Source organism: Manacus vitellinus, unplaced genomic scaffold (genome assembly GCF_001715985.3).
Source record: "Manacus vitellinus isolate BGI_N305 unplaced genomic scaffold, ASM171598v3 scaffold_23_pilon, whole genome shotgun sequence".
NCBI lineage: Eukaryota > Metazoa > Chordata > Aves > Passeriformes > Pipridae > Manacus > Manacus vitellinus.
The window spans coordinates 6084774-6211234 of NW_021939718.1; the positions used below are offsets into that span (position 1 = coordinate 6084774).

At 39.0% G+C, this 126461-nt stretch overlaps 3 protein-coding genes across 6 annotated transcripts; 2 read left to right on the forward strand and 1 right to left on the reverse strand.

Moving 5' to 3' along the window:
- Nucleotides 1-6591: 6591 nt before the first annotated feature.
- APC (APC regulator of WNT signaling pathway) lies at nt 6592-81366 on the forward strand. 3 transcript variants are annotated; one of them, XM_018072831.2, is made up of 16 exons: nt 6592-6663; nt 19136-19288; nt 35259-35343; nt 36284-36485; nt 42284-42392; nt 43946-44059; nt 48691-48774; nt 55573-55677; nt 59382-59504; nt 62038-62416; nt 63591-63686; nt 64527-64666; nt 66025-66102; nt 67320-67436; nt 68101-68315; nt 68742-81366. In XM_018072831.2, the coding sequence occupies exons 2-16, from the start codon at nt 19154-19156 to the stop codon at nt 75283-75285; spliced, it is 8526 nt and encodes a 2841-aa protein (XP_017928320.1). In that variant the 5' UTR covers nt 6592-6663; nt 19136-19153; the 3' UTR covers nt 75286-81366. The 3 variants fall into 3 exon arrangements, with proteins under 3 accessions (XP_017928320.1, XP_017928321.1, XP_008919682.2); XM_018072832.1 differs by lacking the exon at nt 6592-6663 and adding an exon at nt 18635-18704; XM_008921434.3 differs by lacking the exon at nt 6592-6663 and adding an exon at nt 18635-18704 and having other exon boundaries at nt 59382-59480.
- Nucleotides 81367-88468: 7102 nt separating this feature from the next.
- SRP19 (signal recognition particle 19) lies at nt 88469-93271 on the forward strand. 2 transcript variants are annotated; one of them, XM_008921457.3, is made up of 5 exons: nt 88469-88588; nt 89843-89918; nt 90898-90969; nt 91775-91886; nt 92932-93264. In XM_008921457.3, exons 1-5 carry the CDS (start codon nt 88545-88547, stop codon nt 93063-93065), a joined length of 438 nt encoding a protein of 145 aa, XP_008919705.3. In that variant the 5' UTR covers nt 88469-88544; the 3' UTR covers nt 93066-93264. The 2 variants fall into 2 exon arrangements, with proteins under 2 accessions (XP_008919705.3, XP_029815826.1); XM_029959966.1 differs by having other exon boundaries at nt 88519-88603; nt 92932-93271.
- A 3900-nt stretch (nt 93272-97171) lies between these two features.
- Nucleotides 97172-117408, reverse strand: REEP5 (receptor accessory protein 5). The gene is made up of 5 exons (XM_008921435.3): nt 117048-117408; nt 116883-116976; nt 106258-106396; nt 101158-101326; nt 97172-99714 (listed from the first exon to the last, which is right to left on the reverse strand). The coding sequence occupies exons 1-5, from the start codon at nt 117406-117408 to the stop codon at nt 99665-99667; spliced, it is 813 nt and encodes a 270-aa protein (XP_008919683.3). The 3' UTR covers nt 97172-99664.
- Nucleotides 117409-126461: the final 9053 nt, after the last annotated feature.

Sequence of the window (126461 nt, forward strand, 5' to 3'; positions counted from 1 at the left end):
TCTTGTAAAAGACAGTTTTTCTAGATTGATTTGCTACAGATGTCCTGATGTAGCTAAGAGCCTCTGAGGCTTGGGCCTTAATTTAAGTGTTCAACAGATTATAATTATAGTGAGAGAACTCACAGCCATGACTTAGCAAGACCTTTGTGTTTCTAGACCTTGTCACGGCCTTTCTTAATGCAGTGGACCTTGAGAAACTTGCCTCTAGCTGGAATTTCTTTAATCTTACAAGATTTGGAGAATGGTGTTAGTATACCTTTTTTGTAAAAGGCCTTTGCTTTCAGGATTCCATGAAAATTACCCTTCCTTCCTTTTCAATATCATTGGCAAAAATATGTTGATGACCTTTAGCTAAATAGATTTTTAACTGATTTATTACTACTAAAATGTCAGAATGCTTACAAGGAATCAGTCCTTGCATTAAGAACATCTGGTTCAAAACAAAGGGAGAACTGAAAAGATGATTATGAAGAAAAAGGTAAATATTCCACTGATATAGCTTCCATTTGTCAGAGTGGTGTGGAATTCTGGGATGCTCCTGGGTTTACTATAAAGCTTATATATGCTCAGTTTCTTCTACTGCATCTGACCCTGAGTCTCTGAGCTGCTGATGGACTTGCAGCCTTGGGTGAAAAGGGTACATCAGAGCCAAGACTAAAGGAGATATTCTAAGATGTGCTTTGTTTACAAAAGATAGCTCCAGTGGAGACCAGGCAGATCCAGAGCCTGGCATCCCTCAAGAAACTTTGGAAGACATAACATTTTTTTAATCTTTCTCTAAAAGTGTAATATTTTTCTGTTCTGTGGCCCAAATGGGGAAAAGAGCAGTATGTATTTAATGAACAAAGTTCTCTAGGAAGAGCTTTTCCTCTGAAAAAAAAAATCACGAGAGAATCCCTGAGCTATGCTAACCAAGGGCTTTTACGTGGAAGATGTTCAGCCTTCAATACCATTAATAGATTACTGAAACAGAATTGCAGGTGGGTTAAAAGGTGCAATTGCAGGTTTTCAAAATTGCAGAATAAACCTTTATTTTGCTGGAGGTTTGGTATGAGGGAGTAGGCACATGCCAACACAACCCCATCAGTGGGTTAAAATAAACTTACACCTGCAAGTCAAATCTTTATCTGGTCACTGAACTTACTTTCTGCACGTTACAGACAAATGATAAGTTTTTTCTAGGTCACATCTTTAAAATCTGCTTTCCAGATTCCTGTAAAAGTCCACCAGCCCTTTAGCAGATTGAATAAGCACCATCCATTTCTATTTTCTGCCTTTTTAGCTTGTTTATTTTCTTTTTATGTTTTTGCAACACAGCTTTTTGGATGGGATTGTTTTTCCATTTAAAACCCAGAAAACAGTGTGAAAATTAATGCACAATGTTAATATTGTGTAAGATTAAGATATCTGTAGTTATTGGGGGGAAACAAGAGTTCATTAGGGTATGTATTGAACTTTTCTGTTGCCTTTCACCTGAGGTACTGCACAACATTGCTTTGACTTGCTACCTGCTCATGTCCTACAGGTGGCCTAGATTAAGTAACAACTTGGTTGATGTTTGAACAGAAATATTTCTGATGAAGACCTGTAATCTAAATTAAAGTTCATTAGAAATGAGGTCTAACAAATGTCATCCCACAGTTTTAAGAGGATGTGGAAAGGAAAGTTAAATGAAAGGAAGATTGAAAATATAATACACAGCTGGTTACAAGAGAAAGAAAACACTGAAGTAAGAAGTGGAAATTACAGTACACAGACACAGTAAACTACCTAAGAAGCCTGAGAGAGCTACAGCAGAGGAAATGAACTGATACAGCGCCAGGATACTGTGATGTTCTTAATTAGAGGATGAGGAAACCATGGGTAATGTGAAACAAAGTTGTGTCAGGTGGGGCTTATTATATGGCTGAGATAGAAGAATGGATGGTGAAGTTTACTGGATTAATGGTTTTCTATACAAACTCTCTTCATTATTTCTTTACTGTTTTTAGAAAATATAGTACAGGTTGGGCTGTGGCTCCATACTAGAGCAAGCAGATGTGAGGAGAGAAGCAGTATTTCTCCTTCATTTCTTTAGTTTGAAGCAAGAAAGCTGCATGCAGATGGAAAAACTTAGTGAGAAGGAAGAAATTATGAGTGGGAGATGCCCCAGAGAGCAGAATACTTCTGGACAAAACTGAGGAATTGGCAAACAGTAGAGAGCATTAAATAGTAAAGGATTTAAAGAGCAAGTGATGTATTTCTGTACCACTAACTTAGTTATGAAATAACTAAACAGCATGTGTTTTTCTGCTTTTCTCATTTAGCTTGTGTTACATGACTGTGGGGTAGTTAATTGGCTCCTATGAAAGGCAGATCTTGTCATTGCTTGTGGAAAAATCTTCTCAGGCTCAGGAATTAGTAGCACAACCTTCTGGGGGAAAAAAGTGGAATTTTAGTGCATTAGTATAATAGAAAATCTTAAAAGAACAAGGTTCTCAGTTCTCACTACAGAAAATTCCTATTTATTTTTGTAGGACTAGTGTATATGTTCTGGATTATACACCAGGAACAATGACAGTGCTTTTCTTCATTCTTTCTTCATCTGCATGAGAAAGGTGATCCTTTAGGTTCTTGATCATCAGGAATCCTTTTTCTGATAGTCTTTCTAATGCTCCCAGTTGGAAGTTCCCATAATTGGGAAAATAATATGCAGCATTTCTGAGAGAATTCTGATGGAGGCAGTAGGGCTGTAGTTCTTCATGATCAAAACACTGATGTTAATGCTGATGGGAACAAGTTGCGAGCATTCCCAAGTGTGTATATACAACTTTTATCTGGTCCTGGTCACATGGGAAGGGCAAGGCTCAGAGGGAACATGGTCCTTGTGTGGTAGGGAGAGAAGTGAAAGTACCGTCGCAATACTGAAGGAAATAGGAAGCAAAGAGCATGTTCAGCTTCATTGATTTTTTTTTTTTCCCAAATAAAGGTGGAAGGCACAAGACAATCTTTGGGTATAGCAGCTGCAAAAATACGTCATCAAGTCCTGTGTTGAGATGAAACTTTTGTCTATGTAAAACAGATGTGAGATGTTTTCAGTTCATTTTGTTGATGAAATCTGTTTGTACCATCTTTCAAAAAATGTATCCTGATATAAGTCAATGCATAAAACTTGTATTAGTAAGTTCTGAAGGCAAGATCTTGGCGACACTTTTTCAAATTTGCGAATAATACAAACCATAGTGCCTGGCACCAGGGAGACATTTTATCCCATTACCCAACCATTCCCTGCCCAGAATCTCTGAGGTGGGTAACACTGTGCACATTCAATGACTTATAAGGAAATATCAATCACTTTAAATACATTAAATAGTAGAAAGCTCCTAGGGAGGAGGGTATTGCTGCAGAGGGTGAGGTTGTAAAGGCTGAGAGAACTGTCCCATTTATGAGCCAGTTACCTAAAACCAGAAAATCTCTTGCATTTTCTGTTGTAGTAGTCTTGATTTCTATGAAGCAAATAGATATTTTGGGGAATGTACTTTATGTTTTTAAATATGTGGATCTTAACCTGCTCAGAGGTTCTATTTAGCACTACTTAATAGTGGGGGGAAACAGTTATGTGACAATTTTATTTGGTCTCAAACTGGATTTTAATAAATACAGTAGGAAGTTGGGAAGCAGTGTATAGATTGCATCAAACATTTTATACAGATATTGCCAATTCCATTTCTGGACTCAAATATCCATTTTATTGCTTGAAAATGCTGTGCTAGGTAGACTGCAGAGATCTTGTCCAAAATAATAGAAGTAGTTATATTTTTGAATATTGAAACTGAACTGATATTTTTCAATACTAAAATTTTCTGTCCCTGGAATTTGATAGCTTACATAGGATTCATGCAGAGATTTGATTCTTCTAATAGACTTTAAAGGGTGGTCTTATGCAATATGTTGCAGGTATTTCTAAGTCTGTCTTGGTAATCTTTCAAAGAATGAGAAAGCCATCTTGGTCCTTCTGCCAGAGAGAAAATAACTAGTGAAAAATAAACTTAGTCTAAAGAAGACTTTTCCCTGTACAATTTCATTCTGTACTTTCTTTTTTCCTGAAAGCCTACCTTTTTTTTTTTTTAAATACTGTTTCATTGTAATCAGTTCTATTGAGAGAATCCAGTTGTGCACATGGAAAGCAGTTTCAAAAGAAGATAAGAGTATGTGCCACAATACCACTCACCTGTTTGGCTGTATATCAATGTTATAACACCACTGGAAGATACAATATGAGAAGGGTCATCTCATTGGTAATAATATGCTGTTTATTAAACTGGATTTCACTTAATAGTGGATTTTGCTTCAGAGACAAGTGCACATGACACAGACACAGACCATAAGCTGCCGTTTTTATGAAATCATAACAGAATGGGGCATTACTGTGAGTGAGGAAGGGAAAGCTTTTTCCCTCCCACTCAGCTATTCATCTTGGCAGAAAGTATTAGGGAATTTGTACTTCTGCTTGTTCTGCAAATAAACATGGGAGCTAAGGCTATAGAGCAGTTAAAGGGCTCATCAGCACTGAACTTGCTCAGACTTGTGCAGGTTGTGACTACCAGACTCAGAAAGGATTAACCATTATCAGGACTAGCAAGGGTATTTTCACATAGTGAGAACTACAGTTAGTTTTTGAGAATTGCAGAAAATGCATTTGATGTGAGTAAATGAATGGAGTACATTATGTAGCCTTCTATTTTTAATACTCCTGTTTTGGGTTCTAGAAAATTAACTGTTTTTCTTAAAGCTTAGGTTTTTTCTTTCAGGTGTGGAATTTAGCTCTAGTGAATAGGATTTCAGTTTCTGGTCTTGTCTCTGTGCACTCAAGGTTGTCACTCCAGACTCTGTTGCACTTGCCACTTCTGAAAATGACTTAAAACTATTACTGAAGTGACCTGATTGCTACATAAGCCACAATTCGTATTGGAATAACTTGCCAACTGATAACGTAGGTGTTGGGCTATGTCTGTAGTTATTTGATTTTACACTTATGCTGATGTAAATAATTTGAGGATGGAGAGAGCTTCACAATAACAACCAGGAGCATTTTGGTTTGCTTTTCCAAGGGGTGGAACAGTCAAGTGTATCAGTAAGATACCAAGGGAGATGGCTTTAAGTCTAAGGCCTAGCTAGGTTCTAAACTTTAAACCTGGTAAGAGGAGTGTGGCAATTTGTTACACCTGAGGGAGGATAAACTTGGTCTCTGTGAAATGGAATCAAGTGGATCATAAAGCACCATAAACCATAGGATGGCAACGATTGCTGTAATTGATAGAAACTTTGTGGCAAAAAGTCATATAGCCTGAAACTGTCCCACTTTATTTTGGTTTGGGATGTTTTACCACAGCAGCTAAAGCGACAGCAGCTCTGTAGGTTGCCATCCTGGTGAAGTCAAAGAGCATTTTGTGTGATACTGTGCTGAAGGTAGCAGATGACATGTCACACATCTCCTAAATAGTGAAGATGTTTGATGAAAAGTTGTCTGGCAAAGAGCATCTTTCCTGAGGGTGGATTGTGGCCTTCTGTGACTGAAAAAGGACTTATGAGGAAACAACTGAAATGAAAATGGCAGCATTTAAGTAATCTGTGGTGCAATTGCTCCCATGCAGGCATAGGCCTCTAGTGCCTCTAAATTCATTTGGTCCCAACCATGAGGTATCACGAATCTGCTTGTTTCATGCAAATCAAAGACATGATCATAGGAAGAATGAAATTTCCTCAGGCATATAAGGATATATGTTTTTAATAAACCATCTATCCTTAGTCTACTTGTATCAGGACAAACTCCATAATTTTTGCCATGCTGCAGGGAAGGGCATTCCTTTGTTCTGGATGAGGAACCATTGCACCTTTTCAGATATTCTGTCATGGACTGTTCTGTTGACATGGGCTGTGCTGCTCATAGATTTATTCTTGAATTATTCTCTGGGATTAGAAATATTTAATATTGTGCTGTTTCTACAAAGCTGACTTTTACACTGGAGCTGGATTTTTTTAAAAACTTCCCCACAGTATCTGTTATATAGATAACTTTTTTTTTTGTAATGATAATACAGACTTCAAACTGTAACAGCTGAAATATGGGTTAATTTCTGCTGTCTCCTGTATTTCAGTAATGTGCTTCTTTGGGGTTTTAAGTCATCTTCATGAATACTTTGTTACACCCTTCCCCTTGGAGAGTGATCAGTTCTGGGAGGAGATTATAAAACAGTGTCATGAATTGATTTTGTTCATTTGTCTTTCGGATTTTTTTCCATCTGGTAGTTATTGTTCTAATGTGGTATAGCTTAAATGTACACGTTTGATCTGTTATTAAATTACCAGTAGCATGATCAGTTTTATACCTGAAAAGCACAGGAAAACAGGGGTTTTTTACTGAACTACAGATAAGTTTGAGTTGCCTTTGAAAGGCAATTGAGACACTGCTAATTAAAAACGCAACAGTAAGCGTATCCTTACTGTTGACTTTTTAACAAGCAGTGAAAAATTAGGTGAACTGCAGTGGCTTGAAGTCGAGCACACACAGAATTTTCGTTTTTACACAGAAGCGTTTTCCCTTTTTGTGAGCGCAGGAGGTGTCAGCGAGACACGGCGTTTAGTCCTTGAGCCTTTGCGGAGGGCGGATCAATGACAGGCCGGGTGAGTGACAGGCGGTGCGGGCGCCCCAGCCGGTTTCCCGCAGGGCGGGTTTGGTGTCTCGGCGCTCGGATGCGGAACCGGGGGGCCGGGCCGGGTTGGGTCAGGCTGGGCCGGGCCGAGTTGGGTCCAAGGCTGGGCCGGGCCGGGCTGGGTCAGGCTGGGCCGGGCCGGGTTGGGTCAGGCGGGCCGGGCCGGGCTGGGTCAGGCTGCGCCGGCGGGCTGGGTCAAAGGCTGGGCCGGGCTGGGTCAAGGCGGCCGGCCGGCTGGGTCAGAGCTGCGCCGGGCCGGGCTGGGTCAGGCTGGGCCGGGTTGGGTCAGGCGGGCCGGGCCGGTTGGGTCAGGCTGGCCGGGCCGGGCTGGGTCGGGCTGGGCCGGTTGGCGGGGCGGGGCGGGCGCTTGCCGCCAATTGGCTTGGGTGCGGTCTGCGGCCGCACGTGACCGGCGGGCCGCGCCGTGCGCATGCGGCGCTGGCGCAGACGGGGCGCGGCGGGGCGGGCCGGCGCGGCGGTGCGCGGAATGGAGGGGCCGCGCCGTGGCCCATGGGGTGAGTAGCGGCGCGTCGGGCGCGGGGGTAACGCGGCTTCTGCGTGTTGAAAAAAAACAAAACAACAAAAAAACGGGTGCGAAGAAAGGCTGCGGCGCGGTCGGAGCGCCGCAGCCGGGAGCCGGGCGGGCGGACCCGAGGCGGCGCAAGCGGCCGCAGGCACAAAGCCCCGCATGGGCCGGCGGGGAGCGGGAGAGGAAGAAGGAGGAGAAGCAGGGCTCGGCGACGGAGTCAGGAGGCGGAGATGCCCCCGGGAGCGCTGCCCGGCGGTGGCACCAGGCCCGGCTTTGTTCGATGCCGCAGCGCGGGGGCCGCGCGGGTGGCGTGCGGCGCGCCAAGCGGCAGCGCCCGGGGATCCGCTGACTTCTCGCGGGTTTGTTTAACATGACAAAGGGGCGTCGGGGTCCGCGGCTCGACCTGAATGCTGTGGGAAATCTTGATAAATTATGTATGAAGCTATGGGTCCTTTCTTCCCCTTTGTCAGATACGCAGCTTTTATTCTAGTAATTAGGTCATTGCCGGCAGAACGCTCCTTGCGTTTAGAAAAAAAAAAAATGTGTGGCGATTTTTGGAGGAACGCATATGCTGCCAGATTATCTCATCCTGTTCATTGTTTAGGTCAAAGATATGAAATTCTTCCTGTTGACTCACATGGAGGACCTTGTTCGTTGGCTGTAAGGGGCATTTTTCTTTTGATAGGATTTTCTTCAGGGGACCAGTGGGGCCCGGTTTTGACTTGATTTGGAGAATCATACCCTGAAAAATGCCTTTTAAAGGCGTAGCAAGAAACATACAGCTTCTTGGTTTTCAGAGAAGGTTTTTCAGTAAATTTCGGTGAATAGCATCATATAGATCTATTTCTGTTTTTAAATACTTCTTCCACCCTTTGCTGTTTGTTCTATTGAAATTGCTTCTTAATGTTTTTTCTACTTTCTTCTTACTGTTTAGCTGTTTTTTTTTCTGTTATCTGATACAGATAATGGATTTATGAATATTTTGTCAAAATTACAGTTCTTGGAAAATACGTGTAAGCATATGTACTGAGAGCCATTTCCTGGAAGCACACTCTTCTATGTTTTAAGGAGTCTCGAAGTAACTGGTAAAACACTCTTTTCGCCCTCTCTGTTCTGTTAAATACAGTGATGCACAAAAAAAAAAGGCTTGATGAAGACAAGATTGAGTTTAAAGTCCTGATTTAAACATCCCCTCAAAACATTTTCTATATATACCATTATTTTTAGAATCATAGATCTCCTGTTTATCAGTAAGAGAGGCTTTGGATGATACTAAATTTTAAAAACATCATTCAAGAACTTATCATTTGGAATAACTGGTTTCAAAAGGTAAATTGGTGATACTAGATATTTCTCCTTGAACGTTTTGAATGTTTGTACAGTTGCTTAAATGTCGAACAACCACTAGATGCAGAGGTGCTTTCACCATTTTTTTTTCTAAAGGGAAAGAGGGTGACAAAAGCACAGTAGTGATTATGATGATTGTTATGGTGATGCTTCTTCCTGTATCTTTTGAAGTCTGAAAAAGGAGTCTTAACATTGTTCTGTGTAACCAGTGGAGCAGTTTCTGCAGGAAACAGTAGTCACACTCTTAAAATGGTAACTTAAATAAAAGATCGCTTCAAAATATAAAGCTTTAAATTATTTATGAGTGCAGTCTTTCTTAAACATCATCTCTTATACAAAATACTTGGTTATGGTGAATGTTCTGGTAGATATTATCATAGTATACTGCTTTTCTGTCAGCATGGAATAATACGGCATAAGTTGGAAATGCATATGGCTAAAATTGGTTCCTTTGGTCTCTAAATTCTTATGTTAGATTTCAGTATGCATCTCAATTTAATTGGAAAAATGTTTCTGTTGATGATCTATGATTAATTCTTTTGTCATCAGTGTAGTGAAATCCTGTTTAAAACAGGTTATACTGCTGATGATACGCTGTAAGTTATTATCAGTGAAGACCAGGTCTACACTAATGGTTTTCCGAAATTCATGTAGGTCCCACGTCATCAGATGCTGGTACATTTCATGCAGGACAAATGGTCTTCTGACCCCTAAAAGTGCTGAAGGAAACCCTGAAGATGACCCTGATAGGTCACCCAAGATAGAGAAATTCTTCATTATTATAAAATAGTATTTTTTACTTTTTTAATTAAAGCTGACTTATTTCATGTAAATGGTTTTGAGTTTAATTTGTGTTTTCAGTTAAAGTAGGAATATAAAGACCTGTGTCAGACTTTTTAATAGCTTAAACTTTCTAGAATTGAGTCCTTAAAAGATTATGAGAAATATGAAAGTAAACAGGAGCAAGTCATGTGCAGTGAGGGCATACACAATTAGCCATGAATAACAGAGATGGTCATCTTGAAGGATGAGTGTTCAGGCTTGTGAATCATCCCCGATCCAATATAAGTTCTGATTTAAATGATGTCTGGAGTGGTTTGTGTTCAATATAGTATTTAAATGCAAATCATGTTTCAAATTTTCACAGTTGTATTCTGAATACAGCATGACTAACCAGCTAAGGAACATCCCAGCCCAGAATTATAAAGGAAAAAGTAGGAATTTTCCTGACAGTGTAATAAAAGCTGAACTTGACAGTTCATAGCCTGAAATATATGACTTCCTGATTTTTACTCTTTTTGTATTAATGGGTATGTTTTTTCTTATTGTTAACATTCTTTAGTAAACTTCTAAATGTGGGATTATTTCTATTTCTCACACAAATGCACACTTGACCTCTATCATACTTGACCTGTAATGAGGCATACAAGAGCTCAAACCATGATCTTCTCATTCCTTCTCCTCCGGGTCTTTTAAGGAATGTGGGGAACATGGATCACTTAGGATAAATAGATGATACTTCTGTTCATGGTTGATGAGTACAGGCCAAGTACTGAACTTATGGAAGTATCCCAGAATATAATGATGGCTTGAAAGCTCTTGCCAAGTTATAAATTAGTTTATGAAAAAACAGAACAAAACAAAAAAAAACCCCTCTCTTCCCAATTCCCATTTGAAAGAATTTAGGAAGATCAGGTATAGTAACACTTCAGTGTTTTAGTCTGCTGTCCACAAAGATGACCTTCATGTGGAAGTGAATAGAAAAACTAAGAAGAAAATCCTCTTGATGCAGCTGAGGTTTACAGAAAATTGTGTGGTTTCCTGTTAAAGGGGCTATCCCTTTCACACATTACATTAGGATAGGAGATAATAGTAATGGCTCTTCATCTGGCCCTTGCTTTTTTTTTTTTTTTACATTGTTGAAAACCCCAGGAATTCACAGTGCTGCACCTAATCTAGAGATTGTAATTTGGTATAATTTGTTGCCAATTTTTTCCCATGTCAGCTTTTTCAAATGTATTAAAATGAGTAGTGTTATATAATTAGCAATTAATTTTCTCATATCAGAGCCCTCGTGTCTTAAAATAAGCTGATGAAGAACAGTTTTCTGTAATGGTTGTCTTATACTCCTTCCTCCATCTCTCTGATGACCTGAGTGTGATAGTGCAGAATGAATGGGAATGGGAACTGATCTGCTGTTACACTCATGGGCAATTCTTATTCTGTATTTTCTTAGTTCTCTGTAATCACACTCAAAACAATTCAGCACTTTTCAGGCTGCTTGGTATATTTGTGTGCCTACATAGCCCAGATGGAGAAAAACCAAACAAAATGGCCTCCCTTTTAGCTGCTTCTGGCTAGGAGTTTTGCGGATTGTTCTTAAATTCGGGTGGGGAGAGGAGAGTTAAATGTGCTAGCAACAAAGGCCATTTTAATAAAGGATAGAATTATCACTTTATGGTGACTTATGGTGGAAATAACACCGTTGTTCAGTGTGATACTGGAGCAAGCAGAAACAGTTTTTCTACTCTGTCTGGAATTTTTGATTCTTTTACTATTTGAGTCCAGTGGAGAATTTTTCAGTGCGTAGGAAAGCAGAGAATTAAACAATGCCTGTGAAGAGTAAACATTTTTAGATTGGCAAACCTTGAAAGCACGCCCAAACTGATATGGATAAGGCAATCCCTGACCCAGTGATACTCATTTTTATAAGTTCTTAAACACAGCACTTGGTGTGCTGATATTTTGCTAGAATTGAAAAAGGACAAGCAGAAGGATATTTACATAGAAAAGCATTTAACCTGAAGGCAAGCTTCAAATGAAATAATGGGAAATCCAGTACAGGATTCAGTCAACAGAGAAAATGAATTAATGCAAATTGGCATGGTTTGATATGTTCAAAATAACAGCAAGAAACCCCCCCACTTCATTCTCACGAGTGTAAAGGTAACTGTATGAAAATGGTCGACTCAAGCCTTAAGTTATTCAGTGGAGCTGGCTCACCTTGGAACAGCTGTGTTAGATTTTTTGCCCCTATCTCTCAGCCTTCCCCCTCTTTTGGAAATAGCTGTGTAACAGTTGCTGATCCATTGTGGTTAATGGTCCGGCACAGTGAGTTTAAATTGACACCTATTTCAGATTACCTTGGCAGTCAGGCACTAATCTGCAGTGGTTTAGCAGCTGTCACTCGAGTAGCTGAGCCCTCCCCCTCTTCCCTGGGTGGCAACCTTGCGGAGATGGGTGGGGCAGACAGCTGCGGGCAGGCAGCAGTGCAGCCCTCCCAGGCATCCCACTGTTAGCCATAACCACTTCCAAGTCACAGACCCTTGATCAAGTGCTTAAAAAAAATCTGGGTTTATATGTATTTAAACTAATGGGAAAAAAAATCTTCTGACAGCGTATTTTCTCCTTGAATTCAATGTGATATGTCCTTGAAGAAGTAATTCCCCATTAGTCAGATGGGAATGAATGGCAAAAATTGACAGAATGGTAAAGAATTAACAAGGACAAGATTCTGGGCTCACCACTGAAGAGCTGTGTAGAATTTGTGGGTGTAGAAAAAATCAGAGTTGAAGATCCTTTCCAACCTTGCTAAATTATAGCCTAGATATTCATTAACTTTAGATAAAATCAATCTTTAGATTTAGATACAATGATCACAAAATGTAAATAGAAAGATTAAAAAGAAATTCAAAATATGCACACAATTATTTCAATTTGTTATATTAAGAAGACAACATGAAAAATCTCAAGTTAGAGCAGGAGCATATGTACTTACTGGTGACAGTAAAATGCAATGATAACGATCACAGATTTTATGGATGAAAAAATAGTAATGGAAGTATGAAATTTTTGTAAGGAGGTTTAATATATCATGAATTGTCAAGGTTCTTAAGTAGAACCTCTATAGGGCATATTGAGTATGTATGTTTACTGATTTCAAAGCAAAAGCCTCTGATCAATAAAAAATTGTAAATTTTCAGAAAATCTTGGAGTTTTTTCCTATCTTGGGATTTAAGGCCAAAAGGATTGCATGTAAATTCCTGTCTGGGCAGTGCTTACTGCTGCAGTTTTCTTAATGTAGAAAAAAACCATATCTAAATCTTAACAGTATGTTTGCATAAATTTATGCTTTTCATTAATTTTTATTTTAGTGCATAAAAGAGTTATATCTAGCTTGAAATTCTTTTTTGATATAGATATTCATGCAAAGTGCTGATTCAATAAAGCGTGAAATTTCTTGTCATAATTTCACCTTACTTTGATAGGAGGTGGAGAAGAAGCTTCTTAATGATAAGAAATATGGCTCAGGGAAGTAGGACAGCAAGATTTTAGGTCTGTTACAATGAGGGAAGTGAATTTTGAAGTTTCTGTATTCTAAGAGGCTTATTTTTTGGAGTAAATCTAGAGAAATGGTTTATCTCCATTCCTCCCTTTGAATGATGACCACTTTGTGAAGAAGCGATACAGTTAGAGTGCAAAAGGGATCTTGAATGAAGCATAAGGAGGGGCAAGGAAAACCTCCATTCGTTACTGGGTATGGGTGGGAATATAGTTATCAAAGATGAGGAAAAGGCTGAGGTATTTAACACCTTCTTTGTCTCAGTTTTCAACAGTAAGACAGGTTGTCCTGAGGACAGCTGGCTTCTGGAGCTTGTAGAAAGAGAGAAAAATCTGAACAGCCCCCCTGTAATCCAGAAGGAAACTGTTAATGACCTACTGAGCTGCTTGGATCCCCACAAGTCTATGGGACCAGATGGGATCCATCCTAGGGTGATGAGGGAGCTGAAGGAAGAGCTTGCCAAGCCTCTCTCCATCATCTATCAACAGTCCTGGCTCACTGGGGAGGTCCCAGATGATTAGAAGTTGGCAAATGTCGCGCCAATCCACAAAAAGGGCCGGAAGGAGGACCCAGGAAACTACAGGCCTGTCAGCCTGACCTCAGTGCCTGGCAAGGTTATGGAGCAGATCATCCTAAGTGCAATCACACAGCACCTACAGGATGGACAAGGGATCAGACCCAGCCAGCACGAGTTTAGGAAGGGCAGGTCCTCTCTGACCAACCTGATCTCCTTTTATGATCAGGTGACCCGCCTGCTGGATGAGGGGAAGGCTGTGGATGTGTCTACCTGGACTTCAGCAAAGCCTTTGACACCGTCTCCCACAGCATTCTCCTGAAAAAGCTGCAGCCCATGGCTTGGACAGGGGCACTCTGTGCTGGGTTAGGAACTGGCTGAAGGGCTGAGCCCAGAGAGTGGTGGTGAATGGTGCTGCATCCAGTTGGCAGCTGGTCACTAGTGGTGTCCCCCAGGGATCAGTGTTGGGCCCAGTCCTGTTTGAATATCTTTATTGATGATCTGGATGAGGGGATTGAGTCCACCATCAGCAGATTTGCAGATGACACCAAGTCGGGGGGCAGTGTCAATCAGCTGGAAGGCAGGAGGGCTCTGCAGAGGGACCTGGACAAGCTGGAGAGTTGGGCTGATTCCAACAGGATGAGGTTCAACAAGGTCAAGTGCCGAGTCCTGCACTTTGGCCACAACAACCCCATGCAGTGCTACAGGCTGGGGCACAGAGTGGCTGGAGAGCAGCCAGACAGAGAGGGAGCTGGGAGTTTGGATTGACAGGAAGCTGAACATGAGCCAGCAGTGTGCCCAGGTGGCCAAGAACGCCAATGGCATCCTGGCCTGGATCAGGAACAGTGTGGCCAACAGGTCCAAGGAAGTGATTCTTCTCCTGTACTCAGCACTGGAGAGGCCACACCTGGAGTGCTGTGTCCAGTTCTGGGCCCCTCAGTTCAGGAAGGATATTGAAGTGCTGGAGCAAGTCCAGAAAAGAGCAACGACGCTGAAGGAACTCGAGCACAAGTCCTATGAGGAGAGGCTGAGGGAGCTGGGGCTGTTCAGCCTGGAGAAGAGGAGGCTCAGGAGAGACCTCATCACTCTCTACAACTCTCTGAAAAGAGGTTGTAGCCAGGTGGGGGTTGGTCTCTTCTCCCAGGCAGCTATCAGTAAGACAAGAGGGCATGGTCTCAAGTTGTGCCAGGGGAGGTTTAGGTTAGATATTAGAAAGAATTTCTTTACAGAGAGGGTGATCAGACATTGGAATGGGCTGCCCAGGGAAGTGGTGGATTCTCCGTCCCTGGAGATTTTTAAGATGAGACTGGATGTGGCACTTAGTGCCATGGTCTAGTAACCGCAGTGGTAGTGGATCAAGGGTTGGACTTGATGATCTCAGAGGTCCCTTCCAACCCAGCTGGTTCTATGACTCCAGGATTCTATAACAGTGAATTTCACAAGGGTGGGTTTTGTGGCCTGGGTGCGATGCATTTTCCCTTGGGCCACGTAAAATGTAAAATGGATCCTGCAGGCCAGAGCTCTTCCCTTCTCTTCCATTCTCCCCAGCCATCATGGTTTTGTTCAGTGGGAAGAAGAGTCATTTATTCTTTATTCAGCTGACTCTGACCCCAGTGATGTTGAATGTGTTGAATGTGGTACAGCTTCAGACTAATGGGCCACGGCTAAACTGTTCCTTGCTTTCCCTTGGGCTGGTTACTGGCTCTGAACAAGGTGATACCTGACTGGGAACCTTATCTGGCCAAGAGGGTCCAGAGTTTAACTCTTTCTCCAAGTCAAGTGATTTGACCACTGAAAAAGTACAAGTGGGGGGTGCAGTGATACATTTGATTTCTATTGATGCTGACCATTCTGTGTTTAAAAAATTTGTGCAAGTAGGTTTTTTTTTTGGTACTAAGATAATTTGGAGCATAAATCCAAGGATTGTTTTGGGACCTGAACTGTGATTTGATGTGTTTAGGTTGAGGCAATTGGTAAAAATCTATTTTCAGAAGAGAAGCAGATTTTAATTTTGTGGGCTTTATCTCAATATATATGGAACAGCTTATATGTAATGGAGCCTTTGATTTCACTCTGCAAATCACATGCCTGAGAGGTGTTGCAGTGTTCAGCATTAGAAAGCCTAAGCTGGTCGGTTTCCCCCATTTTAAAATTAAATAATGGTGTCTTTTGTGAAATACTTTGGCATTTCATTATTTCAGGAAAAAAAACCCCAAATATCTTGGAGGTAGGAAAATAAGTACAGCGTTCATCTGTATTGGGGTTTAGGAATACACGATTGGATTTCTTGAACCATTCAAGTCTGTCAAGTTCCTTCCTGTGTCATGTGCTTGGCAAGAATGTTGCTGAACTACAACTTCTAATAGATGCTACCAGCCTAGGTTGATAAATGACCAATTTATACCCATTTGGTCTGTGCTGGTATTGTGTTTTAACATAAATATTTTTCTCTCTCCTCAGTGTTTTCCCCTCCCTAATGACAAAGTTTAGCTGTGTCATTCCAGCCTTTGTTGTGCCGAGGCAGCCAAGGTTTGCCTGTCAAATCTGTCATCCCTGATCACTTGGCGTGATGAGAGACTCTCATCCCTGATCACTTTTAGTCTTTCTCTGCACCCACTTAAATTCACTTTTCTTACCCATGTCCTTGTAAAATGATTTGATAACTGGGGATCATGTTTGCTTTCCTTGTGCCAGTACTGACAGTGCCCAGGTAGCCTTTAGGCTGAGAGGCTTGACTGCTTCAGGTGACAAGATTCCTATGTGAGTGACCCGGTGTTGCTGCACTGTTTAATTCCGCCTTGTTTCTACTGCTTCATCTCTCAGTTCATCAAATCCATGTAGTCCTCTTACCTTGTGCAACCTTTTGTGAATTCATGGGAGCAAGTTTTGATGGTACTTCTTGTGCCAAAGTCAATAACAAAACATTTAAAAATGCCTGTCACAGTGTAGTTTTTGGGGGAGCTTCACTGACAGCAGTTTGACTTTCAGCACTGCCCTGTGTCATCTTGATGTCTTTGATCTACTCCTTACCCGTGTACAGTTTTTCTGCTCATCTCCATTGTAACTGTGACAGTGTCACTTATTTCTCATTTGGGCATTAGTTTAGCAAAAAATACCCAGCTTGTGGTAATCAGCTAACTCATTTCTTTTTTTATCTAAAAACCCACAAAGTTTGACATTTGAATAAATCAGGAAGTGACTCCTAGTCTGAGGCAGGATGCTGTCTGTTAGTGATGATGCCCTACTTTCATGTTATGAGAATAAAGGAAGCTTAGACACTTAGGTCAGGAGACAGAAAAGCCAAACCAAATCTCCCCTTCAGGATCCTTACTCATTTAGCTTAAATACACATAAGCTTACTTTGCATATAAAATACCAGAGCTATGCAATTGCTGTCTTTCTACTGTAGCTCCTCCCTTAATCTACCTTCTCCATTTTCTTCGTGTGTATACATCCTGTTAATGTGGCAAATTGTTTTAAATCTCAAATCAGGTAGTGAGAATTCCTGAATGTGGATGGCAAATGGAAAAAATGGATATTTTTTTTACATTACCTGTCCTTTCATACTAATATGAATTACAATAATGGGAGAAGAAGATACTCCATCTAGAAACAGAATGGGTTTGATTCTGTAAATGAAATGTAAATGAATAAATGTGTGATTTCCTTCAGTAAAAAACCAACACATTCTATCAATATTACAATACAGTACTACTTTGTGACAACTAACGCAGAAAAGTTTCCATGCATTCAGAAATGACATCTGTCTACGTTTCCTTGGGCTTGTACAGAATTGTCCAGGCAGTGTGTTCTGAAATGAGAACTACAGCTATTAGTTTTCTTAATAATAATGGAAACTCTTGCTTATTAAGTAAAAAATACATGAAATGTAAGAGAAGCAGTCTGCCCTTATGGATTTTTTGGTGTTTGGTTTGGTTTTTTTACAACTCTTCCTGACAGGCTTCCACTTTTAGGTGAAACAACCTTATGGTAAAATCCCAGAATTCAACTAAAAGAGTAATTGTTTCAGATTGCCTTTATCTCTCTAAAAATGAGGTCTCCACTAAAGCATGACTGAATTTTGAAAAATAAATTTGTTACGGATTTATTTTTTTTTTCATTCTTGGAAATCACAAGTCCATGAGTGGCAGGCATCTTCCTTCTCCTTTCTTTGATGGTGCCAGGTGCTTAGGGCATGAAGACTTGCTTCTTGGACAGGAAATAAACTAGTCATATCAAATGCAGTATAGCTTTTGTTATTGTTCCTGCATTCAGTGGTATACATTCTTCTTTCCATTTCAGTGAGTTTAAATTTAGAAAGACTAAACACAATTTTCAAACTTTGTATTGAGGATCTAGAGCCTTTTTGACTATTTTTACCTGCTTTTTAGCAGGCTGGATAAGTCGATTGAGTTTCATCTGGAAGAGCAAAGTTGATTGGGTAGGGACTTACACAGGCAACAGGGTCAAAGGCTTAGTGAGAGGCTACAGAGAAAATGCTAAATAAGAGCTTTTAATTGTTTCATCTTTTCCAAAATACTGCAGTAATGATGAAAGGGAGTGTTGCCTCTTAAGTTTTTTATTTTTTTTTTCTCCTGAGTTACAGGCCATTTACTTAGGAAATCACTGCAATGACATTGGAAGGGTAACTTGTGTCCTAGGCTTCCTTTTATTCTCTTGAATGGTTGATGAATAAGAAATTGATATTATTAGCTGTTAAGAGCTACAAACATTATTAGCCATGTTTTAGTTAAGTTACATTGTTAGATGAACAACTGTGATGGCTTGTGGTTTGGGAAGTGGGAAACAATTTGAAGTTTATAATTTAAATAAGAGTATTTGTTTCTTTCTCCTTTGTATTGCTTGAGTAATTGTGATGGTGCTTTGCAACTGTATTACAGTATTACCCAAAATAGTATGGGGATATATTTCTATCTCCCATACTATTTTGGGTAATATATGTTTTATTTTATATATATATATATATATATATATATATATTTACATATATAAATATTTGATATCAAGAATAACCTTTTATCTTTAAATTCTACTGTGCCATATGACCACTTCTTGTGTAGAAATTTTGTTCTAATCTTGTGCCTTTGAGGATATTTTTACAAAATATCTATATATTTACTCTACTTGAGGTAGTGGGTTTTTTTCTGTTAAAATTGCCTAATATTTATCACTTGCCTTTTATACAGCATCCTCTTCAGTTTTGCGTGCTATTCCTAGGAATCTTGAACATCTGCGACTATCATTCGCTTCATAAAATGAGTAGGCAGTCAGCATCTTTTAGTTATGTTTGATGGTGCTTGTTGTCTATCCAAAAATTACTATATATGATCTATTATCTGCAGTTTCTCCATGTTGATGCTGAAGTGCAAGTACTAAGGATGCTTTTGCATGATGCAATAATTTTCTTTCCTGTATTCTGGCTTCCCCTAATAACCAGTGCAATTGATAATTAACTTCTTTAATTTGCTTAATCATGTGTATCAGATGGAAGCACACTGGAAAAAAGTCTTGAACTGGCATTAGTTCTAGGCCTTAGTACTTTGATGTAATCAATTTAAATTAAATATTTAGAAAGTTGTGTGGTAAAGCACAGAGAGAGGTAATTTTATGGTTAGATACATTTGAGCAATGTTGTGGGGTTTTTTTCCCTAAAATGTTTAAATTTTATATTTTCTCTTTACCTTTTTAAGGGCTGAGGGCAGCCCAGGATGGCCGCAGCTTCCTATGATCAATTGTTAAAGCAAGTTGAGGCATTAAAGATGGAGAACTCCAACCTTCGGCAGGAGCTAGAGGATAACTCAAATCACCTGACAAAACTGGAAACCGAGGCATCCAATATGAAGGTATTGCCAGCTCTGTGGCTGTGGTGCATTGGGATTTCTGTTACTGCCTTTTGTGTCACATACTGGGAGTTGCCCAACAACTTTTGTGTGCATTTCGATTCCCATAGAAGTTCCTTTTCTACACTATATAAGGGAAAACTATCAAATCTACATTATTATTATTGTTGTTGTTGTTGTTGTTATTTTCAAAACCACTTTCTAGAAGACAGCTTCCAGATTTCATAGCTTCTTTTCTTGTGCGTTGTGATAAGCCTGACCACTTTAGCACAGCTGAACTTCCCAGCAGGAAGTCCAGAGCACTGACATAGATTGACAAAGCAAGTATTGTTCATCCCTTGAAACCATGGGTAAGACTGGAGGTTTTCTGTGCTTTCAGGTAAGTCTGGAGGTTTTGGGGTGTACTACGATTACAATATTTAACATCTCAAAAGGAAAAGTTCCTTATTTTGATAAAACCACAAGTCCTTCAGCCTCTCCCGAAGCCTAAATTAATACTTCATAATTTCACCTACTTCCATCCCTCTGGTGTTTATTGCCAAGGTGTGGGCCTTCAGAGCCACCTATCCAAGAGCAAACACTAGGCTCAACTGGAATTTAGGTGGATTTTAACCCACAGGAAGATACATACAAAGCTGCATCTGTGGGATCCATGGCACTAAACAAGGCAGAATTTCACAAGTGTTATAGCTGCATTGGTGTAGTGCTCTTCCTAAGCTCACAAATCCTGCTGCTTTTTGCTAACAGCCAGCAAAAACAGTCTGCTTTTGGTACCTCAGTTAAAAAGGCCTGGAAATTGTTGTTATTTCTGTACATACTCCTGTACAGGGTAGGCATATTCTAAATATTAAACAGTATTTTTTTTCTCAGTCTCCTTGCTTTCTGGTCTTCATATTACAGACTTACTGTTCCTTTACAACTAATCTGTATTTTTTTAAAATATGATAACTTGATTAATATAGCAATTAAAAATAGTTAAACTGACCTTTCTTCTCCTCCAGATTGTGGCTCATATATTCACTGTAAGAGGAAAAATTCTCCTGTGTTATGAAACACTGTCACTAGTTACAACACTTGAAAAAAAGCACAAATTTTTCAGATATATTTAATCCTTGCATTGCGGTGTGAAATGAAAATAACTTTGCTACTCAAATTGAAAGGAAATTATAGTCCTTTACACCACCTACTTAAAACAGTTGTTGGGATTAGCAGATGTGAAAAAAATGTTTGTTTGCTGAGTTACATATCTGAAAACTAGTCCTGTCATTTATACTGTTTTTCTTAAAATGATATTACAACCAATTTGTCAGTAACTCCCCTACCCTGCCTGTCATTGCAGTCTAAAATAAGGAAGAACAGGGCAGGGGATATTCCTGATAGTTTTGAAAAAGAGGAGTGAAAATGTCTCTTTTCCCTTCTTTGTCCACATACAGCTGCTTTGGTTGTTTGTTGTTTGTTTGGGTTTTTTTAAGTTTTTCTGCAGATAATTAAATTTCCACTGATGTAGAGACAGTCCAGCTGTACAAGCTGGTCTCCAGGGCATTCATTTGGGGTGTGGAATGGCTTTATGTTCTTACTTTAAATCTGTCAGATCACCAAACAGAAACTGGCTCTATCACACTCCACAGAAAAGTGCTTTTGAGCATATTCAAAGTAGAGGTCACATTTTGTTCTGTCCTGAAGTTCCTTTCTAGATCTAAGGAATTTACCCCAAAAAACTTCTGACCCAAATATCAAACACAGTATGTTTCTTTTCACTTTGGGGGATGGGTGGAGAGAAGACTGTGCAGATTAATTTGTTTTGTTTTGTTTTGTTTTGTTTTTTTAAATCTGTGTTCGTTTGAGAAATCCATGTTATATTAAGAAATCTTAATCAACTACGTTCCTCAGGAATATCAGGAATATTTGCTCCTCCACCTGAACCGAGAAGTTGTTTCTTTCTCTTGTTTGTTTCAGATGAGTTTGGAAGGGTCACGACATAGCTTTGACTTGAACCTGAAGGATACTGTGGGAATGATCTTGGGGTCTGATTGGAGTCTGTGGGTGAAGTTTGATGGGGTTCGTTGCAGGATTTTCTTAAGTCAGGAGATAATTTTAGTTTTGCAAGCTTTTGGAGAAAGTATGTGGTGGCTTTGTATTACTGAAAGAAACTGCATTGTTTATGTGGCTCCAGTGCTATAATTAGGGATAATTACAAGCAAAGTCATTAGAAGAGCCAGAGCACTCAAGATTGAAAGCCCTTTGGGTACCATATATGCAGTTAAAAATCTTTTGAAAAAAATGATCCTTTGGGAGCATGTAAGTGTCACAGAGCCCTTGCAACCCCTCCCACCAAGTAAAAGCCCATATATTAGTGGGAGAAGGGGAGCAAGAATGGGGAAGACAAAGTGTGGTTCTGTGGCAAACATCACTGGTTTTGCAGCATGACTTTTCATCCATGGCCCAGTACAGGGGCATCTCACAGTGACTCCTTGGGCTGCTACTTTGTCTCCTCATTTCCTTGTATTATTTAATCAGCTGTGAAAGGCAGTAGTTAGGAAGGGCATTTTAAAGACAATATTGTATATTTAAAGAATTTGATTTTGGAAGTAGTAGTGTTAAAATGTTGTGTAAATGTGCCCCATCTTTACAATCCCTTCATTTCAGAATTGTGAGGCAATCATACACGTATTAAAAGCTTAACATGAACTCATCTTGCACATGTATTTGTTATAAACTGCTACTGACCTATATAAGGACAATGTCTGAATGCTTCATGTTTAAAGCTAAATCTCTTGTTTAAAAGTGAAAATTCCATTTGCTAACGAGAAAACAACATGATGGGTAAACAAAGAGAAATATGATAATGCGGGGTGCCAAAATGATTAGTAAAACAATCTCCACTTTGTTTTTTAATTTCTGTTGTCCTAGGGATTAACTGTTCAAACAAAAGAAATCCCTCAGAGTATTATGACTAACTTAGGAAATTCAGTTGTTATTATGGGCTTATTGTCGGATGAAATATAGCAGTTTGGTATGATAAAATGTTCTCTCTAAATCAACAAATATGCTGTTTCATGGTTGATGAAATAACAGTGTTGGCTAGTAAGCGGAGAAAAATGGTGTCAGTGTCTAGATGTAGGAGTAACTGCATAAACACAGACTATGGACAAATTTAGAAAAATATGTAAAATTAATGAAGAGACAAAAAGCAGTCCATTGTCAGCTCTGCTACTCTGTGCATGTGTTTACATGTCTCCCACATTTGTAGGAGATTTTTGTGAGACTTTCCTGCCTGATTCTTGTCAAAGACAAGTACTTTTCTCTTAAGGATGACATATACATATTTTTCTAATGTCATAGCTACTGGATATCATCATTTTTCCCTGTATAAAATCTGGAGGGAAATAGGTATATTTAACTTCTAGAACTCAAGTAGTAGTAAAGGAGCTTGATTTTCATACTTACTGAGTGCTTGGATTTTACAGTAAATGAGCAATGCATGATATTTTGTGTAAGAAAGCCATTTGTCGTATATGTGATGTTCTGTGAGCAAAATGTCTCTTTTACTTTTATGTAGTACACTTAAAATTTTATTCTACATATGATTTTTCAGTTTGTTTAATTCTTCATTTCATTCTTCTGAATGTCTGCTGAGGAATTCTGTCTTTAGGAATGAGTAACTGCTTTTATCAGATGTCTCCTCTATTAGCTAAGCAGGTGACCACATTTTCTTTTAAATTGCCAAACCTCATTTTATGGTCATTCTATTATGCTTAGCTTCCATTTCTTGGTATTTAACCTCGAAAACCCACTTTGTTCTGATCAGCTGCCTCTGATCATCAGTGTTTATTGACCCTCACTGTAAAGCACAGAAGGTGCTGGGAGATATTTTTGTAACTGGCACAAGAGTTTTTATTTCAGTCTATTGTGGTAAGCCGTGTGTTTGCAGATTGGAATTTGAAGCCCAACATATTCACAGAGACCTCTGATATATACAGCCTAACATTTTGTCAGGTGCTATGTACATAATGTAGTGTGCATCTCTCTGTATGTGAGGTTCCTCATGTAGGTGGTAGATAAATACATTTAACAGATACCCATATTTTTAATCCCATCTTCAGAAATATTAACAACATAAATTATACATTTTGCTGGGGATACTTACTCTGTCAGATAATGTCATTTTTCCATCTCAGTGGAATGGGAGAGTGTTTTCGCTTCATTTTGCCTTTTCCTTTTGTCTTATTGTCCTCAGATAAAAGATAATTGGTTGGCATCACACAGTGAAATGTTTCACCAAGGCATACATAGAAAAAAACAATAGAAAAATTATGTTAAGCTGCATTCAGTAGAGCATTCAGTACACAGAAGAGAAGTGCTTATGTTGAGATTTGATCTGGAATTGCAGTTAGTGAATAGGCTGCACATAACTACAGTAGAATAACCAAACTACAGTGCAACTTGACATGTTTTTATTTGAATCTTGAATTTAGTGTGATACACATTTCTTTCTGCATCCTGCTACACATTAGAGTTATTAGCATTACTTCCAGAACTGTCCCTGGAGATCTGATTTCTGAGTTATCTGGTATTTTGTTATTTCTGCTGAGAGGTCGTCAGATAGAACATAGTGGATTATAGTTCCTTCATGAACCAAAACCAGTTTTGTGATATCTCCACAGTTATTGGTCATACAGAACTGTACAATGCTGAGAACGTCTCAGTGGCTCTGTCTTATGTTTTAAGTGTCAATAATAAAACTTAGAGAACAAAGGGATGAAACAGATGGAAGTGAAATGTCAGAAATAAATTATATTCACCCAAGCTGAGTATGAAATTGCTGAACTGTCAATTGTAAGGTGTGACCTGTTCTACCTTCTCTTCAACAATTGGGAAGATTAAGGTATTACCCCTTTGGCTTTAAAGAAAACTGATTACAACCTAAGAAAGAGAAGAAATCATTTACTTGAATGACAGTGAGATCTTGATACTTAAAATTGTAATCTTGCAAATTATTTCCCTTCTGTCAAAAGTCATCGGGTTTTCAACCAGTTGTCAGACAATCAAAATTTTTTGCTTAAAATGACCTCGTCATGCAAGTTATGGAAGATGGCAAATGTGATACTGCTTTTTAAGAAAAAAAAAATTTAGAAAAAACTGCTGGTCTATAGACTTGCAAACTTGAGTTTGTAATGGGCATATCAGAAACCACAGTAAAAAACAGACCACTAGTGGGTAAAGATCTAACTTTTCTTTCTTATGGAGAAGTGCAGCTCTCAAATATGAGTTCTTTGGAGGAATCATTGAGTAGGAGGTAAGCAGTATTGGCACTGATGACTCTGCTTGTTTTTCTAAAATGAGTTTAGTAGTGTCCCTCATCAAAGACTCTTGGAGAACTTAAGTTGATTTAGGAAGGTTCTTTGATGATTATCCTAATTAAAAGTAGAAAATGAAGTGCAGAATAAATAGTCATGATTTGGTTTTTTTAGTTTTTGTTGGGGTTTCTTTGTTTGTTGTTTGTTTTACCTTATTAAACTAGTAATATCATAGTGACATTTCTGCTACTACCTGTATTTCTTTCCAACATATTCATAAGTTGTGTGGGGAAAAAGTGAGATAGAGAAGTCTGACTGATGATTTTCATGGTGGTAAAAATAAACACAAGAGTGTGAAGCGCTGGGGAAGAATCTTGTGGTATCGAGTGACTGAATACATGGCAAATAAAATTCTGTGTTCCAAAGCATAGTGGAGTCATGACTTTTAGAAAACAGCCTTAACTTTATGTATGCCATGAGGGGATGTGAATTAACATGGCTACAAGATAGAAAGAGGTCTTAGGGATACTCTAAACATCTGAAAAATATAGAGTTTTTTTTAATGTGTTGCCAGGTTAGTGCTTAGTTTGGATCCAAAAGGTTGCTCAGATACTGGGAATTTCTGAGCATAAATAAGGAAACAAAAAAGCTATGACTGTGTCACAGTGGACACATGCTGCATCCAGAAGATGAGTATCAAGTCCTGTTCTGATGAACCTCTCCTCAGGAAAGATCTAGTGTAATTCATATAGATTCAAAAAAAAATTAAGTGATCTGAAAATCTTCCTTAAGTGGCATGCGTGAGTAAAAATGGGACTTTTCAGGTGTAGAGAGATTAAAAACAGAGAGGAACAGGATGGGAAAAAGGTTGTTGAGCTCTAAAAGATAATAAATATGTTGAGGAAAATTAACAGGGAATTACTGGTTTTCCTGAATACCAGATCTAAGAGACATCAAACAAAGTGAGATAGCCAGTGGAAAACAAACAAAACAAGGCTTGTTCCATATCATGTTTTTGCTGTGGGAGGTAGGACCGCTGGAGACATGGTTTCAGGAAGTCTGCAAGTCAAGGCCAGAGGGAAGCTGGTAAGAGGACATACAAAAGAAATGAAGAGTTAGGTTTTGTTTGTGTATCCTCTCTAGGTTTCTACTGTTGGAAGGGGAGATGTTGGTTTGGAAAGATGTTTGGTCTGTCTCAGTGTCAAGGATAGCATTTGCTCTTGATTCTGTTCTTGTTTCTATTCTTGGTTCTTGCCTAGTGTGCAAGTCTGATGAGAAGCAGCTGAGGGAGCTTGGAGTGTTTAGCCTGGAGAAAAGGAAGCTCAGGGGAGATCTTATCTCTGTACAGCTACCTGGAAGGAGGTTGTGATGATTTTGGGGTAGGTCCCTTCTCCCAAATAATAAGCCACAGGATAAGAGGAAATAGGCTCATGTTGCACCAGCAGAGGTTTATTTTGGATGTTAGGGAAAATTTCTTCACCAAAGGAGTTGTCATGCGCAGTAACACGCTGCTCAGGGCAGTGATGGAGTCACCATCCCTGGAGGTATTTGAAGATATACAGATGTGGCACTTGTGTTAGTGGTGGACCTGGCAGTGCTGGGTTAACGGCTGACCTTAAAGATTTTCCCCAACCTAAATGATTCAGAGATTCTATGGTCATGCTGTGGTGTCATTACTGTGCTGCTATGAGGTTATGTGGATACATTACCACTTTTACTGCATCCTTCTGGCGTTTATTTCATCATTCTGTGCATGCCTGGCTTACAGCTTTTTGGAGAGGACTCCTGTTTACCTGGATACAAGCTATAGTGAAAAAAAAATTCTCTTTTTGCTTCCTACTGGCAGCAGTTGAACATAAATTTTCCCTCCTTAATTAGACAGTGTGTCACCAAGTGATGAGAAACTTCCAGCGTGCTCTTCCTTTGCTCATTGCCATGCAAGTAGTGCAGCTGAGAAAGTGGTGAAGTGTGTTGAATCTGCCCTTCTCCTGGCATTGTTTCCAGGCAGCTTCCAGCCAACTTCATTTTGTCTGACTGATTTTTTTTTAGCATTCTGGCTGATGCATCCAAAGTTAAGAGGTTGAGGGTTTTTTTAACACTTTTGTACTCCTAGCTCTTAGGAGTTGTTTTTGTGGTACATTGGGCTCTGCTGACTTAACAGAGCTTGGTTTTTTGTCTAAACTTCCAGTATTTTTAAAGCATATACTGATACATAAACTGTCTGATACACAGTAGATGCTTTGTCTTGATTTCTCTGATACTTCACTGAATTTTGTTGGTCCCAGCTTTTGGGTAACATTAAACAGGAACACAAATTACTGACAACAATAAAGGGAAATGTAGAAATATCTAGAAGAGCAGCTCAAGATGCTCAAATGAGGAGTTTGTGTAATACGTTTCCTGCTTTTGAGAAGGAAACTATGTGAGGAAACCAATTAATCAAAAGCATAAATTAAAAAAAATTCTTTGCAGTTTCTTGTTTGTATATGTTGCAATTAATTTGACCACCAGATCTGTTCTTTGCTTGTAGCCCTAACAAACTTTGTGTTTGAGATAAACTACCAAAAAAACATAATTTACACAATCGAATTTATCTTGACTCTTTTTCGGTTTTAGATTAAAAAAAAAAGCACACCAAAGAGAGACTTAAAATACATTTTATTTGAGTTTGCACATTAAAACCTCAAGGAAATGCCAGGTTTAAGGTAGATAATGCTGTCCTGATTTTACCTGCTGGTCTGTACATCCTATAATGCATTTTTACCTAATCTAAAAAAAAAAATCCTTCCAAAGTCAGCATGATCAATGCTCTTAGTATGGATGAAAATATATGCTTGTGTAACAGTGTTATTTTTTAGTTTACTTCTGCAAAGGAAGTTTTTTAACAGATGTTTTCAGGTATATAGGGATGTGTATTATGTCAAGTATTACTCTTGAAAGTTACTTCTTGGCAGAAATTGAGTCTGCAGAAAAAATGGAAATTTTTTCCCCAGAAAATACTTTTTTTTTTTTCCTCCCACAGTCTTAAAACTAAACTAGAACTCTGTCCTCCTCTGTCAGTTGGATTTCTTAGCCAAACTATGCCTCTTTGAATGACTCTGGTCTCATTATGAGTGGGTCACATCCATTCTGCAAATTGCATGACTGCAGTCCCGAGTCAGAAACACTGTCTGGAGATGGCCAAGCTGGCAGGAAAGAATTCAGTGAGAACTGTAAGATACACACCTCACATGGCACTAGCCAGAAGCTGCTCAAAATCCAGTTATATTCAGTACAACCTACCAAAATATTTTGATTCAGTAATAATTTATATTTTGCTTTCAGTGTAACTGAATTATGTTTCGTATTCTGAAATATTATTCTGAATTTTTATTCTCAAATGTAATAATACAGATGTTAAAAAATTGCTATGTCAGCTGTGTTTGTTGTGCATAGTAATGAATTAGCTAGCTGTAGAAATTTAACATTTTAGCTGTTTAAGAAGGGATTACATAAAAAACATAAGAGTAGCACAGTATCTGACTCTTTGAAAGTCAGGTCCCCTTCCAAAGGTGTTGACCATATAGGCATTTGCACAGTAGATGTGTACATACACCCCTGCTCTCAGGTGGAGCCTCTTTTAGCTTTGTATTTATCCCGTTCTTCACAACAACTGTGATAAAAATGGACAGAATGTGGTAATACCTTGTTTTGCTCTTTGAGTAGCCATGCTGGCTTTCTAATTTTTTCATGTTTGCGTTATTTAACCCCCTTATGAACAGACTTGCTGTACATGATAATTGCGAGTGAAATGAGCTGCATGTAGTCTCACACACAAGGGATGTTCATCTGGAAAATTAACTCTTGAGGCAGAGCTGCTGTCTTCTTGCTGCTAATATTAACAATGACTATTTTGAGGCTAAACTAATGAAAATGTAATTTTTCATTTTTTTTTTTCAGCAAACACATTGTTTGGCGAACAACTAGGGAGAAAAGGCATTGATTCAGCAGTAGCAATCCTTGCCTGTATAAATATTTGTGGAATACGTGCTAAATTCTCAGCTTCTGTACCTTATGCTGTGCGAATTCATCCAGTGCTTTCCTTCTAGTACGTGCTTGGTTTCCATTTATTTCAACACATCCTTTCCCAACATGTATGCACTTGAACTTTTGAAGTCTTGCAAGGGAAAATAGTAATCATGGTTAGCATAGGAAACATTATATAGGTTTTTTATTTATTTTTTATCTCCCTAATGCAAGCCTGCATCTTTCTTCTCTGATTATTTCATTTGCTTGCAGTTGGATTTTGCACATGCTGAATGTTTTTTCTGCTACCCCATGTAGTCCAGTCTTTCAGGAGGCAAGAGGTAATGTCATTAAAGGCACATAAAGGAATCTATCATATCAGGATAGTGACTCAGAGAGGAAGCATATTGATAATATGGGAAATTCTGGGAATCTAGGAAATAATTCTCTTCAGTACGCAGTCAGACATCTTCATAAGTTCACGTGAACCAAAAATATGGTTATGAAAGTCATTTTGCATCCTATAAAACAGACATCTAAAATATCCATGAATTTATTTAAGCTACAAAGAAGCAGCAGTGGCATTATGTTGTGGGATTTTTGTGTCTTTTATGATTTTACAATAAATAATATTTTTAGCCTGATCTTTGCAACTCTAAAGATTCTACCAGAATCCAAATTGGTTGGAAAATTCAAGATTTTTAATTTTTTTTTTTAAATTTATTTTAGAATTTAGGTGAAATTGAACTGGTGGTATATATAGTTAATGCCATTACTTCAGATGGCCCTTTTTGTGCAATAAAATCAGATAACTTAAGCTGACCTGACAGTGTGCTTGCACGAAAGACTTAGTACTGTCTTCTGTGTGTACAGCAAGTGACAGCTCCTGAGCATGGTGGCACCGAGTGAATATTTTTCTTTCAGAAAATGACATTGTTTTAAATTAAAATGAACAACATCATTTCACATAACAAATGCTCTCCTCTTTCTACAAGGCTGAAAGTTGAGTTTGGTGCAGTGTTTCACCTCAGTCAGCAGTGCTGTCATCATTGCTTTTATTGTTTGGGTCTGGTTACAAGGTTGAGCAACCAGAGCCCCAATTAGAGAGGTTCCCACCAAGCTTGATTAATTATAGCTGTGTAATTCACGAAAATGTAGAGGAGTAAAGGGCTTCTTCCAAACACTCCCTTGTTTCCTATGAATGTTGTACCACTGATAGAATTAAGGCACTGTTAAGTTCATATAGTGATGAAGGGTCATGTGAGACCTTGAACTTAAGTTCAAGGCATAGAAAAATACTATTCTAGAGTCTCTCCCCTGCACTGTTCTCACATCTAATGATTTTGTGGAATTTGAGTGATGGATATGCTTTTAGTATGTGCTAGCTTTTTTCTGCCCTTTTAAACAAATAATAATGGAAACAATCTGGCGTTCAATCCCATTGAGGGTCAAAAAACACTTTCAGGTTAGGAATTCTATATTAAGTTTCCAGTATATCAGGTTAAAAATATTAGTACCAATGCTGTCAGAAATATTCTCGTTTTAAATTGTGGCTGATTTGGTTAAAAATAATAGTTCCTAGTCTGTATGCATATATCTGTCCTGCTGAGTGCTAAGATAGTTGTTAAGTTACTGTCTGAAATTGTAAACCAAACATAACTGATTTGTCTGAATTGTCATCAGAATGTCTTTTTTCAGATACCATAATTTGAAATGTTCCTAAATATTAATATTTTTACTTAAAGTTCTCAAAAATTGAAGAGACCTTAAAGCTTAACTCCTTAGGATTTTAAATCTGCCCTTGTTACTGTTGTTCCTCTGTGATTCCTTTCTTTATAAACAGCCCTTAAGTCATTTTATTTACAGCTCTTACCACTTCGCAGGGTGCGTATACTGTTGGTCAAAGTGCTTTTCTTCTCAGTAGTTGTACAGTTGCATGCTGGTGGATCTGATCTTTTTTATTTAATTATCCGTAAAGTAATTTTAAGGTCAGGACTATATCCACAAAGTCCAAAAAAAAAAAACAAAACCACCGACTAGAGAAACAAAAAATTGTCGTTTTTTCAGTACTTCACAGTCCAGAGACTGTGAAGACAGAAACCCTTTTAAATGATGATGAGTCATAGGGCCTGCTCCATTTCCAAAAGCATTCTTTTGTAGTTCTGCCACAGGACAAGATAAACTAGGTTATATTATAGTGACCATTAAAATAATTTGACTTGCGGTCTTTAAAAGGAGGAAAACTTGCAGCCTTTCCTTATAGATACATTTGTGTATTCTTTCAGTAGGTCGCTGCTAAGTTAGTAAAGGATTTGCTTAGAATAATGCTGTAAACCACTACAGATATATTTATTGAAAGTTGCATAACTAAACAGAATATTAATTTACCTTCAGTAAAATTGATTCAGCTTTGTTTGTGGAGACTGTTTTACTCTTTAGCAGAAATTATATCAAATATAATACAGAATTGTTGTGGGAAAGTACTGTTTCAAATCACTGTATGCATGTAAACTGTTAGTGCTGAATCCTGGATTATAAATAGTGAATAAATATTTTCATTAGTACAGTAATAGATAACTTGCCATGTTTCCTACAGCTAGGTTATTGCAGAAAAATTCTCCATTCTTTATTCAAGTGAAAATGTGAATTTACCAACGTGTCATTTTAGCACGCTGCCTCATTTTTCACCAGTAGCTGGCCCAGTGGCTGCCACTCTCTCTCTAACCTTTGTCTGCTTTATTTAACTGCCTATTTATATAATTGTCAGATTAGATTTCAAAGTATGTCATGATGGAGTGTGAAGGTGATGTCATAGCCTCATAATGGCACTATAGCAGAGAAATGTAGAAAAATACAAGAAAGAGCACATTGTCTACTAACATGAAAAAAAATACATGTGCTGTTTGGCAAAAAAAATGAGATAATTTAACAAAAAAAAAAAAAGAAAAAGTTAAAGCCTAAATTAGTGAATTGAAACAGAAAAAACTGAGAAAAGTGATCCAGTATGCTAATGTTGAACTGTTACCAGCATTTAGAGAGAGCAATCCCTTGCTGCCTGGACACCTCAGTTATGTAATTTGGTAGTGCAGGAAAAGTTGATAGCAATTTCACTTAGCTTTTCATATTGGCTCTTGAAGCAGGAAGACTTATTATGTGTGAAAGTATCCTGAACATACTGAAATAGCAGATATGCCACAGAGGGGTGAGAAAGAGGCTTCTAAGAAGGGAACGGAAGGAGAGCTGGGTTGTTTGAGCTGGGTTTTTACCCTGTACAAGGGTGTTGTTTTCAGAGAAAAGCGATTCATTAGTTATTTATAAATTTATCTGAGTTGACAGATCTTTCACAAGGCTGCAAAACTCTCAAGACCTACTCCATGTATCCACATTGCCCTTTGAGACTTTTAAACTAAGACTGCTGTCTGCAGATTTCATCTGCCCTTACGTCAGATAATGTAGTAGTCCTTTGAAAAACACATTAGTTGTACGTCTGACTTTGCTGACAAGGCAGATGTTATGTATAGAGATGGCTGGGCCATATGGCTAATGAGGATGCCCTTGAGCACAAGCACAGGGAAGATGTGTTTCCAAGAGCAGAGATTTTATCACCCCAGGCTTGATCCTAAAGGCGAAGCTGGCATTAACAGGTAGTGCAGTAAGAGCAGATCTGTAGGTAATTGTATTAAGGATCCAGCATGCATATACTGTATGTATTTTAGAGGATTTTGGTTTTGAACTGTCTTCAGCCTAGTCCCATGGAGTGAGTGCCCATTTGCATTCTTGAGTGGAACTGCTGGCTTGGTTTGATCTGAAAGGAATTCAGTTCATGCTCAGAGATACCCTACAGTGCGAACCAAACTACAGCTGGTGGGGCAAATGGGAGTCTGGGGGACACACTGTACCAAACTAAAACATGAATGTGGACACACACCTTGCCTTCATCAGTTGGGCAACACATAAATTGGGAAATTTGACCTCAATTCCACTGCAGGATTATTTCCACAAAACAGTGTAAGCGTAATTTGCATGTCTATACTCTGGAATTCTTCATAAAGTTCCTGCATCTAATTCCATGATGGGAGCTGCAGTGACTGAGCTGCTGCCATTTTCTCTGAGTCTAGTGCTTGGAGACTGTTTCCCCAGAACCTTGGCAGTTCTATACTCAAAATTCTTCTAGGTTTTTTTTATTTTTTTTATTTTATTTACTTTTTTTGTTACAAGGAACAACACTTGGAATATAGAAAGCTCAGTCCTGTGCTGCTTAAAGAATATCTTGACTTTTTGTAGATGTCATGTTGTTTCCCTTTAGTTCAGGACATTGGTCGTTAGAGACTGACCGGAGATGACAGTCTCTTTCGGCAGCATCCTGAACGACCAGTCAGCCTTTTTCAAGGAGAGCACTGCTTGCTCCACTCAGAGAGGGGCCTAGAAAAGGTGGCCTAAACAAAGCTCATCTCCACCTTCACCCGGTTGGTTAACCGCAGGCCAACGGGCATCTTCTTCTAATGCAGTCGCACAAAGATAAGAGACAAAGGCATACACCTGCCGCAGAAGCAGCTCTGCAGCTTTTAACATCCTGCTTCACAGACACTGCTGAGCTTTTTGGGCTGGAAGTCAGCTTAAAGAAGACAGAAGTTCTCTATCAACCTGCACCTCAGGAAGTCTTCCATCATCCCCATATCACCATTGGCCAATCAGAGCTCAAATCAGTCCAGCAGTTTAATTACCTAGGTAGCCTCATCTCCTCGGATGGTAAGATTGACGGAGAGATTGACTACAGGTTAGCAAAGGCATGTAGTGCCTTCAGAAAACTCCATAAAAGAGTTTGGCGAAATAAACGCTTGAAGAAAAGTACAAAGATCAGTGTTTACAGAGCCATTGTGCTGTCTACTCTTTTATATGGTTCTGAATCATGGGTCATCTACAGCCACCACCTGCGTCTCCTAGAACACTTCCATCAACACTGCCTTCATACAATCCTAAACATCCACTGGTCAGATTATGTGACCAATACATCTGTTCTAGAACAAGCAGCAGTCACAAGCATTGAGGCCATGTTGCTGAGAACACAGCTGTGTTGGGCAGGGCACGTCTCCAGGATGAAGGACCACCGCCTCCCTAAGATCTTGCTTTATGGTGAACTTGCCACCGGCTGCCGCAAGAGAGGAGCCCCGAGGAGAAGATACAAGGTTGAGATGAAACAACATCTCAGCCTTGGCCATATTGATCAACATAACTGCTCTACTCTGGCCTCCAATCAGGAGGCCTGGAGACACACCATCTGTAACGCTGCTGCTTCTTTTGAGAAAGCACGCAGGATCACCCTTGAGGAGAAAAGACAACACAGAAAGAATCATGTCTTGCAGAGTATGCCACCTAAGGAGTCTTTCTGCTGTGCCTTTTGCAACTGGACTTGTCTATCTTGTTTTGGCCTTTTTAGCCACCAGCATGCCAGTAACAAGTGTGGGTAGAGCCCTCCCCAAATCTTTGTTCGCGAAGTCTAGCCATGATGGTGATGTTGTTTCCCTTGAAAAGAGCTAAACGTATTTAAAAGGTACTTTCTGTACAAGTCGCAAGAACCACTAATACTGGCAGTATGGTATGCTTAAAAGAGCAAAACAGTGATGTGGGCATCTTTTTAAATTGTCTAGAATTCATTATAACGGTTTTCAGATGTATAATCCTGTGAGCACAGTCTATGTATGAAAACTACATAATACCTTTCATTACCCAGAATTGTCTTCATCTACTGACTATTGCTGCTTCTAGAGATATTTTCTGTGTCACAGTAGGAGAAATGATACTTTAAATTCCAGTAAGGGCTTTTTGCCTTGTAGCCAGTGTTTTTAATTTGTTTTTTTGCTATTGATGCATATGCCATTATGATATTGAAAAGGCTTTCACTAACTTTAATCATCTACCTGAATTTAGGCCACTGAGCATTGGGTACCTGGGGCTCACAGGCTCTTCTTAGTGTAGTAGTCATTGTTTACTATGAATCTTTTTGTGCACTAGAACTATGTTCCTTCAGCTGTATAATTCTGTCACATGTAGTTTCAATAGCATGGGACAGTATTCTTGAGTTTGAAGTTTCAGCTTCATGAAGGAGTCCTAAATCTCTTCCTTGTAGGCTTGGTGATGGTGGTAATAGTAGTAGTAACAATATGAAGGAAACCTAAATCTTTTGTTCACAGGCATGACAGTGGTAGCATTTGTAGCAAAAACAAGATGAATCTTTTTGTTGACTTAAAGTGGTGCTAAGGCCTCAAGGAAAGTAAATCCTGGGAATTCTGTTCATGACACTTTTCTGTTAGTTACATACCCAAACTTTATTTTTACAAGACTGACTAATTTCTCTGCTTAATGTTTCTCCATCTGTAAATTTGAGATAACGGGTATTCATTTTGAGGGGAGCATGTTTTAAGTAAGCCAATAGGTTGAACTACCAGATAGGCTGAGTTATGCAGGATATAGTTTACATTATGAGAGTGCTTGGGGAAATTCTGTATAATGTATTTGATGACAATGAAAGTTGTGACACTTGATCACTGCTCACAGTTTACATCAATGTCTCAGAAGCTGTTGCATGAATGTGCACCTGAGAGCAGGATAAGACATATTTACCTTGTGGTTTATTATTTTAAGGTTTTCTCAATCAAGCTTATTTCTTACAGGAGGTACTGAAACAGCTACAAGGAAGTATTGAAGATGAGGCAATGGCGTCTTCTGGACAAGTAGACTTACTGGAACGACTTAAAGGTAAATCCAAAATTATGTTTTAACTAGGTTCATTTGTTTCTCCACTGTTTTTTCTTTGGGATAAAGTTTTCTAACTGAGCTGCATCTTCTTCCTGGCGCTGGCTTTGATGGTTAGGCATAGTCTCAGTGTCTGCTATTTTTGCTAAACATTTTCAGACACATTCTCAAAAAAAAAAAAATCTATTCCTATGCTTCTTTTGTGCTTTTATGCTTTTGCTACTGTTACTCTTATGAATTGCTTTTGCTAAAACTTGCATTTCATTCAGTTCTTCAGAAAAAATATGTATAAGTTAATGATGGAGCAATTCCACCAATTTTCTAAACCTGTTAGCATGTCCTGTCCTGCCCTCTCCATGTCATGTTACTGGAATTGTTTCTGTCGTGCTTCAAATTGATGCCCCCTTTTCTACAGCATGTGCATCATTCCATTGTATGGGATGTGCAAAACAAGCCCAGACCACTATCTCCCTGTATACATCCATTATCCCTGCCACTGACCCAGGAATTCCATAGGGGATATCTACATTTAAGAGCCATGTGATGAACAGAGTAGTCATCTGTTACATGGCTGAAGCATCTGCAGGATCTCTGAAAAAGAAATTATTAGGAAGTAGGCCACCAGATATCTCACATGATGTTTATGCAAAACGCTCCCCATTTCTGAAGTCCTCTGAGAAAGAGGCAGGCAGGCTTCTGTGGGGATACTGTTCTGATTGCTAGGATTGCAGTTTGGTTATCTGCTCAGATTACTGTTTGCTAAGTCTAACATTAACATTGGTTGTGTTCACAATATCACCTTCAGTGGATTTCCATGCAAAATATTTTCATTAAAAAAACCCCACAGATTTATTCAGGAAGTAAGAAATTTAAGATACAAATGATCTTTTAAATTTCTGCTGCTGAACTTCTGCTCTGGAAATGTTTGCTCTTTGTTATCCAGAACTGAACTTGGAAGGTACCAGCTTCCCTGGAGTGAAGCTAAGGCCAAAGGTGTCCGTGCGTTCCTATGGGAGCCGGGAAGGGTCTGTGTCGAGCCGTTCAGGAGAGTGCAGTCCAGTTCCCATGGGGTCATTTCCAAGAAGAGGCTTTATGAATGGAAGCAGAGAAAGCACTGGTTATTTAGAAGAGCTAGAAAAAGAGAGGTAAATTTGTTTGCTTATTCATCCAGTATGGATTGACTTCTCATTTTAACATGACAGTTTACTGACACAGCTGGTATATAGCTGTCCTGAGTGTGGTTTTGGTTACTGGTGTATTTACCTTAAAAGGTAGGAAACTAGGAATCTACTTTATGTTTAGATGCGCACACACAAAAATATTTTTAAAAGTCTGGAAACACTGTTCAGTTTCTACTGCTGCTTCATATATGCATTTCATTGTTACTCTTTGTTGACTAAAGGTTACTTTATTTTGACAGCAGGTTGTCAGTATCTGGAATATTTTTAGGTAGAGAGGGGTGGAACATTCCAAACACTTCCGTATCTCCTCACCACTGTTGATAAATGCTGAAACTATAACAATGTGATGATGCAGTCTCTTTCTCTCTTTTGCAAATGGTTATTAAGTACCAAAACTAGTTTATCAGTTATTTACTGTTAGAAGACATTTACCTAGTGATTCTGCTCTCTCAGCAAATCTGTCAGCTAAGCAAAAAACTTAGTCTTATCTTCAAGATGTTGTTCCCATCAGATATTGTGCATTGAGAAAATTCTGGTATTCCTTTTCTTGGAAGGAAGGTGTATCCAATTAATAGTTGTATCCATTTCAGGTCATAGTACAGAATTGTAGCACTTTATTAGTCACTTACAAAGGAAATGCAAAGTAAGAGACATGCAGCTGTTTCCACTGAAGACATCTTTATATCTTAAAATGAACTTGACTCAAATACCAGATGTTTTCAGAAGCCCATCTGCAAGACAGGGTTTCCTAAAGATCTGGTCACTGCCAGCTTCTTAATGGATGTGGTATCAAACTGAGGGCTGCAAAACCAAATATAAACTGTATCACAGTATGTTTTTGCCTGGTTGTTGTTAACAAGCAAAAAAATCACTTTGGAGTCAGAATAGAATTGTTTTGTGGGTAATGAGTGGTTTGTGGACAGCCGTCTAGAAACTCCTCCTCTTAACAGCATTTCCTGGTGTTCAGAAAAATTTTTGCAGCCAAACCTGAAAGGAGTACGCTTTCCTTCCAAGGTACTGTGTCCAGGTCCTTTTGTTTTGGTCCTGTCAGTAGAATGAAGGTAACTTCCCATGGGTTTGTACTGAGCCTGTTCTGGCAGCCACTCTATTTTTTCCCTTCTTCTAGTCAGGATCACTAATGATACTTGTTCCGTTGCATAAAATCTAGATTCCTGAGGAGCTCTGTGAGAATACTTGGGAATTTGGGAATCTTCCCACTTGCTCATCCCAGTCTTCAAGAATCTAATGTGTCTGTCATCTTCCATCTTAACAAACTGTGCATTTGGTTGTGTTTTTCCAGTGCTGTTTTTTTTACTGCATGGGATACTAAAATCTGTAAATGTAATGGGGACTTTCAGTTATGTTTCAAGTGAACTCTTGGTCACTTGGCACAAGGAGTATTTATAGCAGCTGGAGTTCTTTAAGGTGATTAGCACATCTGATTTATGATCTATGATCCTTTCCCAGTCTGGGGATTCTGAGGTGATACTTCTTCGGACAATTTTCTTGACAATAAAGACAGCTTAGGCAGTGAACAGATCCCAGTTCCAAATAACACTGGCAAAAGGAATATGGATATTTTAATTTCAGAGTAGCTTAGGCACTGTTACTGTCATAGCTGATGGGGTAGATATTTGGGCTGTGGAGTTCTGTAGAGGCGTGGTCAGATTATTATTAGTGAAATGGTGGATAATCCAAATTGCTCTATTCTTTATGCTATTCCAGGGATGTGTAGGAGTGTGTAGGGCATTGATGTGAACCCTGGATAGCCAGATGAATCAGAACATGGGGCGGGGGATATAGGATTGTGCATCTGAAATCACTACAATTTCTGAAAGAAAATGAATCACTTTTTTTCCTGTGCTTTGTGTTTAAACTTGTTTGGCATACTTACTGATTTTATGTGTTTCTAAACATATATATAAACATACATTATTTGCTAATAGAATTTTTTCTGGCAATTAAACAGACTTTCAAGGAACTCATGGAACTTGACAAGCCTAAAATAATTTAGAATAAAGTAACACTTTCTGGAAACCTGCAGCAGAGGAACATTTCCACTCAGTATCTTAACACGTTGGCACAATATGTGCTGCTAATGGGCAACAGTGTTTGTGTGAGGACTAAATGAGATATTTTATTATTTAGAGCAGCTTAGTGGGCACATGATGGCCAGTCAGAGTCAACCCACCACACACAACTAAAAGAGAACTTCTGAAGGGAAGAAAATTTGTCAGTTGATTCACTTGTCAGAATAAAGATTAAATTATTGGCCTGTTTCTGATTTGCTTAGCTCTCCTCTAATTTCACAGTAAAATAAGAATAAAAGAGAAAAAAACCCTCCTGGTTTATACCATTCCATTTTTATTTCTTCAGTGTTGATTTTGAGTATTTTTTATCTCATGACTTCTTTCTTTCTTCCCTTATTCTTATCTCCCTTTGGTTGACTGTACAGCTTACCTAAGTCTTTACAGCATCAGCACTGTCTCATTTTCAAGATTGTATTTTATCTCCTACCAGTTGAAGGGAAAGTATTAATTATAGCTGCAATTTACATAATGGAAATAGAGTAGCGTACAGTTTGTTTCCCTTCTCCATTTTGACTGGCAATAATATTGACATAACTATGCAGAAAAGATTTCCAGAAGGAGAAACCTGTTTTTTTGCATTCATATGGCTTCATCTATTGTTGGGAGCTTCAAAAATACCATATCCGAGAAGTCTTTCAAAATACCTATCCTTCAGAAAAACAGTTCAAATTGAAAACTTTTTGTTAACTCAGAAAAGTAATGTAAAGTTCCAAAAGTTTCTCTGATTGCTTTGCTGCACTCTCACTGAACTTGACAGTGTATGACGGAGAACAGAATTTTCTCTTGATACTGTGAAAGCCCTAACGTAAACCATTTTTGGGGTATAAAAAGATGGAATAACTGCACTGGGTTTTTCCATAATTTTTTTTTCTTAATCAGCAACAGCTTTTCCACTTTAAATCCTCTCCTAACCTCAAGAAGTTAGTATAGTATCTGATAATAATGTTACAGGTGAGAAACAGCTTATCAGACGCATCTACACAGACTTGCTGCTTTTTTTAGAGGAAACTAAACTGCTGTGGTTGTAGCAACCCTTCAGGTTTGTGCTAAGAGAATTCAGATATTGTTAAAACCTGAATTCTCATGGAGCAGTGATACCAAATTAGTAATCCCAAATAAAGCATTACTTCAGAGGAAAAAATGACAATATTAAATTAAACAAGTCGCCCTCAGGTCATTCATTATGTTGTTTATGGAGCACTGATGGCTCCTAAGTTATTTTCTTGCTTCGGGCATCCATTGTGCATGTCAAAACAGATTGAATGACACAGTGTCTCACAAACTGAGTAGCCTGCATTTCACAAGAGGAACTTAATCACTAATGTTTACGTAGCTGAAAGTAATCCCTCCAGCTTCTGCTACCAGTTCTTTGACATCCAGAGGCAGAATTAGTCTGTCCTTTCACATTTGCAAATCCTCCTATGGTAAAAATAGGTTTTATAACGATTGCATTGATTATGCTTTTGCAGATTTTATTTCACAAACTGGACACAGCTGCTGCATGGGCACCCAAGGTGGTAAAAAGGGAAGCAATGCAGAATGCCTGTGTGTGCAGGGATTAGGCACCCAGGGTATGTGGTAAAAGAATGGTCAGATGGTCAGAAATTACTTTCTCAACCGGCTTTCCCCAAGCACCATCTATTAGTTTTTCCTTCAGTCTGTCTGAAGGTCTTAAGGAATTTCTGGCAACCCCATCCTTGTGGCTGAAGAATTGCTGTTGTCTTATAATACTGCTGCAGTTGCCTGCCATGGTATAGAAATTGCTGTTTGCTGCATCTTTTCACTCATTTTGACTGTAAACCTGCCTGGTGTTAAAGCTTCACAGTAAATGACTTAATGTGTAGTCTTGACATTCTTAAAACAGTTCTGTTTCAACAGAACTGTTGGATCAAATCTGGAAATTTATGTAATTCTGTTTATGTTTACAGGCATTTATCACTCTTAGATGTGTGCAGTTTTTCAGTCTCTCTCAGTTGAAGGGAGGGATCCTCTCTGTTTCGATTTTCCATTTAAACGCTGACCAGGTCATTTACATTGGATGTGCAATATAAATGTCAAATCATCAAAATTAGCTTGAAATATTTTTAAAGCGGGAACTTATGGTAGTTTGAAGACAGAAAGCTGCATACAAGTTTGCCCAGTATTATTTCCCATCCATTAACTTCTGCATTCCTCTCAGGTTGTTGACAAGAGCATATGAACTTTTACAAAGCATACAAACACATTATGGATAATTACTGTATGTCAGCAAGGAACAGAAACACAGCATACAACAAAAATTCAGACTTCCCCTTACTACTTTGGTAATACATCCCAACCATGATTTGAGAAAATGATCAAATTTCCACACAAAACATAGAAGGAAGAATTTTAAAGTATGTATTTAAAGCATCTGTTTGACTTAGTTCTGTGGTGGTTTGAAAAAAACCTTTTCCCCTGGGGGTTTGTGATAGTCTGCCCAGGGGTGGTGTTTTTGATACTGGACCAATTAAAAACTTTGTGTGCCCTTGCGGAAATTACGTACTCACAAAATCAAAAGAGGTTAATTTTAACTGCGTAGCTAGAAGGAGAAGCAGCCATGCTTTGAACGCGCCATGTGTGGCGGGGGGCCGGGGGGCCCTGCCGCTGGCTCCTGGCTGGGGATCTGGGAGCAGCACGGCTACTGAGAGAAGCCCCCTGAAGCTAGCGGCCAAGGGGGACCCCGGAACATCGGGGAGACTCCTGGGTGGGAGCGGGCCAGGCAGACTAGCCATGACCCTTTGGAGAGGCGGCTGCAGCATACAGTCATGTAAGTGCCGAGGGGAGTCTCCCCTACTGGGTTTGGGGGAGCCCCTGGTGCCCCGCTGTCCTGATCCAGCCAGGACTGCAGGAGTTAAACTCCTCAGGAGTTTTCCAGCCAACCTCACCACCTTTTCCCACCTTGGAGGGGAGGAGTGATGAGAAGCTAGCTGGACCCTGCAGCAGCAGCGAACCGGACCAGTGAATCCGAGAATAAAGCAGATGGAGAGAGAGAGTCAGTTGGACTCAGTTCTAGGAAGAAAGAGTCAGTTGGATTCAGTTCTAGCTGCGACAAATCAAAACTGCTGCCTTAAAATAAGAGACAGTTACCAGTGCCACAGAAGATTAATTTGGAAGAGCTGTGGCCTGAAAGTGAAAAGAGGACTTCTCCTTTCTTTCTTGTCTCTTTTTTGAAGGAAAGGAGAGACGATCTATGTATATGTATTGTTTCATCATAGAAGAGATAGTTAAATTGTTACATGTATATATATATATGTATATACGTTAATAATAAATTGTAATATATTCCCCTCCCCCTATATTAATTGTGCGTGTCTGGTAGCAAAACTTTTAAAATTAGGGTTTTTTGACTAGTAGCTGGTTTTGATTTCGTAAAAGGTCTCTTAGCTCTGGATTTCAGAGCAGTTTTATAGAGAAATGTAGATGTTTTTGTCTTTTATGGATGTGGACCTGATATGCTCAGCACAGAGGAGTGGACAGGTTGTTTAGCTGGGGCTGGGGAACTGCGCTCGCCTTCTCTAATGTCTTCATAGTGCCCTCTTCAAACCTCCTTTCTCATCTAATGTTTTTTATGGGTATTTGTGCCTATTTCTATACCTACATATGGAAATGAGGTATAAATAGTGAGACACTTCCTGCTTCTGCTTTTAATAGATCTCTTTTACTTGCGGAGCTTGAGAAGGAAGAGAAAGAAAAGGACTGGTACTATGCCCAGCTTCAGAACTTGACTAAAAGGATTGATAGTCTTCCCCTTACTGAAAATGTAAGTACTTTCAGAGTGCTTGGTCCTGTATCTGGTGCTGCAATCTCTGTTTAGATGCTGTGTGTATTTTATTAATTTGGTGATGTTCTCAACTAATTTTAATTTAAAATGTTTTTTTTATTCACTATGTAAAGCTGACTTAATCTAAATATTGCATTTTTGTGTAGATTTTTACACATCCAAAATTCATACCTTTTAGTATAAATGTCAGTGATAACAGAGGAACATTGAGAAGTTGTTATGACAAATGAATTACATGTCAGTACACTTCTTCTTCAGCTCTGTCCCCCAGAGGTCTTTTCTCTATCTGTTGTGTTGTTTAGTGGATTTTTCTATTTTTGAGAGCAATATTAGCCTAAGAGACAGTGTACACAAGAGCTCTTATTTCATACCAATCAGTGAAGTGATGCCTGTAGCCTACGCAGGTATTATTGCTCAAAGTTTTTACCTTGGCACCTCCATAGTCAAGTCACCATTATCTGGGATAATGAAGATGTCTGATCTCCGAGACAGTACAGGTTTTCCTGTTAGATCGCAGCAACTTGGTTATGTTTGCAGTGAATTCCTTCACATATACAGTGTTTGGAAGAACTGGTTACCCGTCTTTAGAGAGTCATACTTGATGAATAAACAGGCTCCTGAAGATGGAAACAGACAATGGAAACACTTGTGTCAGTGGGCAGAAGTGACACTGAGTCATGGCTGAGCTTAGCAGAGCACCAGAAGCAAGGGAGAAGATCTGAAAAGGATTTTGAAGAAATGCAACCCATTCTCAAAGGCGCTGTCAGCAGTATCTGTTGTAGGTTTTAAGGTTGCCTCCTCAGTTTCATAGGTAATAAATTCACTTAGCTACTCCTGTGATGAGAATGTCTTACTTATCATCTACACTAAACACCTTTTGTGGTAATCTGTATCCATTACTACTTAGTCCAGCCACAACAGAACGAAGGATCCCATTTGGTATTTGCATATGATTGTCTTGTTTTGACTCTCTGAACTGACCTTGGTGAAGTCTTCTGAGAGGGCTCTTCTGGGAGGGCTCTTAAAGACTCATTTACTTACAATCTGAGTAATTGTCCAAAACCAGTGAAGTGCTTTGCCTTGAAAAATCTTATCAGCTGGAAGGTCTTCTCTGAAGCTGTGTGGTTGCTCCCGGGTTTAACACTTGTGCTTTTCTCACAGGATAGTTAAAAATAGGGTAGATAGCAGTAGTTTGATGCCTCTGAATATTTTTGAAAACACCCATTCAGATGGCACACATAGTAATTTCGTTGGTAACAGCCAGATGTTCTTGGCTTGTAATGAACAATACTTTGTCTATGTTTACCTGTTATATTTAGTCATTTGACAAAACCCACAGGTGGTCTGCTGATGGAACAACATCATGTGTTCTTGTTTTTCATAATGCAGTCATGTTTTAAGAATCTACTACTGTGTTTTGTTTGTTTATGAAGTTTGTTGTGGAAAAATAATTGTTCTGCTTTTGTTCTGAGAAATACATTGTTTACATAAATGTTATTGACTAAAATGCCTTCTCTGTACTTTGGTTTCAGTTCTCCTTGCAAACAGATATGACCAGAAGGCAGTTGGAGTATGAGGCAAGACAAATTAGAGCTGCAATGGAAGAACAACTGGGTACCTGTCAGGACATGGAGAAGCGAGCACAGGTATAGTCACTATTAAAAGGAAGAGAAAATGTTTTCCTGCATTTTTATTGTATTATTGGTAGATGTATCTTTAAATTGTATGTAAATACAGTGATACCTTATGGCATTTAGTTGGCCATTCAAATAAAAAAGAGGAATCAGAACATGGGAAATAACTGTTCAGCAAAAAGTACTCTCATTGCCCTGTTTTGAAAAAGCCTTTTGATTCAGCAGATGGGGACAATTTCTTCAAAAGAAAATATTTTTAATTATTTTCTGCTAATAATTTACTACCATTTTAGCTTCATAAAAGTCCATGTGTTTGCAACTGCTCATTTTGCATCTGTTGTTCTGTGGTTTTTTCATGTTTTTAAGGTCAGAAGAAAATTGAGCTACTGTTCCTAGGTTTCCTTAACCACAAACCTCATATCAGGGTATATTCTTTGAAAATAAGGTATTCATGTAAAATGTAATCCACATACATATCTGGAAGTTGTTTGCTCTCACCTAGAGTTGTTTTGCATTCATGATGAGGACAACGTACATGTCCTAAACATGTGACACACTCATCTGGAAGCATAAATCAGAATGTAATTGTGTGCAACCCATAAATTAAATAATCAGTTGCTTGCTGGTTATAAAAACTATTCCCCCACAGTAGCAGAGCAACAGTTTGAATTATTTATTGCTGTTTATTTCCAGAGGTGTTAAATTACCATCTTGGTAAGGTTTTTTGGGGTTTTTTTTGGTGAATGTACAAAAATAAATATTTTCAATAAAAATACTCTCTTTACTTTTTGCACAAGGTTTATTCAACACAAAATTCTGCTACATGAGAAAAATTTCTATTTTATTTTTACATTTATTTTTGTTGGTATCAGAACAGCTGCTTTAAATTTAAAAGTGAGTCATCTAGTAGAACTTTTTAGAAAGTGCATTTGGTTATAAGTATTTAGCAGAGCAGATACCCTGCAGTCGTCAGTTATGTATGCAAAGGCTGTGCAGGGATTTGTCTGTATAGATGTGCTCAGACAGACCCAAGTTTAATCTGTCTAGGTGGTAGCTGGCCCTATCTGGGAGCTGCAAGGCTGTGTTATCCAGGTTTATCAGCAGTGGTCATGCTCTGCATGAGTTCAGCTGTGTCAGCCTGTCTTAAGTGAAGGTCCTGCAGAAGGTGTTAGGGCATTCACAGTAGAACTTCCAGGAAAGTTCTCTAGCTGCCAACAAGCTTAAGCCAGAGAAAGGTGAATTAAGCTAAATAGGTAGGCTAGGCTGCTGGCAAAATTCTAGATGCACTCAGGCAGAGATAAAAAGAAATTATGCAGAGTCACGACATGACTGTAGTTATATCACTATGAAAGTAATTAAGCTGTCCCTGAATTTATTTCTTCCCTGCTTGTTTGGTAGTCATTTTTTTTGCAGTTTTGTGGGGGCAAAATGCTGCCAAGATGTTGAAATATTTTATAGGTTTCTGAATTAATGCTTTTCAAGGTGTTTGTCACAGCTGTTTCACCTTCTCTCTATATATACGTATGTGTAACACTTCCATACTTAGAGAAATTACAGAACCTAGTGTGATTATGTAAAGATTATAAAATGGGACGTAACAGCTTCTCATATGCTTCTTGTGAACTGAACTGGTAATTCCTCATGGTTCCATTCTCCCAAGGACCAGTGCCAGAAATGTGTAGAAGCTCATGGGTGTACAAATACATAAAAGCAATTCCTGCATTATTTCACTGTCATGTTTAAATGTGCAAAAATGAAAAAAAAATTATTTGGCAAGTATATTCAACTTTGTAGTTTTCCCACTTCCTTTCTGCTCTGTTCAAATGTTGTAGCCTATATGCTTAGTATTAAGTAGAAGCAAACTTTATTTGTGTAAGATACATTAAAAAAATACTTCAATTCTAAAACTGAATTCGTGTTCAAATAGAATTTATTTTTCCTTCATACCAGAACAAGAAGGATCTATTTTTTTTTAGGTTAAGTGTTCCTTAAAATCTCACAAAAAATTATCATTCTTATAAGAATTAATCCCAGGATCCCTTGAAGTTTGCTGAAACAGCAGACCACTGAAGTTAGAAGAAAGTTTGGATTCTGGAGTCTTGCACAGATGAAAATATATACAATGATCTTGTATGTTAATGTAGGCCAAGCTATTAATAATTTTGTCTATTATTTATCTTTATTTTTGAAAAAAAAACCCAAAGAAACAAAAAATCCAAACAACATTTTAAAACAAAATGTTACTGCTTATTTTTACTTTCAATAAAGTGACTATTTTTTCATCACTTTGAATGTGGAGAAGTTTTATTTCTTTTTGTTAGAAGCCTTACTGGAGCAGTGAAAGCCAAGTAACTGTAACTTCAAATATTAAGTTATTTTATCCAACAATTTTATGTTAATAAAGGTTACAAGTAAATATAATAATGAATGAGAATATTCTATGAACAAACAGAAATCAAAAGTGATGTTTCTTAAATAGGTTATGAAATTAAACACATTCCTGGTGCCTTTTCTATTGTGTATCTCAGATTTTTGCCTATTTACCATTAAGCTGTACCCCTTTGTGGAAGAAAATGCATTCTTTTTTTCTGCTTCTGTGGTGTTTGGTACTAAATATGCTCCTGGATAGTGGAATTCTCTAGTTTCCATGTAATACAGATGATGAATTGGCAGAAAGAAGAATTACCTGATGTTTAAATCTCTGGACTAAAATTGGAAAGGATGAGCTGAATTCCTGTCCCTTTGGGCAACTTAGTCAGTGATACTTTGGCAAATCGTGCAATATTTAATTGTTTTCATCTGCACAAAACTTCCCTGTGCTTGGGTGTGTATATATACTCAGATTCTCTTGATGCCCTTTATGGGATAAATTGCTGGTTACACTGAAAGAAATTTAATTTATAGGAAATCTGGGGGAAATGTGTGGCTTTTGAGTATTTAAAGGGGATCTATAAAAAACTTCAGCAGGGAATAGTTGTTACAGGACAAGAGTTAATGGTTTTAAATTAGTAGAGGGTAAATTTAGATTACGTACAAATGTTTTACAGTGAAGGTGGTGAAACACTGGGAGAGGCTGCCAAGAGGCAGTAGGTACCCCATCCCTGAAAATGTTCAAGGTCAGACCAGACAGGACTTTCAGAAATCTTGAAGATGTTCTTGCCCATGGGAGGGAGCTTGGGATAGATGAGCTTCCAAGGTCCCTTCCAATTCAGGCTGTTCTGTGGTTCTGTAAAATTGAGGTAATTCTTAAGGACAGTGAGAGACACATTTTATCAGTCCTGCATAGTTATTCCCAAAAATACATTTTTACTATCTTTCTAATACTTAAATGCAAAGGGTGGGATGAATTATCTGTTTGCCTCTATGCTGAAGCTTCTATGTGTGTTCTGATACTTTGCTTTACAAAGTCAAATCAAATCTATACTCAAATGTTTGTAGCTTTGCATCTTAACTAAACATTGATGCTTATGATGCTCTTCCCATAGCTGCTTCTGATGTATGTTTCAGTAATTTGTTCTACTTTGTGGGTATATTTTCTTCTATAATTCTAAATTTTCCAGATAATATTGTGATTCTATTCCCTGTGTATCTTTTGGCATTAGTTAAAAGTTCATCTTGCTTCCAGTTTTAGATTATAAATGTGTTAAATAAGAGTGGTGATAATGCTGATTCTTGCAGTGTCCACTAGATTGTTTTTTTTAGTGTAGCATTGTAAACGTTAGTCGAGTAAAAGAATCAGAATTTTTCTTTCAACTATGTATCCACTTCATTAATCTATCCACCACACAAAAAATACTGTTTAATCAGTTTTGTGTTCTGTCCACATTCTAAGTCAAATGTCAATAAATTATTAGATTCATGCAGAGATATATAACTTTTCAGTTATCATTTCACAGAATCGCAAGGCATCCTGTCCTTCACTGTACAACTGGTGTGAAGTACATGGATCCTGTAACATTTTGGGGTTTTTAACATTCTCTTTACTAACTACCGAATGGCTGCAGTGGGAAATGAGTAGCAATATGGCTGTAAAAGACTGATTTAGAGATGTCTGTAAAATTCCAGATAAACCAAAGAAGCAGTACATAGTTTTTTTTATACTTAGCCTGTTAAATTTTTTGAGATTTGTAGAAGCAGAAAATTTCAGAGGCTGAGCATAAGCAAAACTCCCAAATGATTATAGTACCTGAATATAATAGAAATCAGTCAGGGTCTCATACTTTCAAGACACTCTGCAAGTACAAATCTCTCTCAAATCTTTGTAAGGCAAGTAGAACTCTAATATTTGAGAGTGGAAAAATTCACTAAAGGTCTGCATAAAATGTCAGTTTCAGAAGGAGGAATATTGTACAAGATAATGGGAGCATTTGTTTATACCTGAATGTGTCATGTGGCGACCTATTACGTCCAAATGGGTATCAATTTTATTAAAATCCCGACTACTTGCTATGTTTTAGATGCTTGCAGTCATGCCTGTCTTCTATTAGGAAGCACACTTGAATTACTGCATGTAGTACCTACTTCATGTACCAGCTGTTTTTGTAGTCAGCGTTATTTGCAAGGAACTCTTCACAGTGTCACTAAGTACAGTAAGGAAAAGGAGGTTTTGAACAAAATCAAACATGAAAATCCATTCGTTTCAGGCAAGGGTGGCGAGAATTCAACAAATAGAAAAGGACATTCTTCGCATACGACAGCTCCTGCAATCACAAGCAGCTGAAGCAGAGGTTAGTGAGCAATTACTTGCCCTTTTTGATTGTGGTATGTGTCTTTTTCTTTTAAAAACCCAAATTATTTGAATGAAGTGCTAGTCAGGATTATTTCCCCCAGCAATTGATGTCACAATTAATCAACTAGTCAGTATTCTTAAGGTGTTACTTACTCTCTTTCCAGTGACCTGAGGGTGGAATACTTGGATTAGTCTTAAAGCTACTGTGGAGCTTTAATCAATAATGATATATCAGTTAGAAGTTTAACTTGAAATTTCAATAAAAATGTTAACATGCAGTGTATTATAAAGGCTGAGTTTTGGTTTTAGCAAATAGTTACAACCGTCAGTTGTACATGCCTTTCTAAATATGAATCTCTGATAAGCACCTTCATGATGTGCTTGTCTTTTGAAGGAGATAAGTTTAAAAAGAGGATTGATACAGCTTCTATCAGACCTCATTACAGAAGCCTGGTATATTTTTAGTGCTTAAGTACTGGGTTATATATATACTGGTTCTTGTAAATTACAGAGTCCATGTTAGTAATTGCCATTAGGAAAAACTGCTCTTGTAGTGGAAATTCACTTAGAATGTCAACTCCATTTGTTGTATTGGTAAATTAAATATAGAGTGTGTTGGACGTGAATATTTTATGGTTTGTCTTCACCCAGAATAACTACAGTGAAAGCTCAAAGCGGCATTTGGATTAGTAACGGAAGTATATTTTTCCATTTTGAAAAATACTGGTTTCATTATTACAGGATCTGGGGGAAAAACTGTTTTTATAGGTGCATCAGATGAATCAGACAGTAGTGTGTGAAATTAAAGTTGCCTGATCTTTTTACATATGAGTCAATCCAGGTGTTTATACACCTTGAGATCTCCCTGAGCTGCCTTTTCTCCAGGCTGAACAGTCCCAGTTCTCTCAGCCTCTCTGCATATGAGAACTGCTCCAATCCCTTAAGCTTTTGATTGAAATCACCTGTTCTCCAGTGGGGGTGGGGTCTGTGGTCCTGGTTTTTGCCCTTTCCCCTCCTCTTAGGATCCTGAACTCTTCCATCTCATTGTCACTGCAGCCAAGGCTATTTCTAACTTTCATGTCCTCAGCAAGTTCTTTCTTTGTTTTTAAGTATCAAAGCCAGCACAGGGCCTCTCCTTCTTGACCCTTGGATCACTTGTGTCCAGAAATTGACATCAGAGAAGTCAGGAGATCTCCTGGAATGTTTCATCCTGCTATTATCCCTCCAGCAGACTTGAAGAGGTCCTGTGAGGCCAGGGCCTCTACACATGAAGCTTCTTATGGTTTCTTGGAAAAGTTCTCTCTGTTTCTTTCTCCAGATAAGGAGGTCTTCAGAAGATGTCCTCCACAGCTCCCATGTTGGTCTGCCTTCTAATCTTCACCCATAAACTCTTGACTGACTCATCCCCAAGGCAGAGCACCATGCACTGTAGCTGCTGTCTTGCATAAAGGAAAACTTCCCTGCCTCACTTAGGACCACAGAGTCATTGAGGTTGGAAAAGATATTTAAGATCACTGAGTTCAACAATTAACCTGACTCTGCCAAGTCCACCACTAAACCATGCCCTCAAGTGCCACATCTGCACATCTTTTTAATATCTCCAGGGGCAGTCACCCCACCTCTTCCTGGGAAGTCTGTTCAACCCTTTTGGTGAAGAAATTTTCCCCAGTATGCAATCTAAACCTGCCCTGCTGCAACTTGAGGCTGTTTCCTCTTGTTCTATCATTTTTTAGAGGGGAGAAGAGACCTGTATTTCTCAGTTGCAGTCTTAGTCATAGGAGTTATTCTACCACATCTCTGTGATCCCAGTGAAGGGTACAGCCCCATGACTGCATTCACGTTAACTCCTCCTGTCTGCTCCCACACAGACATATGCCAGAGACAGACACTCAGCCATGCGAATTCTCCAGCCCAGGTTGAGAGCTTTCCCAAGGCTGTTCTGCTGCACCTTGTTCCTTATGTGCCTGTGCTCAAGGACGTTGCTCTTATTTCAATCATGTGGATTGCCCTTGTGTTCCCATCAGCCAGGGTCCTTGCCTTGCCTGCCCTACCCTTCCAACTTGTCAGTTGTTTGTTGAGGAATCACTCTGGCCCTTGTCATTTCCAGTGTAAAGCTCTCCCTACCTGGCTGGTCAGCCTCTCGACAGATACTTTTGTCCCATGTAGTCAAATAGCTCCTGTCCCCAGAGTGTTTATTTCTTATTCTGATTTAAAAAAACTCAGTATTTTAAACTTACTTAAGGTCAGGAGCTCAACCAGCACTGAGATGTGACTACAAAAAAAAAGGTTTTGTCTTAGTTTTTCACTCCTTTCACCAAATTATTTGGCTGCCACATACACTGAAGTTCTGATATACTGAAATTTTGTTATGGTGTGTCTTACCTGTAAAATGTTGGGATATCTGGTTGAATAGTTAGGTATTTTAGGACAGTTACCAGAGTACTAGTGGTAAAGGAGGCAGTCACTACATGCACGCTAGTACTTTATAATGTGTTTATCATTTCCAAGTGATGAGCATCTCTTACAGCTCTAATCTGGATTTAATTCTGAAATTTTCTGGTGGCAAGGGGGAAGGTAGTAGCACTCAAACTGCAGAGTCCATGTAACTGAAAAATACAACTGTGAGACATTTACTATACTGTTATACTGTGCCCAATACAGTGATACCCAAATTGAATGTGCTTCTTATAAAGATCTGGTAACAGCAATAACAAATATCACAACCTGTCTGTTGATACAGTTGGCCGTGTGGTGATGTCATTCACTGTGGAATCAGGGGGGCAATGTATCCTGAAGAATAAGACCAAATACAACACTGTAACATAAAAATAGCTTTTGGAAATCGATTAGCAGAGAAAATTCTGGCATATATTTTAGTGCATTTTTAAGGTTTGGCAAACTGCCAAGTCTTGTGAATGATTCTAGAAAAGATTGAAGTAATTTACATGCAAGTGATGGTACCTTCAAATTTCATGAAACTTCTATTAAATATTTTGCAAGATTTTCATAATAAGGTTTGAAATTCACTGTAGAGTTAAACCTGTCCAAAGAGAATTTTTGGCTGTTAGATACAAATTGAAATTATTTAAAAGAAAAAAGCAAATTCTTGGCAAGTGTTCAGTGTGGGGGTTTCACTTTCTTGTGGTGGTACAGGCCTTTCTTTCATAATATCTATCTTTTGAAATATGTGAAGTATTTCCCTTGGGCAGTGTTGCTGTAGATAAAATGTAAAGACTATTTTTCACAAAGATTATGCCTAGCAAGCTCTATGCCATCACTCCTGTGATGGACAGGAGTGTTTTCAAGGATTTGACTCAGTTTATTTTTTCTTTGGCTCAACTGTAGCAAAATATTTGAAATATATGCTTTCTTAATTTTGCTTGTTGTATTGTTCTTTTTCTTATATATGTTACTTAACACATGTATGTATATTGTGTTTAATATGAAGTAATGGCAAAATAAGCATTTTCTGGTATCTGGAAAATAATAGGTATCTGTAGTTTTCAACACACAGAAAAATAAAAGGGTAGTTGAATATTGGGGGGAAAAAAAACAGTGGTTTATGCCTAAAATGGTCTTCTGACCTACTGAATGTACAATGTACCGCTTTGGCAACTCATGTTGACAAAGTATTAGGTAAAATTATTTATAATCGGTTTTCTTAGCAAAAATAATCAAGGCCTACTGTGCTTGCAAATGTCATAATTAGCTAGAGTTTATAAATTTTCTACTAGTAAATACATGGAAGTTAATAACTGACAAGTGATAGTTATTGTTGACTTCAGAAATATTTAGAAAATTGTGGCAAACAAGACAGAGGGAGCAGCTCCTTATTCCTATAGTACGCAATATATTCACGTGCAGTCTCCCACCATTTTGCTGCAAGAGCAAACAAATGTAATCTGTTAAACTGACTTGGTGGTGTGATGCCAGCCTTCAGAAGTAGCAGGGGTTATAAACCCAGCTTATGCCTTCTCAAAAGTCGAGCTCTGAAACAGGTGGTGCTGTTTTACCCAGGGGCCCATGTGCCATTCTCCACCTGCTATGCCTCATGTAGAGGTTACAGAGCCTGCTGCTCTGTACATGCTCTAGATCTTTGCTGGTGTGGTTGGTAGGTTCTGTATTTTCATCCACAGGTCCTGTGTTCAATGTTGAAAGGTACTGTGAAAATGCGACAAACTTGACGATGGTTATACTATCTTTCTAACCACTAATTGGCACTCTATCAGATGAATATTTATTTACGGAAATGCTAGATCTGTACAAAAATTTGTTGTCATTATCCATATGTGTGGATACATAATATTTTCATATAAATATATATACTTAAACATATATTAATATATAATAAGTACTCAGTTTTCAATGAACAGCCTGCTCTCTGCTACCTGTGTTGTCATTAACTCCTTTGAGCCAGTCTGCATGAAGAGAACAGCCTACTTTAAGTTACTTCAGTAACTGAAGTGGTAAGAACTCTTTCACTGTGAACTTGCAGATCTCATGTTCAAGTGCATCTCTTAACTCATGTGACCTTAATGTGTGTGCATGTCATGAGCACATACTCCATTTAAAGTTAGAGAACCCTGCTAGTAACTGCTAAAAATCGCCTTCTAAATTAATTTACATGTTTTGTAGACTACTTTTTGTAATGGTGTATTTTTGAGAGTACTTGGGGGGAATGGGAAGCCAGCTCATTCTTAAACGAAATGTATGTGAGTAGGAGGAGAAAGAGAGTGTCAAGAAGAGCAGAAACTTTTCTTGTCAGTGAATGAAATACCTGTGTGTATGGTGCTGCAGATGCAGCAGAACTGTTTAATACATATACCCTCATCAACACCCCAAAAAAATTACCCCAACCCCAGGGTTGTTTTTGGAAGAGTACTGTTATCCCCCTTCAGGTGACCCAGTGGGTCAGAGCCCAGCTAATGAACCATTCAGCTTTTTACCTCTAGGCATGTTTAATACTGCTTTTTACATGGGATTGAAAATGTCACCTCATGACTGGAAAATTCTGTCCTGAGTTATGCTGGAGGCTTAGATCTAGTTTTTGTCAAACTCATAATTACATTTTATTCAAGATTGAAAATGTTGTGAGACAGGGATTCAGCCCATATTGTATTGTATTCAGCACATAGTACAGCAAAGCCTGACCTTGGCTGGGGCCTCCCCTCTAGTACCGGGAATCAAAAGTTCTGTAGTTACTATATGAGCACCAGTAGCAGTATCATTTCTTACACAGTGACAGGGATGGTGACCTTTAAAATTACAGATCACATTTAAAAGAACAGTAGCTTATTGGGGGTTACTTGTTTTCCATAACTGAACATGTAATGTTAAGAAATGTTCTACCCATAATTTTTTCCAATTTTCTCATTACTTCATGTAATATTATTGTGTTCTTTGACCTACCTTATTCCTTGAGTTAAACTGTATAGATTTAATTTTTAAGTTATCGCTTCACATGTATTATAGTTAATTACTGGTTTCTGAAGTTCTCTTCAACATTACATATTTTCTGGGTTTGAGACTCTATAGGAACAAAACAGAGTTATTTATGCCAGTGATACTGTATGAGTTTGATCACTGGGTAACTAAAGATGTTTCAGTTTATGTACCTTGAAGAGCAAGCAGTATGTTTCTGCTAAAAGTCAAAGACAAATATCCTCTAATCAAGGTAAGGAAGACAAAGCTCTATAGGCTCTATAGGCTGTTCGGCTAAAGACCATTGCAGTCACATAGAAACTTCATGTAATATACCAAGTGTAGCTAAACAAGTTATTTGAGATTGTTTTGTCTGTTAAGGTAATAACCTCTTAGTCTATAAAATGAGATTTGGCAACAAGGCTAATACTTGAAAAATAATCCTGCTTTCAATTTCAGTCTTCAACCAGTTCCATGGACATTCATGTCTTTCTGAAAATCTGAAATGTTTTAAACACATTAATAGATAATGTTGGATACTTCACATACTTTATAAGTGCTCAATTATTCATAGAATCATAGAATCAACTGAGTTGGAAAAGACCTCTGAGATCAAGTCCAACCTATGGTTACTAGACCATGGCACTAAGTGCCACATTCTGTTTACTTCATTGGGAAACTGTATTTAAAGGCCTGATTTTCTCTTTTGATCTCATGATCCTTGGCAGTAGCAGGGAAACCCAGGTTAATTTTCATGTAGATGTGTAAAACTCCAATTTCCTGAAGGAACTGAAATCTGTCTGTACCAGCTTACCACATCAGTTAAATTTATTTTGACAGAATATTAGATGGATCAGTATCAGGCTATATAAATTTTATTTCTGTCACAGTGGTAATTCCTGCACTATTTGTCCTTGACATTTAGAAGGATTCTTACAGTACAGATATCCTTCTGTTCAAGCAGAAATTACTTGTCTTAGAATGCGAAGCTTAATTGAGCTGTGCTGCCATAGTCCCCAGTAAATGCAGGGATCATGTGGCAGAGCAGAGCAGACAGTTGTTTGCTCCAATTCTGTTACATTTCCGATAGGGATGTGAGCACAGCTGGTGGAAAATGGTGTTCCTGTGTGTCACAGCGAATCCTTTGTCTTGCAGGGCTGTAATCCTCAGAGGACGGGCTCCACTTTCATCTTACAGCCTTTCAAAGACGCTCAGGCTCGGCTGTTAATTTTTGAGGCTCAGGCTTGTGAAATGCAAAGTGCTTTTGGATGGCTTTGTGAGAGTGTAGGAGAGATGCTTTCACAGGCCAGAAAGCTTTGAATGATAAAGTGCACATCATTTCAGTATGTAATTTCCTATACTCTTGTATCTGCAGAGAGCACCTCAAAGCAAGCACGATGCAGGTTCCCATGATACAGAGAGACAGAATGAAGGTCAAGGAGCAGCAGAAATCAACGCAGCAGCTAGCAATACTGGTCAGGTAAATAGAGTATTTTGTGTGGTTTTAATGTAATTAAATATTTGAGGTGTATGTTGCTTAATGTGTTGGAATTACTTTACTGTGTTTGCATGCCTACTCCTTTAAAAAATATGTATATTTTCCTTTTTTCCATCTCTGTGTGGGAAATTTCTTGTATTTACTGGAAGGAAATTTTTTAATAAGGTAAAGTATAAATATTCAATAATGCAGGGAGTGTTTTTCCTTTGTTTAAATGATTAATGAGCCTAATGCTTTGAAGGAGATAACAGGAATGGCTATGGAGAATGTATTTTATTGTAGGTGAATTTTAATATTGAAAGTGTGATTTAATTATGGAAAATTGTTTAAATTTTCACTTTAGAAATTACCACTGAAATATCAGTGATTTTTAAAAAAAGAGAAGAACCAAATGGCAGGTTTATCATTAATGTTTTTTTAATATTGTTTTATCTAAAGCTTTGAAACCATAGTATCAATGAGATAATCTCCTGGAAATAGGCTGCAGGTTATTTAAATGCTTCTAAATAATCTTTCATTGCTTTTCTTTTATTAGAGAAATACATTAGTGGAATATTTTGAGGTGTACATTAAATTCTTGTCTTTTAAAAACAATATTCATCAATATTTATGACTTCTTTCTTTGGCTAAAAATACTTTTATTTATTTACCATGGTCATTCCCATCATGATTTTCAACTGTAGCTGAGACATTCCCACTAGTAATTTGGGTTCTTAAAACTTCACAATATAGATTTAATAGCTGAATTCATATGTAAAATATTTTTGCTAATCTAAGGAAGTGGAATTATGTAAATATTTCTGAAAGTATCTTGTAAAGAAAATTTATCAGAAAGAACTGTGGTTTGGCTAGAATATTTCATTTCATTGAACAGTAAGCACAGCCTGTGATTTTGCTTTTGAAATACATTTGATCACCATTTGGAATTAAATTCTATCATCCATATGTGATTGAGGCTCTGACTCTTAATTCTTATGACAGCTTTATTGTTTGGGAAGAAAAGAGTTCAGTGCTGCTTTGGGGCTGAAAGCATAATGTATTTAAATAATTGATGCATTGTTGGTGCACCATCCATATTCAGAGGATGAATTAGGAGTATTTCTGGACAATGTATTTTACAGAGAAGGAAGGAAGAAGGGATTGTCATATCTTGGCAGACTTATGCAAGTGGAAGATTCATTCATACTTCACGTGAGGCCTTACACTGAGGATTTGTAAAATTTTGACTTTTGCCTTATAAAAATGTGTAAAACATGCAGGTTCCTTCCTCCTGGAGGTGGATAGAGCCAGGGCACTCTATCTGTGTTAAAATAGCCATCTGGGGATTGCTTGCTTTCAGTGCAAGTCCAGACAGAGAAAGGTTTAGTGGATTGGGTGTAACATTTATTTCTGATAAACCAGCTCAGTATACTTTGAGCAATCAGTATTCAATGGAGTGAAAAAAAAAGTTTCAGCCAAATCATTTGGTTCTAACTGGTAGTCACTGTTAATTGAAACACTGCCAATTGAATCCAGGATTTTTCAGAATTCAGGTATATCCTTTTCTGCACCATCTTTCAGCTGTCTTCTCTTTTCCGTTACACTCATTACCCTCATGCCTAAGTAAAATTATTTTCAAAACTTTGTTTTGCAAGATTCATAAAGGAATTGATTCCAGTTGTCCATCTTGTTAAGAAAATATGTCACAAACCAGGTAAAACTGCCAAATTGACAGGGTAGATAGCAAACCTGGTAAAACAATGAGTTAAAGACCAAAAAGTATAAAAGGAGAAAACAAGATGAAGTAGAGAGAAGATTTTGAAAGAGAAGGGTCTACACAGGAAAGGTCCACGCAACATTTCCTTGTTATTTCCCATTTTCTTACATGAACGGCCACACCTTCCATTAGTTCTTTCACATTAGTTTTTAGGCGCCAATAAGAAATGCAGTTACACTTCATTGGGCATCCTGGCATCCTCCTCTGAGTAGCAAGGCCACATGATGGCTCTGAAAGAATTAGTTATCTGAATTGAAGTTGATACAGTTTGAGGGAAACGATAGAATAATGAGGCTGTTTCTGTCTACACCGTGGTGCATTTTAGGAGGTAGTACTCCAAACCTATGTCATTTTTACAATCTTGGATCATGTAAGCTTAATGATGGAGAATTCTGGCATGTACATTTATTTTGAACCTGTAATCCTCTGAATGTAGTTTGAGGTCAAGGTGATACAAAGGGGTTGCTCTGTGTAAAAATCTGGGAATTCATTCCCATATTCTTAGCACTGCACGTTATTTAAGTGAATAATTGAGAAAATCCACTGTGATTTTCATTCTAAGCTTTCAGATTTTGATTTTTTCATACAGTCAACAGAGAAAATAAAGGCTCGTTTACATAAGAAATATATATTGGAATAAATTGTGTGAATTTAAATCATTCCAGTTATATTTATGTAGCATAATACTACTGGAACCTGCATCAAATCTTCTGCATTCAAATGGGAGAGTGAAATGAGTATAATAATATGTGTTTTCATACTCCACTATAACTAGATTCTTTTCTGTCTATACAAACACTGCATTAAGTTATTCCTACCTTTTATTTATAGTCTCTTTCAACTTCACATTTAAGATGTTGAACGGTATGAACAGCTAATACTCAGAAGGGAATATTCTTCTTTATGGTGTGCATAGAAATCACAGAAATTATTTCAAAGTGTCTTCCATGGAGTTTTCTTCTGTGTTTTTGTGGGGTTTTTTTGAAAAAAAGTAATATTCATAGATCCATATAGTTTGAAAACATTGTTTTGCAAATAAGGGCAATAATTTCGTGAACAGATCTTAGCTTTTTTAGAGGATCAAAGAAAGACTGGTTACTACCTGAGTAAAACACTGTTCTGATGCTTAAATACTAAAAGTGTTCCCTAAACAAATATGTTTCTGAATTACCTAAAGCAAATGAGAAGGGAGTGACATAGCAAGGGAAACTTCAGAGACAGGAAGCAGAGAAAGAGAAAGAAATAAATCAACAGCAAATAAAAGAAAAATAAAGATAATTAGTGGGAGAAGATGGTGGGAAAAGGAAAAATGCAAATACACAAAACATATTAAAAGGGGATGAAGATGCTGATATATGAGTCTTGCTAATACAGGTAGGAGCATACTGTTTACAATAATTTCTAGGACAATGGCATCAAGTAGTGTCAGCATTATTTTATAGTTTTTCATTAAAAAATTAATCACTCACAATTTGCTTTTGATATTGACAAATTCATACAGGGTCACTCATTGTCCAGATGATTCTCTTGGTACTAGACAGTTCTTGCATATCCATTTTTGTTCTGAAAAAGTACAGACCTATTCCACTACATAAAAAGACATAAAAATTGAGGCTGGTTTTTTTCACTCTGTAAAAATTATTATTCAGGTTTGTTGCAAAGTCTACTCCTCACACATGGTGAAAATAGTAATTATAAATCAGTTCTATTAAAAGTACAATTCTGTTGAGGCTAACTCTCAGGAAAAGTGGTTAATAAAAACAGATTTAACAGTGACTTCTTAAGTTTTGTTGGGACAGAGAGGACCCAACTCAACAGAAGTTGACGTTTCATTACTGTCAGTACAATTCATCCAGTGCTGAAACTGAATTAGGCGGTTGTTTTTTTACTCAGACTTCATTTTATACTGAGTTGTTGTTTGAATTTGTAGGGTTCTGCTGCTCGAATGGACCACGAGACAGCCAGTGTTATGAGCTCTAGTAGTAACTATTCTGTTCCTCGCAGACTGACAAGTCATCTGGGTACCAAGGTAACCGAAGATTACAAACCACAGGTCGCTAATGCTACATTTTTACTAATACAATAACCTCATTGTTTCTGCTAGTAGTACTAATATTTACCTGAACGAGCTATACATACATAGTAATTTTATTAAGTTAAAATTTTAGGATACTTTTCAAATATATGCACAGAATTTTATTTTTTTTTTAACTTGTTGATGATCAGTTAAGAGCTGTTACAGTAAGGAACAAATGATTCCTAGAAGTTACTGGAATATCTAAAAAGCTTGTGATGTTGATTTATAATCAGTGATGAAAATTAACCTTTTTCAGAGCACTTCTTCAAATACTTTTGCAGAGTACAAATCCACAAAAAAATGCAGTTGCTGAGAAATAAAATGGACAAAAAAAAATTACGTAAGCTCTTCACAGTGTCTGTCCACAAAAGACTGCAGTCAGAAGTATATGAGGGGAAGAAAAAGACAAATTCATGAACAACTAGATCTCATACTGCCTCTGGAATCAGCAGCAGTGTGGATACTATGGATGATGTGCTGAGCCCAGTCTTCTAGGAAGCCAGACCTATTAGCTTGGCATAGTATTAATTACTTGGACCTTAAAAAAAGCATTATAATGTTGTGATTTCAATCCTGCATGTCCCAAATGGAGGTGATATCAACTCATCTGTCTGTCTGCGAGTATTTTCACTGCAAACTCTAGGACTCCCCAAAGCTACAAACAGTGGGAAAGCATTGAAGGCAGGGAGGGGGATTAAGTGTGGAAGGATACAGGCAAAGAAATGGGTTGAACAGAGTGTGCTGTGGGGTAGGGAATGTTTAATATTAATGTCTGAGCAGAAGGGAAAGTGGTTGAGATTCTAAATAGAAGAATGTTTTTACAGATGCAGAAAGATGAGTCTGTAGGCAGTGTGTGTATACAGAGACAGACAAACAGATTTTAGTTTTTTCTATAATGTGTTTATTGCAACCTGGAAGCCTGATGTTCGTGGCTTCTTCAGCTTTATTCTCGGGCAAAAACTTTACCTTCCAAATGCAATTAACACTGCATTGTAGCTGTCAGTTGAAATATCTGCCAAGATAGTTGCATAAAGCAGATTAAATTCACTCTCCTTTAAGAATCAAAGCAGTTTGTTTTAATGCTATATTTGATTTTTCCCAGACCAGGAAGATAGGGTCTTCAAATTGGGATGCTACACTGTCACAAAATTGGCTCCTATTTGAGTGCGTTTTGCATGTGATCATACAGTTCCACAGATTCTGAGATTTCTGTTGCCTCATTAATCCTATAGTGTTTAGAGAAATACATGTTACCAGACTTGCTGCTTAGTCTACCTGCTGCTATTCATTTTTTTATAACTCGTGTACTCATCTTCAGGCACATTTGACTTGTCACTGAAGATACCAAATAAAATCATTCACAGGTAGGGTAACTAGTGCAAATGTCTTGTTATTAGTAGAAAACTTAGGCTAATGGTCCAAAGTCTCATTTCTTCCTTGATTAGTATATTCTAAAGAAACATACACGCTGCAACTTCACAATTCCCTTTGACAGTTTCTTTATGTTGTGCTTTGACTTTGAATGTTCCTGTTTATCTTGGCTTTAGGAGTTTGAAGTTTCTAGGTAGTATCTAAGATCATTTTCTACATCCTGTTATTCTACTAAAAGTTGACTAGAAGAATCAAATGCATTTCTTGATTGAAAGCTATTACTGAAGAGTGGGAATACAAACTAAATAGTGCCTTGACCACAATATTACGTGACAGCCAAGGGAATCACTCAAAAATTGCTATTTTTAATGAGAAATTTGGTTACTCCAAGTTAAATGGGTAATGCTGGGTTTTCATGGCTTAATTTGTTTGGACAAATGCTCAGTATTTTATATACATTAAGTAAGCATTTGTTTGCTTTATTGGTTTTTAATCCCTGCAGATTCGAAAAGTATTAATTTAACTCTTTAGTGTTGCATTTGTTGTAAATAATCTGTTCCATATACAAGTCAGTCTCCTAACAAAAAATTGTCAGTTAGTTTGAAGTATTTTAAAGGAAAACTTTAAACACAGTGGATGTCAGATTTTTTAACGTAATGTAAACTAAAAATTTCTGTAATAATTCATATCCTTTGTCTAGAATAATTGTATTTAATACCACATAGCATAGTTTTTCACCAAAGAACATCTTTATAATAATGTGTGATTCATAGAGAACATAGTTTTTTAAAGACAAATTTAATTCTAAAGAAATTTTGGTTTTCCCAAACTGAAACACTTTCATTAGTATGTTTGTTTAATCTTTTTGTACAATGGAAATCTGGAAGTTTTTGCTATTGGTTTTGTAGATTAATACAGTTACACACAACTACCACTCACTTCCAGCCACTTAACCACTAAGTGAAATTTATTAAGCTTATGAATGCTGAAGTAATAGAGTTTAATTCTTTTTAAATAGCACAATTTTTTCCACCATTAAATATTATTTTTTTTGCTCATATGTACCATTCCAACTTCATTTTAATTTAATGTGTGTTTTTAAAACATAACTGTATTTTTTAAATCATTTGACCTGCAGGTGGAAATGGTGTATTCATTGTTATCAATGCTTGGTACTCATGATAAAGATGACATGTCAAGAACATTGCTAGCAATGTCTAGCTCCCAGGACAGCTGCATAGCCATGCGTCAGTCTGGATGTCTTCCTCTCCTCATCCAGCTTTTACATGGCAACGATAAGGACTCTGTCTTGTTAGGAAACTCTCGTGGTAGTAAAGAGGCCCGTGCCAGAGCCAGCGCTGCACTGCATAACATCATTCACTCCCAGCCTGATGATAAGCGAGGCAGACGGGAAATCCGTGTGCTCCATCTTTTGGAGCAGATCCGTGCTTACTGTGAAACGTGTTGGGAATGGCAGGAGGCGCATGAACAAGGCATGGACCAGGACAAAAACCCAAGTAGGTTCTGCAAGATGTATAAAAACGTTTCAAGGATATATTGAAAAGAGTGACTTTACAGAAAGTACAACTTTAATCTGACTTCTTGTTGAATATATGCAAGTTTTATTATACATATATATGTGTGAATGTATTTTTTTTTTAAAGTGGAATTAGTGTTAGGAAATAGTATGTATTACAGATATAATACCCTATTTATACACTTTTTATTTAAATCACAGACCTTGGTGTGCTTTCAAGGTAGTAATTCTAGTAGTTTATATTTGTAATCTGTAAATTAATACTGAATATGTACTCCTTTAGTTTTACATTTTGATGGATAAACAATCCCAAATTGCTTTTGATGCAGATGTATTCAGGAGATAACACATTCCATTTGGGAGAGGGGCAGAGAGCACAAATTAAATAATCTCAATCTATTCAATGTAATATTAGCCATTATTTATAATGTTGTGTGTAAGAAATAGTTGGGTTAAAAAAATATGAAAAACATGACATTGTAAATTAATAGGATTTTTCTCAGGGAACAGTTGGGATTAAAAAAAAAAGATTTAGCCGTCTGGATTGCTTAGCTGCTTCTCTGAATTGAGGACATTCCATAGGTGTCCATGGCAGATGTACTACTGAAGTCAGGGGCTGCTTCCTGTATGCTGGAGTTCACCACAAGAACAGTTTAGCAGGAGTGGGGCTCAGAACAAGATGTATCAGTACCATTTCCGCATTATCTAGAATCTATCTCACAAAAACTTGAACTTTAAAACTTCTAGGTTATGAAACAAGGTGTTCAATTAACCATTCATAATGTCATATAACACCCAGAAAACCAGCTTCAGATTATGTGGTATATTATTTAATACCACCAGAATATTTAACCATATTGATTTGCTTCATGAAGTTTTTAAGAGTAACAAGGTAATATTTTTGTACTGCAAGTCATATTTCTTACTCCACACATGGATCAGGATTCTCCCTGATTTGTGTTTCAGCATCAAATACAGTATGCACTTTTCTTAGTAACATTCTTAACTAAATGTCTGTTCATGGATTACTGGGAAGATACAAACCCTGAATAAAACTGCAGTTGATTTGTTTTTAAGATTAGATTCGCTTTAGAAAACTTACTATTATATAAAATCACCTAGGAAATACTAACTGTTACCTGTTTCTGAATCAGTGCCTGCTCCAGTGGATCATCAGATTTGTCCTGCAGTGTGTGTTCTGATGAAACTCTCATTTGATGAAGAACACAGGCATGCAATGAATGAACTTGGTAAGATCAGATGTATTTCTCTGACTTCCTTTGAGAAGCTTCCTGGAAACTCTTAACATTCCTTGTGTTCCTCACTGAATATATGGCTTTATTTTTTTTTTCTAGTAGTTTAAAGACATAATCAGGTCATTTGTGTCAGATGTAAGTGACGAATGCAGTTTAAATTAACCACACCATTCCGTAGTGGATAAATTATTATGCCAGTTACTGGGTTCTCTGGCATGAACTATGAATTTTTGAAGACTAGTATTATTATGGAAGTACTTGCAATTTTAGAAGTATTGGACTCAAAATGGAGACTACTTCCCAGGGTGGGAGGTTTTTTGTTGGTGTTTTGGTGAGGTTTTTTTGTCCTGCATTGGTTCCTGCTTGACAGCCTGAATTTTTTAGTCCGTTCTGAGTAAGTTTTGTGCATGCAATTTTCCTTAATTTGCCACTTATCATTATCAAGGAAAATACTGTATGAACTCCTCTCAGAAAATAATATGCAGATTTAGTAAATAGACTTATACGTATGTGGTGCAAGTCTGTCAGGATTTTGGCTGGGTGGAATTAAAAGATGAATGTGCTTCTTGCTTCTCATAATTCCTCCTGCTTCCATTTTGCCCTGAAATCCCAATGTCGTGCTGCCTTATCTTTTAGCTACTGCTAAGTACAGGATTCAAGATCCAGAGGCAGCATTTAACAATTTAATACCTTTTTGAGCATTGTGGGTTTCAGATATTTGAGATTTGTTCTGTACCTAAAAATGCAGTTTGTTCCTTGGTGTGTATGAACTGTACTTAAGATACTAGAGTAGAGATATTATTCCTTTTCTTAATTGTTTTTTTTTTTCCAAAGGAGGTTTGCAGGCCATTGCTGAACTGTTGCAAGTGGATTGTGAAATGTATGGACTCACAAATGATCACTATAGTGTTACCTTGAGGAGGTATGCTGGAATGGCTCTGACAAACTTGACTTTTGGAGATGTGGCAAACAAGGTAAGGGCAGAATTGTAAACATGCAATAATTTCAGTTCACGGTTATGTTTTAATTACAGTTCTCAACACGAGTGATAAATCTCCAGGACAGGATACTGAGTTTGAGCTCAAGGCAGAAGTTAAAAATACTTCTGTCATTCCATCCTGCTCCTGTCATTCCATCCAGCACCACAAACTGAATGTTGTATCACTCAAGTATAGTATTGGCTCTCATATAAAATTAAATAACTTTTAATTTGTCACTGAGAATCAGGATTTTATCTATTGACTTGACTTTTCTATGAGCACTAGGTTAATATGACACATAATGATTTCAGTGACTGCTTTTTTCTGAGGATATTGAACTAAAACTGCTAATTGAGTCAGATTTTCTAAAGATGTCAGTTATTTAACAATACTGTAACTTCTAGTGAAATTTTTCAAACCTCTTCAGGCTGGAGCTTGCTTTTAAATATTTGGAGCATATCTGGCTCATGCTGGGCACTACTTCAGTCATTATAAGGGAAAATTGATTCTCCAGTTTCTGACAAGGACCTGTCTTTCAAAAGATAGAAAGATCCAATAAATCCTTGCCCCAGGTTTTGCTAAGCTATGGATCTTAAAATAACTTCATACTGAGAAGACTTATCTTTCTGCTCTAGAATGAAGATATTTCAGGAGTGAATGGAAGTAACAGGCTTCAGAGAACTCGAGTTTTGTTCCAAGTTGTAGACAAAAGTAAAGCATAAATCCTTGCTGCAAATTGCCTCACAAATATTGGCTCTTTACATCATCCAGTCACTAACTGCTACAGGCTACTGGGTTTATAGCATAAACTGAACTACTCAGTTGTAAATGCACACATTGTCCATCTGAGAAGTAGTACACTTCGAGTGCATACTACTTGGAATAATTTTGTGAATTATCAGAAATTATTTCAAAGCCTTGCAGCTTCTTAGTTGTTACATTATGCTTAAAAAGTCAGAAATGTTGTTATGTCAGTTTTAAATACTCATTTTTCAAACTATGTTTATTTCAAAAGAAAAAATGTGATTGTGAGACTTGCTAGGCAGTAGGTATCTTATCTGGTGCATAGTAAAGAAGGCTTCTAAGGTAGCAAAGTTGCAGATCATGTCCTAGACCTATGGTAAAAAATACAAAAATTTAGCACAATTTTATCACTTACGTATTGAAACTGATAGTTACATTAATTTTTAGTAGTTGTAAAACAAATATTTATTGTTGGCAACATCTCTTAGGAAGCTATTATTAAACTTCAGCTATAATTTGCTTAAAATATCAAAACATTGTGGTGAAGCAAGCCACCTAACCTGTCATTTAATACTATTCACTTTCTTTTTTCTTCCAATTTGTAACAGGCTACGTTATGTTCCATGAAGGGCTGCATGAGAGCTCTTGTAGCCCAACTGAAATCTGAAAGTGAAGACTTACAGCAGGTAAGATTCTTTTGAGATTAAATACTTCTTTTGTTGTCTTGTTTGCCTTAACAATGATGCAACGTTTGTACTTGTACTCATTTCATCAGTTATGACACACATTCTCCTTGGAAAAATCCTTACCTGTGTGGTCATGTTCTGGGGATTTTTTGGGTTTTAATTTTTTATTGTAACATATAGGCTATAAAACTTACTTTTTATGACCCTGATCTGTTAGTGGAAGTCCACTTTTAAAGTGGACTTTTTTTTACACTTTTAAAGGTAAGTTTGAGAGATCTTAATGTGTTCAGTGTGATACCTGAGCGTCTATTCTAATGGTTCCTGCTGCGTAAAGAAAACAACTTGAAAATAAAGTCTTTAGGAAGTGCTTAGGGTGATCCTGAAAGTTGAGAGCACAGCAGTGTTCTTCATTGGTATGGCACTTGTTTTAAGTCATTAAATATTAAATTATAATCAGTTTTAATTAATGCATATTGTAAATAAACTGGAATAGCTCTTTTAAAGGAAGCCCTTTTTTCCTTGCAGTCTGAGTGAATTATCGGATAAAAAGACGAATTTTAAGTAAAATTGACTTTATTTCTTAAAACACTGTTAACAAAAAATTCTATTCACTGCAGGAGGAACTGACTAGTTAAGATTGAGAAAAATATTAGAATTACAGTAAAGGTTATTGGTGAACTTTGATATTGATATACTCTGGTATCCCTAGGCCAGGACTTCTGGACTGACCTGCCTCTGTCCAAAGGGTGCAGATTGTATTCTGCTTACAAAAGGCACAGTGTATTTTAAAAAGACTTCAAAGAGCTTTATAAACATCAGTCGAAGTAATCATACCATCTGTGAGACAGGAAAATGTTATTGTTCTATTTTTCAAGCAGAAACTACTATATGAATCTCCCCTGAGATTACATAACTCTTATACAGACATAAGAGTAGAGAACAAATCTGAATTTTTTTGACAAGATTTTCAACTCATGTGGAAAGCAGGAAACCTGATTTCAGATCTCTGTTTTAGGTACCCACACACAAAAGCCAGTACCTCTGATCAAACTTCATACTGAAATGTTAAAACAGTCTAGCAGACAACACAGCAAAAAGCAGATTTTAGCAAAGTTTACTTCAGTAGCTTAACATGGCTAAAAAGTCCCAGGAGGAAAGTCTGATAGCTAAAGAAGTAGCTACCTTGAGATACATTATTTTTCTTTCACATTTTGCAGGTCATTGCAAGTGTGCTGAGGAATTTGTCCTGGCGAGCAGATGTGAATAGTAAAAAGACACTCAGAGAAGTTGGAAGTGTGAAAGCATTGATGGAATGTGCTTTAGAAGTTAAGAAGGTATCCTCTATAAGTGATTGAGATAAATTTCTGAGAGATTGTATGTATTTTACACAAAACACAAATACTGTCCTTCTTTTGATGAAAATGATTGGTGAAACATTTGATGTGGTTCAGGTAACTTGTTTTGAAGAAGAGCAGATTTGAGTTGACATAGCAGCAGACCACAATGTAGCAATGGCATCTCAAAACTACTGCTGTTGATTTAATTTTACTTATGAGGGTTGACAGCTTTTGCTTTTCAGTTTCATTAGCTGTTCTTTTGAATAGCCGTTTTTATAATTTTGCCATTTAATAAAACCTCTTTTGAGTTAGTGAATAGATAACTACCACTTCTGTAATTTTCTATATAGATTTTTGGTATCTGGAAGGGATTATATTCCATCCCAGAGTCTCCTGCCACCTACTCTTCAAGCCATTTCTATCATTGCGGCAACAAAGAAGTATTGTGACACATATTTCTGAAACCTCTGGGGCAGAAAATATCAAATACACAGCTGAAGGAAGGAGCAAAGTGAACAAAAAACTAGAAATCTACTTTACCACCCCAGAAAGCAGAAATTAGAACACACACAGCTCCTTGAAGCTAACTTAATGTATTTCTGAGAGCTTGTGGTCAACAGCTGAAAACTTCCCTCATTCTGTCATTTTGCTGTTTTCCTAGGAATCCACCCTGAAAAGTGTTCTGAGTGCCTTATGGAATCTGTCAGCACACTGTACTGGGAACAAAGCTGATATATGTGCTGTCGATGGTGCTCTCGCATTTCTGGTCAGCACACTGACGTACCGGAGCCAAACAAACACTTTAGCCATCATAGAAAGTGGAGGAGGAATATTAAGAAATGTTTCTAGCTTAATTGCTACTAATGAGGACCATAGGTAGGTATACTTCTGAAAGTCTTCAGTGGTTCCACATGTGTATTTAATAGACATAGTTTCTATGACCGAGCCTTTATATGAATGCATGTATTAAGCATAGTAATTAAGCACAGTTAATTTTTAATACACTTGATAAGGCAGGCATTTCACTTACATAACAGGAATATGCAGACAGATTAATAGCTGCTGCTTGTTAATGATGAATGTACTAAAATAATGTACTAAAAGCTAATTATTCATGTTTGTAATAGAATTTGGTTAGCATTCAGATGAAAGCTAGTGGAAATATGAGATAAATCTGCACTGGAGAATTCATGATTATCCTTTCTAAGGGCAAGACTCGCCTCTAGAATAATAGGTTTTTGTTTTGTCTCTTATCCTTTTGATATCACTTACGGATGTTTGTTTTCAATTACTCAACACCAGGCAAATCTTGCGGGAGAACAGCTGCTTACAAACCTTGTTACAACACTTGAAGTCACACAGTTTGACAATAGTTAGTAATGCATGTGGGACCCTGTGGAATCTTTCTGCACGAAATGCAAAGGATCAGGAGGCGCTGTGGGACATGGGAGCCGTCAGCATGCTAAAAAATCTCATCCACTCAAAACACAAAATGATAGCCATGGGTAGTGCTGCAGCCTTGAGAAACCTCATGGCAAACAGGCCAGCCAAATATAAGGATGCCAACATTATGTCTCCAGGATCAAGCTTGCCATCTCTTCATGTCAGAAAACAAAAGGCACTGGAAGCAGAATTAGATGCTCAGCATTTATCAGAGACTTTTGACAACATTGATAATTTAAGCCCAAAAGCTTCTCACCGTAATAAGCAGAGACATAAGCAAAATATATACAGTGAGTATGTCCTGGATGCCAGTCGTGATGATGATGGTGTGTGCAGATCAGAGAGTTTTAATGCTGGTAATATGACTGTGCTTTCACCATTTGTAAATACTGCAGTATTGCCTGGCTCCTCCTCTTCCAGTAGAGGAAACACAGAAAGTTCTCGTTCTGAGAAAGACCGAAGTGTTGACAGGGATCGAGCAGTAGGTTTAAATACCTATCATCCTGCTGCAGAGAGTACTGGAAACTCCTCTAAGAGATTAGGAGTGCAGATTTCTACTACTGCAGGTCAGATTGCCAAAGTTATGGAGGAAGTAACAAGCATGCACATTCCGCAAGAAGACAGAAGTTCTAGTTCCACTTCTGAAATGCACAGTTTGACTGAAGACAGAAATGACCCAAGGAGATCAACCACTGCCCATACTCACTCAAATACATACTTCCCTAAATCTGAGAACTCAAACAGGACATGTCCTGTGCCTTACACAAAAATGGAATACAAAAGAGCTTCGAATGATAGTTTAAATAGTGTCAGCAGCAGTGATGGCTATGGCAAAAGAGGCCAAATGAAACCTTCCATTGAATCCTTCTCTGAAGATGATGAAAGTAAATTTTGTAGTTATGGGCAATATCCAGCTGACTTGGCACACAAGATTCATAGTGCAAATCATATGGATGACAATGATGGAGAACTAGACACTCCTATTAATTATAGTCTTAAATACTCAGATGAACAGTTAAATTCTGGAAGGCAAAGCCCCTCTCAGAATGAAAGATGGGCAAGGCCTAAGCATGTAATAGATGATGAAATGAAACAAAATGAACAACGACAGTCAAGAAGCCAAAATGCAACCTATCCCGTGTATGCTGAAAGTGGAGATGACAAACACATGAAATATCAGTCACCTTTTGGACAGCAGGATTGCGTTTCTTCCTTTAGATCAAGAGGATCCAGTGGTTCAGATCAGAACAGAGTAGGCCCAGCTCTTGGAATGAATCAGAAAGTAAACCAGTCCTTGTGCCAGGTTGATGACTATGATGATGACAAGCCTACCAACTATAGTGAACGTTACTCTGAGGAGGAACAACATGAAGAGGAAGACAGACCAACTAATTATAGCATAAAGTACAATGAAGAGGAGCATCATGTTGATCAGCCTATTGATTATAGTTTAAAATATTCAACAGAGGTTCCACCGCCTTCTCAGAAGCCATCTTTTACTTTTCCAAAGACTTCTGTGCAACTTTCTAAAACTGACCATATTCCCTCAAGCAGTGGGAGTACATCAGCTCCCTCAACTGGTTCAAAGAGACAGACCCAGCTGCACCCAAGTTCTGCACAGAGCAGAAGTGGTCATGCACAGAAGACCTCCTGTAAGACTCCCTCTATTAACCAGGAAACTATACAAACTTACTGCGTGGAAGATACCCCAATATGCTTTTCAAGGTGTAGCTCTTTGTCATCTTTATCATCAGCTGAAGATGAAATAGGGCGTGATCAATCTGCACGTGGCACAGATGCAAATAACACACTACAGATCGCAGAACTAAAGGAAAACAGTGGGGCTCTGCCTACAGAAGGTACAGTAAGTGAAATCACATCTACATCACAACACATCAGGGCAAAATCAAGTAGACTTCAAACTTCTAGCTTGTCTCCTTCTGATTCTTCCAGACATAAAGCTGTTGAATTTTCTTCAGGTGCCAAATCTCCCTCAAAGAGTGGTGCACAAACTCCTAAAAGCCCGCCAGAACATTATGTACAGGAAACACCACTCATGTTCAGTAGATGTACCTCTGTAAGCTCTCTGGATAGTTTTGAAAGTCGTTCAATTGCCAGCTCAGTTCAAAGTGAGCCTTGCAGTGGAATAGTAAGTGGTATTATAAGTCCCAGTGACCTTCCAGACAGCCCTGGACAAACAATGCCTCCAAGCAGAAGTAAAACACCACCACCTGCTCAAGGGGTTCAAGTAAAAAGAGATGTACCTAAGGGAAAAGTACACAGTACAGAGAAGAGAGAGCCTGGTCCTAGACAGGCAGCTGTAAATGCAGCTGTTCAGAGAGTTCAGGTACTGCCAGATGCTGATACACTGTTACATTTTGCCACAGAAAGCACACCGGATGGGTTTTCCTGCTCTTCCAGCCTGAGTGCTCTGAGCTTAGATGAGCCATTTATACAGAAAGATGCAGAGTTGAGAATAATGCCTCCGGTTCATGAAAATGACCATGGAAATGAGACAGAACCTGAACAGTCAGATGATACAAAGGATAATGAAGAGAAGAAATCAGAGAAGCCCGCTGAAGCAGAAAAAGACATTCTGGATGATTCTGATGATGATATTGAAATACTGGAAGCATGTATTATTTCTGCAATGCCAACAAAGTCTTCGCGTAAAGCCAAAAAGCCTTCTCAAGCATCTGCTCCAAAAATACCTCCTCCTGTAGCCAGAAAGCCCAGCCAGTTGCCAGTTTACAAACTTTTGCCTTCACAAAGCAGACTGCAATCACAAAAGCATGTGAGTTTTACACCAGGAGATGATATGCCACGGGTGTACTGTGTTGAGGGGACACCAATAAACTTTTCTACAGCTACATCTCTGAGTGATCTCACAATAGAGTCGCCACCGAGTGAGTTGGCCAATGTAGACAGTGTGGGTGTGGGAGCAGAGTCAGGGGAGTTTGAAAAGCGGGACACCATTCCCACAGAAGGGAGAAGTACTGAAGATGCTCAGAGAGCAAAAAGCTCAGCTGTGGTTTCCTCAGGTCTGGATGATGACAAAACAGAAGAGGGTGATATTCTGGCTGAGTGCATTAATTCAGCTATGCCAAAAGGAAAAAGTCACAAACCTTTCAGAGTGAAGAAGATAATGGATCAAATTCAACAAGCTTCTTCATCTCTAAGTAATAAAAACCAACCAGAAGGTGAGAAAAAGAAGCCAACATCACCAGTAAAGCCTGTTCCCCAAAATAACGAATACAGAGCACGCATAAGAAAAAGCACGGAGCCCAAAAGCAATGTTAGTAATGAAAGAGGCTACCCAGAGAACAAAGATGCAAAGAAACAGAACCTTAAAAATAATTCAAGAGACTTTCATGACAAATTGCCAAATAATGAAGAGCGTGTAAGAGGAAGCTTTGCATTTGATTCCCCTCATCATTACACACCTATTGAGGGAACTCCTTACTGTTTTTCACGGAATGATTCCCTGAGTTCTTTAGATTTTGATGATGATGATGTTGACCTTTCAAGAGAGAAGGCAGAGTTAAGAAAAGGAAAAGAAGCAAAGGAAACAGAAAATAAAGACTGCTCTAACCCAGAACAGTCTTCAAATCAGCAGCCAAGTAACAGGACTTGTCAGAAACATCCAACAGGCAGAAGCCAGCCTAAAGCTTTCTCTCAGTCAGCTAAAGATATTCCAGACAGAGGGGCAGCTACAGATGAGAAAATGCAGAATTTTGCTATTGAAAACACACCTGTTTGTTTTTCCCGCAATTCATCGCTTAGTTCCCTCAGTGACATTGATCAAGAAAACAATAACAACAAAGAAGGGGAACCTGCGAAACGTCCCGAGGCTCCTGATTCACAGATGGAATCCAACAGACCACAGACTTCTGGTTATGCACCTAAATCATTTCATGTTGAAGATACTCCTGTATGTTTCTCTAGAAACAGCTCTCTGAGTTCCCTTAGCATTGACTCAGAAGATGATCTTTTGCAGGAATGCATTAGTTCTGCTATGCCTAAAAAGAAAAAGCCCTCAAGAATGAAGGGTGAAAGCGAAAAGAATAATTCCAGAAATACTGGTGGCATACTGGCAGAAGATTTAACACTGGATTTGAGAGAGATACAGAGGCCAGATTCAGAACATGGTTTTTCACCTGATTCAGAGAACTTTGATTGGAAAGCTATACAAGAAGGTGCAAATTCTATAGTCAGTAGCTTGCATCAAGCTGCAGCTGCTGCATCACTGTCTAGACAAGCCTCATCAGACTCTGATTCTATCCTTTCATTAAAATCTGGTATTTCTCTAGGGTCACCATTTCATCTTACCCCAGACCAAGAAGAAAAGCCCTTCACTAGCAATAAAGGTCCAAGAATTATTAAGCCAGGAGAGAAAAGTACACTGGAGTCTAAAAAAGTAGAGTCAGAAAGCAGGGGAATCAAAGGAGGGAAGAAAGTGTATAAAAGTATGATCACAGGAAAAGCTCGCTCCAGTTCTGAAGTTTCAAGCCAGTTGAAGCAATCACAACAGACAAGTGTGCCTTCAATTTCACGTGGTAGAACAATGATCCATATTCCAGGAGTTCGAAATAGTTCTTCAAGTACTAGTCCTGTTTCCAAAAAAGGACCCCCACTCAAAAACATGAACTCCAAGAGTCCCAGTGAAGGCCAAAGTTTGACTAGTTCTCCAAGAGGAGCCAAGTCATCAGTGAAATCTGAGCCAGCTCCTGTAACAAGGCAGCCATCAGGATTGAATCAGAGTGGATCAAGTAAAGGACCGTCTAGATCAGGGTCTAGAGACTCCACTCCTTCTAGACCTCAGCAGCAGCCATTAAGTAGGCCTCTGCAATCTCCTGGGCGAAACTCCATTTCCCCGGGAAGAAATGGTATAAGTCCTCCTAACAAACTGTCACAGTTGCCAAGAACATCATCTCCAAGCACAGCTTCAACTAAATCCTCAAGTTCAGGTAGAATGTCATACACACCACCAGGCAGGCAGATGAGCCAGCAAAACCTTACAAAGCAAACTGCCTTGCCTAAGAGTACCAGTAGCATTCCACGAAGTGAGTCTGCTTCAAAAGGGTTAAACCAGGCTCTCAGTGCTGGTGGATCAAACAAAAAGACTGATCTATCCAGAATGTCATCCACAAAATCTAGTGGAAGTGAATCTGACAGGTCTGAGAGACCTGTTCTCGTTCGTCAGTCAACTTTTATTAAAGAGGCTCCAAGCCCAACTCTGAGACGGAAATTAGAAGAGTCAGCTTCATTTGAATCTCTGTCTCCTTCTAGGCCAGATTCTCCCACGAGGTCCCAACTACAGACCCCAGTTCTGAGTCCGTCTCTTCCTGATATGTCTTTATCCACTCATTCAACTGCCCAGACTGGTGGTTGGCGAAAATTAGCCCCTAATCAGAGCCCTTCTGCAGAATATGATGGGAGACCAGCCAAGCGTCACGACATAGCTCGTTCTCATTCCGAAAGTCCATCTAGACTGCTGATCAATAGATCAGGAACATGGAAGCGTGAGCACAGTAAGCATTCCTCATCCCTCCCTCGTGTAAGCACTTGGCGAAGAACTGGAAGTTCCTCCTCAATTCTCTCAGCTTCCTCAGAGTCCAGTGAAAAGGCAAAAAGTGAAGATGAGAAGCAACATGGAAGTTCTCTTCCTGGACACAAGCAAAGTAAAGAAAGCCAAGCACCAGCAAAAGGTACTTGGAGAAAAATAAAAGAAAATGAAATTCCTCAGATAATGAACGATCCTTCCTTGGGTGCCACAAATGGCTCCGAGTCCAAAACTCTCATCTACCAGATGGCACCAGCTGTCTCTAAGACAGAGGATGTATGGGTGAGGATAGAGGACTGCCCAATTAACAACCCTCGATCTGGAAGGTCCCCAACTGGAAATACTCCCCCCGTTATTGACAGCGTTTCAGAGAAAGGGGGTGTGAATGGTAAAGATCCTAAAGAGATTCAAGAAAAGCAAACCCCAGGGAGTGCAGGTGTTCCTATTCGTACTGTTGGCTTAGAAAACCGTCTGAACTCTTTCTTTCAGATAGACAGTCCAGACAAGAAAGGCACTGAAACAAAGCCTCTGCAGAATAATCCTGTTCCTGCACCAGAAATTAGTGAAAGTACTGTAAGTGAGCGCACACCATTCAGTTCCAGTAGCTCAAGCAAGCACAGCTCCCCCATCGGAGCTGTGGCAGCAAGGGTGACTCCCTTCAACTACAACCCAAGCCGCAGGAAGAGCAGCGTGGACAATAGTTCTGCTCGGCCCTCACAGATTCCGACTCCAGTGAACAACAGCACCAAGAAACGTGACACCAAGTCTGAGAACACAGACTCCAGTGGAACCCAAAGCCCTAAACGTCACTCTGGGTCTTACCTGGTAACTTCTGTTTAAGTGCAACAAAAAATAAATAGAACTGTATTATATACAGCAGCTACTTAGAAACTTTGTTTCAAATGAAACAAGAAAAAATGGGGATTGATTTTTTTTTTCCTGTTGTTTTTATTTGTTGTAAATAGCTTTGATTCTTGTTAGATGGTCCTTGTTCTGGAAGCCATATTTGATAGTATACTCTTCACTGGTAATATTTTGCAGGAATACCCGATTGACAGTTTGGAATAAAATTGCTAACACAAGTATATTTGTATAGTATGTTTAACATGTATTAGCATCTCATCCCATAATCCTTTGAATATTGCTTGTCATTAAAGTCATGGAATAGTGCAGATAGAGAAGATACAGTCATACTGCTTTATCAGTAATTTCTAGATTACACACCAACTAAACTACATCAGGGAAGAATTGGTATTATTTATGCAAAAAAAAATATACTCATTTTTAGTATTTGTGAGTCCATCTAACCCAATAATTAATCATGTGGCTGTGAAATTCACAGTAATATGGTTTCCGCTGAACAAGCTTTCCTAGCCTGCTTTTCTGCATGAATGGAACTGATGGTTCATTTTATGAAGTAATGATTAACATTTCTGTGGTCCCATAATGTGCATAGATAGTTATAGTGTAACAATTTACACTTTCTTTGTGCTCTGCAAAAAAAAAAAAAAACAAAAAAAAACCAACTGTGTAACTGTAAAACCTTGAACAAAATTATTTTACCTGAATTAGATTTTATCTTAAAGTAGGTAGAATTTTTTTGCTATGCTGTAACTTGTTGTATATTCTGGTATTTGAGGTGAGATGGCTGCTCTTTTATTAATGAGACGTGGGTCATGTCTCAACAGAGACTAAAATGAACATTTCAGAATAAATTATTACTATATGTAAGTTGTGTGTGTTACTTCTGCATTACATAAAAATACAGTATTTTATTTTGAGATGTCACCATATAATGTGTTGTATAATGCACTTACACTTAAGGCCTGATCCAGTAGAATTCTGCACCTCCAATATTTGTTCTTCCTTATCACTGACAAATGGCTGTTGTAGGATGCTTTGAACAGCTATGGGATCAGGCCCTAGGTCTTCTGTAATATATTTGTAATTGAGACAGTTTCACACATCTCAGGTGCATAACAAGGCTAAACGCAGGGTATTTCCAGTAGCCAAGCAGTATAATTGTTCTCATGACTGCAAGCCTGAAACAATATTGTATCTATAAAAATAATATTTGTAAAACAAAAGTTTTTTTAATTGGGGATATAATGTAGAATGTGAAATAGTGACTATAAGATAAAATTTAATTCTATTTGCTGTCTTTATGCTTTTTGTTTAATTTATTTTTTAAGAATTATGAACGGAAAAATATTGCAAGAATCCCATGGCAGCAAGAAATTTGTTATCTTAGCAGAAAAAGAATTATCCATAAACAGGGCATTTGCTGCCTCGAGTTTTTTTGATGCAAATATAGATAGTGCTACAACAATGCTGAAAAAAACAGATTTGTGCTTTAAAAATACAGTCTGAATTTAGATGAAAATTGATTTAAATTACAAACATGAGAGAACAGAACATTAACCATTCTGTGCATTTTTGAAAAAACCATGAAATGGTTTGTCAGTTTTGTTGTATCTCAACTGGACTGTTCTAAAGTTAGCTTTCTAAATACTGGTTATTTAGAATTCAGAATGCCCTGATTTCAGGAAGCCCTGAAACAGAGCAATTTACCTTTATGGTAACTTTAACACAGTTGCAGAGTGTATCACTTCTGTGGCTTTTGTACTTCTGATATTGAAATGAGTCAGTTGAACTCACTGTAAGACATGTGCTCATTTATGAACAGAATCAAGATACTATCAGCAGGCAGAAGTCAATTTATATAAAAGCCAATACCAAAAATACCTGTTGGGCAGAAGTGGTATCTTACTTGCACTTTTGTTCTTTGCTTCCTATCAGATTTGTTTAGAGACATGCCATGTTCTTGTATCACCTGGTGAACCTGTTAACAAGCAGCAATCCTTGTATTAGCATTTCTAATAGGAATATTGGTGTCCTGTTAAAGATGAAATAGAGACAGATTATGTGATGTGTTCAAAGTCAGGACTTCCTGTTGGAGTAGAATACAGTTATTTGCGTTTTAAATGAAAGACCACTTTTCTTGTAAATTATGTGATACTTTTTTTGTGATGGGCTTTTAACAACTAACACAAAAATACACCACGTAATCCAGAATAGTTGTTTAACATCAGCGTTACCTATTTGTCCTGTCAATTTAAGAATTAAAGGTAAACTCAGTCTCAGTAAAGAAATTCTGATTTCAGTTCTGTAACTGAAAAATTACTGAAATCAGTTTTTTAATCAGAAGATAAGGTGAAACCATAAGTAATTGTATGCGTATCAAACACCAGAATGTCTTTGAAAATTGTAGTGGCTTCTCAAAATAGTCGTGGGGATACTTCATGATCATTATAATTGGGAAGTTTCTCTTAATATCCTCATAAGTAACCTATATTTGTAGCAAAGACAGGCTAGAGAAACTTTCCAACTATAAGGGTAGTGATACACTAAAATATGCTTCCCATGGGAGTTGTTAAATTTCCATTATAGAAGTTTTAAGGAGAGGTTTATGAAACATCTCATAGGGATGGACTGTAGTATATTTCATATTGCCTGTGTGCAGAGGTGGGCTTAGGTGATCTTTTGAAATCTCTTCCAAATCTACATTTTCTCTGATTCTTTATCTAAAATACTTAGTATCCACTAAGAGCCTTTCAGAATATTTAAAGACATCCATGATGTTTGATTTATGATGGGGATATAAAGTTATATTCTAAGCTAAACTATAAAAACGGATCCCAGAAATATAAAATCGAAAACATGAAAAATGATTGCAATAAGTATATTTGATCTTGGATTTTTTTTTTTTTAATTATTTCTAGATTCATAATAGTCAGATTTGATTTATGCTGCTAAAGATTTACTCTTGTTCTTGGTTTCATTTGTAAGAAGTTGCCACAGCAGGTAAGAGGACATTATTTATGTCAAGACAAAACAAAGGAAAGCAAGGAGCTAAGGAAACCAAGACTGAATTTACTGTTCTTCTGGGATGCACTGCCTTTCTTTCTACCAATTTTGGGTAGAACTTTTTGTGACTTGTGCTCAGACCTTTAGTTAGTCCTTGAATTAGTTTATCATATCCAGAACATACCAAACTTGTAATTAAAGATTAGTTTATACTGAAAAGTAACTCATAAAGCTCATTTCAGACTGTCTTATAGCTTTGTCCTCTTGAGGTGAAAAGCAGAAATGTGACCTCCCCACAATTTGTAATTAGTCACTTTTTAAAATGTACCTCCATTTTAGTTTCTTGCAGTGTGCCATAGTTAAGGTTACTGCTCAGTTTCTGTGAAAGGTCTTCTGACTAAATATTGCAAACTTTAAAGAGGAACTAATCTATTTTTCATGTGCAGTTCTTTATCAAGAGTATTTTCCCCTTAAAGCTTAAAAATAATCCTGAAAACTCTGTCAGATATGACAGTTTAAAAATTGAAAGCCTTGCCACAGTTTCCTGATGAGATTGGAGTATTGTTTCAAGCAGGATTTGGCTGCAGAATACAAGTAGAGTTTATGCTATAAACTTCAGTAAGCCAAGTATTCTTCAACATAGACTAGTACCTTTGGTGGCTGTGGGAAGTTGGCTGCTGTGTCTTCTTTGGTGAAAGAGGAGGGAAAGAAAAGGGATGGTTTTAGAGATAGTCATGTTGTCCCAGGGATGTACTTCCCTTTCATCCTTAGTAAATTGCATAAGCTGCACCAAAGAGAGAACAGCTTGTGCACAAATTAATGAGGTTTTATTTTGAAAGTATACCAGTAGACCATGAAACTGCAAAATCTTTGTTTGATAATCTGACAACTGAATTATTTGATGGCTGCTTTGCAGTACTTCATAGCTGTCCATCCCCCTACCCCCTTAACAGAAATGGGTATTACCGAGGAGATAAGTGTATTAGCTTCTTCATTCTTCTTAAGGATGAAGATCCATGCCATTTCTAGGATTGGAGGAATGGGATGTGCTGTTGAAAGAAGTTTCTTTTCCATTGCATGCTCTTGGCTGTGAATCATGGCTCTCATGTGACTTCTCAGGAGACTTGCTCACTTCCTACCTGCCCTCCTGATGAAGGCAGTAGAATTAGTGCTGTATTTAGTATGAATTTACTCATTGCACAGTTGTACAAGTGCCACCTGAGCTAGCAGAAAAAAAATAACTAGCTAGAGCTGGTTGAAAGAGGTTGGAATAGTTTCCTTTTTGGGTGGTCAGTGGGTTGGATTGAGCCATGGCAGGCAATTTTAAGCTAGTTGCAGAACTTCACCCTTTTTGACACAGCAAAAGCAAAGTCAGATTTATTTTTTTTTTTAACTCTGAACTTCTGCCTAATGGCTCCTAGTGCTTTGCATTTAAATACCTGATGTTTGGGTAAGTCCTTTATCCTGGACATTCTGACAAATGACTTCAGAAGTATTACATAAGTGTATAGATGTGGAAAAGAAATATTTCTTCATCAGAAGTACCCAAAGAAAAGAAGGAGTCTACCATATGTAAACTTCAAGGAGACAATTTTTAGATTTGCAATACTGAATTCAATGCAGTAATTCTTCCACTAAAAAGATTAATTGCAACTATTTGGTTTCTAGAGGAGGCGTGAAGAGGGAGAGAACATCTCCCTTCCTTGGTGAGGTCAGTATTACTTGTAGGGATGATCTGGAAAATGTTTAGGTGGACTCTCCTTACAAGCTCTTTAACAATCATGTTGTTACTATATGCCTCCCAAAATGTATTTTCTCATTTAGCTTTCATGAAATGGTATGAACAGCCATAAGAGCGTCACTAGCAATCGTATGTAGACTTACACCTTAACACAACTTCATGCATCTACTGTAATGCCTTGCAAAGTTGCATCCACCTGTCCAACAGCTTTGTTCTTGATGAGATGTGTGATTTGGATGAAGCTGTGAATCAGAAGTGAAGTTAATGTGAAGCATGACCTTCTCCACACATTTAAATCTTCAAGGACCTTCTTAATACCAAATTACCCAAGTGTATTCACTCTCTGGTTCCACAGCCATCTCCTTTGCACTTTTATGTTTAACCAGAAGAGATGCCAACTTTTAATTTCATTTGAAATCATGTGTAGAAATACAATTCCTGCAGCATAGTTTCCTATATGCAGAATAACAGTTTGTATCTGTAAGTGTGTTTATAGAGAATGTTACGTAGTTAAGGTTGAGTTTTTAGTCAGAATGGTAAGTTAACTGGTTATGTGTTGTGTTTGGTTACATATTGGAAGTGCAAGGGAATTTGGTGTGGTGCAGAAGAGCTTTAAGAGTTCACAACAGTAATTAATGCAGGTGTCAATTAACTTGTGATGCCAAGATGAATTTCCTGCTCTCAAGTTTCAGTTTACCAGAAGTGCTGTTTATTTACTCTAAGCCTGGGTAACGCCTCCCTAGTGTAGTTTTGCAAATTACCTTTCTTAGGAAATTTCCATATAGTTACAGGCTTATGTACTTGTGAATTTCTGCCACTTCAGGATTTCAGGAAATTATTCAAATTTTGCTGTTTGTGGAAACATCCTTTGCTTGAGTGGCTGTGGAATGGCAATAAGGATTTCAGGAAGGTGTAGCAGGAGCTGGTTCACTGAGTAAAATGCACTTCTGTCCAGACCTCAAGCCATACATACAAACAGTATCTAATGCCCTACTTTGTGGTGGGATGTAACATACATAAAGCTTGTGCTGGTTCTCTGCAAGCAAATTGTCATCCTGTGAGATCAGATGCATTTTCCCACCTGTAAATGTTGTTTCTCTTGAACAAACTCAGCCCACAATTATATTTCCTTCAGTTTTGTTGTTTGCTTCTGCCTGGGATGCATTACTGTTTATATCCTAACTCTGTAATTAATTCTTTCTTCAATTATTCTAATGTATTTTGTTTCACAATATACTTATTCTGAATTTAGTCTTGCTATGCATAATTTATTTATTACTTGCAGTGTTATATAAAATTTCCTCCTGATTGCACCTTGTCAGAGTGGAATTGTTTTCTTGGCTATTACTGAAAGTTAGGTGTCTGTCCACTGTATTAGAAATATGATTTCATTTAAAAAGGAAGTTGGTGCTAAGACACTTGAGTAATTCAGGATATCAGAACAAATGCTCTAAAAAATCCCATGCAGTTCCATTTTGGTGGTAGTCATATTTCAGATAAATGAGTGGAAGAAAGAACCTGGGAGACGTGTGGTTTGCTAGTTGAGCTCCCTGTTCTCTTCCATGTTTTATCTTAAAACAAGCTGCACAAAACAAAATGTAGTTCCAACACAGTGTAATTCCATAATCTCTTTGTTACCTACAAAAGTTTCGCAAGAAGGCTTATTTCGTTATGACTCATAAGCGCAGCAGAGACTCAGTTACTTACAAAGTCTTTCCTTTCCATAATGAATGAATTCTTTAGTCCCTGAGTAGACTATTAAGGGACCTAGGTTAATTAATTCCCAACACACATGCACATATATTTACATTTACATGCATATTTTGCACTTCACTTTGGCTTTGACAGAAGCATTTAAACTAAAAAAAGGCATTTTTGCTGACTTACTAAGATCCTTTGTTTTCTGATAGTTGTACCACACTTTCATAATTGAGATGAGCTCTAATTTCAGGACTGATTAATTTGTATCTGAAGTTATTCTAGGAAAAAAAGTGCTCTTAGGTGTTGGTTTATATGCAGAAAAGGAAATTCCCTTGCTAGAAATTAAAACTTTTTTTTTTAAGAATTTAAAAAAAAAATACAACCATAACTATCACCAGCACTTTGAAGTCAGTATGGATCATGAAAACAAGGACATTTTGACTGATAATTATATTTAATACAAATGAAGGTAGATTAAACGTAATTCTCTCTGTCCTTTCTAACAATCCTCCATATTAAAAACACATTGTTGGCGGGGAGAAAGACTTGTGCATCTTACCTAGGCTGTTGGTAAGTTCATCTAATGTGATGGCACACATTTAGAGTGGAAGTAACTATGGAAGAGCTATGGAAGTAGATGTAAAAATTAAGCCATAATATGAATTATGAGATATCTCCCAAATTTTATTATTTGTGGTAGTACTTTATTATTATTATTTTGTTATTATTCCATTGTGGGATGAGAAGGAGTTGGCTTCCCTTTTTTCTTACTCCATTAAGCAGTTGAACAACCATGATGGACTATTTGACACTTTTAAAGTGTTTAAGTGTCACTGTTTAACCACAGTCAGCAACTAAGCACTACCCAGCCACTCACCTGCTCCCCTGCAGTCGGGTGGGGGAGACAATAAGAGTAAAAGTGAGAAACTCATGAGTTCAGATAAAGATAGTTTAATAAACAGTAAATAAATACAATAATAATTATTAGTATTCATAATAATAATAATAATATAGACTATACAATGAAGCACAATACAATTGCTCGTGACTTGCTGACTGATTCCTAGACAGTCCCTAAAGCAGTGGTCCCCCAGCAAGCTTTTCTACCACTTTATATGCTGAGGATGATGCCATATGGTCTGGAGTATCCCTTGGGCCACTTTGTCTCAGCTGTCCAGGCTGTGCCCTCTCTCAGCTTCTTGTGCCCCTCAGCCTCTTCCTGGCAGGGCATGAGAAACTGGAAGGTCCTTGACTTAGTATAGGCACCACTTAGCAACAACAGAAACATAAGTGCATTATCAACATTCTCATACTAAATCCAAAACACAACCCTGTACAAGCTACTGGGAAGAAAATTGGCTCTATCCTAACCAAACCCAGGGCATAAATCATTTGGAATTCTTAGAAGTGGAAATCTAGCTTAAGTAAAAGCTATGAACTCAGTGCAAATACTGTATTACTGTTTCACACACAGATGACTGATGGTTCCTTTTGATCTTAGAAGCCCAGTGTACATAGCTGTGACTTTATACAGCTGTCAGCTGCTTTACAAGGCTAAAACAGAAGGACAAAGAATGACTGTAAAACTGAGGTCTGTACTTCAGAGATACAGGCTTTGCAATCAGAAGGAATGAGAGATGAGCACAAATCCATATTTTTCCACTTTGCCACTTCCCCCCTGTTGCCAGCTAATAGGGATTTGGGTAGAGTCTTGGCAATATGGTGCCCAATATTCCCCCCCAGTATCTCAGTAAAATACTGTGTATGTTGTCTGCTGTACTTCCTACATTAATTCATGCAAGTTAATGCTTGTGTCTAGGTGACATAATCCAAAAGTCTAAACACCATAGGCTCTAAACACCATACAAGTCAGGATGGCTGTTTTCAAGGCCATTTGTCAGCTGCTCTTGTGGGGCAGCACTTAACACAGATTGAAATGTGTAAGCCAGATGTGGCTTTAAAACATCCCACATGCCTTAAAAAAAGATGCTGACACTATTTATAGGCTTCTACCATTGAGATGAACAAAAGTGATGCTTCTGCTGATTCATAAACAACACCATGTTGCTGATCACTGAAGGATGGGTATGAGGTAGTAGTGCCTCTTCGGAAAACAGTAGAAAACTGTCTCCTTTATGTAGAAGACAGAATTTTGGATTTCAGTTAAAACTATGGATTTAAAATCAGAGAATCACAGAATGGCTTGGGTAGGAAGGGACCTTAAAGCTCACCTCATTCCAAGCCCCTGCTGTGGGCAGGGACACCACTTGCTTTGATGTATACAGCCTTTTAAAAGTTGCATATACCAAGAATAATGGTTAACTCTGCATGTTGAAGTTTCAAGGTAAGTAAATACCAGTTTTATGAAAACAAAATGAAGGAGAGCATTATTTTCTCTCTATGCTGTGGAACGTTCACTGTTGGACAGACCTAGTTCACACCTGTGTGTTCCTTCCAACTTGAGTCATATTTCATAAGTATGCTTCTGTATTGAAAGTTGTTGGTTTTTTTCCCCAGCTCTTACATTTTACTTATAAGTATCTTTTTGGAATCCTCGCTTACAAAGATGGTGGAGAAAATCCTTATCTTGTCCCGTTCCTTTCAATGACCACTGAATGAAGAAAGAGTTCCCTTTACATCCCCTTTCTTTGTTCTGTGTTTTATCTGCAGTTCAATACAGACCTTATTCTACTAATCTAACTACAAATATACCCCCTCCTGAATGACTTCACTAGTCCCATTACTATATAGGTATTTCTAGCGTGGTTAGACTATGCAGTGTTGCCTCAGGTGAGAGAAAACTGAACATGTAAGTTAGGTCTGAATAAGCTGGGTCTGAATAAATATCTGTATGTGACACTTCTGTAAAACACATGAACTGTGTCACCTCAAACCATCCAGATTTTCTTGGGCTCCCACTCCTAAATGCATGGCATCTGCATTTTCCCCAGGTGAATGGCAGGAACATGTATCACAATCACTTTGCATTTCTGTTTCATGTTTGTACAGGGCTCTTGTTGCTGGGTGATCTTGTTTGGGGGTGGGGTTTTGGGGGGGTTTTATTGGGGTGGGTTTGTTACTTTTCTTCCCCAGACACCATTAATAGTAAAAATAGAATCTAAATAAGGACACCTGACTTGCTGATGACATTGTATACAGTGAGGGAATTCTCTGCTTGAAATGTCTGTAGTGCAGTGCTCATTTCCTGCCCCTTCCCCTTTTGCTGCAGTTACAGCAGATGGGAATAACCTGACCAAGTTATACACAGCTTTGCAAGACCAGTATCCCTGCTGCTAACCAAAGGCATTATTTCCAGTCTTGACATTTTGCTGCAGATGTGTACAATCCTTGTCCTCACCAGCAATTATCCCTTCTCTTCATCCTGCATTTAAGTGTTTAAAAGCTGTCAGGTGTGCTTCACAGTTCCATTTCTTGAGGTCAGAGATAGCTGACATTCAGGAAGCACATGCAGCTACAACGTGCCTGGGCTGGAATGCTGTGTGACCTACTTCTGTCTCTGAATTCCTCAGGCTGGAAATATGCAGAATTCGACTTTGAAATTTATTATTTATGCCACTAGAAAAAAATACAGTGAACGGATGCCATATACTCAATGAAATCGTTCTACAGCGATGATGGGGATTAAATTGACAGGTCTGTAACCAGTGCTTCATTTCCAGCATGCTGGTTTTGAGATATTGTGAATTCTACCACCTGTGAAGGAGACTGGTATGTAATAGTAGTATCTGCAGAGTGGTCAGTCATGGATGCCATATCATCAAATCTGTAATTCCAAAAACTCCATTTCTGACAAATTTTCAATTATTTTTCCATCTGAAAATAATTTTTGTCTTTGCCACAAATACTGATACAGCCTGTGTATCTTCTGTTACAGAAATTTAAATGCTATTTTAAAACATAAGCCATTAATCCAGTATGTTGGTATTAAAAAGCTCTGTGAATTCAAATTAAAAAGATGAAATGCAACTGTCAGATAAAACAACATTAAATGAATACACAAAACCTTTCTCAGTGTCCTGAATTAGGTGGACCGACTGAGAGCAGTCTTAATATGCAACAGTGGTACTGTGCCACTCACAAACTGCAGCTGTGTCACTGCCTTAAACAACATACTGTCAAAGCAGTGTTGCTCAAGGTGATGCACCAGAAATTGGTCTGCAAACTGACTGAGAAACTAAAATCATTACAGAAATCTAAGGGAGAAAAGAACACTATGAAGAAGTAAATTTTAATATTTTTTTTTCATTAGGTTTTAGCCTCTTTTTCTTTTAATTGTATGCAAAGCTGTGATATTACCAAATACATATTTCTTAGCATTTCTTTCTAAAAGATTAGATTAGATAGATTGCTCTTTGATTTAAACACTGCTAGAGCACTGTCCTTCAGAGATTTATGTCTGTGCCCTTTTGGTGGATTCAAATCTACGTGTCCCAGAAGGAAAGGGCAGTGTATATTATTGGACAAACCCAAATGGCAATAAGCTTGCTTTGTAACATGGTTGATGATGACTGTGTTTCATATTATGGTCAGATCATTAACATGCCCTGCACAGAGACACAATGGCAGCTCTGACACTTTTTAGGTGGTAGGTATCTCAATAAAAAATCATTGAATAGACAAGTCTGTGCATGCAATGGAGATTTAAAAGAAAAATACAGGAAATCCATTACCAAGCTACTAAACAAAATGAGAACATTTTGCTGCTAAGCAACAAAAAATATCTACAATTATTTGTAATAGATTACCTCTTAGGAAGCTACACTTGACTCTGTATCAGCCAGCTTGATGATAATCTGAAGATAACCCTCCAGAAATCTATCTGTAGCACTGGACAACTATCGCATCAAAAACTTCCTTTATAACTGACACACCTCATAACCTTTTTTTTTAGCTAAGGAGCTTGTTGAGCTTGTGAGGTGCTGCCAGGTTGCTGACTTGGTCCCAGACAGCTGCAGTCACCTTCTCAAAAGCTGCTTCTGCTCGGGCCACGCAGTTTTATGTTCCTGTTTTGTGTAGTACTTTGTACAGTGTATTCACTTCTGATGTACTGAGAGCAAATACAGAAGACAACCAAACTCCTCAACAGTTAAAATGCTGAATAGACAAACAACTTCTTAATCGGGGCCAAATGCCTGATTTTCTGAATCTTCTTCTTTTTGAAGCTTCTCCATCACTCTTAACTCAAACTCAAGCTTTCATGAATGGTACTTGTAGTTCTTCCCTGGAAATACCACTGTGTTGCAGTGGGTCTCAGCACCCTCCTCTTCAGGATTTCATTGAAGGGAGCAGGATATGTTGGTGGAGCAGAAAAAAAAAAAAAAGGCAAAAAATACCACCAGGGATAAATACTGAATAAATACCTTCAGTTCTTTGTCCTGGTACATAGCTGCTGCATGAAGTTTAACTGGTGAGTGTAACACTGCACAAAATATGCTGTGTGAAATCCACAGAGTGACTGAATGGCTGAGGCTGACCTCTGGATGCCATCTGGTCCAGCCACCTGCTCAAGCAGGACTACCTACAGCCAGATGTCCAGCATCATTCCCATACAGCTTTTCAGTGTTTCCAAGGATGAAGACTCCATCACCTCCATGGGTAACCTGTGCCAGTGCTTGGTCACCCTCATAGGGAAGAGGAGTTTACTGATGTTCACAGGGAACCTCCTGCGTTGAGTTACCTCTGGTCCTGTCTCTGGGCCCCACTGGAAAGAGCCTGGCTCTGTCCTCTTTGTACCTTCCCTCCAGGTGTTTATACGCATTGGTGAGATCTTCCTGAGCCTTCTCTTCTCCAAGATGAGCTGCTCCAGTCCCTTCATCATCTTGGTGGCCATATCCTGGACTCTCCATTGTGTTTGTTTCTGTCTTGTCCTGAGAAGCTCAGAGCTGGACTAGCACTCCAGGTGTGGCCTCACCAGTGCTGGGGGGCAGGATCACCCCCCTGACCTGTTGGCAACACTTCTGGTAGTGAAGCCTAGGAAACCATTTTCTTCTTTGTCACAGGAGCACTTCACTGGCTCATGTTCAACTTGGAGTCCACCAAGGCCTTTCCTGACAAGCTGCTTCCCAGCTGGGCTGTCCCTAGCCTGTGCTGGTGCCTGGGGATGTTCCTCTCCAGGTGCAGGACTTTGCTCTTCCCCTTATTGAACTGCACGAGGTTCCTGTCAACCAGTTTCTGCAGCATGTCCAGGTCCCTCTGGATGTCAGCACAATCCTCTGGTGCATCAGCCCCTGCTCCCAGTTTGGCCAGTGCAACCAGCCTGTCACCCAGATCTTTAATGAAGATGTGAGACAGGATTGGACCCAGCAAGTAACTCCTTAATTTTTTTATTAAGTTTTAGCCTACTTTTTAATTTCATTGCCCACGAGGCTGTGCTAATCCCGAACAGGTATTTCTTCGCGTTACTTTCTGAGACATTGGATCAGATGGGTTGTTCTTGGGCTGAAGCACCGCCGGGGCGCTGTGAACGAAGGGAACCACGCGGCGGTTCAACGGCCTCCGACCGCGTTTTGTGTCACCCACTGCCACCCTCTGGGCTAGTGTTATATTGATTATTCAGGGTGTTTCCCTACACCCCCCGGTTCCCGCCCGCCATTCCCGGCCCCCTTCCCGACGCCATTCCCGGCGGAAGCCGCGCGCGCGGCCCCGGGCGGCGTGGACGTGGCGTCTCCTCACAGGCTGCCGCGCTTGACAGACAGTGCCGCTGTCCAATGGAAGCTCAGGGACGGGCCCCTGGGGGAGGGCCCCACGCCGCGGGGGTGGTGCCTCTGTCATGGCTGCTGCCGCGGGTGCCGCGTCCCCGGCCGACAAGGAGAGGTACCGCGGGTCCGGGTGCGCTGGGCCGGGCTGTTTGCGGGTGTTTCTTTGCTTATGTGTCATTCGGGATGCAGAAAACGCGGGCGGAGCTAGGAGTGGTGGTGAAATTCCTGCGGAACAAGGGGTGGTGGTGGTTGGGATGGTGGTGGTTGGGATGGTGGTGGTACGTGTGTGGTTTGGGGAGTCGGTATCGGAACTGGAATTCTCGTGCTGGACTCACAAGAACTAGTCGGCTCATAAAGAGCAAATAGGGAGGGAAACACCACTGGAAAGAAAAAAGAAGAAAATACCAAGAGTTGAGGTGATTTGGGCTGGTTTTAGAGGCAGCAAGGAGCGTTTCCTGAGACGCAGCGACAGTCCTTGTCGTTCTCCAGCTATGTGAACGTCAGACGATTTACTCGCTTTTCCTTATGGTCTCATAGGTCCTTATCCAAATAAATGTAGGCGTTTTTCCAGTTCTTGGTCTACCTAGCTGGCATTTTAATTTTCTAATAAGTGTAATTGAGGTTCTGTCAGTCTCATCCCCCGTATGTGCTCGACAGGTTTAAATCCACTGCAAAATCTTGATCAAGTTCCTAAGCACAGTTTTTGGGTGGCTTTATAAATTTACCCCAAATCTGCGTTGATCTACGTATGAATAAACAAAAACAAAAATAACAACAACAAAACCAAAAACCAAAACAAAAATAAACAAAACAACCCCCCAAACCAACCAAACAAAAATCAAACTAAAACAAAAACAAACAAACAAAACAAACAAAAACCCAAACACCAAAAAGCACACAGAAAGGCAAAACTATTGCAGAAAAAAAATCTGCCGCTTCCTTCTGTCAGGAACTGAGTTAACTATTAGTGTAGTAAAACCATTTCAGGAACATTCTTTAATTCTTTTCGGGAAAAGATGTGTGTACCCTGCCAGGTTTCAGGGGTGTGAGAAACAGGTCAAAACATCCTGTTTCAGTCTCTTTTTATTTTTCTTGTAATAGGTAGTGCTGCCCTTTGTACGCAGAGTGCCCCAAAAAGTGGTGTCATGCAAGGAGCATCTCAGCCAAATGGTCCTGCAGTGCCTGTGATAACTCCAAGTGGGATTTTACAACATTTTACGAATCAGTCTAGGGAAAATAAATGGTTGTTCTTAATGGAACTGCTGTGTTGTAGCCATGGAATTTATTTTTTGGTTTTACTAGGAAAGTATTGCATTAATAACAAAGAAGCTGATGTCATTTACTTAAACTGACTGTTTTCTCTTCCTAGATTCATCTGCATTTATCCAGCATATTTGAATAACAAGAAGACAATAGCAGAAGGAAGGAGGATTCCTATAGACAAAGTAATTTTGTGGGTGGTAGGGAAAAGGTGTTTTATTTTGCTATGCAGTACTGTGTAGAGAGCTAGAAAATATATCTCTGATCTTTCCAATCCCCCATGGCAAGTAGTTTGGTAACTGGAAATTACACTGTATTTGAAGATAGCCTGCTGCCAGCATGTGAGTGTAGAAGAGCACTGGGTTGAAGTGTCTGCTTTTATGTGAGCAGCACCTTGGGCAAACAGGTGAATGAGGAGCTTAATGCACTCAATTTCCCATACAAGTAGTTTGCCAAATTTGAAAGCAATGCAGAAAAGAATAGTTAGCTAATGATTGTTTTTCGGAGACTAACTATATATATCTGTATTCTGTGTCCTGTCCTCTCTGTTGCTTTCAAAGTTAGAACTTGAAATGCATGTAAACTTGGTAGTTATTGTTGCTTATAATCTGTCCAGAAATAGTTTTTCATCATTTCACTGCTTTATAATAATTTTAACAAGCAATGCTGGGAATGTAAAGGGTTTTTCTCACTGCTTAGGGTTGTGGGTTTTTCTGAGAATAGTTAAAAACAAAATCTTTCATGAGCATGCAAGTTACCAATCAAAAATCTAGAAATTTTCTGTTCTTTCCTCCTTCAGTCCTTACTGTGAGTTTGCTGTTGCTGATTCACAGCTTTTGGTATCTTTGTACATACAATAATTATTAATTAATTTAAGTTACTTTTCCTAAGCAATTCTTTTGCTTTCTTCTCTGTCTTAATTAATTCTGTTTCATCTGTTTTCTGTTTCCTGATGTCTTCTCTCTCTCTTTTTTTTAAATGTTTTGTAGACCACAGAAGCACTGATAGATGACTTCTAGAGTAGATGTGTCAGTATTTGAAGTACCTTCTCTGTCCCCATCTGCTTTTTCTAGTTACAGAGTATAGGGTGGGAAACTAATAACTACTGTTATGTAGGCAAATCATTGTTGAAAACTAATTAATTGTAACACGTTGTTTCAACAGGCTGTTGAAAACCCCACATCTACAGAAATCCAAGATGTATGTGCAGCAGTTGGATTCAATGTGTTATTAGAGGTAATTTTCAAAAAGAATCCCCCCCTACCAAAAAACCCCAAAACAAACAAACTTGAGATATCTCTGTTCTTTCATGATATATTTTCTCATGGACAGGATAACTTGCAGTTGAGAAGTTTTGTTACTAGCTTTGCTTGCTTTGAATGATAACTGACCATAATCATGAAGTAAATGTTGGAAAACTGATGCAAGTTAGAAATATCTCAGATTTCTTAGATAATGTCACTTTTAAGCTTATGGAAAGATTAGTTCTGTTTTACTCTCCTTCTGAAAAGACTGTAATGGGTGCTTGAAAGTGTGTCAGAATAAAAACTAATTTTGGAAGCTGCAACTCTGCAAATTAAGGTTTTAAAAAGGCGTGTTTTTAATGAAAAGTGGTTACCTTTGCAATGACTGTGTTGTATAGGAATAGGATTCCGATGCTTGGAGTCTTCATAGCCCTTTGGAGTTACATTTTAGCCAGAGAATGTTAGCTTTTTATTGCAATACATGCGATGAGTTTGTTGTTCTTAGGCAATGAGTCTAGATTTCTAGAGAAGTAACTTCACAGATTGTTTCTTGAAGTAATTATTAATTTAAAACAGTGTTGAATTTTCTAAGAATTGAGCTCCTCACCTAGGAGTGTTACTGGTATCCAAAAACCAGTAAAACCACTTTGCTTTTCAGAAGCAGTTGAACAGTGCACTGTGAAACAACCAGTACCACTGAGAGACCTGTGATGTTTCATCAAGAATGAAGGCTATGACTCTGAAACAGTTCCATTTTCCACTGCTCATTATAATGAGTTTGTCCTTTTGCATGACAGAAAAATAAGATGTATCCTAGAGAGTGGAACAGAGACGTGCAGTACAGAGGTAGAGTACGAATCCAGCTCAAACAAGATGATGGCAACCCATGTTTACCTCAGTTTCCAACACGTGAGTATAGAGTACCTGGGTTTAGGCACTTCTTCAGTTAATAAACCAGGAAGACTTTGTTTATTTTATGTTACTAGTTTCTTTAATTAGTTTTAACTATTATAAATTGTTATTTATAATTAAATACATATAATATTTAATTATAAATAACTCTACATTAAATCTCTTTGCCTGTGTAAGTCAACTAAATCAAGTTGTACTGTGGGTACTGAGGAGAGTTTGTAAAATGTTGTTGCCCTTAATCCTGCAGTTTCTGCTGCAGTGTCATAGCAGGGGACTATGGGGAATGTTGTGTGATTGCTATGTGGAACAAAGCATCTATTCACTTTTGGCTTACTGTTTTGTTAACATTTAAAACAGAGTATTTGGTGTTTAAATGGCTAAATTCCATCTTTTTTCTTAGGTTGCACACACCAGCTAGGCATCGGTGTGGATGCCAAATTGATAAAATACATACTGAGTTCAGTTGAGATTTCGTAAATTTATAATGAAGCAGCTGCCCTTAACTAATTAATAGAAATATTTCACCTTGAATGACAAATAATGCAGATTTTGCATTTTTCCTGACAATGAATCCATGTGTGAAAGGAAAGCAGTACGTGTCTTAAGGAAAGAGCAAGACTACTACGGAATCTAGAGTAGCATAAGAGTGCTGGTAGTCTGAAGGAGATGATTTAAAAACCATATTCCTTCTGGAAGGCAGCAGTGCCTTTCTAAAAGCGCTTGTAGCTTTTTCCTGATCATTCTGTCCCAAATATTCTGGGCCAGTAAGAGGTGAGTGAAAGAGTAGCAGGAAGGTTGTAGATACATTGAAGATTGTCAGGTTATGTGCCTATTCCACTCTGTTGGGATATTTCTCAGTTCTGCACTTTCTTTTCCCCCTCCAGTAATTTTTCACAAGCTGCTTGGTACACAAAGGAAGGAAGCAGAACTCCTGGGCTTTATACCCAGTTTAAGTGAAATATGAAGTGGGGCTGAAGTTTCTAAGTTTGAAAATGCTGCATTAACGTGTGAGGCATACATTGATCTCTCTGTGTATTTTTAGGTAAGTCGGTGATGCTATATGCTGCAGAAACCATTCCCAAACTGAAAACAAGAACTCAGAAGATGGGAGGTAGTGATCAAAGCCTTCAGCAAGGAGAGGGAGGCAAGAAAGGTAAAGGGAAGAAAAAGAAGTGAGCTCACACCTGGAATCACTGTAACATTGCATAGTTGTACCTACAACAAATGCAGATGGACATGTTGCTGCAGCTTTGAAGTGAGAGATACAAGCAAGAAATAAAGAGGGGAAGTTAAATAGAACTGCCTGCTTTATCAGAACTGGAATGCATTTAGCTGCCTTGCATCTGTGTAACAATAAAACTGTTTTCACACACAACCTGCAAGTCCGGAGCTAAGCAACCACTTTTAAAAGTGGAAGAACATAATCAGGTGGGGTGGGTAGGAGAATTATTCCTTCTAGAAGAAATATGCAGCTTTTGACAAATAAATATTCTTATGCAGACCAGAAAGCTGAAAACTGGTTGCCATAGTAAACCATGTATTTATGCTAGTGAAGCAGTTGTCTTAATTCTGTAGTATTCTGTATTAGGAAGAAATTCTTCACTATGAGCATAGTGAGGCACAGGTTGCCCATACACCTTGTGCATGCCCCATCCCTGGAAGTGTTCCAAGGCCAGGCTGGATGAGGTTTAACCCCAGCTGGCAACTAAGTACCAAGCAGCCCCTCCCTCACTCCCTACCCCCAATTGGACAGAGGGGAGAATAATCAGGAAATAAAAAATTTATGGGTGTAGGTAAGAACAGTTTAATAATTTAAATAAAGCAAAATATAATTATACTTATTATAGTAGTTAAAATATAATAAATTAATAAAAATTATTATTAATACAATTTTTTAAAGGGTGGGGGAAAAATCAGAAAAGCAAGTGATGCACAATACAATCAGTCACCACCTGCTGACTGATGCCCAGCCCATCCCCCAAGAGTAATTAGTCCCTCCTGGCCAATTACCCTCTGTGGTATGGATGATCTTTGACCAGTTTGGGTCACCTGTCCTGGTTTCTTGCCACACCTCCTCACTGGCAGAGGATGAGGCACTGAAAAGTCCTTGACTTAAGGGAAGCACTGCTCAGGAACAAACAGTGTGTTACCAGTATTATCCTCCCACTGAATCCAAAAGACAGCACTGTACCAGCTGCTGGGGAGAAAATTCAGTGTGTCACAGCTGAAACCAGGACAGTAGGCACACCTTATTCCATATAATTTCATGCCAAGTCCCACACTTCCCAATGCCCCATCACTTACCTCCCTTTGAATTTATATACACAAACAGATAATATTCCCATAGTATATGGACAATCCCTGTAAAAGTCCATTGATTTCATTTAGTGTGTGACCTTGGGCTCCATCTGTCAGAACGGTGTTTCAGGCAGGAAAGGTGGTGTGTGGTGGTGGGACTCAGTCACAGTCCATTCTCCATCAGTGTGGTGATGGGAAATGGTGATGACCAAAAGGTGAGTCAGGTTCAGATCCCCAAATTCAGCCTGTCACAGATGGGCACTGTGAGGTGCCCAGTGTGGTGATGGGCATGTAGCCACCATAGAAGGGGTGATTCATGGTGTTACACAGTAATTAACATCATACAGTGTAATTCATGGCTTTGAGACACACACTGGACTTTTCCATCCTCTTGGATAATCCACCAAGGGCACCAAGTTTAGGTTGGGCAGGGCCAGCGTGACTGGCAGATCAGACCTCTGAGTGTTGAATAACCAGATGGCGTTTGCTAAATATGGATCCCAATGTGTGAAGGGCCACTATTCATTGCTCTCAGTGTGGTCTCTAACCATCCACTGCATCCTTTGACCTTTCCAGAGCCTGGTGTATGCTAGGGAATGTGATATTTCCACTCACTGCCATGCTCTTTGGCCCCAGTGTCTGGGGTTGTTTTGGAAATGAGCCCCATTGTCTGACTTGATTCTTTCTGGGGTGTTGTGTCTCCATAAGACTTGTGTTCCAAGGCCCAGGATGATGTCCTGGGCAGTGTCCTGGAGCACAGAGGCTGTTTCCAGCCACTGTTTCCAGTGGTTGCTCCCACCACTGTGAGCACATGGCACTTCCCTTGGTGGATTTGGGGGAGTGTGACGTGATCACACTGCCCAGCCTCCCCATATTTACATTTCAGTCATCACCCACCATACCAGAGAGGCTTTAACCACTTGGCTTAATCACACCATGTGTTTCACATCCATGGATAACCTGTGCAGTAGTGTCCAAGGTGAAGTTCACCCCTCCTAAGCCCACCCAAATATTTCATCAATATAAGAGTAGCATATGTTCCTTAGGGGATTAAATACAAGCAGGGCAAGATAGTAAGTCAAGTTATTTTGCAGGTCTGCCCTCTTCTTCAGCACCCTTCTCTCAATTTCACCCTTCAGTTCCTGCCCTTGGAACAGGGCAAATTCTTACAGGACATTCTGGGACTGAAAGTGCAGACAAGGCTTCTGTAAAAACACAGAAATACTGCAACTTTTGGGCTCAATGCTATGACTTAAAAGAAAAAAAAATTGAGAGAAAAACTGGGTGATAATGGACACCTTTTTATTTCACCTGCCTTGCTTTTGACAGTTTGCTGTGAGCATTGCTTGTGGTGCATCATTACTAAAAAGGCACAGTGGCCCGTGGTTTCCTGTAGGTGGCAATATTAACAAAGGCATGCATCAATGAGTGGGATTTACTCTCCATCAAGACAGGAGGAATATGGATTTTGAACTAGTGTCCCTTCAGAAGATACTAGTCTAGTTATTTAAAAGTATACACTTGTTATTTCCCTACACAGTTTTCTGGATACCTAAACAAAGATTAACATTTGAAATGGACATGTGAGCTCAGAATCCTTATAACATTCCAAGTAGGAACTGAGTAGCCTGCACTGGAGTGCTATTTCCTATGAAACAGCATCCGTGTCTCTTTCTCTATCAAGGGTTGGGGTTTCTTTTAGGTGCAGTTTGTTTTTCAGATGTGTCTGACTGAAATCTTTAAAGAATTCTTCTCCTGCAAAGACGCAGTAACGCAAAATATAATGTTTTATGGAATTCCATAGCCTCAGCAAAGGCATCAACTACATGCTATTCCAAACTGTGCTGAATTCAAAGATGTTCATCTTCAATTATGTTTCCTTGACCAGATCATGAGTTCATGTGGTCATCTGAGGATTTTTTGCTTCAGAATCCCTTACGAGTTTATATACCAGTAGGAAACCTAATTTGCAAAAAGTTGCACAACCAAGGACTTCCTTAGTGGTCCTACATTGTCATTTCTCAAGTACTGTTTCATTCCATCATGCTGGAATGTACAAATTCTCTAGAAGACAAGACTGATGTTCATGATATTTGCGAGATATGCAGTTTACAGAAAATACTTACCTACAAAGATTTGTGGTTTTGTTTTTTTGGAAAAAATTCTTCCTCCTTTTCATAAGAGGAACTGGTTGAATTTGAAATGGGGGTGGGAGGTGACTAGAGGAATTAGTTATAATAATTTTAGTTGATTCTCAGATTATTTAAGGAGTTGATAAGACTGGAAAATTAGAAAAAGTTGTGAGGGTTTGACCTGACAAATATTAGACTACTTACAAGAATTTCTATGCTTTGTTAACTATCCTGCTTTGAAGAATTTTCATTTTATTATCACTTGTGGTGATGTTATCATTGTGGGAGTCTTTTATGTTTTTCTGACTTTATTTTTCCTTTTGCTGAGCTTGGAAAAGCAGAAGAAATGTCCTACTTAGCGTGGTAACAGAAAGAACTCTAACAACACCACTGCCCACCACCGCAAATAGTGGTGCAGCATTGTTTGTTTAGGTCATTTATGGAACACTAAGAAACCAATGTGTGAGGAAAAAATGTCAAAATCCAGGTATTTTACAATTTTTCCTCTACATTTCTAAAGAACACTAAACTTTGACAATTCCTCAGGTAAGCCAGGCTATGAAGCCTAGAAAGAGGTAGCTGCACAGAGAGATGCTTGTGGTGCTCACTATTGGGAAGAGATCTGCATTCCAAACTCTTTTGATAAGGCCTGATGTTCAAAAACTGCTGCCTAAGGTTGCCATGAAACAGAATTACTTCCTTTGGGCTTTTAGAGAGCTTTCTACTAGTTCCACAGTAATGAATCTTGGGGGGGAGGGGGAAGTGAATCCCCTGTAAAGACCTTCTGCCTTCCTAAAGTAACCAGGTTTTCACTGTTGAGGTATAAGGCTCTTAAGAAATACTGAGGCATCATACTAGTCCCATAAGATTATCTTTATTTGTGTCCATTTTTATTTAGCACGTTACAAATTCAGCATAGACATGGAGCAGGTCTGTGTACTAACATTTGCACTTAAATGTTGTGAAGACACAAAGAAAAGCACTGATCTGCAGGGCCAGCCCAGTGGATTGCAGGAGTTACTTGCAGGAAAGGATAACTTGCTGCAGAAATTCAGTCATTTCTACTTGCATCAAGGCAAAAAACCAAGATCAAGTTCTGTTAACAACAGATTGTGTTTCTAATTCAAGTAGAAATCTGACAAAAGAGCACTAAATATACATGCCGGTAATATCAAGTTGTAAAGACAAGAAACCAGTTAAGTGCTGAGAGAGATGCAAGGGACTGTTTTAGCACTTCCCTAACACTTATCTAGAACTTTTTATCCCCATAATAACAGTGGAAGAACTGCTGAGTAGTATAAGAAATGAAAAGTAAGTCCCATCTCTACTACAGCCCTCATTAGGCTTGTAAAGTCCAAAATTTATCATAGCTTTTAGATAAGTAAATTATGTAGTGCTTTGCACCAAAATCAAGTAGACTATTAAGTATCTTAATTTCTTTTTATCTATTTACTTCTTATTTCAAGAGGTGAAACTAAATTCCAATGGCCACTTGATAGCTGATCATGTTTAAAACACAGGAGTAGGATTTAGTGAGGCTTACAGAGAAGTTCAGTGGGTTTACAACAGAGGAAGATAAGACAAGAAATTAAACCAGTTAAATGGTGAGTCACTTCAGACTTTTTACATGTTTACATCTACAACTTTGCTGTAAACTTTATCCTCTTCAGCATATCCCCTCCTAACAAAAAGTTGTCTTGGAATGATTAGCTGTGATATCTCACATTTTTTCCTTCAGATAACAAACAGCATGATGTCCTACAGAACATGAGGTACAGCAGGTCTCATGGTTCCCTATCCAAGTTGGAAGCCCTAAGGTCTGTTTTCCAGCTTAAAGCTTAAAATGCTTTCTCTTAGGACACTTTTACATCCCTCCTTATATAATATATCTCTCAAAGTTAAAACTGACCTGCTGCGTTTCACTGTGTCCTTCACTGTTTTGCAGTTCTGGCTACAACAACTTGTTGCAGAAAGCCAAAAGTCTTCAGAAGTTTATTTTAAGATTGAATCTTTTGAATTCAAGGTCATGGGCTGTAAATCACTTTTTCTCGCATTAAAAGCTTAAGCTTCCCTTCTGCATATTCTGTGAGTTAAGAACTGCCATATCAGTACTGTAGGCTTTAAAGAAACACCAGAATGGAGATGAGAACAGGGAGGTTTCAGTAACTCAGGCTGAATTTGTTGAAAAAAACCTGCACTGTGAAAGAGTAAATGCAGATGCAAATCTAAAATATATACATACATATATATATTCTTTTACACTGATTGTAAAAAATCCGCTTATTCTCTTAACAACTTTGGTTGCACTCTTACTGACTGGCCAGGAATATGTCAAGTAGCAACAAGAGCATCTGCATTCAGGAAGTTTTAGTGCTCATGAAAAGTTGTTCTTAGTACAGTCAGAAGAGACTGAAGATTCTATAAGCAGAAAAAGCTCAGGGGATTGTAGTCCATCCCATTAATAATGTATTTCTGAAGACTGACACCTAAGGCAGCTGACATTTTAATGAGAATTCAGGAAAAATTATTTTTAATGGTATCACTCCTTGGCAAAAAGTGGTCTGTGGTTTTTTCAGTGTGATTTGAAAAGGAGCTCTATTAACAATTTTAGAGGACAACTTTATTTAGCAAGAATAGGCAAGGAGTTGTACTTTAGTCATCTTGTGCTAATCTTTGCAACTTAATGCATCCATTTCTAGCAAATTACTTTACACTAATATAAGCTTGATCACTTCAATGAAGTTATTCTTTCCTATATTTAGTATTTATCCATTGAAGAATACACACAACTGTGCCAAATACTGTGTTACAACAAAACATGCAGTGGTGAATAATCTCTATAATCAGGTGCTTAGAACATGTAATTTCATAATTTACAGCTTTACTGGTGGGAAATACATCCATTATGCCACCTCTAACAATAATTCCCTGTATATTTGAGAAGATCCATTCAGATTAGTATTTTCCTTATAAAACAGCTTTGTGCTACCAGATGTACCACAGTCAAAGTGTTAAGAGTCATTTCATAGACAAAGAGACAACTAAAGTGCAGAGCCTGAGGAATATATACTTTTTATTTACGTTACTGCAGAAAGAGATTACTGAAAGACTTCCTCTGCATGAAGATGAAGAAAATATTTTCATTAAGCTTCAGATGCTGCCCACTGCATTGCTTTTAAATAAAAATGCATACTCTCTATCAGACACAGCAAAGTAGTAAGTAAACTTACAACACATTCCTTTAATATATCAAAATGTTTCCAAGGCAATATTATTAAACTTATACCACAGTTCCCAGTAACATCAAGCTTCACAAAGGAGGCAGAAGGGAAACTTTTATCCAGTTTAAGTGCTCTTCTTTTCTTCACCAAGTAAGTTCACTGTTGCTTTCTTGGCTACAAGAAAATAAAAGGAATTTTAATCACAGGCCTACAGACAAAGTGGGCTACCCACTGTTCTCAAGCTGCATTAATAAAATAATTTTCCTTTTAGGTCACAAAATATGGGCGCTGAAGGAGACACAACACAAAATAAAATGATAGCTTTTGTATACACATGCGCACATATATAGTGATGAAAATGACCAGAAAAAAGATTTGAAAAAATAAAACATAAGCAAGGAACAGCACAATAAACATCATAGACTGCCTTAAAACTACGGTACTGACAAAACAGAGCTGCTTGTAGTGTTAAAGAAATACAGCAAGAAATACACTATAATGATAAAACAGGGTTGGAATAAAGTCAGTGTGTCTGTGTACATGCATATGTACATGCACATGATTTCTTGAAGAAAAAAACTATATGTGGAAATCTTTATATAGAAAAAAAAAGGAAAAAGAAAGAATAAGTGATGCAATGAGGACAGGAAAATCCCATGTGCAATGTGGAAGAACATTAATTAAGACACATGCCTAACAATGACGACTCAGGAAGAGCCATGCAGTAAAATTTCCAAGCATGGTTGGGAAAGGCAGATCATTTAAACAGACAGGAAAACTGCTTAAGTTCAAAAGATGAAATGAGACCGCATGCATTGTTTGGTGGAAAGGAGACTTAAGGTGCTCTGAAATAGTATATAAATAGAATTTCTTTCCAATGAAATTGAAATAAACCGTTGTTTTATCTACTTAATACATTTCCTTTCCTTCTTATTATTGCTTCTACTATTATTATTATTATTATTATTATTAACATTATTAAACGATTATCAGGCATTTTAGAGTACAAGGGTTCACTATAGAATGCAAGGAAATAAAAGAAAAAGTTTAACAACCTACAAGCTGTGATAATAATTATTCTAACCAAATAAAACCAAAGCAATTTCTTTAAGAGTGGGCTCAGTATCTCTTGATCTCCAGAGGAAGGAAAAGTACAAAAACATATAGACGGGAAAGCTTCATTTCCCCTTTTGCTGTTTATTGGAGTTAATTGCTTTACTATACAGTTGGTAGCCCTTCTATACTACCAGGCATTTGAGGCAGTATTTTAGAAGATGTAAGAATACATTGAAACAATAACTGCATTTATGAAAGGTATCTTGTGAGCATGTTTGGAGCTGCCTCTAGGGAGAATATTTATAGTGGTATGTATAGTGGGAAGACACACAGACTATACCACTTTTTCCACTCATTCTAGCATAACTGCAATTCTAGCCAGCAAGATCCACTGCAATTCTCATTTCCTGGCACCTTCACCCAAGTTTACTTTCTCCATTATAACTTACGTAGTCTTCTTACAATTTTTTTTCCCTCTAAACAATAAATATTAACTGTAAATAATAGAGTTCCCCAGGGAAATTACCCCTAGTTGATGTGACTAGTGAATGGTCTGCTCACCCTCTTTAGTGATGGTGTCTGCAGTCTCTGCAGCCTTGTCTTTCAGGTCTTTAACAACACTGTCCAGTCGAGCTTCGTGCTTCAGGAAGAAAGGCCGGATAATCCGATGGTAGAGGAATTCTGCTCCATTGGAAGGACTTGGAGCCATGCACCACAGGAGGAAGCCACACTGCAAGAGCAAGAACAACTGCCTAAGTGGCAGAAACGAGTAAGAGACAAGGTGTCTCCATGACTGCCACAGAATTGAGCACATTCAGAACAGTGCACCATCCCCTTCTTTCTGCATAGTCACGGTTCAGTAAGTGTGCACACCAGTATAGTTACAGGGAATCTTTACACTGGAATAATTTCGTGGATAGTGATAGAATAAAGGAGGAGGGCTGTAGCAGTAAAGCTAATCTGGTATCAGGTGTATGCACTTTTTTTTTCTTTTTTAAAATAGAACTGTAAAACCTGAACATTTGTAAAACATGTGGCACAAACCCGCCAGAAGGTCTGGGTCAGTAAATCACTAAAATTTGAAAAAACATATCCCTGTCCCCTCTGCCTCCCTGCTTTGAAAATGCAGTGGGGGAAAGAATAGGACTCTGTGTATCCCAGGAGCAGAGATATATCCAAGCTACACACAGTGCACAGACAAGGTTTAGTGCTTTTGGATTGCACAGTTTAGGTACAGCTTTTATAAACACCATCTGCTCTCTAGAAGAAAACAAACAAAACACCATAGTATGTGGGGTAAAGTTTCTGCATCTTACAAAAGGGATTGCAAAGACAGTTACTAAATGTACTACAAATACCTGTCTTTACTACTGAAGCATTTCTATTTTGCTTCAGTTTCACTGCCATACACCACACAAAGGTTTGCAAAGCAAGAGCAAACATGTAAGGGACAGGAAGTGCCATAGCTAAATTTGCTTGAGCTATGAAAATATATATAAAATTATTTTACAGGATAAAACTGCAACAAATTAAGTACATTTTCTCAGCATTTGTACAGTTCTTTCAATGCATAAATAGTACAACATTATTCCATGTCAAAAACCTCTCCAGAAAATAAAGGTATAACAACTTTTCACAGACTATCTTATCCTAAACCACAAAACAAAACCACCCTCTGCCTCTGTCAAAATTGCTTTGTTTTCATATCAGGCAGGATTCTGTGTTTGAGGATTTTCACACACTTCTGAGTGGAAAGGAAACAAAACACACAGTCTTCTTCAAGCAAGACTTCCAAATATTCTGGAATATCTCCCCTCTGTTCTTTCACAATAAGGGATATTGAGGTTGAATGTTCTGTAGGTTCTGCTCTTCCCAACTGTAAAATTTTGGCTGTGTCTTCTCTGCAGTGCCGAACCAATTTACCGTCCTTTTGGGTGAGCTTTAAGCTTTCTTCTTTAAACTATTGGATCACGGTGTCAGAATTTAATGACTTAAAGGAGTGTTTGCCCAGAAGATAAAGAAAGGTTTTTCAAACTAAAGTGTCCCACCAGGCACATTTCAGTGAATTACAAAAAATAATTCAATATGGACCAGTAAGTAAAAACTAATGAAGTATCACTAAGTATGGTCAGAGAAAATAAAGGCAAAAAGTGATAGCATATCAATTTTCAAAAGCTTCTATTATTTGGAACTTGATATAACAGGAAAAATATATAGTACTGTCTTATGTTATCTTTCATTAAAAGCTGAGAAATATACTGATTTTATTTCCTGTATAAAGAATATCTGGTCAATTGCCAATAGTTATTCTACTTCTCCCAATACACAAAAATGTTAGTTCTCCATTGTTATAGAAGAAACCCTCAGATGTGAGTCCAACTTCCTCTGAAACTAAGAGAAATTGAAATTTCCCTTTTCTAGTCTAAGAATAAAATTAGTAACTTGATTTTACAGCTCTGTCCTAGTCTAGTCAAGAAAAAAATCAATTCCAGACTTGTTCTCAAATATCTATTACTTTTTAAATGTACCTCTGATTTGAAACAGATGCATGTACACATTTTCTAGAGGACACACAACAAAGTTGCAAATCTCAGTCTTTTCAAACCTTGAGAATGTCAGACTGCTAACTTAAATTTATTTTCCCCTTGTGTCTCATGGAACTGAACTAATACAGGCTATTAAAAATAAGGAGGCTTGTAAGAAGGCCCAGAAAGCTCAGAGTGGTACACCTGTTAACTGGAAAAAAACCCCACAAAATATGTTCTTGGGTTTTGATAGTCTTCTGTCTGTAGAATCTTGGAGCTGGACATGGCCATGCTTGCTGTGTTTCTCAGCAGCAGCTCTAGTGTCAAACCCAGCTGTATTCCATTTTGTGCTGCCAGGATAAAAACAGCTACCAGGAGTAGATCTAAGTGGGTTAGACTGAGCTCAAGTGATTGCCCAAGGAAGTCACTTTATTGCCTGAATTCCATTCCCTCCTCTGGCTGGTTTGGAGAATTGCAAAGAATGTATTTTGTGGGGTTTTTTTCCAGTTAACAATTGTATTGCTCTGAGCTGAGTGCCTCGTAGCAAAGGTTTGCACAATGCACCCAGCATGACGTGTCTGCTACTAATTTTGTTCAGAAATAGCATTCTAGTATTTTGAGACAAAACTGTTGGTGGATCAAGGAGTCTCTCTCCTTCCCACCACCAAGAATATTCCAAGGATGATAAACTGCTGCTTTTACTGGCTACTGTGCTTTAATACCTGAATGCCACAGAAATGTTTAAACTATTAACAGAAATATTTAAAAACAAATCACATACACATGAAATCATTAGTTGCATGCATGTCCTCTGCTTCAGAGAAAAATAAACCCAAAACAGATAAATTAGTAGTGGGCATTACAAAAAAAAAAAAAAAAAAAAAGAAGCCCACAAAATCCAAGAAATCTCCAAATAATTTTTAAGTGGAGAACAAAAAGTATATACAAATATCATAATGCATTTAAAGGAGTTCTTCAACGTGCCTTTCTCCCACCTATAAAATCTGGTGTGCTGAAAACTTGAAGGTGTAAGGAAGGTGTTTAGAAATACTGAGCAACTAAAACTCAGTCTGGAGTGGAAGCTGCAAGCTGTATCAAATAAATGTGAATATTCAAATTTAGCACGTTTTGAAAATGAAAGCAAGCTCGAAATTTTAATGAATTATGTATCTGGGCTTCTACTTCATGAAAGAGACATGGAGACATCATAAACTGCACTACAAGACTTCATGGGTGGACTGAAATGTGGAAAATCCCTGCTTCCTCCTTTTCCCCATGTGGAGTAACTTCCATCCTTCCACCCAGTCAGCAATGCTTTCTGATTCTCAGCCAACACCTGGCTGCTTTTGTATAACAAAAGCAAACCTCTCCTACTAACCACTACTGAGGGTAAATACTTGACTTTTATTGTGCCTTCTGCAGCTATGGTAATTACACAGAAAGCTCGTGTAATTACATAATTGCTTCCTTGTGTTTGCTTTTGCAGAACTGAGAAAAAGTACCTTTCTGTTAAATCAACAGTACACGTAAATGTGGCACTTCTTGTACAGTTTTATCAGAGCCATCTGTGGTCTTTATTTGCTGGGTCAACCTGAATTTCAATTGCGCACTCTTCAGAAAGAGAGCTGAGGTGGCAGGAAGAAATCATTGCCACACCTTTTACTGCCAAGAAGTTAGAAAAGAAGCTCTGAAAATGCACTCTATGAGTTCAGATTTGTGAGTATACACCACTGAAGACAATAGGTTAAAGTCATAATCCTGCTAAACTCTAAAGGGGAGTTGGGGATGTGAAATAAGTGGGTAAGCGGTTAAGAAGATTCTTCCAGTGCCATAAGCAATCCTTCTGGATTCTATTCAGATCAGAAGAACCTGTAGTTTGATCACTACTGGGCTTGGTCTTAAAATATTAAGCCAGTAAAATTTTCATGTGTTACCCACACTAAACTTCAATATTAGCAGATTCTTCTTAAAAACTTTTCCATTTTAAGCTTAATCATTTTGCAAACATGTTTTCATTTTTTATTAATGGAAAAAATAAAGGGGGGGGGAGAAAGAGAGAATTAACTTCATGAGGCAGACCAGAATACTATTTGAAGCAGTAGTATAAATATGTGTTTCTTCTTAGGGAGCTAAGGAAATGAGTTCCAAATGATTGTCACAGTTGAGGTCTGTTAAAGATTCAAACAATGCAGAGGTGTAACCAAGCCGACCAAGACAATTTTTGCCTACAAAATATGACATTTCCTGGAAAAAGCTTTAGGCATCATCAGGTATTACCATTAAAATTTTAAATGACCCCACTACAGTATCAGCCAAGCAAATCCTTTTCAAGAATTCAATGGGACTAAACCAGGCTAACAAAACAAAAGAGAAGGAAGAGAACAGCCCACTGAACCAGGAAATAGGTAACACTTCTTTAAGCTAAACAGTGGACTATCCAGCAAGCTAGAATATCTTCTACGCAACAGCATACATAGCAATCAGCTATCTCCTAGAATAATTTAACATGCTAAAGTTGATTGACACTGTAGTTCACAAACAAAGCACATTAACCAAATCATTGTCGGTAGTCAAACCACACTAACAAATGCACATTAGCAACGAGCTCCTCTGGTACCTACCAATTCCTTTCAGGAATTTGGGCTTAATTAAAAATTAAGTCTGTAGGACTCAAACTATTCTTGTGGTGCAGTTTCCTTCTTTTCTCCCACAGTACAGATGTTAATACCTCCTTTTGCTGCCTTTGTGATTTTACTCTCCACTTTTACTAATGCACTTAAAGCAAAGGTAGAGCCACTCTGTGGGGTTTACCATGTGCTTTCATTTTGTCCAAATTCACCTGAACACCAAGAACTGTCTTTGGGTTTTTTCTTTACAGGACAGTTACACTCTCTTTTTTTTCTAAAACACAGCAGACCTTTCTCTGCCACCCATCCCAATTTCCTCCTCTTGCCTCACAAAACCATTAGCTGTAAACAGATCACTTTCATATTACTAAATTACACATAACCAGCATCTAAAAATAAGGTATGACCCTGGAACGATTCCAAATGAATCTGCTGTCATCTATCCATCCTTGGAGACATTAAATCAAAGGTCTCATTTTTCAGGAGAGGGGTCACATGAACTAACATACCTTCATCATGTAGTAGAAAGGGAACCAGGACAGAAAGATATCAGAGAAGAATTCAGCTATACTGAAAACGCCATACACAACCCAGTAAGTCAGCCACTGTGTGTCATCATCTTTGTTGGGACTTTCAATGGCCTTGATTCTGCAAGGAAAAAAAAACCAAACAAGTGAGCAGAACAGTAGCATCTATAATGGTGAACTTTTTGTGATTTGTTGTTATGTGTGAATCCTCATAATTTAATTACTCTAAGAAAACTAATTAGTATCTATCATACAGACAATGTGCCCAGATCTTCAAGCAGACAAGCTTCTCCCTATGTCACACTTCAAAAAGAAAAGATACTCAAGCTGTGTGAGTATGATCACAACACCTGCCTGGCCTTGCCTGTAACTAACAGGACCACCCTCCTTCTTAGACAGTCGTAAAGGAGTGATTAATAGAGTTGTTGCCTTGAATGAAAAATCCTACAATAGCTTAAATTATCAAAATGGGGTAACCTTGCCTATAGAAGAGGTCTGCACAGTGTGCACCCTTTGGTGCTGCACAACTTGGGGTCCTCAGCATCTACAGTGATACAAGACTGTCATCACTATTCTCTGTTTTTTTACAGAGTTAGTCTAATAAATAGCATTTTAAATTTACTTATATGTACATACACTAGATTCCTCTTTGAAAAGGTAAACTTATCCATAAGATTTGCTCTAAGGACTACTTATCTCCATCACCAATTGTTTTGATCCAAAAACTAATTCCTACAGGACTTGCAAACTCTGATGTGGGCTATGGTGTTGCCGGTGTATTTTGGTTCTGAAAAAATCTCTGGAGCAGTTAATTAGGGGTGAGATAAGAAAGGGTTTATTTGCCAAAGCAATAGGTGATATAGACGCGCGCCGGCCGTGCCCGAGAGGTTACATTTTATAGCATTATCCATCCAATCCCAGATGTGTCCACCCTTTGGCCCTTCCTCTGGTCCGCCCCGGGCCCTCCCCCTGAGAATTGGGTCTGGGGTCTTTTTGGGACCACCTACTTCATCATCTTCAGCTTCATCAGAGTACAAAGGGTATATTGTTACCTAGTTTTTGACCGTACTCTGTGGTTTAGGCCCTGATACGCTGTTCTCCAAACAGTCTAGGCCTTTACCTTGACAAAAGACTAGACACTGCTACTGGATTCAGGGGTAGGTTTGATATAGAAGGCATAGAATGGGGTAAAAGGGTTAGGGAATGTGTAAACAAGGGAAAGGAACAAGGGACAGAGGGGTTTCTGCTTTTAAAACCTTCCTATAAAATTTACAAGTCTTAAATAAAAAAAAACATTAGGGGCTTAAGGCATCAGTGGTATCAAGAAGAGAGTGAAGCAACTGCCAGTAAAGTACTGGTCTTCCTGCAAAATGATTTAATGGGCTTTTGTTCTCCAGCTGCTAGGAGAATGCAGTTCAAGTTTATACACTTCTGAAAACTGGGAGCTGAAAGATGCACTTATGCTTCTTCAGTAAAAGTAGTTAAGTGGAGACTCTGGACTCACTAAGTTCCAGATTAGCACTGTAAGAAGTTTTAAAAGGAAGTGCTAGCAAATCTAAGCCTGATAATGTGAAGCTTAAGAGTATTAAAAAGCATTTGTCCTCTCCAGTCATGCCATAGGATTAAAATCTGTAGACTCATTTTAATGAATTTAGTTTCAATTCTTCTATCACTTATTCCTTTAATTTCAAATATTTTGTTGCTGAAGCAGCACCTGTGGGATATATCAGAGTTGCAGTTTTCTGCTAGTTCCCTAAAAAAGGTTGAGAGTCAGGGAGGTTTACAAAACAGAGATCAGAGAGTTGGCTGTAAGTCCATTTCCTGGTTTGTGAATTAAGAAACCTTGTAGATTCCGTCACTGCTTGATTCTGTACATAACAGGGGAGGGAGGGGAAGCTGGGGGAAATCATTCATGTGACATGCCTTATGTTATGGCAAAAGCACTGGCAGAATCACCACTTGCAGAGGGAACTGGTACAGCTACTGGATTGAGTTACTTTGAAATGCAACAAGAGGATTTGATACTTAACATACATTATTTCTGCTCGGGTTTTTGGGTGGTCACCAGTGCCCCGCAGTGGGAAAAGCAGCAGCCCCTGCCATACCCCATCCTGCACAATAAGGTGATCTTACTGAGGTACAGCACCAGCACAACTGGAAGAACAGGTTTTCCTATTAAGAAACACTCAGTGTTAGGCAACAGGAGTCCAAAGCACTCTGCTCACAGTGCCAACTTCAGCTGCTTCTGCTCCCACTATAAACCACATCTTTTCTATGCCCACCCATCTCTGAAGTATTGTAATAACACTAGGTGAGAGGGCTGTACAAAAAAAACCCACCCTGAAACACCATAAGAATTAAGGAAGAGGGCTATTGATCTGTTTCCAAGGTGTGAAAGTGTACTTCTGGAGGGAAAGAAAAAGTACAAGGACTAATAGGGATGTTAATGAGTGGTGGATAAACAGAGCAGAGAAAGGAACTAATTGCAAAGTTTCTCAGTATTAAGGAAAACGTGCTGTAGAGATTCATCATGTGAGTTTCTTTAGTTCTGCTGACAACTTCTCCAATAGAGGCATACAGGATAAGGCTTATTTTCCCACAATAAGCATGCTAGTTTGGTGCTTGGGAGAAAATGTTTTGCAGTTAAACTGCCAACAGTCTTGCTCTTTTCTAGTCACCATCTAAAGCCATACACGGATTTAAGAGAGCATTGTTTAATGCTCAGTAGTCACGAAAATCAGTTTTCATAAAAAGAAAAAGCTCAGAATCTCCAATTTTGTGGCAAAGGGCAGATAGCATATCAGTGTGTTAATGGCCCACGCTCTTTATCTTCTCTCCTGTAGAAACAAATGGCCTTTTAGAGTTCCTAAATGCATGCCAAGGGCGTGCTCCCTGTGAATGCTGGCCATCTGCTGCTGTAGTTTCCTTAAGGGGATACATGAACAACATGCTTTTATTGTGAGAGAGTCACAAGCAGCAGTACTACAAGTAGGCAAAACCCCATGTGATTTAGCCAGCTGATGCACCTCTAAATCCACACGTGGTTGTTTTCTTGCGCACTGTAGGGAACTGCACATTTCCCCTCCTTGTAAAATGATCTGATCCAGGTAGGCACTAGGTCAGATGCAGACCCCTACCACACCTGCCAGGTAACAGTCACATCAGCTCAAGCTGCACCTGGTAGCTATGGCTCCAGTCCCAATCAGAGAGAGAGGGAGGAAGGAAAACTAGATACAGCAGAATGTCAGTGAATAAAAGTTTTAGCTGAAGTCAAGGAACGGCAAGTACTTTATAAATATTCTGCTTCTGAATGGAAAATATATCCCTCAGATGAGACTGTCAGTGGAAATCCAGTGTAATATGTCCCTGTTAACTTTTGCCCTTTTATTTATCTCCATCATTTGCTGCTTACACACTATTTCAAAAGTAAGTCACAGAAAACAGTACTTGTCCAAGAGCAGGCACAGATACCTTGTCCTGATATATTATGTAGAATATCTGACTATATGATGTAGAATATTTGAACAGATAGGGTGTTTTATCCATTTATAACTACACTCTTTTGAACATGAGAATCACACCATAATTAAACTTAGTTTTTTAAGTTATTCTACAGGTATTATCCTGGTGTAATGTCCAGTACAATTAACCTCAGGAGAGACACCATATACATTACTTCAAGCCAAGAACATTTTATTCTTCTCCATTTTAAGTCACGAATCAATCAGCCTGATACTCAAAATGCAATCTCCATCAATGAGTGAAAAGATACAAATAAGAGGCATTGACACTACATTCAGCTTTAGGATCACCTTTTTTAAAGTTATTTCTACATTGCAAGAGCAATTAAGTCAATCTCATTAGCACATAACATTAAGACTTCCTAACAAATGAAGGGCCATCCAAAGCCTATATAGCTTCAAATTTAAAAAGAAAGTGATACTGTCATTTTTTAAAAGTTCTGTCTAATGCTGATTTGACTAAATTCCATGTTGCTTATGTGCAGTAATTACATATCACTGAGGATTTTTTTATAGTGCTTACACACTAACTATAGAGGACTTAAAGCCCCAAACAATTGTTTACAGTAGTTCTGCACACTGGAGGTAAGAGCAGTCACTAGGAACACCTTCCAGAATACCAGGTGGTAAATATCACAGCTCAGTTATTTTAAATATAAATGCCTGTCCAACAGCGAAAAGGGCCTGCCATGGGCCAGCACTGCAACTTGTGCAGACAGATGGAGAGACAAAAAAAGCTTATTTTTCAGCCAGATCTGTTCCCTGATAACCCCTCTAGCTGGTGGTGCCAACGGGGAAGAAGGAGCACGGACTGTCATATCCTAAAGAAGCCCAGGACTTCTAAGTCACTATGTAGCTACAGTATCAGAGCATGGGCACGGTTCTGACCTTGTGCATCCTAGAATCAGTTAAACTCAGGGCTAGATCAAGTGTGGTTACTTTATCCTGTTACGTGATAGTAACACAAACTAGTCTAATTTTAGCAAGTTGCCAAGTTCTTTCACTTAAAGCCTCTGACTCATTTAAACAAACAAAAAAACCAACTCTTTTCCAAGAAGACAGTGTTACTCCTGAACTAGCTCTGGAATAACAAATCATTGCTTACAGTTAATTCATACACATAGTACTCACAGGTTAAGTTATGAATTTGGGGGGGGGGGTTTACTGAGCTGAGCCAAGACATGGGAAGCAGAATTAAAGAAATGCCAAACTGTAGCGCTGTAGTCTCATTTGAAGTAATCACTCTTATCCCTGCAATTTACAAGGTGTAACTTTTGTATAAAGTCATTCAACAAGCTTGAGACAAAAGATCAGCATCCCTTAAACCCAGTGCTCATGTTATAGTTAGGAAAGACTGGACCATTTTCCTTCAGTTTTCTAATCAGAGCTATACTGAATAAGTAGTCAGGCATATTTATCACCCTTTTAGCCAAGCATAACCCTTTTTTTTTTTTTTTTTGCATTTAACTTAAAAAACCCTGAAACTACCTATACTTCTAGAACTTATACTTACTGGTCTGCCCCACCTCTTTAGAGCAGGTTATAAAATAATTTACTTCTAGCTATCTACCCAGACACCCCCACAGAGTCAACAATCCACTGCACCACAGCCTGGTGCCTCCCTGTCATCCTCATTCCAGACTCCTCTTGGCAGGCTGCCTCCACGACATCTCACATCGTTTCAGTGACACCAGTACCTGTGTATTTGGATTCACTTTATCATTTTGGCTTCTACATTTTCATCCATCAGCTAAAAGCCTTCTGTCTTCCATCTTTCCTCCTCCTCCTCACCGTCTGCCATAGCAGACCCATGCACTTGCAGATATTGAAAAGATCTTCCTGCCAAAGGCACTTAACACAGCTGCTGCAGTTTAAGTCTACTAGTTCCCTTCTCTCAGAATTTTGTGTACCTAGCAGATGGCAGCAAGCAAATTAATGAAGGAGAGCAAGGGGAGGCTTCACTGTCCATGCAGGGACAAACATAATTAGAGTACACCAACAAACTATATGACAGTAATAGAAGTTTCTCTCTGTATTTCTTAAAAGGAAATAGACTAAGGCAGCAGAAGGACCACACATGATTTTGCCCACCAGTGAAGTCAGTCCCACAGTCTACATGTTAACTCAGTACAAAACTAGTCCTGGGAGAAAAAAAAGAAGCATCAATACTTTTATTTCCCTGTTTTCTGTTCATTCTTGGCCCCCTTTCTCCTGGAACAAGCATCTGCAGAGCCAACTATCAAGCCAGCTCCCCAGCTCTGACTCAAGCCAAAACCAGCTTCCCCAAAACACATTCCCCCACACATGCTGGCTCTATTGCTGGGATTCAGATGTGTCAGTGCCTCAATTCAGAGTGGATCCATCAGTATAACAAACATATTTAGATTTTTAGCCTAAATTTAGATATGAAAGAAAAATTCAAATCTTCCTACAGCTATCATAATATTAGACTCTGTGCAGTTAACCACTTGCTATCTCTAGAAAAGAATGCAAATAATTTGTCCAAACAACAGCTAAGACAGCTATTATTTCAAACAAAGCACTCTAAAACCTAAAAGACAAAAAGCGAGCATTCTTTGAGGAACTGATTTGGCAGAGTATTTGACAAAAAAGTCAAATTATACTTTTTAGTGTCTGAAGCCCCACAAAAAGATTATCAGTCATGAAAGAAAACAGCACATGTGCAGGGGGATTTGGAAATTTTCTGATTATATTTACATTGGGCATTGTGAATCTGGTTAGATATACCAGTTCTCTCAAATCACATCCATAAAGCAGCAGCAGAGCTTTACTTCTGAACTTTAGCACATCATGAATCATTTTTCATGGAGGAAAAAAGTAACCATTTGCCACAAAACTTGTCAAGAGAAAGCAAATTTGCTGCCCTGGCTCTCAACAAACACAGGACTGATTATGTTTTCTAAATAACTGCAACCAAAAAAAAAAAGATGTTCCTGTTTTAAAGGTATGAAAGAAGCAGAGGAACTAGGAGACAGACTCAAGACACCACAATGATATTCAAATTAAGACTTGGCTTGAGTGTTTACACTTCTATACAACCAATGTAGATTGTTTCCTGCTTATAAAATGCCGCAAACAACATTTACGTAGTAAAAACAGCTAAAGTGAAGTAACAGCATAAAATTAGCCAATGCAGAGAGAGGCATGATTGTACTACACTGCTTTTGTCCCTTGAAGACACTAGTAATAAGTTCAGACATTTCACTGCCCACAGCTATTTTCAACTTTGCAACTCTTAAACCAACCATGACAGCATTTACGAAATTTCCAAACCTTTGCACACATTTCTTAGTCATCAAAGGCTCCCTTCCTGCTTGCACTCTAATTTTTCTGAGGCAGTTAACCACCACTAGCTATGGGTGGAGCTACATTTAAACATGCTAGCTCTGGAAAGTTTAGAGAAGCAGTGAAAACTCTGGCAGTGGTGTTTACCTACTTGCCAACACTCACTTTTTCCATCTACTAGCCAGATCATTGCCTTGTGCAGAAGTATTGCTCGCTAGAAGTATAAAAAGTTGCTTCTATCATTCCTGGTAAACTTTTCAATGCTAGTCTACTTTTCTACTTTTGGGGACCAAAACTTTTCAATTTTGTTCCACGAGAGCCTGCAAAACAAATATTAGATTTCAACTTAAAGGAATTATTGTGTTTCATCATACAGAACTTGCAGAAAATTTTCAGGAATGAGATGAGACACTGTCTGACTTACTGGGAAACAGCCAGAAAACTAAGGATTAATTTTGTCTACGTTAAGAGACTCAGGTGGGCCCTTGCTGTGACATGCCACAGACTCTCATTGTATTGCTAAAGAAGAAACTCCTCTATGGATAAAAACACTTAAATCATGTACAAAGCAAAGCTGAAGGTGAACAAGGAGGAATGAGGAGGGCAACAGCTGTACCTGCCAGAAGCTGTATCGGGCATTAAGCAGGGAGTTGCCCCCTCCCCTTGCACTGGCTTTGTGCCACAGTGATGTGAAAGTGGGCAGCAGTGCAGTTGCAGCTGTGCCCCTTCACACCATCTGCTGTCTAACCCAGCAGCCACAGCCTCCAGCTTTTCTCCACTGAATTCCTCATCTGCTGCATGGCACACACTGACAATGAATACAGAGAGTGACATAAACCAAAGAAAATAAACTGCAATTACACAAGGCCTGACAGGCAGGGACCTGCACACCCACAAAACTGTCCTGGTTTCATGTATGAACAGACGGAAACCTGAGCTGAGTTAACCTTCTCAGAGTTTGTTTGTTTCCAGTATATTTTCTTTCAGGCAGGTGTAGAGATGAACAGTAAAACTACCATGACCAAGGTAACCCAGAACTGAATTCCCAGTAAAACAGATTTGGAATATGCTAGTGGGTCAACCACCTGGAAGCCTGTGTGCCATTTTAAACAACAGTGAGGACAGAAGGTGATGTTTCTTGAAGAACACAGACATCTGTCCCACTCCTTTACAAGTATCTTTTCTGCTGAAGAGAAGCTGGACCCAGTACTTTGGCCCTGCCCATGGCAGGTGGGCTGGAACTAGATGATGGTTAAGGTTTCTTCCAACCAAAACCATTCTACCATTCATCATTTCCCAGATAAACAATTCAGTCACTGACAATGGAGAAATGATACACTGACCTACTCCACAAGAGAGAAAAGTAAGTTATCTGGGGGAAGGTAATCTGGTTTTTCTCTTTCAGTACCTTTCTGAGACATTTCAGGCTTGGGTCCATTGTTGAAACACTTGTGTAAACATCAAACTAACACCTTGCACAATACATCCCATTTACAGCTCCTGACCTCTTCCAGAAGCCACAGCTTTTACAGCAAGAGCATTTGGAGGGGTGTGTACAGCTGATGAAAACAGCTGAAAACTATTTTCTGTCCAATGCTAGGAAGCAAAATCACCACTGTTAGTTCATATAGTAGGCTCTTCAGCTGCCTTTTCAAGGGGGAGAGGCAAAATAGGAGAGAAGAATAAGCAAACCACAGTGGCTAGCGCTCTTTATGCTTTGGGTCTCTATACTTTATAAGCACAGGGGACAGCACCCTGACTGCAGTACATGATCCAGAGCAGCAAAAACAAAAGTAGGCAGAGCAAAATGTGGGAAAACGCCCCGTACCAGCTCTGGATTTGGGAGGGAAGGTTAAGCCCACCTGTGCTGTCAGCAGACTGCTCCATGGGCTGGAACCTGTCTGCAGGCTGCCACTGAAGGACATTGGCACGCAGCACATCACATGCATTTTAAATTAGATTTTCACTCAAGATTATAAGTTTCTCATAAAATTTCTCATATAATTTTGTCATAAATATTTCAGCACTAAAAAGGCAGCTGAAGGAAAAGCATGAGCATGAGCTTGAGCATGAGCTGGAAAAAACAGAGCTGGCATTGTATCCACGTGCGTGTTATTCAGCATATTTTTTTGTTTAAGTAAAATTTGTAGCCAAAGACAATTATCCCATTATTCAAAAAAACCCAAAAGTTAAAACCCAAACATCCCACAGTACTAGCATCTGGGAGGTAACTTTTCACATTAAGACACATTTAAAACCACATTCCAACATGAAAAAGAGTAGACACTCTACAAAAGGATTTTTAAAAAATTTTCAGACTTGAAAGAAAAAAATTGGAAGAGAAACCCTATTAATTCATATTTAATTTGCTACTGTCTTGCTTATGCAGTTCTAGGAGCTTGTTTTACCAATTTACTCACCATCACTCCATATTGGAAGATTTAAGATACAATCCCAAAACAGTTTCAAAAGAAATCTAAAAATTTAAATAGGATTTTCCAAAGTAATTACATAATTTGAAAAGTGACCTGAGTCAGATACAAAATATTACGTAAACGTAATTCCTACACAACTTTGTTGTGAAGGTTTTGAAGCTTTGTTGGCTGATATTTTCACATTCAGATTTTATTGAAAGAAATACTTTCTGACCAATATTTTTCACTAAAAATTACTTTTTAGAAAACAAAACTTCAGTTGCTCCAGAGTTCTTCGTTCGTGATCTCCTAAATCAGCAAACACTAGAAACTGTTGGTTGGTTTTAAGCATCACAACCATAAGATGTTTCAAGAGTCTAAAAGTAAGTCAATCTCTCATATCACTGAAAAAATAATAGTGAAGGAACCAGGATTTGACATGCTCAGGATCCAATGGCAGAGAACATATTTTTAAAAGCTGCTGACTGTATTTAAATAGTTACATAAAAGGCAAGCACTGTATTTCAACAATACAGAAGTACAGCTGGGAAGGACTTCCATTTTATGAGTGTATTAGGTTACACACAGAAGGTTTTATTTAGCACATTTCTGTGGGAGTTTGGAACATACTCCACTGTGGTCTTAACAGGAAAGATATTTTGGTCTAAGAACAATATAATGCATGTGAAAGGTTAACACGTTTTGTTTTGAAGAATATCTAAGGAGGCCTTCCTTCGAAAAATGAAGCATTTTAAGGTGAATTACGCTCAAGAGGAGTTAGTCTTTTCCTTTCCCCCACCTCCCCATCAGCTAGGTGGGTTTGGAGTAAACAGCACGCCTTAATGCACCTCTAACCCGAGCCCGCTACATTACCCGGTACTTTGTATCTACAATGCTGGCACTGCACCAGTGCCTTCCAGGACACCCGGGAGTGTCCTCAACTCTAAAACGTCAGTGCGAGTTTTAGCGAACAGCGTTGCTACAGCGATTCTCCTCCTGTTACCAGCAGCCAGGTAAGACCCAGCTTACCGAAGATCTATCTCACTCTGAAGATGAAGATGCTGTGAACCCCAACCCAAAATATAACGCGCTACGGGATCTGTTTATCAACCGTGGAAACTACCCAGCCTCTCCAATGGGTAATTTACGACGCAGCCCTCGCCAGATGGAAGAAGTGGAAGAAGTCTCGTTCTTTACTCAGCACCTTGCACCTGGACATCCCAAGGGAAAGGGGGGAGCGGGAAAAACAATCCTTCGGAGTACGGCCCCGGGGATGCCACCCTGGCAGACTCGGCACCAGCCGCGAGGTATGCGATTTTTGATTTTGCAACACGCGGCAAAGAAAGGCAGGAGTCGCGACACTCACGACACGTAGGCGGGGTAGCCGAAGCCGATGATGTTGCAGAGCAGGGATGCGCCGTATCCCACTACCAGGTACACGGCCACGGCGCCGAGGATGCCTGAGGAGAGAGCAGAGAGCCGTCAGGTCCCGGCGGGGTGTAGCGGGGCGCGGGCAAGGCGCGGGGCTCACCGGTGGCGATGTAGGTGCGGCTGACGCCCGTCTTGGCCTCGATGCGCTCGAGCACGGCGGTCATACAGTTCTTCTCGTGCAGGAAGCGGTCGAACCTCCCGCGCCCATCGCCGCGGCCATGGCTGTGGAGGTGGTGGTCGGCGGCGCTGCTCGCCCGCCCTCGCGCCGCAGCCCCGCTGCTCCTGCGGCCAGCGCAGGCACCCGCCCGTCCCCGGGCCCCGCCGCCCTCCCTGTGGGCGCCGACGCCTGGTGGCGGTGGCGAGCGCCGGGGAACCCATCTTCCGCGGTGCGAGCCCTTTCCGAGCGCAAAATGGAGTCTGGGGGCGCCGCCCCGCCCGGGCAAAGCGGGATCCTGTGTCATTTGGGGGAGCCCCGGGCGCCGACCGTGCTGATGCGCCGGGGGTGGGGGGGGATGAGGGGAACCGAGCTTGCTGCCCTCCTTGCACCGGCAGGGACCGATTTTTAATGTTAGACGTGGGGCCTGGAACATACATCCCTGCAAGGAATGTCCGCCTTGTTCGAGTGGTCAGGTAGCGAGTGCCCTGTATGAAAGACGGCAAGGAGGAGGGCACGCACGCGGCCAGCTCCAGCCCCCGAAAATTGCTCAATACGTTAAAAAAAAAAAAAAAAAAAAAAAAAGACACACCCCTCCCCCAAAGTCCCAGTACATCACACCATTGATTTCAGATGCGATTATCGAAACTCAGAAACGGATTTTATGCACCGACGTGATGCCCCCACCTTCGCACAGCTACCCCGGAAGGGAGGGTGTGTATGTGTGTGTGCGTGTGTGAGTGTGAGTGTGAGAGAGAGAGAGAGAGAGAGAGAGAGAGAGACTGATCTAAGGGCAGCAGCTCCCCGCTGTAACTGTACCCTGGAATTTATGGTGTGTGTGCAATGTTCTTGCCAACTAAATATAATTTACTGGCTGTGATGTAGTACTGGGAACTTCCTCTGCTGGGCTGAGTCTTCCCAGCAACTCCTCTGCATCTGACTCAGCATTACAACTACTGCTGAGGTTCTCCATGCCTTCTTCAAATCTGTATTAGCTCCTAAGTATGCCAAAAAATACTAATCAGTCTTCTAAAGATACTTTTTTTGTGTGTGTCTTATCTTCACCTAAGGAAAAAATAAATGTAAGCAGAGCATTGTGCTATGGAGCTGTCAGTGTCTTGGGGGAAGGCATCTTGCAAAGAATTTAAATTTAACTGCTGAAACACCTTTTATTCTTTCCAGCAACTGTCTTATTAAAGGCAGAGGTGAGGAGAAGAGGGAGAATAATATCTAATCCATAATCCCATTATAAGGTTTGTCATGTAATTTTAACTTTTTTTTTTTTTGGTGATAAAAGTTTTCATCTTGTTTAATAGAATCATAAAATACAGTTAAAAGAGATCTCTGGAGGTTACATACTCTAGTCTTCTGCTCAAAGTATGGCTAATGCCAAAGCTAGACCCTGGTGTTCAGGGTTTGGACTGCTGGGGTCTGAAAATATTCACAGATGGAAAGTGGGCAGCCTCCTCAGACAGGCCATCACTGTGCTCAACTGCAAGCAAAGAGATTTTTTTTTCCTCATGTGTGGAATTGAAATTTCCCTTGATGTCACATGTGACTGTTTCATCTTGTCTTTTGCCCTGATTTTTTGTACTTCTGGGGGTCTAGTTCACGTTAACCTCCAAACAGACAGCTGAAGGTAGCAATCAATGTCCCCACTTAGCTTTCACCTCTGAGAACAAGCACAACAATCCCAGATCCCTGACCCTCCTCCTATGCCATGTGCTCCAGGCCTCTTCTTTTCCTTTCTTTGTTTGCTGTATCCGCACGATGTGTCTTGGGTTTTACAGAGAACAGGGGGACTGTTGGGACAGGTGTTACATAACAGGAAGGGATCATCATGGCTAAGCTTCGCGAACGAAGATTTGAGAAGGTCTCTACCTACACTTGTTACAAGCGTGCTGGTGGCTAAGAAGCCAATACGAGATAGACAAGTCTGATTGCAAAAGGCACAGCAGAAGGACTCCTTAGGTGGTATCAGCAAGACACGATTCTTTCTGCGTTGTCTTTTCTCCTCAAGAGTGATCCTGCATGCTTTCTCAAAAGCATCAGCAGCGTTATAGTGTGTCTCCAGACCTCCCGATTGGAGGCCAGAGTAGACCAGTTAGGGTGATCAATATGGCCAAGGCTGAGATGTTGTTTCAAGGAGTCCATGTGTCTTCTCTTTGGGGCTCCTCTCTTGCGGCAGCCGGTGACAAGTTCACCATAAAGCAAGATCTTAGGGAGGCGGTGGTCCTTCATCCTGGAGACGTGCCCTGCCCAGCACAGCTGTGTTCTCAGTAACATGGCCTCAATACCTGTGACTGCTGCTTGTTCTAGAACAGATGTATTGGTCACATAATCTGACCAGTGGATGTTTAGGATTGTACGGAGACAGAGTTGATGGAAGCCTTCTGGAGCCGCAGGTGGTGGCAGTAGATGACCCATGATTCGGATCCATATAAGAGAGTAGACAGAACAATGGCTCTGTAAACACTGATCTTTGTACTTTTCTTCAGGTGTTTATTTTGCCAAACTCTTTTATGGAGTTTTCCAAAAGCACTATATGCCTTTGCTTTTGCTGTTGTCTGTCTCTCCGTCACATGAAGGGATATGGTGCTTTTAAATTAATAAAGACTACTAACAGTGCCAGACATCCTTAAGAAATGATCCTTAACAACAAATGTGAGAAATTAATTCTTGGGTGTAAACAGGGCAAAATTCTATACCTGAGTTTAAAATACAGTAATATGATAAGTGTTAGCAACTTCACTGAGATTTCCTTTTGGTCACATAAAAAGACGGTGCTGTGTAGCAATTCTCCGTTCATATAAGAATATTACAATATTCTCATGTGCCTCGGGGTTAAAAGTAAAATAAGGTAAACATCACCAAAGGTTGCAGAAAGCAGTGTGACTTATTTTGCTTATGGGTATGCTGGGATTTGGAAAAATTACAGGACCTGCTAAACTGTAAATGAGCAATTCTCAAACTGAAGATTTATGGACCTGAATCATGTTTTGCAGGAGTGTGAGAAGCCCCATGGAAACTTACTCTGATCTTTTGGGTTTTGTTTTCTCTTCTGTGCTTTCACTCTTTACACCTAATAAAGTCCCTCTAAAAATTCTAGGTCTTTTCCATTATACCTGTAAGACTGAAGGGCTGAGGAGGAGACCAAGTAAGACACAAAACTATTGTAGAAAAGAGAATTTAATAAAAATGTTAAAAACAACTAAATTCCTGCTGAGACTTAATAATAACTTGCTATTTTCTTTTTTGTTCTTTTATTCAAAACCAGACTCTTGTGGCATTAATAACTCCCCCAGCTGATCTGTACTAGATAAATGTTTTCAGTGTACTAGGATGTGCTGCATAAATTCCTTTTAGCAGTAAAGTGCATAACTGTTTTGTTTATGATACTTATGTTATAGAGCAAGAGCAAAATAGGTTGTTAGAAGAAACAAACTGGAAAGTCAAATAGAAACAAAGGTAGGGTACTGTACTTAAAAAATAACAACACTCTTCCAGCACAATATGGAGAACATGCAATATTGGGTAGTCCTCTTTCTTGTTCCCAGGAAAACCTGAAAATAAGAACAAGGAAGGAACACTGTAACTTGAAAGAGCTAGCCTACAGAGGAAAGCTAAAGGAGGATTGTGTGACCTGCTCAAGGAACTTCTGCAGGAGAGGAGGAAAAGCAGAAAAGTGCAACAGGACTGTCCAGTGGAGGACCAGGAGGATGAGTGCCTTTCCACCTTGCAAGTTTTGAGACGACTGGTGTCCTAGACCTCGGAACCAAAGCACATGCAGTACTAGCCTATTTGTCCAGGCTACTCAGCCTTTAGCTGTAGGTTATCATGAAATACCAGAGCTGGCATCTAAAGTCACAGGCTACGGGAGGAATTGCACCCTTAGACCACATGCAGAATGACAGGCTGCCTGACAACCCACTGAGGGTTGTGCTCTGAAACAAACTAATAGAAAACATTATATTAGTGGGTTATTTCCTTTTCATTGTCCTCCATTCTTCATTTTCCCTTTTGGTGCCCTAATTTTTTCTCTACCTTTATTTTCCAATTAACGCAGATTAGTATCTTTGCTTCTCCACTTTGATGTTTTAAGCTATTTAGTCTGGTTTTAGGATCACACTGGATAGAGACTTCTTTATCTGTCTTCAACACTGTATGTCTTTCCACCCTGAGCTGTGGTCCACTGCTATCATCCACCCAGAGTTAAAGGTTAGCTTCTGGCTTTAGCACTGGTGTATACTTCATAGACTCATAGAATGGTTTAGATTGGAAGGGACTAAAGATCAATCAGTTTCAACCCCCCTGTCATGGGCAGGGACACCTTCCACCAGACCAGGTTTCTCAAAGACCTATCCAGCCTGACCTTGGACACTTCCAGGGATGGGGCATCCACAGCTTCTCTGGTCAACCGGTTCCAGTGCCTCACCACCCTCACAGCAAAGAATTTTTTCCTAATGTGTAATCTAAACCTACTCTCCGTTTGAAACCATTCCCCCTTTTCCTGTCATTACATTCCTTTGCAAAAAGTCTTTCTCGATTTTTCCTGTAGCTCCCCCTTTAGGTAGTGGAAGGTTCTATAAGGCCTCCTTGGAGCCTTCTCTTCTCCAGGCTGAACTGCCCCAGCTCGCTCAGTCTGTCTCCATAGGAAAGATGTTTGAACCTCTGATCGTCCTCATGGTCCTCTGGACTCACTCCAGCAGGTCCCCATCCTTCCTATGCTTGGGGCCCCAGAGCTGGACTTCCTCCAACCATCTGCTTGGTGATCACACCCAAAGGATATCTTTGTTACTTGGATCAGCTGGTTAAGCCTGTTTGAGTTTAGTGTTGCCTTAAGTAAACTTTGTCTTGACTTTTAGCATGTGCTGTGCTTTACTGCATACTTGTCATGTATGTACAACAGTGCATACATCACTGCTGTTAAATTAATGATCACCTGCAAAGTCTTAAGGAAGAAATTATCTGAGTAAAGTAATGCATTGTTAGGAAAAGCCTAATACAGATCTTATTGTACAGTCCCATCATTGTTCTCTACACATAAACTAACCACGTGATCACTGATTTACCTTTTTTCTATGTGTTTCCTATCTCCTCTTCAGGGTTCAGAGAACCTCTCCAGGGTTTAGGTACCATCATCATGGCCAGTCTTTGCAAATGAAGATTTGGGAAAGGTCATTACCCTTCGAGCCTGCGCAGTGGATTTTTTAGGTGAGACACAGTGTGTGCTGAACTGAGCCCACCCTTTAATCCTGAGGTTCATCTGCTGGGGCCGAGCGAGCTTGGACAGTGGCAGCGAGGTCCTCAGGACGTGGGTTTGTTTAGAGTGACCTTCTCTTAGATGGATGGCCTTACAGGGCTGACGAGCTCCATCTGCCCGGAGGGGTTCCCTGACCGGGAATCAAACCCAGGCCGCGGCGGTGAGAGTGCTGCATCCTCACCACTAGACCACCAGGGGGCCCCTGTTTAGGTACCATACTTCATCCAAATCTTCTACTGAATACATCTTGTTAGTTATTGTAACGTCTTGTGCATCACCACATGTCTGGCCCTTTCTATGGTGCTTCTCATTTAATAAAAACCCTGCAGATTATTTTCAGGTCTTTGTGGTTTTCTCTCCTTAACAGTCAGGGAACTAAGATACACATGGATTTAAGCCTACATTTACATTAACTTTGTGTGGGCAATTTGCTATGACCTAAACCTTGCTTCAAAATATTTTAATTATTTATGTTTCTCAGCATGAGTTATATAGTAATGGTTATATAGTATATCCAACATCTCTTGGGATATAGGTCTGTGTCAGCTCTTCCACTCATCTCTTTTCCCATGTAACAGACAGAACAAAGCAGGTGAGCAGTCCTTGCATTGTCTCCTGGTATGCAAATTTGACCCAAAATACCAACTTGCAGCAACTGAGGGCACTGAGCTCCTATTGCTTATGGAAGTTAGTGCTTTTCTGTCCACTTCCCTGCTTAGTTATCCTTTGTTGGAGATTTTAGTGTAGAATCTGTTTACTGAAGGGCTGAGTGGAATGAAAGCCTTTTTCTGATGACTTAGGCAAGGTGAAGTCTGCAGTCTCTTGATTACAGATTCTCCAGGCTCTGCCTTTATTCCAATTAACATAAGCTGCAAACAAATGTTTATTGAGTTCTGGATTTTGTTAGTTCTTGGCATCTGAGAGTGTTGTCCTATTCAATGCAATCCTCCACTTTGGTCAGCTTCTCCAAGCAAAACTTTCTCCACCCTCAACTGTTGCTTTTTCTGTCCAATGTCACTCCTCTTCTGAGGTTCCTTTCTGAATGTGCACATGAGTGACCCTTTCTTATTTGCTGCCACCTTCTCTCTTTGTCCAGTGCAAAGAGACAACACAAATTATTTTCTAAATATCTTATTGTTGCCTTCTGACTGCCAAGGTTGGCTAATAAGCAGTGATTAAAAACCAGTTTGACCACATTACAGGGTGATTCTGCACATTGCTTGGAGCTGTGAGAGGATGTGGGTACTGGGTAGGCTTCTCGATGCTCTACCTGGCCTTCTTACCATCCTAATTGCCCTGGGAGCTTGACAAGAGGGTGTTGCCAACTTCCCTTTCAATATATCAGTGTGTGCAAGTTCCCTGGAGGGACCTAAGTGTAGATTTATCTTCGGGGAAATATTATAACCTGAATGTGTCAGCTTTAACTCAACTTGCTTTGTGGGAGCTAATGGGTGAGAGAAGTGCGTGTTAGTTTAGCAAAGAAATTAGAAAGTGTACAACAAGGTTCTAAGTGACAACAAAAAAATGAAATACCAATGATACACTATTCCAAAACCTACTTATGAACACATTTTTTCTTATATTCATGTAGTCTTTCAGCAGTGTCTCCAAAATGGAGCAAGCAGAAATGTTCAAATGTGTCTCTTCTCACTCTCCTGTGCTGGGGGCTTGCAGCACTGTCTACAAACTTTCACTATGTTCTTCATTTAGTACATTTCTCTTATGTTAAGCAGCTTATTATCCAAGACTTTTTCACAACTTAGGTAATATTTGATACATTTACTTCTTCATTGTATCAGGTTGGGTATTTTCCAGACACCGGGGATGGGCTAAAAGTACAATAGATAACATGAGATGTCAAAGAGCATTTTCTAAACCACTTTCTTTCCCCCTCTTTATTAGCTGTAGGAGCTCCGGGTACCCAATCCACATGGGATGGCAGGAGCAGGGTGGGAATGTAGCAGGGAAAAACAGTAGTAGGAAGAGTACTCTGATACCTGAAAGAATGCAGATCATGTAACTTTTACAGAAATTCCTACGTCTACGCTTTCTGGTAAAAACTGAACTCTCTGGATCCCTGAGCAATGGGATTTATCAGTCACTCGAACCCTTCCCTCTGTCCCTCTGTCTAGCCATATTAATAGTTCTGCTAGTGGTAGACTTACTTTCCTCTGCCAAAGTACTTTTTTAAGTCAACACTGATGTGATCCACACATCATCTCAAATATCACAGCAATAAAGGTGGTGGAGCAAAAGTCACTGTCAAATACTGTGGAGTGGACTTTGGAGAGGAGAGCACCAATAGCTGTAAATGTGCTGATTTTACTAAGATAGGGCTCTGAGGTCTTATTACAGTATTGCTCCTTCTATACCTGGTTGAATGCCCTTCCCTTGTACTTCTGGAGCTATTATGGAGTCTCTTGACCTTTGTTATAGCTTTGAAAAGGAGGCAAAGGATACATTTCTCACTTTGTGTACCCAACAGTTAATAAATGTGTTGTGAATATACATACTTCTCGTGTCTTCAGTGTAACACTGGGCTGGTATCTTTATGTGCTGGTTTTGACTGGGCTGGAGTTACTTTTCTTTAGCTACCATGGAGCCATGTTTTGGATTTGTTCTGAAAACAGTGTTGATAATACTCCACACTATGGAATGCTCCGTATATAAAGCTGTGGGAAGGAAGTGGGAGGATATTTAGAGTGATGGGATTTGTGTTCCCAAGTCACTGTTACGTGTGATGGAGCCCTGCTTTCCTCGGGGTGGCCGAACACCTGCCTGGTCACAGGAAGCAGTGAATTAATTCCTTGTTTTGCTTTCCTGTGTGTACAGGTTTTGCTTTCTCTACGGTTTAATACGCAATAGTAATAACTTGGTAGACAATTCAGTCTTTATCTCAACCCACGAGTTTTCTCATTTCCCCGATTCTCTCCCCGAGCCCGCTAAGGAGAACGACCACCAGAGGGAGCTTCGGCGACGAAGGAGCGGGGAAAGGACAGGAGGAGGAACGCACTAAGTACTCGCTTTTAATTGGAATCAGAGGGTGCAGTGGCAGCAGCAGCCGCCGCGCAGAGAGCAGCGATCCCCTCTGCCGGCAGGGAGGCTCCTCCAGAATGCCACCCGGAGCCCGTTTTGTTTCACAGAATCAGAGGACTGTGAGGGTTGGAAGGAACCTCTGGGAATCACTCAGTCCAACTCCCTGCCAAGGCAGGGTCATCTGCAGGAGGTGAAACAGGGACGTGTCCAGGTAGGTTTGGAACGCCTCCAGAGAGGGGGACTCCACGCCCTCCCTGGGCAGCCCGTTCCATGCTCTGCCACCCTCAATGTAAAGAAGTTTTCCCTCATGTTGAGGTGGAATTCTTGTGTTTTAGTTTACGGCCATTGCTCCTCATCCTGTCTCTGGGCATCAATGAAGAGAGCCCGCCACCATCCTCTGACATCCACCTTTGAGATATTTATATGCATTAACGAGATCCCCTCTCATTCTTCCCCTCTCCAGACTAAACAGCCCCATCTCCTGCATTTCTCCTCATCAGAGAGATGCTCCAGACCCCTCATCGTCTTTGTTACCCTCCACTGGACCCTCTCCAGGAGTTCCTAGACCCTCTGGTCCTGAGGAGCCCAGAACTCCAGATGTGCCTCACCAGGACTGAGTACAAGGGGAGGATCCTCTCCCTCGACCTCAGCCATGTCCCATGTCCCACTATGCCCTATCCTGCTGTTTCCTATCCTACTATCCCCTATCCCACTATCCCCTATTCCTCTATCCCCTACCCCTCTATTCTCTACCCCTCTATTCCATATCCCGCTATTCCTTATCTCACTATGCCCTATCACTCTAACCCCTATCCCTTTATTCCCTTTCTCTCTATCCCTATCCCTCTATCCCCTATCCCTCTGTTCCTTATCCTTCTATTCCCTGTCCCTCTGTTCCCTATCCCTCTACCCCATCCCTCTACTCCCTATCTATTCGCTATCCCTCTATTCCCTATCCCTCTATTCCATACCCTTCTATCCCCTCTCTCTCTATCCCCTACCTCTCTATCCCCCATCTCTCGATCCCTTTATTCCACACCTTTCTGTTCGCATCCCGCTGT

Excerpts from the sequence above, each read along its gene's own strand:
- APC (XM_018072831.2), top strand. The coding sequence starts at position 19,154 with ATGGCCGCAGCTTCCTATGATCAATTGTTAAAGCAAGTTGAGGCATTA. Across the intron at positions 42,393-43,945 it reads GTCTTCCCCTTACTGAAAAT|TTCTCCTTGCAAACAGATAT; the intron begins GTAAGTACTTTC and ends CTTTGGTTTCAG. Across the intron at positions 66,103-67,319 it reads AAAGTGAAGACTTACAGCAG|GTCATTGCAAGTGTGCTGAG; the intron begins GTAAGATTCTTT and ends CACATTTTGCAG.
- SRP19 (XM_029959966.1), top strand. The coding sequence starts at position 88,545 with ATGGCTGCTGCCGCGGGTGCCGCGTCCCCGGCCGACAAGGAGAGGTAC. Across the intron at positions 89,919-90,897 it reads GGAGGATTCCTATAGACAAA|GCTGTTGAAAACCCCACATC; the intron begins GTAATTTTGTGG and ends TTGTTTCAACAG. Across the intron at positions 90,970-91,774 it reads GATTCAATGTGTTATTAGAG|AAAAATAAGATGTATCCTAG; the intron begins GTAATTTTCAAA and ends TTTGCATGACAG.
- REEP5 (XM_008921435.3), bottom strand. The coding sequence starts at position 117,408 with ATGACACAGGATCCCGCTTTGCCCGGGCGGGGCGGCGCCCCCAGACTC. Across the intron at positions 101,327-106,257 it reads CTTTCTACTACATGATGAAG|TGTGGCTTCCTCCTGTGGTG; the intron begins GTATGTTAGTTC and ends TTGCTCTTGCAG. Across the intron at positions 99,715-101,157 it reads AGACACCATCACTAAAGAGG|CCAAGAAAGCAACAGTGAAC; the intron begins GTGAGCAGACCA and ends ATTTTCTTGTAG.